The 124,153-nt window shown below is 49.0% G+C and overlaps 1 protein-coding gene across 2 annotated transcripts; it reads left to right on the forward strand.

Moving 5' to 3' along the window:
- The first annotated feature begins 12,428 nt into the window (after nt 1-12,428).
- Nucleotides 12,429-110,506, forward strand: LOC144487897 (sprouty-related, EVH1 domain-containing protein 1-like). Of its 2 annotated transcripts, none has more exons than XM_078205948.1 (6): nt 12,429-12,510; nt 39,218-39,392; nt 63,929-64,097; nt 74,230-74,282; nt 100,559-100,720; nt 105,207-110,506. In XM_078205948.1, the coding sequence occupies exons 2-6, from the start codon at nt 39,252-39,254 to the stop codon at nt 105,864-105,866; spliced, it is 1,185 nt and encodes a 394-aa protein (XP_078062074.1). In that variant the 5' UTR covers nt 12,429-12,510; nt 39,218-39,251; the 3' UTR covers nt 105,867-110,506. The 2 variants fall into 2 exon arrangements, with proteins under 2 accessions (XP_078062074.1, XP_078062075.1); XM_078205949.1 differs by having other exon boundaries at nt 74,233-74,282.
- The last annotated feature ends 13,647 nt before the right edge of the window (nt 110,507-124,153 follow it).

Consider the following 124,153-nt stretch of genomic DNA (forward strand, 5'->3'; position numbering starts at 1 on the left):
CCAAATCTACCCCTCCCAATTCCACCACTACCCTATCTACCCACCAAGGGGCAACTAGCCCCTAATCTACCCCCAAACTACTCCCCAATTCACCTCTAACCCCCACACTACCATCAGGGGGGCAGATACCCCCCTCTATCCCCAATTAGCCTCTAACCCTCCCATCTGTAACCCCCAGGGAGCAAATGCCCCATATACCCCCCAATCTACCCCCCAATTCACCCCAACTTCCATCTACCCCTCCCCCCCCGCAGGGGGAGCTACCCCAATCTACCCCCAATTCACCCCTATGCCCCATATACCACTCATCTACGCCCCGTATGCCCCAAATCACCCGTGCACCCACATACACCCCCAGGGGGCAAATACCCCAACTATCCCCCATCTCCCACCCAAACTAACTCCCAATTCACCTCTACCCCCCATCTATCCCCGGGGGCAACTACCCCCATCTAACCCCGATCTGGCCCCAATTCACCCCAACCCCATCTGGAGCCCCCGGGTCAAATAGCCTTATTTACCCCCAATCTACCCCGCAATCTATTCCCTAATTCACCCCTAACCTCCATCTAGCCCCAGGGGGTAACTAGCCTTCCCATCTACCCCCAATTCACCCCTACCCCTATCTGCACCCCCAGGAGACATCTACCCCCTAATTTAATCCCCTGCTCTGCATTTACCCAATCTATCCCCATTCTATCCCCAATCTACCTCCAATTCACCCCAATGCCATCTATAGTCCCCCGGGGCAAATGCCCCTATTTACCCCATCTAACCCCCAACTAACACCTAATTAACCTCTAAGGCCCCATCTACTCCCCAGGGGCAACTACCCCCATATGCCCCCAATCTACCTCCCAATCTTCGCCCCCAAATCACCCCTAACCTACATCTACCCCCCCAGGGTGCAACTAGCCCCCATCTACCCCCAATTCACCCACCCACATATACACCCCCAGGGAAACTACTCCCATTTACCCTCCAATCTACCCCCAACTAACCCACAATTAACCTCGAAGCCCTCATCTACCCCACTGGGGCAACTACACCCATATACCCCCATCTATAGGCCCCAGGGATAAATACCCCCATTTACCCCCATCTAACCCCCAACCAACCCCCAAATAACCTCGAAACACCCACCTACACCCCAGGGGCTACTACCCCCAATCTACCCCCAATTCATCCCTACCCCCACCTAGAGCCCCCAATGGGCAAATACCCCCATTTACTCCCAATCTACCCCCATCCACCTCCCAATTCACCCCTACTCCCCAGGGGAAAACTATCCCCATCTATTCCCAGGGGCCAGCTATCCCCAATGAGTCCCATTTACCCAACAATTCACCCGAGCCTCATGTACCCACTGAGGGGGCACTAACTCCAATCTACCCTGCAGTCTGCATCTAAACCCAGGGAACCACGACACCCTCGAATCGAACTCGCTCTCCTCATGAACCCCACATCTACCCATTTACATATCACACAGTCTGCACCGACTCACCCAATCTTGCAATTATCCCCAAAGGGCATCGTGACCCAATTTACCCCCTATGCCATTACCCCACGCGGCCTTTACCACCCCCCACCACAGCACAGCATTTAACCCATGGCTCTGCCTTTACCACCCCTCTCCCCCAACCGCTCCTGCCCCCTCGCCCGCCCTCCCCTGCCCCCTCACACACCCACCCCTGCCCCCTCGCCCACCCTCCCCTGCCCCCTCGCCCACCCTCCCCTGCCCCCTCGCCCGCCCTCCCCTGCCCCCTCGCCCGCCCTCCCCTGCCCCCTCGCCCGCCCTCCCTGCCCCCTCGTCGCCCTCCCCTGCCCCCTCGCCCGCCCTCCCTTGCCCCCTCGCCCGCCTCCCCTGCCCCCTCGCCCGCCCTCCCCTGCCCCCTCGCCCGCCCTCCCCTGCCCCCTCGCCCGCCCTCCCTGCCCCCTCGCCCGCCCTCCCCTGCCCCCTCGCCCGCCCTCCCCTGCCCCCTCGCCCGCCCTCCCCTGCCCCCTCGCCCGCCCTCCCCTGCCCCCACGCCCGCCCTCCCCTGCCCCCTCGCCCGCCCTCCCCTGCCCCCTCGCCCGCCCTCCCTGCCCCCTCGCCCGCCCTCCCCTGCCCCCTCGCCCGCCCTCCCCTGCCCCCTCGCCCACCCTCCCCTGCCACCTCGCCCGCCCTCCCCTGCCACCTCGCCCGCCCTCCCCTGCCCCCTCGCCCGCCCTCCCCTGCCCCCTCGCCCGCCCTCCCCTGCCCCCTCGCCCGCCCTACCCTGCCCCCTCGCCCGCCCTGCCCGCCCTCCCCTCGCCCGCCCTGCCCGCCCTCCCCTCGCCCGCCCTCCCCTCGCCCGCCCTCCCCTCGCCCGCCCTCCCCTCGCCCGCCCTCCCCTCGCCCGCCCTCCCCTCGCCCGCCCTCCCCTCGCCCGCCCTCCCCTCGCCCGCCCTCCCCTCGCCCGCCCTCCCTCGCCCCGCCCTCCCCTCGCCCGCCCTCCCCTCGCCCGCCCTCCCCTCGCCCGCCCTCCCCTCGCCCGCCCTCCCTCGCCCGCCCTCCCCTCGCCCGCCCTCCCCTCGCCCGCCCTCCCTCGCCCGCCCTCCCCTCGCCCGCCCTCCCCTCGCCCGCCCTCCCCTCGCCCGCCCTCCCCTCGCCCGCCCTCCCCTCGCCCGCCCTCCCCTCGCCCGCCCTCCCCTCGCCCGCCCTCCCCTCGCCCGCCCTCCCCTCGCCCGCCTCCCCTCGCCCGCCCTCCCCTCGCCCGCCCTCCCCTCGCCCGCCCTCCCCTCGCCCGCCCCTCCCCTCGCCCGCCCTCCCCTCGCCCGCCCTCCCCTCGCCCGCCCTCCCTCGCCCGCCCTCCCCTCGCCCGCCCTCCCCTCGCCCGCCCTCCCCTCGCCCGCCCTCCCCTCGCCCGCCCTCCCTCGCCCGCCCTCCCCTCGCCCGCCCTCCCCTCGCCCGCCCTCCCCTCGCCCGCCCTCCCCTCGCCCGCCCTCCCCTCGCCCGCCCTCCCCTCGCCCGCCTTCCCCTCGCCCCCCCCCCGCCCGCCTCCCTCGCCCGCCCTCCCCTCGCCCGCCCTCCCCTCGCCCGCCCTCCCCTCGCCCGCCCTCCCCTCGCCCGCCCTCCCCTCGCCCGCCCTCCCCTCGCCCGCCCTCCCCTCGCCCGCCCTCCCTCGCCCGCCCTCCCCTCGCCCGCCCTCCCCTCGCCCGCCCTCCCCTCGCCCGCCCTCCCCTCGCCCGCCCTCCCCTCGCCCGCCCTCCCCTCGCCCGCCCTCCCTCGCCCGCCCTCCCCTCGCCCGCCCTCCCCTCGCCCGCCCTCCCCTCGCCCGCCCTCCCCTCGCCCGCCCTCCCCTCGCCCGCCCTCCCCTCGCCCGCCCTCCCCTCGCCCGCCCTCCCCTCGCCCGCCCCTCCCCTCGCCCGCCCCTCCCCTCGCCCGCCCTCCCCTCGCCCGCCCTCCCCTCGCCCGCCCTCCCCTCGCCCGCCCTCCCCTCGCCCGCCCTCCCCTCGCCCGCCCTCCCCTCGCCCGCCTTCCCCTCGCCCGCCCGCCCGCCTTCCCCTCGCCCGCCCGCCTTCCCCTCGCCCGCCCGCCCTCCCCTCGCCCGCCCGCCTTCCCCTCGCCCGCCCGCCTTCCCCTCGCCCGCCCGCCTTCCCCTCGCCCGCCCGCCTTCCCCTCGCCCGCCCGCCTTCCCCTCCCCTCGCCCGCCCGCCCTCCCCTCGCCCGCCCTCCCCCTCGCCCGCCCGCCCTCCCCTCGCCCGCCCGCCCTCCCCTCGCCCGCCCGCCCTCCCCTCGCCCGCCCGCCCTCCCCTCGCCCGCCCGCCCTCCCCTCGCCCGCCCGCCCTCCACTCGCCCGCCCGCCCTCCCTCGCCCGCCCGCCCTCCCCTCGCCCGCCCGCCCTCCCCTCGCCCGCCCGCCCTCCCCTCGCCCGCCCGCCCTCCCCTCGCCCGCCCGCCCTCCCCTCGCCCGCCCGCCCTCCCCTCGCCCGCCCGCCCTCCCCTCGCCCGCCCGCCCTCCCCTCGCCCGCCCGCCCTCCCCTCGCCCGCCCGCCCTCCCCTCGCCCGCCCGCCCTCCCCTCGCCCGCCCGCCCTCCCCTCGCCCGCCCGCCCTCCCCTCGCCCGCCCGCCCTCCCCTCGCCCGCCCGCCCTCCCCTCGCCCGCCCGCCCTCCCCTCGCCCGGCCGCCGCCCTCCCCCTCGCCCCGCCCGCCCTCCCCTCGCCCGCCCGCCCTCCCTCGCCCGCCCGCCCTCCCTCGCCCGCCCGCCCTCCCCTCGCCCGCCCGCCCTCCCCTCGCCCGCCCGCCCTCCCCTCGCCCGCCCGCCCTCCCCTCGCCCGCCCGCCCTCCCCTCGCCCGCCCGCCCTCCCCTCGCCCGCCCGCCCTCCCCTCGCCCGCCCGCCCTCCCCTCGCCCGCCGCCCTCCCCTCGCCCGCCCCGCCCTCCCCTCGCCCGCCCCGCCCTCCCTCGCCCCGCCTCCCCTCGCCCGCCGCCCTCCCCTCGCCCGCCCGCCCTCCCCTCGCCCGCCCGCCCTCCCCTCGCCCGCCCGCCCTCCCCTCGCCCGCCCGCCCTCCCCCTCGCCCGCCCGCCCTCCCCTCGCCCGCCCGCCCTCCCCTCGCCCGCCCGCCCTCCCCTCGCCCGCCCGCCCTCCCCTCGCCCGCCCGCCCTCCCCTCGCCCGCCCGCCCTCCCTCGCCCGCCCGCCCTCCCCTCGCCCGCCCGCCCTCCCCTCGCCCGCCCGCCCTCCCTCCCCGCCCGCCCTCCCCTCGCCCGCCCGCCCTCCCCTCGCCCGCCCGCCCTCCCCTCGCCCGCCCGCCCTCCCCTCGCCCGCCCGCCCTCCCCTCGCCCGCCCGCCCTCCCCTCGCCCGCCCGCCCTCCCCTCGCCCGCCGCCCTCCCCTCGCCCGCCCGCCCTCCCTCGCCCGCCCGCCCTCCCCTCGCCCGCCGCCCTCCCTCGCCCGCCGCCCTCCCTCGCCCGCCCGCCCTCCCCTCGCCCGCCCGCCCTCCCCTCGCCCGCCCGCCCTCCCCTCGCCCGCCCGCCCTCCCCTCGCCCGCCCGCCCTCCCCTCGCCCGCCCGCCCTCCCCTCGCCCGCCCGCCCTCCCCTCGCCCGCCCGCCCTCCCCTCGCCCGCCCGCCCTCCCCTCGCCCGCCCGCCCTCCCTCGCCGCCGCCCTCCCCTCGCCCGCCCGCCCTCCCCTCGCCCGCCCTCCCCTCGCCCGCCTCCCCTCGCCCGCCCTCCCCTCGCCCGCCCTCCCCTCGCCCGCCCCCCTCCCTCGCCCGCCCCTCCCCTCGCCCGCCCCCTCCCCTCGCCCGCCCCCCTCCCCCGCCCCCGCCCCCCCTCCCTGCCCGCCCCCCTCCCCTCGCCCGCCCCCCTCCCCTCGCCCGCCCCCCTCCCCTCGCCCCCCGCCTCCCTCGCCCGCCCCCTCCCCTCGCCCGCCCCCTCCCCTCGCCCGCCCCCTCCCCTCGCCCGCCCCCCTCCCCTCGCCCGCCCGCCCTCCCCTCGCCCGCCCGCCCTCCCTCGCCCGCCCGCCCTCCCCTCGCCCGCCCGCCCTCCCCTCGCCCGCCCGCCCTCCCCTCGCCCGCCCGCCCTCCCCTCGCCCGCCCGCCCTCCCCTCGCCCGCCCGCCCTCCCCTCGCCCGCCCGCCCTCCCCTCGCCCGCCCGCCCTCCCCTCGCCCGCCCGCCCTCCCCTCGCCCGCCCGCCCTCCCCTCGCCCGCCCGCCTCCCCTCGCCCGCCCGCCCTCCCCTCGCCCGCCCGCCCTCCCCTCGCCCGCCCGCCCTCCCCTCGCCCGCCCGCCCTCCCCTCGCCCGCCCGCCCTCCCCTCGCCCGCCCCGCCCTCCCCTCGCCCGCCCGCCCTCCCCTCGCCCGCCCGCCCTCCCCTCGCCCGCCCGCCCTCCCCTCGCCCGCCCGCCCTCCCCTCGCCCGCCCGCCCTCCCCTCGCCCGCCCGCCCTCCCCTCGCCCGCCCGCCCTCCCCTCGCCCGCCCGCCCTCCCCTCGCCCGCCCGCCCTCCCCTCGCCCGCCCGCCCTCCCCTCGCCCGCCCGCCCTCCCCTCGCCCGCCCGCCCTCCTCGCCCGCCCGCCCTCCCCTCGCCCGCCCGCCCTCCCCTCGCCCGCCCGCCCTCCCCTCGCCCGCCCGCCCTCCCCTCGCCCGCCCGCCCTCCCCCCGCCCGCCCTCCCCTCGCCCGCCCGCCCTCCCCTCCGCCCGCCCGCCCTCCCCTCGCCCGCCCGCCCTCCCCTCGCCCGCCCGCCCTCCCCTCGCCCGCCCGCCCTCCCCTCGCCCGCCCGCCCTCCCCTCGCCCGCCCGCCCTCCCCTCGCCCGCCCGCCCTCCCTCGCCCGCCCGCCCTCCCCTCGCCCGCCCGCCCTCCCCTCGCCCGCCCGCCCTCCCCTCGCCCGCCCGCCCTCCCCTCGCCCGCCCGCCCTCCCCTCGCCCGCCCGCCCTCCCCTCGCCCGCCCGCCCTCCCCTCGCCCGCCCTCCCCTCGCCCGCCCTCCCCCTCGCCCGCCCGCCCTCCCCTCGCCCGCCCCTCCCCCTCGCCCGCCCGCCCTCCCTCGCCCGCCCGCCCTCCCCTCGCCCGCCCGCCCTCCCCTCGCCCGCCCGCCCTCCCCTCGCCCGCCCGCCCTCCCCTCGCCCGCCCGCCCTCCCCTCGCCCGCCCCTCCCTCGCCCGGCCCTCCCCTCGCCCGCCCTCCCCTCGCCCGCCCTCCCCTCGCCCGCCCCCCCTCCCCTCGCCCGCCCCCCCTCCCCTCGCCCGCCCCCCTCCCCTCGCCCGCCCCCCTCCCCTCGCCCGCCCCCCTCCCCTCGCCCGCCCCCTCCCCGCCGCCCCCCTCCCTCGCCCGCCCCCTCCCTCGCCCGCCCCCCCCCCCCTCGCCCGCCCCCCTCCCCTCGCCCGCCCCCCCTCCCCTCGCCCCGCCCCCTCCCCTCGCCCGCCCCCCCTCCCTCGCCCGCCCCCCTCCCCTCGCCCGCCCCCCCTCCCTCGCCCGCCCCCCTCCCCTCGCCCGCCCCCCTCCCCTCGCCCGCCCCCCTCCCCTCGCCCGCCCCCTCCCCTCGCCCGCCCCCCTCCCCTCGCCCGCCCCCCTCCCCTCGCCCGCCCCCCTCCCCTCGCCCGCCCCCCTCCCCTCGCCCGCCCCCCCTCCCCTCGCCCGCCCCCCCTCCCCTCGCCCGCCCCCCCTCCCCTCGCCCGCCCCCCTCCCCTCGCCCGCCCCCCTCCCTCGCCCGCCCCCCCTCCCCTCGCCCGCCCCCCCTCCCCTCGCCCGCCCCCCTCCCCTCGCCCGCCCCCCTCCCTCGCCCGCCCCCCCTCCCTCGCCCGCCCCCCTCCCCTCGCCCGCCCCCCTCCCCTCGCCCGCCCCCCTCCCCTCGCCCGCCCCCCCCTCCCCTCGCCCGCCCCCCCTCCCTCGCCCGCCCCCCTCCCCTCGCCCGCCCCCCCTCCCCTCGCCCGCCCCCCCTCCCCTCGCCCGCCCCCCCTCCCCTCGCCCGCCCCCCCTCCCCTCGCCCGCCCCCCCTCCCCTCGCCCGCCCCCCCTCCCCTCGCCCGCCCCCTCGCCCGCCCCCCCTCCCTCGCCCGCCCCCCCCTCCCCTCGCCCGCCCCCCCTCCCCTCGCCCGCCCCCCCTCCCCTCGCCCGCCCCCCCTCCCCTCGGCCCGCCCCCCTCCCCTCGCCCGCCCCCCTCCCCTCGCCCGCCCCCTCCCTCGCCCGCCCCCCTCCCCTCGCCCGCCCCCCTCCCCTCGCCCGCCCCCCTCCCCTCGCCCGCCCCCCTCCCTCGCCCGCCCCCCCTCCCCTCGCCCGCCCCCCTCCCCTCGCCCGCCCCCCCTCCCCTCGCCCGCCCCCCCTCCCCTCGCCCGCCCCCCTCCCCTCGCCGCCCCCCCTCCGCCCGCCCCCCCCCTCCCCTGCCCCCCCTCCCCTCGCCCCGCCCCCCCTGCCCGCCCGCCTCCCCCTCGCCCGCCCGCCCTCCCCTCGCCCGCCCGCCCTCCCTCGCCCGCCCGCCCTCCCCTCGCCCGCCCGCCCTCCCCTCGCCCGCCCGCCCTCCCCTCGCCCGCCCGCCCTCCCTCGCCCGCCCGCCCTCCCTCGCCCGCCCGCCCTCCCCTCGCCGCCCGCCCTCCCCTCGCCCGCCCGCCCTCCCCTCGCCCGCCCGCCCTCCCCTCGCCCGCCCGCCCTCCCCTCGCCCGCCCGCCCTCCCCTCGCCCGCCCGCCCTCCCCTCGCCCGCCCGTCCCTCCCCTCGCCCGCCCGCCCTCCCCTCGCCGCCCCCCTCCCCTCGCCCGCCCCCCCTCCCCTCGCCCGCCCCCCCTCCCCTCGCCCGCCCTCCCCCGCCCGCCCCCTCCCCTCGCCCGCCCCCCCTCCCCTCGCCCGCCCCCCCTCCCCTCGCCCGCCCCCCCTCCCCTCGCCCGCCCCCCCTCCCCTCGCCCGCCCCCCCTCCCCTCGCCCGCCCCCCCTCCCCTCGCCCGCCCCCCCTCCCCTCGCCCGCCCCCCTCCCCTCGCCCGCCCCCCTCCCCTCGCCCGCCCCCCCTCCCCTCGCCCGCCCCCCCTCCCCTCGCCCGCCCCCCCTCCCCTCGCCCGCCCCCCCTCCCCTCGCCCGCCCCCCCTCCCCTGCCCGCCCCCCCTCCCTCGCCCGCCCCCCCTCCCCTCGCCCGCCCCCCCTCCCCTCGCCCGCCCCCCTCCCCTCGCCCGCCCCCCTCCCTCGCCCGCCCCCCCTCCCCTCGCCCGCCCCCCCTCCCCCTCGCCCGCCCCCCCTCCCCTCGCCCGCCCCCCTCCCCTCGCCCGCCCCCCTCCCCTCGCCCCCCCTCCTCGCCCGCCCCCCTCCCCTCGCCCGCCCCCCTCCCTCGCCCGCCCCCCCTCCCCTCGCCCGCCCCCCCTCCCCTCGCCCGCCCCCCCTCCCCTCGCCCGCCCCCCCTCCCCTCGCCCGCCCCCCCTCCCCTCGCCCGCCCCCCCTCCCCTCGCCCGCCCCCCCTCCCCTCGCCCGCCCCCCCTCCCCTCGCCCGCCCCCCCTCCCCTCGCCCGCCCCCCCTCCCCTCGCCCGCCCCCCCTCCCCTCGCCCGCCCCCCCTCCCCTCGCCCGCCCCCCCTCCCCTCGCCCGCCCCCCCTCCCCTCGCCCGCCCCCCCTCCCCTCGCCCGCCCCCCCTCCCCTCGCCCGCCCCCCCTCCCCTCGCCCGCCCCCCCTCCCCTCGCCCGCCCCCCCTCCCCTCGCCCGCCCCCCCTCCCCTCGCCCGCCCCCCCTCCCCTCGCCCGCCCCCCCTCCCCTCGCCCGCCCCCCCTCCCCTCGCCCGCCCCCCCTCCCCTCGCCCGCCCCCCCTCCCCTCGCCCGCCCCCCCTCCCCTCGCCCGCCCCCCCTCCCCTCGCCCGCCCCCCCTCCCCTCGCCCCCCCTCCCCGCCCCCCCTCCCCTCGCCCGCCCCCCCTCCCCTCGCCCGCCCCCCCTCCCCTCGCCCGCCCCCCCCTCCCCTCGCCCGCCCCCCCTCCCCTCGCCCGCCCCCCCTCCCCTCGCCCGCCCCCCTCCCCTCGCCCGCCCCCCCTCCCCTCGCCCGCCCCCCCTCCCCTCGCCCGCCCCCCTCCCCTCGCCCGCCCCCCTCCCCTCGCCCGCCCCCCCTCCCCTCGCCCGCCCCCCCTCCCCTCGCCCGCCCCCCCTCCCCTCGCCCGCCCCCCCTCCCCTCGCCCGCCCCCCCTCCCCTCGCCCGCCCCCCCTCCCCTCGCCCGCCCCCCCTCCCCTCGCCCGCCCCCCCTCCCCTCGCCCGCCCCCCCTCCCCTCGCCCGCCCCCCCTCCCCTCGCCCGCCCCCCCTCCCCTCGCCCGCCCCCCCTCCCCTCGCCCGCCCCCCCTCCCCTCGCCCGCCCCCCCTCCCCTCGCCCGCCCCCCCTCCCCTCGCCCGCCCCCCCTCCCCTCGCCCGCCCCCCCTCCCCTCGCCCGCCCCCCCTCCCCTCGCCCGCCCCCCTCCCCTCGCCCGCCCCCCTCCCCTCGCCCGCCCCCCTCCCCTCGCCCGCCCCCCTCCCCTCGCCCGCCCCCCTCCCCTCGCCCGCCCCCCCTCCCCTCGCCCGCCCCCCCTCCCCTCGCCCGCCCCCCTCCCCTCGCCCGCCCCCCCTCCCCTCGCCCGCCCCCCCTCCCCTCGCCCGCCCCCCCTCCCCTCGCCCGCCCCCCCTCCCCTCGCCCGCCCCCCCTCCCCTCGCCCGCCCCCCCTCCCCTCGCCCGCCCCCCCTCCCCTCGCCCGCCCCCCCTCCCCTCGCCCGCCCCCCCTCCCCTCGCCCGCCCCCCCTCCCCTCGCCCGCCCCCCCTCCCCTCGCCCGCCCCCCCTCCCCTCGCCCGCCCCCCCTCCCCTCGCCCGCCCCCCCTCCCCTCGCCCGCCCCCCCTCCCCTCGCCCGCCCCCCCTCCCCTCGCCCGCCCCCCTCCCCTCGCCCGCCCCCCCTCCCCTCGCCCGCCCCCCCTCCCCTCGCCCGCCCCCCCTCCCCTCGCCCGCCCCCCCTCCCCTCGCCCGCCCCCCCTCCCCTCGCCCGCCCCCCCTCCCCTCGCCCGCCCCCCCTCCCCTCGCCCGCCCCCCCTCCCCTCGCCCGCCCCCCCTCCCCTCGCCCGCCCCCCCTCCCCTCGCCCGCCCCCCCTCCCCTCGCCCGCCCCCCCTCCCCTCGCCCGCCCCCCTCCCCTCGCCCGCCCCCCCTCCCCCCGCCCGCCCCCCTCACCCCCTCGCCCCCTGCCCGTACCCCCTCGCCCCCCGCCCGCCCCCCCGTCCGCTCCCCCCCACCCGCCCCCCCGCCTGCGCCCCCCACCCACCCCCCCCTCTGCCCCCCCCTCTGCCCCCCACCCACCCCCCCTGCCACCCACCCACCCACCCCCCCCTCTGCCCCCCACCCACCCACCCACCCCCCCCCCCTCTGCCCCCCACCCACCCACCCACCCCCCCCCCCTCTGCCCCCCACCCGTGCTAGGTTTTGTGTTCTAAGTGATGTTTGTTGATACACAGATTTTCTCTTTGCACAGTCAGAGAGATTAAAGCGGTGATCATTATTTGTAGACTATAGCATGTGTATCCTGTTGGGTAATCGTGAAAACGCATGTTTATTTCTGTATTGTTGGATTAGTGATATGTATATTCAGATACATACAGACATAATTGTGTACATGCTCGTGTATATGATAGATACTAATATTTGCATTCAGCATTTATTGATGAGTGTATCTATATAATGTATCCACCTATGTATCATCAAAGGTTCAAAGCCAGGGAGGTATTGTCACAGTTACACAGTTAGGGTGGCACGGTGGTTAGCATTGCTGCCTCACAGCTCCAGAGACCCCGGTTCGATTCCCGGCTTGGGTCACTGTCTGTGTGGAGTTTGCACGTTCTCCTCGTGTCTGCGTGGCTTTTCTCCTGGTGCTCCGGTTTCTTCCCACGGTCCAAAGATGTGCGGATTTGGTGGATTGGCCATGGTAAATTGCCCCTTACTATCAGGGGAACTAGCTCGGGTCAATGCATGGAGTTATAGGGATAGGGCCTGGGTGGGATTGTGGTCGATGCAGACTCGATGGGCCTCCTTCATTGTAGGGACTCTATGATACCCAGAGGCCCGGGGTGATGCTCTGGGTTACAATCCCATCCCAGCAGATGGTGTAATTTTAATTCAATAAAAAACTCTGGAATTAGAAATCTAATGATGAGCACAGTGCGATTGTCATAAAAACTCATCTGGTTCACTGATGTCCCTTTCCCTGGTCTGGCCTACATGTGACTCCAGACCCACAGCAATGTGGTTGGCCCTTAAATGCCCTTGGGGATGGGCAATAAATGCTGGCCCAGCCGGCGATGCCTGTGTCCCCATGATTGAATAATTTTAAAAAACAGTATCCAGCTAAATATTGTCCGCTTTTTGGGTTGATGGGGATTCTTTTCTTTGTTTCTCCTGCAGCATGTGCCAGCTGCACCCTGGGGTGGGCCTCTCCCGCTGGGAATGAGGTGCTGATGGGTTGTGACCCCGGGGAGAGGAGTGGGTGGGTGGGGTGTGGGAGTTGCACATTCCGATGAGTGATGTTTGGTGCTGAGTTTCTTCCATTTAGTTTACTGGGTGAAATTTCACTTCCGCTGTAAATGCTTCTTAATCATTCTCATTTGCATAGCAAAATTCCCCAGATCAATAAACCTCTGTAATCCCCCACCCAAAGCCTGGGCAGTGGGGGTTCCTTCTGTCAAACCTGCCACTGCCAATGCTGCTTTAGCACTCAGTGAGAAAAATGTTCGCTTGGGAGGTGTGGCTGTCACATGACCACCCCATTCATAAAATACCTGGTGTCCATTCACAGAGCCTGCAGACACAGCTTGCACAGAACTTGTTGCCAGACAGTCTACTGTTTTTGTAACAAACTTATACTGAAGTTCTATTTGTAACTTTAGCTGTGCGAATGGATCCGAGTACAGAAATGTCTCGCTTTGACCTGTTCTTCTGGCAACCAGAGTAAACAAGGTTTCAGTTTACAAAGAGTTTTTTTGCCCTGTGATTCATTTCCAAATGAAGGGACGAAGAACTGTTAGTATTGTTACGCACAACATTTGTTTGTTACACATTTTAAAAAAACAATCTTGTGAATATGCTGCAGGTAATTTTATTAAGATTAAAGCAAAGTTTATTTATTAGTCACAAGTAAGGTTTACATTAATACTGCAATGAAGATTATGCTCAAAGTAAAGTGGGAATAATCTTGCCTGTGTGTGTGTGTGACCCTGCTTTTCCTTCTTGCCTCTCTCTCCCCTCCCCGCCAACCAATTTCACAGTTTAAGCTAACCTGCATCAATGTGTAGGATAAGAACACTATCAGGGCCTTCCGTGCAATCAGTGACTCAGCAAGAAACAGAAGTGCGGATGATGCATTTATCCAGCGAGCCATTGTTCATTTATTTATTTATGCTTGTCCGTTTGGAACAGTTGTTTTAGTGTTTGTCAGCTGAAATGGCAGAGAGGTTTTGTGTAGCACATTCATGTTTTTCGTACCATGTCAGATTCAGTTGTAAATCCTGTTCTTGCAAACGTTTCTGCAGATGTTATTCGAAGCTCGTAGGTAGGCGCTGGTCACAGTATTCGCAATCCCTGTGTGTTTTAATCACATAATTCCAGCCTCGTGGCCAATTTGCCTTTGCACTGGCGATCTAGTTATAGAATAAATAGTCTGATTGTAAAGAAGGGGTTTTGTGTTGGTCTGTTTCACTTCTGTTTGTGACGCCAAGGGGCCTGATTTTAACTTGTTCAAAGCCCAACGTGGGATTAAAATCTGATTGCTGCACTGAAATCTTATTGTATGAATGCACTGCAAAATAACTAAATTAAGATTATCACACAATCCAGCCCATCAAGTTCTTCAGAATCGTTGTCCTTTCTCAGACTAAATTATATAACCTAATGGACTCAATAATGGAATTTTGATCTGCAAAAAATCCACATTAGATATAGCAGTAGAAATATGCACCATAACTTTTGGTTATGGCGATTCCCAGCTTGGGTGTCTGTGTGGAGTTTGCACGTTCTCCCTGTGCCTGCGTGGGTTTCCGCCAAGTGCTCTCATTTCTTCCCACAGTCCAAAGATGTGTAGGGTAGGGGGATTGGCCATGCTAAATTGCCCCTTAGTGTCCCAAGATGTGTAGGTTAGGGGGAATCAGACATGGGGTAAATTCGTGGGGCTGCGTGGATAGGGCGGTGAGTGGGCCTGGGTAAGATGCTCTGTTGGAGGGTCGGTGCAGACTTGATAGGCTGAATGGCCTCCTTCTGCACTGTTGGGATTCTATTCTATGAGAACTCCTAATATAGCTAAATTAGCTTAGCATGCCAAAATTTACTCGACTGTCTTAGCTTCTGAAGCCACCTTTTTACCCAGAATTTTCAACATCAGAACATAAACCGCAGGGATAAGCCACAGAGTCCCTCAATAAATCATGGCTGACTTTTGAATTCATAGAATCCCTACAGTGCAGAAGAGGTCATTCAGCCCATTGAGCCTGCACTGATTCTCTGACTGTTTTATCCAGGCCCTCTCCCCTGCCCTATTCCTGTAACCCTGCCCATTTACCATGGCTAATCCACCTAATTTACACATCTTTGGCCACAAACGAGCAATTTAGCTTGGCCAATCCACCTAAGCTGCACATCTTTGGAGTGTGGGAGGGAACTGGAGCACCCGGAGGAAACCAATACATTACAGGAAGAATGTGCAAACTGCACACAGATAGTGACCCAAGGCCGGAATTGAACCCGCTATGAGGCAGCAGTGCTAACCACTGTGCTACCATGCTGCCCAAATTCACTTCCAGTTTTTGGTCTGACTCCTCACAAGAGTCCAAAAATCTATCAATCTTGGCCTTGAACATACTCCAGGGCAGCTAGTCCTTAGTCATGTTGGGTAGAGAATTCTAAAGATGAGTAAATTCCTCCGCATCCCAGATTAAATGATTGTCTCCTTTCCCCTGACACTTGTGTCCCACATTCTCCATTCTTCAGAAGCAGCCTATGTCTGCCCTGTCAAGCCTTTTCAGAAATGCCTATGCATTTCTCTAATCATTGTAAAATCCAGACAATGTTAGCCAATCTACTCAACCCCTCAGCCCAGGAATCTTTTTTCTAATGCCAAATCAGTCCAGATTGATTGCGGTTCCTGTTTTACATTCAAACATTTGAGTTTGAAATGAAAGGTTCAAATTTATTACTTATGTAAGGCATGTAACTTCAGATTATTAACTTATTAGAAACACATGTACATTAAACTCTTGGGTAACTGCACTATTACAGTCATGGAGTCTCTACGGTGCAGAAGAGGCCATACGGCCCATCAAGTCAGCACCAACTCTCTGATAGGGTATCTTACCCAAGCCCTCTCCCAGCCCTATCCCTGTAACCCTACACGTTTGTGGGCAGCATGGTGGCACAGTGGTTAGCACTGCTGCCTCGCAGCGCCAGGGACCCGGGTTCAATTCTGGCTATAGTGGCTGTCTGTGTGGAGTATGCACGTTCTCCCCGTGTCTGCGTGGGTTTCCTCTGGGTGCTCCGGTTTTCATGCACACTCCAAAGATGTGTCGGTTCGTTTGATTGGCCATGCTAAATTGCCCCTTTGTGTAGGGAGGTTAGCAGGGTAAATACGTGGGGTTATGGGGATAGGGCCTGGGTGGGATTGTTGTCGGTGCAGGCTTGATGGGCCGAATGCCTTCCTTCTGCACTGTAGTGATTCCATGATTTTACCATGGTTTATCCATCTAAGCTACACATCTTGGGACACTAAGGGACAATTCAGCATGGCCAATCCACCAAACCTGCACATCTTTAGACAGTGGGAGGAAACCCATGCAGAATGCAGTGAAATGGGTCTAAAATATAACCTATGCAGAAAGGTGAGAATAGGCTCAGAATCCAGTTACCAATCACTTGAGTAAAATCTATCCGGTTTTATAATGTTGAATGGCGTGTAGGGTGTTAGCATTTGTAATGTTTTCAAGTTAATTGCGTAAGTTCACAGATTCAGAGTTTCATATTACACCCTTAATGCATCGCGCTTAAACACAACATCATTTGATCTTAGATTTGAAGATCCGTTTGAAATGGGGTGCTATTTTCATGCACCAGGCATATATACACTGCTTCAACTCAAAACACTGACTTGTTCACACACCTCCTCTCCTCTGATACCAGCTGTTAGGAACTCGAAACAAATGGTTCAAAACCACTTCCCCTGATACCAAATGAATGTGCTCAAATGCTGCATAGGATATCCGCTTTGAGATACCATCTGTGTGCTCTTAGCTTGAAGATTAACGTTTCTATGAATGTACTGAATATGCTGAAGGCTCTGGCAGTTCACAGCTACTTGAAGAACTGTAGAGAGAAACCTTTTCAGTAATTTCCTTATTAAAAGGGTGCCACACGTCGCGGCTCCACTCTCTTGTGGCTGTCACAGATTTTTGTTTTAAAATAATTTCAAAATATGAAGTGCAATAGAATCAAAGCATGCTTAGGAAATTTTGACCAGTGCAAGATACAAACAGAAAATGTCTCTCATGAGATGCATGTATTTAATGCCATTCCCTCAAACATGAATGACTCCAGCATGACTCATGCCCACAAATAACTCCATCTTACTGTTTACAAAGATGTTACCAGTTTAATCAGTCCCTCGGACCCAGCCCTTTGGCCTGTTTGACTATCTCTTCTGCCAGTGTGGCTTTTAGAGGCAGCTCCGACCCGCATTCAGGCCAATTGTAGTTCCTATTTTAAAACTTAATTCACAACCTCCAGTGCTGAGATTGTATTATGCTTTAGTTTGTGTTTAAGTAGTCTAGAACAGTGCATAGTCTGGAGAGAAATTGTAAGTAGCAGGTTCCTCGGTTACACTTTTTAAAATGTAAAAGCAAAACTTAAGTTGTAGAATTCAGGAACCTCTCTGACTAAAGAGTGGTAATTTTCCTTTAAATACACACGCACACACTGTTCTAAACTGGGCTTATATATAAAAAAAATCTGTTTACAGGAAGCCAGTATGGTGAGATTCCCAAGGGCTATGATTTCAAAACTATTACCCATTTGCTTTTAAATACAGTGAAAGAATGATGGGGTTTTTTTGTGCAGGAAATGTTTCTGCGCACTTTTTCGGATGTTTCGAGCCAGGGCTTCTTAAAAATGTTTTTGAGAAGAGACAAAATGAGGGCCGTGACTCACTGACTGCCGCCTTGGCTGAACCCTATCTGAATACTTGTGCTGGGGGAGTTCTTTGTGAGAGGAGGCCAGTTATCTTGCATCTCAATTCCTTCCTGATTTTCTCTCAATTGTAAGCACAGTGAAAGACTTTCTTGTCCACGTCCATTTACCAATAAAGGTTGATCTAGCGTGTGGCTTTTGAATTTCCTGATGCTGTATTTTGCGATGACAACATAAATGGGGTTGGAATGTTATTAGCGCGACACATGTGAACATAATTGTAAATATAACGTTGGCTGATTTGCAAAGGTATATATTTGGAGTGGTGTACTCGGAAACCCAGTAGAATTGTGGTGTGAAATAGTATATTATAATGGATGCTGCTGTCTCCAGTGGATGTATCTGATCTACATTCCACATTAACAAATGTGGTGGCTGTCCATGTGACAAATTAGATATTTTTTTGAGGCAAATGTATTAATTAAGCTTGCAGATCTGACAGAGGAAGTGGGGAATTATTAATTTTATTTTAATCATAGCTAATCCAGCGTTTCCAATTGTAAAATGCAGTGTATAAATTGTACCCATGCTTTTCATAGATCATTGCAATGTCTGCATCTCAAATGCACTTCATTGTGTTTTTTATTTATTAGTATGTCACAAGTAGGCTTACATTAACACTGCAATGAAGTTACTGTGAAAATCTCCGAGTCGCCATACTCCGGCGCCTGCTTGGGTACACTGAGGGAGAATTTAGCATGGCCAATGCAACTCCAGCACATTTTTCGGACTGTGGCAGGAAATCGAAGCACCCGGAGGAAACCCACGCAGACACGGGGAGAACGTGCAGACTCCGCACAGACAGTGACCCAAGCCAGGAATCAAACCCGGTTCCCTGGCGCTGTGAGTCAGCGGTGCTAATAACTGGGCCACCACTGCCTCCCTGCTGCCATTGGTTGTAAAGGTCACGGAAGGGGCTATAAAAATGCAAGTTTATTTCGCATATCTTTATGTTTCCAAATGATAAAAATGGAACTTGTATGCTGGCAAACCATTTTGTTGAGATGAAGCAAAATGTTTTCACTCGCTTGTCGGCCTTTTGGCTAAGGTTAAGCCACAGATCAAATCGATAATGGCGTGCAACGCCTTTTCTTGTCAGCATGAATCTTGTTTCTCTCTATTGAGGCAACCATGAATTAGATTCAGTTAAATTTTAAATATGTTTTTTTGGGAGAGCAAGGAATGGATTTGGGTTTTCCCAGTCCGTGCTGAGCATTGGCTTTGTAACTTTAAGGATGGAGTTTAAAAAAAATTAAAGAAAAACATAGTCTTGTTTTGTCAATTTGGAAGCTTTTTATGCTCCATGAATATATATAACTGTTTGCACAGTTTCTGACGAGTAACATCCCGGTGAGACAGAAATACCCCACACCAAGACCCTGAAATTTTATCCAAGATTATTTTGTGCTATGAAATACATTTTTGCGGTACTCTCCCCGTTAGGAAACACAATGTTTAGTTGCTTAGCCCTGGCTTCTTCCTGCTCTTCACCAATGCTGGTCTCTTTGGTGGAATATGGGGGCGAAAGTTTGGCTTTTCTGCCGTAGCTGTTTGTACGATGTTGGCCAGGAGTGCGGTGAGCTCCCTGTATCACATTTCAATCGTCAGTTTGTTTGAATAATTCCAGCTTCCTGTGCATCCTTGGTGTTGGTCAGTAATGTGGAAAATCTGACCAGCCAGTCAAATGACAGAAGGCTACTTTCATTGCAAGTACTAGTGTGCAAGACAACTGTAAAAATTCTCTTGTGGAGTTTGTTGCTAAAGCAGTGGCCAGAAACCTTTTTCATTTGCTCATGTGTTGTGGGCATCATTGGTGAGGCCAGCATTCATTGCCCATCCCTAATTGCCCTTGGGATGTTGGTGGTGAGCCAATTCCTTGAATCACTGCAGCTTCATGCTATAGGTACATTCTAGAATAGGCAGTTAAAAGAAAAAATCAAACAAGCCGGCATTTACATAGTGCTATACATTTTTAAAAATTCATTTTATTTGTGCGACTTGGGTGTCGCTGGCAGGCCAGCACTTATTTCCCATCCCCAGTTGCCCTTAGAGGGTAACTTGCAATAATTCTGGAGTCACAAGTATCACAGAATCACAGAATACTACAGTGCAGAAGAGGCCCTTTGGCCCACTGAGTCTGCACCAACGCATGAAGTGTCCTGACCTACCCATCTAATCCCACTTGTCAGCACTTGGCCCATAGCCTTGAATGTTATGATGTGCCAAGTGCTCATCCAGAAACTTTTTGAAGGATGTGAGGCAACCCACCTCTACCACCCTCCCAGGCAGCGCATTCCAGACCCTCACCACCCTCTGGGTAAAAACAGTTTTCCTCAAATCCCCCCTAAACATCTCACCTCTCACTTTTACTTGTGTCGCCTCGTAACGGACCCTTCAACTGAGTGGAACAGCTGCTCCCTATCCAGCCTGTCCATGCCACTGTCTCTGTAGGCCAGAGCAGGTAAGGACGGCAGATTTCCTTCCCTAAAGGACATTAGTGAAGGAGATGGGTTTTTCCGACAATCAACAATGGTTTCATGGTCAACAGTTGACCTTATTTCCAGATATTGCTTAACTGAATTCAAATTCCACCATCTGCCGTGGCGGGATTCGAACCCAGGCCCTCAGAACATTAGCTGAGTTTTTGGATGAATAGTCTAGTGATAATACCATTAGGCCATCATCTCCCCATTAGATTTATATATGGTACAGTGCGTTTACTGCTAGAGAGGTAAACAGGACAGCTATTTTGTACATAGAAAGGTCTCATCAGCAGTAACCAGATAATCTTGTTCTCTTGGTATAAGTTGAGAGATGTGTGTTGGTCGGACAGGAAGGTTCCTGTGACCTGTTTAAATATTGTTATGGGATCTTGCTGTGTCCACTAGAGCAGGCTGACAGGGGCATGATTTCATCTGAAAGGCACCACCTCCAAAATTGTAGCCTACGTTGTATGCACAAGTCCTGGAATGGCCCTTAAATCTGCAATCTTCCAACTCGGACACTTAGACAAGTCAAGTATTAAAGTTTATTTGTTAGTGTCACAAGTAGGCTTACACTAACACTGCAATGAAGTTACCATGAAAATCCCCTAGTCTCCACACTCCGGCGCCTATTTGGGTACACTGAGGGAGAATTTAGCACAGCCAATGCACCTAACCAGCACGCCTTTCGGACTGTGGGAGGAAACCGGACCACCCGGAGGAAACCCACGCAGACACGGGGAGAACGTGCAGACTCCGCACAAATGGTGACCCAAGCCTGAAAAAAAACCCCGGGTCCCTGGCACTGAGAGGCAGCAGTGCTAACCACTGTGCCACCCGATATTGGCAATTTGAAAATTGACCAAAACTTTATTACTTAGTATGGCTTATGGGAAAGCTGTTTTTGCAACCAGGTTTGGTGACAATCTTTTAATACTGATCCATTCAAGTGTAAGAAACTATTGACCCCGTGGAGTTATTCTAATGTTCAGTTGGACGATATATAAAGGATTATTGTAAGGATATTGATGATGAATTGATCATCTGGTAATATTCTAGATACTCTAAAGTTACTGCATAATTTCAAAAGTCTTTCATGGGGTGTGGGCGTCGATGGGTAGGTCACCATTTATTGCCCATCTCTTGAGAAGGTGGTGGTGAGCCACCGCCTTGAACCACTGCAGTCCATGTGCCGTAGGTGCACCCACAGTGCTGTTAGGGAGGGAGCTCCATGATTTTAAGCTTGCGACAGTGAAGGAACGGTGATTTCCAAGTCTGGATGATGTGTGGCTTGGAGGAAAGCATCCAGGTGGTGGTGTTCCCAAGCGCCTGCTGCCCTTGTCCTGGGAGTGGCACAGTGGTTAGCACTGCTGCCTCACAGCGCCAGGGACCTGGGTTTAGTTCCCAGCTTGGGTGACTGTTTGCACATTCTCCCTGTGTGTACGGGGCTTCCTCCGGGTGCTTCGATTTCCTCCCACAGTCTGAAAGACGTGCTGGTTAAGTGCATAATTCTCCCTCAATGTATCCGAACAGGCGCCGGAGTGTGGCGACTAGGGGGTTTTCACAGTAACTTCATTGCAGTGTTAACGTAAGCCTACTCGTGACACTAATAAATAAACTTTAAGGTGGTAGGGGGCACGGGTTTGGAATGTGCTGCCTGTGGAGCCTTGGTGCGTCGCTGCAGTGCATCTTGTAGATGGAGCTGCTACAGTGGGTTGGTGGAGGAGAAGCCAATCAAATGGGCAGTTTTGTCCTGGATGGTGTTAAGCGTCTTGAGTGTTGTTGGAGCCGCACCCACCCAGACAAGTGGAGAATATTCCATCACACTCCTGATTTGTACCTTGTAGAAGGTTGACAGACTTTGGGGAGTCAGGAGGTGAATTACTCACCTCAGAATTCCCAGCCTCTGACTTGCTCTTGTAGTCACAGTATTTATATGGCACAGTATTTGTACTGATCAACTAGATACTGTATGTTAATAATGATCTGGTATATAAAACATCTGTCATGGGGTTTTTTTCAAGGTTATGGCTGTCACAGTAATTTACTTACTTTAAGTGGTGTAAAAAGGCCATTGTATGTCTTGGTAAAATCAATGGAATTGATTTCTTTCCGCAGGAGCGGTAGGGAAAATGGAGGGGGGAAGGTGTGAGTAGTTTTACTGATGAAGGATGAAATCACTTCAGTGAAAAGAGAGGATATAATTTAAGGTAGGCAGGCAGTGGAAACAGAAGGTTTAAGATTCGAGTTTATCATATTCCCATTGGTAACAGCTGCAAGGTGCTAGATTCTGTAAATGCAGTGATTAACCAAACTTGTAGCATTGGCAAACTAAAGTAAAGGTTATTTATTAGTGTTACAAATAGGCTTACATTAACGCTGCAATGAAGTTACTGTGAAAATCTCCTAGTCGCCACACTCCAGTGCCTGTTCGGGTTCACTGAAGGAGAATTTAGCATGGCCAATGCACCTAACCAGCACGTCTTTCGGACTGTGGGAGGAAACCCACGCAGACACGGGGCGAATGTGCAAACTCCACACAGACAGTGACCCAAGCCGGGAATCGAACCCAAATCCCTGGCGCTGTGAGGCAACAGTGCTAACCACTGTGCCACCGTGCAAAACTACTTTGGTTATAGGATTTTGACAGTTGTAGAGATTGGGATAATCAGAATAACTCGTGCCAGAATCATAGTCAATTTCTTGAGCGTATTCTGGATAGACGGCTGAGGGATGTGAGTGGACAGCACAGTGGTTAGCACTGCTGCCTCATGGCGCAGGAACCTAGGTTCGATTCCAGCCTTGGGTTACTGCCTGTGTGGAGTTTGCACATTCTCCCCATTTCTGCGTGGGTTTCCTCCTGGTGCTCTGGTTTCCTCCCACAGTCCAAAGATGTGCAGGTTAGGTCAATTGGCCATGCTAAATTGCCCCTTAATATCCAAAGATTTGTAGGTTAGATGGATTAGCCATGGTAAATGCACGGGTTTATGGGGATAGGGCAGAGGGATGAGCCTGGATAAGATGCTCATTCTCGAGAGTTGATGCAAACTCGATGGGTCAAATGGCCTCCTTCCGCACTTCTTATGTTATATGGTTTGGTGTTGATTTTGCAGTCATTGCCAATAGATACACCATTTCATATTTTGAGAACTTCTGTACAGATATTTTCTCTTATTAAATCCATTCCAGTAACCATCAGAATAGATCATTTTAAGTAAATTTTCTATATTGGCTTGTAATTAATATTATTCCATGGTCCGAACTTCAATCAAATTTAGATTAGATGCTTTCAACTGGCTGTTGCTCTCATTAAAATACAAATAATTGTTTAAAGTGTTAATTGTTCCATGAATGGTCCTAATGGAAGCATAATTGTGTAGGTCAAAGAATTTAACTTTTTGCACAGTTGCTTCGGAAGTACTATATACTGCACGTTATGTTTGGATGCTATAGTTGTGGGAGGTTGTGTGGCTCAAAGTGAAAGTTTCTATTGTGCAAAGAGTCTATTTAAGGAGTGCCTTAGGCCTGAGGATGACTTGTTTCCACTCTTTTTCATGACGTTCTAATGTGGCTGTATGTCCAAAGTGTGATCTGCAGACTTTGCCACAAGTGGGACAGGTGGTGCTTCAAAAATTCAGGTAGATGAGTTCATAGAATTCCTACAGCGCAGAAGATTGCCATTTGGCCCATCGAGCTCGCACCGACAAGAATCCCATCCAGGCCCTATCTCCGTGGCCCCACATATTCACCCTGCTAATCCCCCTGACAATGAAGGTCAATTTAGCATGGCCAATCCGTCTAACCCGCACATCTATGGAGTGTGGGAGAAAACCGGAGCACCCGGAGGAAACCCATGCAGATACTGGGATAATGTGAAAACTCCACACAGACAGTGACCCAAGGCCGGAATCAAACCCGGGTCCCTGGCATCATGAAGCAGCAGTGCTAGCCACTGTGCCACCGTGCCCCCCCCCCCCTTGAGTTGTTTGGAGGTCTGTGCATTGTCTTCAATGCCTCGACATCATCTTTGTGCATTCCTGACCACGTCTTTTGACGTGTTTGGTCCTGAATGAACCTTCTCCATTTTACTTGGTAAGAAACCAGGGACCCCCCACCCCCCCGCCTCCCATGAGGTCCGCAGGGAAGTTTGACCTCTTCGGGAGTGCTTTGCGGGAAACCCTAAAGCATTTCCGCTTTCCTCCTGGGAACCTCCCGTCATGACTGTGTTGTGGCTGGAGCAGTTGCTTCAGCAGCCTGGTCTCATGTGAATCACATGTCCTGCCCAGGGGAGCTGATTTTAAGTGACAAATACCTTGACACTGGCAAGTTGGCTTGGGAGAGGATGTTAGTGTTGGACTATATTTCCAGTGGAAATCCACAAGTAGTAACACAGATCTATCCAACAACTTACTTCTGACAGCCGTTTTTAATTAGACCAGTTGAAATTGAGCAGGAGTCCAAACAGCACAATAAACTCTTGAGCGATTATGTGACATCAGTGGGGAGTAGCTTCTGTTCTTGTCCATGTGTTGCTCCAGGCAGTGGTAACGACTATTTTCGTAACACGTGGATTGTTTTGCCGTGAGCCGTGTTGGGGATTTAGGATGAGGGTGTGTCTATTTGCATAGAATACATTACCAGCCGTATGACTTGAGTTGGCAATGTTGGAGATGGATTTTCAAAGTCAATGTTGTTAAAACACTTTGAGCATTTTTTTATAGTTCCATAAATACTAATGGGTTGTTCTAATTGAAATATTATAGGGCTGCTTTTCTCTCAATGCATAATTCCATAAAATTCAACAAACAGTCTCATTGTACCTTCCAGTGAATAAATCGGAGGGCTCTGCTTTAGATACAGTGCACTGTTATTACACTTTAGTGAGTGTCCTTGCCACCATGTCCAGTTAGTTATTAAAATTCCCATGGGAATCCGTTTCAAGAACAATGCACATGTTTTTTAATGTTGCCATTTTTATCTTCTGTTAAAAACATACAGAATAAATTGGTTAGCACTGCTGCCTCTCAGCGCCAGGGGCCCGGGTTCAATTCCTGGCTTTGTGTGAAGTGTGACTCTGTGTGAAGTCTGCACGTTCTCCCTGTGTCTGCGTGTTTTTCCTCCGGGTGCTCTGGTTTCCTCCCACAGTCCCAAAGATGTGCGGGTTAGGTGGATTGGCCATGTTAAATTGCCCCTTAGTGTCAGGGGAACTAGCTAGGGTAAATGCATGGGGTTATGGGGATAGGACCTGGGTAGGGTTGTCGTTGGTGCAGACTCGATGGGCCGAATGGCCGCCTTTTGCACTGTATGATTCTATGAAACTCCAGCCAGGCAAGAATAATGGTACCTATGAACCATATGAACTTCTTTTTCCTTCACTTTTTTTTTGGAACCATTTAATTAAATTTACCTTTTGTTCTGTACCAGATAATTCACTAACTTGTGGCACAATGATTTTGTAAATGATGAAGATAATAGTACAATAAAATAGTTTAAGTGTATTTAATATAGAGATGCATTTATGTGCCACCTTTACTGTTTCCGAACAGGGTACCATGGGTTTGTGATTATGTTATTGGATTATCAATCCATAGGTTCTGAATTTAAATCTACCAGAAGCTTGTATCCAGTAAATTTGGTAATTTGTGGATTAGGAGCAGAAAGTGATCATGAAATTAACCAGATTGTTGTAAAATCCTAACAGGATTAGTAAAGGGACCTGCCAACTCCTGTTTGATCTGTCTATATGTGATTCTAATATCATGTTGTTTTTAAGTTTGTTTGTTTATTTATTTATTAGTGCCACAAGTAGGCTTACATTAACACTGCAATGAAGTTACTGTGAAAACCCCCCAGTCGCCACACTCCGGCGCCTGTTCGGGTACACCGAGGGAGAATTTAGCACGGCCAATGCACCTAACCAGCACGTCTTTCGGACTGTGGGAGGAAACCAGTGCACCCAAAGGTTCATGGAATCCCTACAGGGCAGAAGTCGCCTTTCGGCCCATCGAGCCTGCACTGACCACAATCCCATCCAGGTCCTATCCCTGTGACCCACATACTTACCCTGCTAATCCCCCTGACAATGAAGGTCAATTTATCATGGCCAATCTGCCTAACCCACACATCTGTGGACTGTGGGAGGAAACCGGAGCACCCGTAGGAAACCCACGCAGACACAGGGAGAACGTGCAAACTCCTCTCAGATAGTGACCCAAGCTGGGAATCGAACCCCAGGTCCCTGGCACTGTGAGGCAGCAGTGCTAACTGTGTGATTGACTCTGAACATCCTCAAGGGGATGGACAATAACTGCAATCTTGCTAGTGCTGACTATAATCCCAAAAACATTTTTCTTAAAAGCTTAGTTTCCACCTTGCAATGATACTCGAGGTTATTTGTAATTCGAGTCAGTGGCAAATGGAAGCGAACTGCCTAATCCCAGCACCTGATGATGGCTGCTCCGAGTTTGGGTCTGAAAGGAAAAGATTAAGCAGGCTGAGAATAAAAGAACTTCTTCCAATTCATAGAAACATAGAAACCCTACAGTGCAGAAGGAGGCCATTCGGCCCATCGAGTCTGCACCGACCACAACCCCACCCAGGCCCGAACCCCACATAGTTACCCACTAATCCCTCTAACTACACATCTCAGGGACAATTTTTAACCTGGCCAATCAACCTAACCCGCACATCTTTGGACGGTGGGAGGAAACCGGAGTACCCGGAGGAAACCCACGCAGACACGAGGAGAATGTGCAAACCCCACACAGACAGTGACCCGAGCCGGGAATCGAACCCAGGACCCTGGAGCTGTGAAGCAGCAGTGCTAACCACTGTGCTACCGTGCCGCCCAATTCCCCAAATAATTTCTCCATTGCTCGTTCCAGCCGAGATAATAAAGTTGAATGTAAGACAGAGTAGATTCAGAAGGAATGTTCCAGATGGTGGGGGAGTCCAGAACTGGGCGGCACGGTAGCACTACTGCTTCACAGCTCCAGGGACTCGGGTTCGATTCCTGGCTTGGGTCACTGTCTGTGTGGAGTTTGCACATTCTCCCTGTGTCTGCGTGGGTTTCCTCCGGGTACTCCGGTTTCCTCCCACAGTCCAAAGATGTGCAGGTTAAGTTGATTGGCCATGCTAAATTGCCCCTAAGTGTCCCGAGATGAGTAGCTTGGAGGGATTAGCGGGTAAACATGTAGGGATACGGGAATAGGGCCTGGGTGGGATTGTGGTCGGTGCAGACTCGATGGGCCGAATGGCCTCTTTCTGCATTGTAGGATTTCTATGATTCTAGGGGTCATAGTTTGAGGATAATGGGTAAACATTTTAGGCCTGAGGTGAGGAGAAATTTCTTCACCCAGAGGGTGGTAAATGTGTGGAATTCACTACCACAGAAAGTAGCTGAGGCCAAAACATTGTGTGATTTCAAGAAGAGATTAGATATAGCTCTTGGGGCTAAAGGGATCAAAGGATGTGGGGAGGAAGGGGGGATCAGGATATTAAATTCAATAATCAGCCATGATCATAATGAATGGCGGAGCAGGCTTGAAGGGCCGAATGGCCTACTCCTGCTTCTAGTTTCTGCGTTTCTAAGTTCAGTACTTTAGTGATATCGCTTTCTCCACTGGAGGAATCCCACGGGCTAGGTGAGTTTAGTCCAAGTTCAGGAGGTATCTGTGTGAAACTGGGTTTTCACATGGGTGTTGAAAAGAAGTAGAAAATCAAGAACCTTATGCTAAAGCTTTATGAGATATGGTTAGGCCTCTGCTAGAGTATTGTGTTCATTTCCGGGCACCACACTTCAAGGAGGTTGCCAAGGCCTTGGAGGGGGCGCGAAAGAGAATTCATTGGACTCAAAACCAGGGTTAAGTAACTGCAGTTATGTGGAGACACTGGGGAAACGGAGGTTATTTCCCTGAGGGGTGAGAAGGCTAAGAGGAGATTTGACACGTGTTCAAGCTCATGAATGACTTCGATGGAGTAAATAAGGAGCTACTCTTCAGTAGTGGAAAAGTTGGTTGTCAAGAGTTCACAGATTGAAGATTATTGACAACAGGACGTGGGGTAACGTGACCAAACATTGAGTTATTGTGAACTGAACTGCAATGCCTGAAAGGGTGGCGAAAGTCAACTTAATATAACATTCTCATTTGAATGTTGCTTACACAACTCGGAGGGAAGAGCAATGATGTCTTAATATCGTGACCATTTCTGGGCACCGCACTTGAAAAAGATGCTAAGACTTCAGAGGATGTGTGGAAAAGCTTTTTGAGAATGGTTGCAGGGATGAGGGGCTTCAGTTACTTGAATAGACTGGAGAAGCTGAGGCTGTTCTTCTTAGAAAAGAGAAAGTTCAGAGACAATCCAATAGAGGCGTCCAAAATCCTGAGGGGTCAGGGCAGCTTCGATAGTGGGAAAGCTTACACGTCATGCTAACTTGTATTGGCAGGAATTCGAATTGACACTCCAAAGGGAGTCTAATTTTATGTTGCTGTGGTCAGAACTTTAATCTTGAGGAATGGCAAGTAAAATTAGATTTAATAGAAAAAGCTTGAGTATAATCATGCCCTCAAATGACCTGAAAAGTGACTATGGCCGCAGGAAGAAAGGTTTTAATGTTCAGTTTCTTTGGATAGAATGAGGTAACTTGTGTTGGTGATCAAAACTAATTGAAAATGTTTGCTAGCTCCTGATCAGAACACCCGTGAGTATTAAATGAAAACCTGATGCAAAGGCTAACAGCTATGCTACAATGCAAAAAGCATAAAGAAGCTTTGTATGCAAGTTGGTTCTAATGCTAAATTAGACATCCATGTCCTAATGGCTTGATTTCAAATAATGGGGACGAGAAATAAATCTTGAATTTCTGCTCTTGTTTAAAAGTTATCAGCTGTGTGTGTGTTTGCACAGTATTAAAGAACATACACGTTTTCTGCCTTTTAAAATATATACTGAACACGCAAGGGCAAACCTAGCAAGTGTTCCTTTGCGGTTATCTCATTGGAATGCTGCTACAGGTTCCAATTTACAGACTGCTTTATTTTGATTCAAAGCATAGCATTATCTACTAATGGCTCCTCGTGGGAGCACATGTGGGAAAGAAGACCACCTTTCAGTCATTGGAAATGGGCAAAAAATCAAAATAAAGTCATTATAGATAAGGTGAACGCTTCATAACTTGTTTCTTAAGATGAGTGATTCTGGTTAGTTGTAACTCCGAGTACAGCATCATAATGGTTACAAGTCAAAATATCTAACCTACTTGGGGGTGAGAGTAACTTCAATAATACTGATGTCTACTTTGTAGACTTCAGAAGTTGTTGAAAGCTTTGTGTGTGTGGCTCTTTATTTCTTCAATCGCCCCAAGGCACCACCACGTGATTGGCTTAACAGATAATCTCTTAATTTAGTTTGGCGTTGAGCCTTACAGACGAGGGACGTCTCTCTTGCAGTGGAATGCGTGGCCGGACGTGAGGCTGTGGGTGAGTTTGAATGGGTAGTTAGGATCTCGGTCAGCTCGAGCCAGCATGTCTTCCGCGCTCGGTGGTGATCCCAAAGTGAAACTTCAGCATTCATTAAGGCCGACCCCAGGGGGAGAGCCATAATTACTGAGATTTCACAGTGGCTGGATTTGAGCCATCCAGCAAGTTTGTTCCTGCTTGCTATCTGAGACCGAAAGTGTTCATAGAATCAGAGAATCCCAACAGTGCAGAAGACGTTATTTGGCCCATTGAATCTGCACCGACTCTCTGACAGAGTATCTCACCCAGGCCCTCTCTCCCACCCTATCCCTTGTAATTCCACACATTTTCCATGGCCAATCCCCCTCACCTACTTATCTTGGGACACTTAAGGGGCAATTTAGCATGGCCAATGCACCTAACCCGCACATCTTTGGACTGTCGGAGCACCCGGAGGAAACCCATGCAGACGCTGCACAGACAGTGACCCAAGCCAGGAATTGAACCCGGGTCTCTGGAGCTGTGAGGCAGCAGTGCTAACCACTGTGCCGTACTTGGATTTGGGACACGTAATCAGTATAGTAGCAGTTTCAGTTTTTCTTTGGGGGAGGGTTTGAGATTGGGATGAAGGAAGGGCACTACTTGGGGCGAATGGGATCAAAGGTTATGAGGAGAAAGCAGGATTAGGCTATTGATTTGGACAATCGGCCATGATCGTGATGAATGGCGGAGCAGGCGTGTAGGGCCAAATGGCCTCTTCCTGCTCCCACCTTCTATGTTTCTGTGTTTCCATGAAGCACTATTCCCGGATGGGTAGGAGATAATTCAGAGGTTTTCATTGCTGGTTGTTGATCCCTGTTAGAAAGGGTTAAGGAAAGGATGTCTTTGGATGGTGATCGAGGTGCAGGTAGGTGATGGGAGTATTTAGAGTCAGAACTCCACTCAGCATTGAATAGAATTTCAAGGTTGTGAATGGTCTGTTTTGGAGGGAGACAGTGGGGAAGCAGTGGATTGTTTGTGGCAGGGTTAATTGTTTTCGTCTTTCCAATGTTCGATAGGAAATAGTGGCTAATCCACGACTAGATATTGTCAATTATTCTGACAGCACCGGCAGTGGCAGAGTAGGACCTCCTCTGGGCCTGGCTAAACTCATCATCAACAAGTCCAGGCAGTGGCCGATCAAGGGGGTCATCCTCTACTGCCCCTCTACTGCGGTTACATTCATTGCTGGGTGTTCCTGGAGAGCATATGGTGTCCACGGGCACCGCTGAGGCCTTCCGTGCCCATTGGGCACCGCAGGAGTGTGTTATTGACCCTTTTAATCACTTTGTGCTTTGATGTTTTAAGTTTCATTTCTGCTTTGTTTTTGTTTGGGGCGGTTCCCCTTGAAGGGGCTGCCCCCCCGCCCCCCCCCCCCCCTCCTTTGCTTTGTCCCTCAGTTTAAATTTGGTTTAATTGTTTCGCCAAAGAGAATGGCAAAGAAGGACTGAAGGGATAGTGGAAAAATAGAGCAGTGTGTTGTCCGCATGCATGTGGAAGCTGAGCTTCGGTTTCCGGATGATATTGCAGTGATAGCATAATGAGAAGGGGGTCCAAGAAAGGGGTAGACTCTCTCAACTGGACACAGAGGAAGTTAAGCATGCAACAGTTGCACGTGAGCAAAGTCAGAGGAAGGCGTGGATTAACATTTTGTCAAGAGGGGGCAGTTGTAGGAGTGGACGCAGGCACTGTTCACAAGTAAGGCTTACCTTAACACTGCAATGAAGTCACTGTGAAAATCCCCCAGTCGCCACACTCCGGCGCCTGTTCGGGTACACTGTGGGAGAATTTAGCGTGGCCAATCCGCCTAACCAGCATGTCTTTAGGACTGTGGGAGGAAACCAGAGGAAACTCACGCAGACACGGGGAGAACATGCAGACTCCACACAGAGAGTGACCGAAGCCGGGAAATGAACCCAGGTCCCTGGCGCTGTGAGGCAGCAGTGTTAACCACTGTGCCACCTTGCCGTCCCCAAAAGATGGTTGCATTCAACTTAATGGCGGCATGGGGGAGGGCTGAGCTGGGGTGAAACACTGTGGGGAAATGTTTTGTGTCTCCTGTACTTAACCTGGCATGACAGCTGGGAAGGCTGAGGGTACGTACCTGATACACGTGTCCAACAATGCCAGTGTCAAAGCAAGGGCTGAAATGTTTTACTTGGATTAAGTTGGAATCACAGTATAATGTGACAGTGTCAAAACTGAATGTGGAACATTCTGATTTAGAGATTCTCGTAATTACAAATTACATTGAACAAATAATGGGAGCTTAGTTTCTGCTTTTATTTTAAATCTTTGCAAACAGTAAAATCTGGACTGCTAAAATTTACTATTAAAAGGAGCAGTCACTCGAGTCTTGTAAAATAAAAAATATTGAAAATTAAAATGCCTGAAGGGCAGCACAGTGGTTAGCACTGCTGCCTCACAGCGCCAGGGACCCGGGCTCAATTCCCAGCTTGGGTCACTGTCTGTGTGGAGTATGCACGTTCTCCCTGTGTCTGCATGGATTTTCTCTGGGTGCTCCGGTTTCCTCCCACAGTCCAAAAGATGTGCGGATTAGGTTGATTGGCCGTACTAAATTGCCAATAGTGTCCCGGGATGTGTAGGTTAGAGGGATTAGTGGGGTAAATGTGTGGGGTTACGGGGATAGAGCCTGGGGTGAGATTTATTGTTGGTGTAGACTCAATGGGCCAAATGGTCTCTTTCTGCACTGTAGAGATTCTGTGATGGAATATGATGTAAAGTGTTTATAGTTTTATAGCAATGAACAAAACAGTGTCCATGAAATGCATAGTGGTGCTTTATTCAGCTGCTCTGACACATCAGTGCAAATGCATTTAGGACACTGTGGGCTATTGAAGGTAATGGTTTCATCAATAAACCTTGGTAGCACAGCACTAAAAGAAAAGGTGCAATTATTTTACTTCAGTGTCTGACTTATTAGAAATGCTGAAACCCGACGAAATTAGTGATCTGACCTTTCCGCGCCTGGGTTCCTAAGTGCCCGGCTGTGTAAACGTCCTGGTTTGGGCAAAGTTTGGAGGACGATTGTCTTTTGCCCTTTTGGATTGATTGCCACGGCTTCTGGTTTCCTGGTCCTCTCTGTGAATTGGAGCGAGGCATTCGGTATAATTGCTTTGCTTGTGACGTTACTCACTCTTCAGGCCTTCAGTGCAAGCTCAGCAGCTGTGTACATTGTTAAAGTAGGTACTTGGAAAAGGAAGAAATGGGTTACTTGCAAAATGAAAAATCTAGTCTTGATGATTACTGCTGCAAATTGCATCAACCCTTTCTAGATGAGTTGGGACAGTGGAATTAAATCAACAAGGAACAAGAGTGCTGCTCCAACAATTCGGCACATACGATTAGAACCTGAACATTCCATGTTATTCCAAACCATATAAAATATTTTGCAAAGCATGCTGAAATTGAAATAAAAACATTCAAATAAACTTTGAAAATGTGTTAAAATATATACAATTTAGCAGAATGTAAATATTTGACAAGCCACAAATTTAACATTTGTTTTATCCAGGCTACGAGGATGTTCGCCAGCAATTATGAATCTAGCGTAACATTTAAAAACCCAGTGAAGCTCAAACAACAGGACATAACCTTGATAAAGTTTTGATTTAAAGCAGTTCAGACTAATATGGCACAGTGGCACAGTGGTTAGCACTGCTGCCTCTCAGTGCCAGGGACCCAGATTCGATTCCCGGCTTGGGTCACTGTCTGTGCAAAGTCCGCACGATCTCCCCGTGTCTGCGTGGGTTTCCTCCGGGTGCTCCAATTTCCTCCCACAGTCTGAAAGACATGCTGGTTAGGTGCATTGGCCATGCTAAATTCTCCCTCAGTGTATCCGAACAGTTGCTGGAGTGTGGCAACTAGGGGATTTTCACAGTAACTTTGTTGCTGTGTTAATGGAAGCCTACTTGTGACACTAATAAATAAACTTAATGGTGTACTGATTAATGCTGGAAAAAACCTGGCAGTTGAAGCATCAAATGTGCAGAGACAGATGCCGTCCAATTAATGGTTCAGGTCGATGACATGTCATCAGGAGTGGAAAAAGTTAGAGATGTAACAAGCCTAGAGCAAGTATAGAGGACCAGCAGGCTACAGTGAACGGTTATAGATTAAAAATTTAACTGCTTAGATTTTTTTAAAATGGCACATTTCATTTTAATTAGATATAATGAAATGAGTTTACTGCAGCTTCATAACTCAGAGACATTCAAGAAATACTTCCGTTCAGATAAGTTAATAATTTAGCAAACTGTGCTGCATTCCCTCCAACATTTCACTTTATTAAATATTAATTCAGCACAGGAAGGATATCTAATATGATGTACAGATTGGGGTTGCGTAAGGTTAACTTGGATAAGTGGCAATCAGAAAACTGCAAAAAGGAATCGGAATGAAGGTGACTTTATTTTTGGAACAGGGCAAGCCTTTCACTGATGAGTTAACTTCCACGAGATATTTCACTCCATAAAGGTGATAGTTTCTTGGCAAATACGTACAGTGTTCACGTTTCAGGCCGGCGATCTTTAAAAAGGTCATCGACTTTAAACGTCAGCTGATTTTCCCTTTTCCGTAGATGCTGGAAGTCCTCACCTAAAGATGTGGTTGCAGTTCCTGAGCATTGCAACTTTAAGTAAAACCAATGAATCATTAGGTTCCCACGGGGAATCGGTGTTAAATCTGGAGTAAGGTTGCTGAGGACAAGGCAAAAGCAGTGTACAAGTTGAAGGACTGTACTGTACATGTGCAGCACTGCATTCCGAGCTAGAATAACTTACAGAATGAAAGGAATCACTGAATATAACAGAAATACTATATACATTCTAATTGGATAAGACAAAATCACCCAAACTAGTCCTAAGTAGTAAAGCCGCTCTGTCTCACCCACAGCACTCTTGAAACTCAGTTCAGATTTTTCTTGCTTGCCTCTCCCACTCTCTTGTGTGTGTGTGTGTCTCTCTCTCCTCTTTCCCGCTCTCCCTCTCCTTAATCATGGGGGGAGAGACCAAAGTACAGCTATGGGGGGGGCAGTGAGGGGAGAGAGGCCAGCGTGCAACAACAGGGGGAGGGGAGAGGGGGGCAGCGCTCAGACTACTTAAAGATGAAAAAGGCAACGCAAATCAGAAAAAAACAGGCCCTAAAGAATAAACAACATTAAAATGAATGGAATTAAGCGGGATGACTTAAGAGAAGTTTAAAGTTTATTTATTAGTGTCACAAGAAGGCCTAATTTAACACTGCAATGAAGCCACACTTTGGCACCTGTTCGGGTACACTGAGGGAGAATTTAGCATGGCCGATGCACCTAACGTCTTTTGGACTGAGAGAGGAAACCGGAGCACCCGGAGGAAACCCACGTAGACACGGGGAGAATGTGCAAATTCCGCACAGACATTGGGAATCGAACCCGGGTCCCTGGCGCTGTGAGGCAGCAGTGCTAACCACATTGCCGCCCCTGAGGATTTATTATACTGCTCAGACATCCTCAGTATTTTGGACTCTCAAATAGCTATATGGTTATGACTTTATAGAACAAACAGAAGATCAGTGAGGAGATTTCTAATCTATTTCTGTCCAGTGATTTCAATACATATTTGTATTGCCGAAAAATTTGCATATACTGAATGCTGCCAGTTTTTGAGAGGGAATCATTTTCCAGTCACCAATTCTGCCTGAAGCTTTGGACGCATTGATCTTCTGAAAGCCTGTTTTGAGAGAAATAGTCTTTTGTACAGGGACTGACCATCATTCAGTATTTTAACTCCACTCAGCAGCTGTACAGAGTGGAGGAACGGTGGGAGTTTCAACGTGGCGAGCGGGAGAGAAACAGGATCTTCTGCGATCTATCCTTCCAGATCCCTCCCTGTGCCATCTTGTTTAGATCACTCGCCTTTTCTTATTTTCCCCTCTTTCCTTCTATCTCAAATATTTGGTGACACAAGTCACTAAGTTTGGCATTGACGCAGCAGAGGCCAGAGTGATCATGCTTGGTCATTAATCTGATAGAAAAACTTGTATGGGCTGAGTGGCCATCTGTCATTTATCCATGGAACCTCTTCTCTTCTGGTAACTGATCTGCATCGGGTTTAGATCTTTCTGGTACATTTCAACCCCAGCTTCATATTGCCTTCTCCCTCCTGAGATGTCATTTTTGCCATAGAATTGTAGCATCCCTACAGTGCAAAACGATACCATTCAGCCCATCGAGTCTGCACCAATACTCTGACAGAGTATCTTACCCAGGCCCTCTTCCCTTGCCCTGTCCCCGTAACCCCACACATTCACAATGTCTAATCCCCCTAACACCTTGGGACACTAAGGGGCAATTTAGCACGGCCAATCCACCTAACCCACGCATCTTTGGAGTGTGGGAGGAAACTCACGCAGACACGGGGAGGACGTGTAAACTCCACGCAGACAGTGACCCAAGGCCAGAATTGAACCTGGATCCCTGGCGCTGTGAGGCAGCAGTGCTAACCACTGTGCTGTTGTGCCGCTATCATGGTCAGTGTTTTGTGAAAACCTCAATACTTTTAGGGCAGATTTCTCACCTAGTATTTTTGGACATTTCACTAATTGGGCTTAACATCAGATGAGTTGAGGAGCTGGAAAGTAACTTTTCCACTGTCATTTGTGTTTTTTTTATTAATTCATGGGACATGGGCATCACTCTCTGGTCAGCATTTATTGCCCATCCCTAGTTGCCCGAGAGCAGTTGAAAGTTAACCACATTGCTGTGGCTCTGGAGTCACATGTAGGCCAGACCAGGTAAGGACGGCAGATTTCCTTCCCTAAAGGCCATTAGTGAACCAGATGGGTTTTTCCGACAATCGACAATGGTTTCATGGTCATCAGTAGATTCTTAATTCCAGATTTTTAAAAAAAATTCAAATTCCACCATCTGCCGTGACGGGATTCGAACCCAGGCCCCTGGAACAGTAGCTGAGTTTCTGGATTAATAGTCTAGCAATAATACCACTAGGCCATCGCCTCCCCTTATTTGTGTGTTTAAATATTGGGGATTGTGCATTAAAGTGACGCTAAAAGCAGAAGCTGTATTTTGTTCTTACCCAACATGACAATAAAATCTTGTTATTGACACAAACATGTACAATTGGGTAATGTGGAAATTGCATAAAATCTCAAATCAAATCAAATGATCACTGAGTAAATGTTTGGTGTAAAGTGATCGGCAAAGAGGCTCAAATCCGAGCTTCAGTCTCTTTGAAAACAGGCGTGAGCTGCTCTGTATTTTATATGTAATTTTGAAACGCAACATTGGTTACTGTGGTAAAATGATGCTCTTGCTCTTTTGCTTGCGATGGAGTCGATCGAATTTAACTATCAGTTCAATAATTCAAAAGCAGTTTTATCCAGCTCGGGGCCAAGCAATAGATTTTGGATTTTCCATTTCCGCTCTGCTGTGTCATATTGCGACTGAAGCCCCATCTTCCCCCTTGGGAAGTCCCTCGGCACAACTCGAAGAAGAGCAGGAATTTACTGCCCAATAGTAATCCCTGAACTATGATCTGCGCATCATCTCATTTCTAGGAAGCTGATGTGCACAAATTGGCTTCCTACATTACAATAATAACCAAATTAATTTGTTGACTGTAAAATGTGTTGATAAGTCCTGCAAAGATACCATATAAATAAAAAAAATCTCTTTCCCAACTCATCTCACATGTATTAATTCACCTTTTTCCAAGTTTTTGTTCTTCATGAATGGGATATGGGTGTCGCTGGCAAGGTTCAGTGCCTATCCCTAATTGCCCGTGAGAAGGTGGTGGTGAGCCGCCTTGAACTGCTACAGTCCATAGATACCTCCACAGTGCTGTTAGGGAGGGAGTTCCAGGATTTTGCCCCGGTAATGGTGAAGGAGGGGTGACATATTTCCAAGTCGGGACGGTGTGTCGCCCGGAGGAACTTCCAGCTGATGGTGTTCCCATGCATCTGCTGCCCTTGTCCTTCTACACCAGGTGAAAGCCCAACTGGTTTATTTGGATTGACGTTGAGTACTGAGGCTGTTGCAGCAATGCTCCTGTTGTGAGGGATGCTGGTTTAGAGTGCCGAGACGTCCATTGTGATGAGGAGTGTTCCTGGTTCAACTGGTCCATGGGTGCTTAGTTTCTGAAAGAAGTGCGTAGTGTCACGACAGAAGCTGGGAGTTCCAAATAAACCTGTTGGACTTTAACCTGGGGTTGTGAGGTTTCTTACTGTGCCCACCCTAGTCCAACACCAGCATCTCCACCTCTTGTCCTTCTAGGTAGTAGAGATGAGGGGCTGGATTTTACGACCACGCTCGGGTGAGATCATAAAATCCCGCCCGAGGCCAATGGGAGATTTCCATTCTGCGAGCCTCTCTCGCCCTGATTCCGTGGCGAGCAAGGCGACAAACTTCCGGCCCAGGAGTTTGGAAGGTGGTGTCGAAGGAGCCTTTGCAAGTTGCTGCAGTGCATCTTCTCGATTGGGCACACTGTGTGTCAGAGGGGGAGGAAATTAATGCTTGAGATGGTGCGGGTGCCAATCAAATGGGCTGCTCAGACCTGGATGAGTGTCAAGCATTTTGAGTTCAAGTCCTTGCTCAAAGAAACTGCTTTGAAACTGCTTTCTGCACTCGTCCCATATCCTTAAATGTTGTGATGTTTCAAGTGCTCATCCAAATACCTTTTAAAGGTTTCTGGCCTTCACTACCCTCCCAGGCAGGCCATCCCCGATTCCCACCATCCTCTGAGTGATTTTCTTTTCTTAAATCCCCCCGAATCTCCTGCCTTCACCCTAAGACTATGCCCCCTTGTGATCGACCCCTCAACCAAGGGAAACAGCTGCTTCCTATTCATTCTGTCCATGCCCCTCATAATCTTATCCACCTCAATCATATCCTCTCTCAGTCTCCTTACACGACCATATGTAGTTTCTTGCATTCTTGGACAGAGCAGGAGCCATACCAAGCTGTGATACAACCAGAAAGAATGCCTTCTATGGTGCATCTGTAGAAGTTGGTGAGAGTCGTAGCGGACGTGCCAAATTTCCTTAGTTTTTTGAGAAAGTAGAGGCGTTGGTGGGCTTTCTTAACTATAGTGTTGGCATGGGGGGACCGGGACAGGTTTTTGCTGATCTGGACACCTAAAAGATTGAAGCTATCGACCATTTCTACTTTATCCCAATTGATGTAGACAGGGGCATGTTCTCCCCTACGCTTCCTGAAGTCGATGACAATCTCCTTCATTTTGTTGACATTGAGGGAGGGATTATTGTTTTCGCACCAGTTCACCAGACCCATTATCTCGTTTCTGGACTACATCTCGTCGTTGTTTGAAATCTGACCCACTAAACTATTAAACCGCTTGCTAAACTTAAAGAAAAGACCAGGAGTATCCCATTATCATAGAACCATAGGATGTCCAGTGTGCAGTAGGAGGCCATTCGGCCCATTGAGTCTCCATCGACTATCCAAAGAACACCTTATCCAAGGGGCAATTTAGCATGACCAATCCATCTAACCTGCACATCTTTGGATCATAATAATCCTATATTGTTGCTGTATGCTCTGTATCCATGAAATTGAACTCCATTAGTAACACTGTCCATTTGATCATGTATGTTTGTTATTTTTGCAACTTGTACCCCCTCGTATTTGGAGATGTGGTTTTCCTCTTGCTGCCATGTTCCCCATGTTGGGGACGGGCTGGATAAGGAAGGCAGTTGACAGCAATTAGAAAAGATAAGTGTTTGATTGCTGGCTCCGACACGATTTGACTTATTATTATCACATTTTTAAAATTAATTCATGGGACATGGGCATCGCTGGCTGGCCAGCATTTATTGCCCATCCCTAGTTGCCCTTGGACGCAGTTGAGAGTCAACCACATTGCTGTGGCTCTGGAGTCACATGTAGGCCAGACCGGGTAAGGATGGAAGATTTCCTTCCCTAAAGGACGTTAGTGAACCAGATGGGTTCTGACAATTGACACTCGTTTCATGGTCATCAGTAGATTCTTAATTCCAGATGTTTTCATTTGATTTGATTTATTGACATACAGTGAAAAGTAATGTTTCTTGCACAGTATACTGACTGTTCATAGAATACATAGGGGAGAAGGAAAGGAGAGGGTGCAAAATATAGTGTTACAGTTAAAGCGAGGGTGTACAGAAAGACATTAAAAGCTTAGAACGAGAGTAGAAGATAGAATTAGAGGATATGCTGGGGACAACTTGCAAGAAGTTGCCAGACTCCATCACCATCTTGAAAAGATACGCCAAAGGGCCTTTTACTGTGCTGTAAAACTCATTGACTCTGTGACTTCTGAGCCAATCGAGTGCAGCCATGTTGTTGGAGGCTTAGGATTGAGTCACCTCCCCCTCCACCCCCCATGGTTGGTTTGTACATCATTTGAGACCAGGGAGACATCAGCCATGATCTGATTGAATGGCGGAGCAGGCTCGAAGGGCAGAATTTGCCGACTCCTGCTCCTAATTCCTATAAAATGGGGAGAAAATGTGGGCCACGGCAAGAAATTTAATCTCTTCCGAGAAGAGAGAAGTCTAATTCGCTGCCTTGTTTTTGCAGTGATAGTTACTTTGCACGTGTGCGAGCCGTGGTGATGACCCGCGATGACTCGAGTGGAGGTTGGGTGCCACTGGGAGGAGGTGGTCTCAGCTGTGTCACTGTTTTCAAAGTCCACCTGGATGAAAGTGGCTGTGATGACTTTCTTATCCAAGGAGAGAGACTCCGGGACAAAACGGTAAGAGCCAAGGCCTTTTTGAATTATATCATTTACTTTCATTTGTACTATGTTGAGACCAGTGATATCCAACCACAGATCTGTTTTCAGGAACATTAGATTGCAGGAATACAGCTTCCATTTGCTGCACGATTTCTATGTTTGAGTTTCAATGGTTCACTGTGTAAATTTATCGTGTGCTCCTCATGTAATGATATTTTGTTAAGCCTGAAAAGTTTATGGCCGTAATTTTACCGTCCCGCCCACCACGGGAATCAGAGCGGGCGAGGGGCGGGCACTGGGAAGGTCCGTTGACCTCAGGCAGGATTTTACAGCTTCAGGACGAGCGAGGCCGTAAAATCCCACCCATTGTTTCCTGACTACAGTCTCATTGACACCCTACAGTGCAGACAGAGACCATTCGGCCCATTGAGTCTGCACCCACTCTCCAATAGAGCATCATACCCAGGCCCTATCCCCGTAACCCCACATATTCACCCAACTAATCCCTCTAACCTACACATCTTGGGACACTAAGGGGCTATTTATCATGGCCAATCCACTAACCTGCACACCTTTGGATTGTGGGAGGAAACCGGAGCACCTGGAGAAAACCCACGCAGACATGGGGAGAATGTACAGACTCCACACAGACGGTGACCCGAGGCCGGAATTGAACCTGGGTCCCTGGCGCTGTGAGGCAGCAGTGCTAACCACTGTGCCACGTGCTGTCCACTGCTGGTCATTCAAAATTCCTTGTTTTAAAATAAAGTCAAACTATCCAGTGTTACAGATCAGGCAAGTTTAATAAAATAGTATAAGACTGTTATGTTAAGATTAGAATTTAAACTGAGCAACGATGAGTGTTAAAGGGCGGATTATGTTTACAGTTTCTTGCCGTTCATCCTAATTCCACGGACATTATTGTACTCATAACATCCCCAAGTGGGGGTTTAATTCCGGCCTCGGGTCACTGTCTGTGTGGAGTCTGTACATTCTCCCCGTGTCTGTGTGGGTTTCCTCCCACAGTCCAAAGACGTGCGGGTTAGGTGCATTGGCCATGATAAATTCTCCCTCCGTGTACCCGAACAGATGCCGGAGTGTGGCGATTAGGAGATTTTCACAGTAACTTCATTGCAGTGTTAATGTAAGCCTCACTTGTGAGACTAATAAATAAACTTTAACCTTTTTTCTCCTCCTGTGATCTCTTCCTATCCCTGTTCTCAAAAGATAAATGTGCATTTATAAAATGTCTTACTTGGCTACCTGCCATCTCAATGTGTTTTAAAGTGAATTAAGCATTTTTTGATGTTGTCATGTCAGAAATGTGGCAGCTAATTTGCAAGCTCCCACAAACAGCAATGTGACAATGACCAGGTGTAATCTCTTTTTTGTGACATCGGTTGAGGGCTGAATGTTGGCCGGGGCAGCTGGGATAACACTCTCACTCCTCTTCAATATAGTCACATGGGATTTGGTTTACATGCTTGCCAAGAAGAGATGGGATCTCGGTTTAAAGGCTCATCCAAGATCCAGCACCTCCAGCAGTGCAGCGCTGGAGTGTCATAGAACTTTTACAGCACAGAAAGTGGCCCTTCGTGTGTGTGAGGCCATCAAACACCTATCTATTCGAACCTCATTTTCCAGCACTTGGTCCGGAGCTTTGCACGCTTTGTCATTTCAAGTGCTCATCTAAATACTAAAATGTTGTGAGGGTTCCTGCCTTTACCAACCCTTCCAGGCAGTGAGTTCCAGATTTCATCCACGGACTGGATGAAAAAGCCTTGGTGTGCTCAACTTGAACTTGAATTTAGCACTGCCGCCTCACAGCACCAGGAGCCCGGGTTCAATTCCAGCCTCGGGCGACTGTCTGTGTGGCGCTCCCCGTGTCTGCGTGGGTTTCCTCCGGGTGCTCCGGTTTCCTCCCGCACTCCAAAAATGTGCGGGTTAGGTTGATTGGCCACGGTAAATTGCCCCTTAGTGTCAGGGGGATTAGCAGGGTAAATGCATGGGGTTGTGGGGTGGGGCCTGGGTGGGATTGTGGTTGGTGCGGACTCGATGGGCTGAGTGGCCTCCTTCAGCACCGTGGGGATTCTATGATTCTTCTGCCACTCTTAAAGAGAATGCTGGAAACTATGTTTGAACCCACAGCTGAGTCAGAGCTGACACATCAAACCTGTCTCAAATCTCATGGCCTCTGAATGATTACCATCCTCGAAAATGTGGCCTTCTGACTCCACCACCTCAGAACTTGAATTCTTTCCTTGAAGCACTCTCCGGAATATTGAGACCCAATCCCTTTCTGCCTTCCAGACACCATTGGGGGCTTAGGCCTCATCAGAATTAAGAACGGAGGGGGAACGGAATAAAATCCAGAATAAAAACAGCACACTGAAGAAAAGGAAGAGGAGATGCAGAACTTACTATATTGTGCGGGTTAGGTTGTTTGGCCGTGCTAAAGTGCCCCTTAGTGTCCCACGATCATAGAATGCAACAGTGCAGAAGGCACGGTAGCACAGTGGTTAGCACTGCTGCTTCACAGCTCCAGGGTCCCAGGTTCGATTCCCGGCTCGGGTCACTGTCTGTGTGGAGTTTGCACATTCTCCTCGTGTCTGCGTGGGTTTCCTCCGGGTGTTCCGGTTTCCTCCCACAGTCCAAAGATGTGCGGGTTAGGTTGATTGGCCAGGTTAAAAATTGCCCCTTAGAGTCCTGAGATGCGTAGGTTAGAGGGATTAGCGGGTAAATATGTGGGGGTAGGGCCTGGGTGGGATTGTGGTCGGTGCAGACTTGATGGGCCGAATGGCCTCCTTCTGCACTGTAGGATTTCTATGATTTCTATGATTTCTATGAGACCATTCGGCCCATCGAGTCTGCACCGAACACAATCCCACCCAGGCCCTTTCCCCATAACACCATGCATTTATCCTAGCTAGTGCCCCGACACTAAGGGGCAATTTAGCATGGCTAATCCATCTAACACGCACATCTTTGGAGTGCGGGAGGAAACCTGAGCATCCAGAGTAAACCCACGCAGACACAGGGAGAATGTGCAAACTCCGTTCGGACAGTGACCCGAGCTGGGAATTGAACCTGGGTCCCTGGCGCTGTGAGGCAGCAGTACTAACCACTGTGCCACCGTGCCACCCCTAGTGTCAGAGGGACCAACAGGGTACGTGAGGTTACGGGGATAGGGCTTGGATGGGATTGTTGTCGGGTGTGGGCTCGATGGGCCAAATGGCCTCCTTCTGCACTGTAGGGATTCTATGATTCTAATATACCAGAGGAGATAGGGAATATGCAGATATATTTAAAAATAAAAATGCAGAAAAAGCAGACCAGAAGGAAAGAGCACAGATTAAAAACAAGAAGAGGAACAGTGTTAGAATAAAGTGATTACACAGGCAAGCCCAGTGCTTGTGTCTGGGAATATATATATTCATCAATTATATATTGAAACTATTGCACACACTACACTTCCTGACAGTATGACTTGCTTCCTCTTGCAGCCCCCAGATTTATCCTGGTTGATAATATTCCTGTTACCAGGCCATGTGTCTGCTCAGTCACTGAGTAACACCACAGGGGATCTGCACGTCAGTAATTGCGAATGAGTCTGGCGTGCACTTTCTGTGTCACCGTTTAGTCATGTCTAAGGGGCTTGTTGAACACAAGCATGCTTCTCAACATCTTCATCTTACTCTTTGGCTGTGACCAAATATTTGTCCTGCTTGCTCCACGGAACAAGTCCTTATAGTGTCACTCCTGATTCTAAACTTAAAACTTAGATTTATTTTATTTTTTGATTTCCAGTTTCTTTGTGGGCATGTTTTAATTCAAGCAAACTCTTCTCCGGCAACCCGTTCCTGCTCCGACTGCTATCACTTCCTGTATTTTTTTTTGTAATTTAACTTCTACATTTTTTCTCAATAATTTAGTCTCCCTTTTACTGAATTAGTTTGCAGCAAGGCTGTTCCTAGCAATTAAGTGAAGTAAAGTTTATTTATTAGTCACAAGTAGGCTTGCATTAACACTGCATTGAAGTTACTGTGAAAATCCCCTAGTCGCCACACTCCAGCGCCTGTTTGGGCACACTGAGGGGGAATTTAACACGGCCAGTGCACCTAACCAACACATCTTTCGGACTGTGGGAGGAAACTGGAGCACTCGGAGGAAACCCACGCAGACATGGAGAGAATGTGCAGGCTCCGTATGGACAATGACCCAAGGGAATTGAACCCGGGTCTCTTGCACTGTGAGGCAGCAGTGCTAACTACTGTGCCACCGTGCCATTGCTTTTAATATTTCATTCATGGAATGGGGTGGAGTGTGTTGCGGAGGAGGAAATCTCCACTTTTTTCTAAGCCGTTCCCAAACATTGCTTTTTCCTTCCCATTAAAATTCTTGAATACATCTATTTTACAATAGCAATTTTCCCTGGATGGCACAGTGGTTAGCACTGCTGCCTCACAACGCCAGGGACTCGAGTTCAATTCCCGGCTTGGGTCACTGTCTGTGCGGAGTCTGCACATTCTCCCCGTGTCTGCGTGGGTTTCCTCCGGGTGCTCCAGTTTCCTCCCACAGTCCAAAAGACATAGAAACTAAAAGCAGGAGGAGACCATTCGGCCCTTCAGACCTGCTCTGCCATTCATTTTGATTATGGTTGATCACCGAATTCAATATCCTGATCCCCCCTCCTCCCCATATCCCTTGATCCCTTAAGCTCTTCGAGCGATATCTAGTTTCTTCTTGAAATCAGACAAAGTTTTGGCCTCAGCTACTTTCTGTGGTAGTGAATTCCACACATTCACCACCCTCTGGGTGAAGAAATTTCTCCTCACCTCTGTCTTAAAAGGTTTACCCCTTATCCTCAAACTATGATCCCTCGGTCTGAGCTCCCTCATCATTGGGAACATTCTTTCTTAACCCTGTTAGAATTTTATAAGTTTCTAGGAGATCCCTTTCACTCTGCTAAACTTCAATAAATGTAATCCTAACCGACTTAGTCTGTCCTCATATGACAGACCCGCCATCCCAGGAATCAGCCTGGTAAACCTTCGCTGCACTCCCTCTATAGCAAGGACATCCTTCCTCAGATAAGGACACCAAAACTGCACACAATACTCCAGGTGTGACCTCACCAACGCCCTGTACAATTGTAGGAACACATCCCTATCCCTATACTCAAATCCTCTCGCTATGAAGGGGTGCCCCATACCAAGGGCCAACATACCATTTGCCGCCTTTACTGCCTGCTGTACCTGCTCACTCAGTCTCAGTGACTGATGCACAAGGACACCAAGGTTTCGCTGAGTATCCACCTCTGTCAATTTGCACCCATTCAAGTAATAATCTTGTCTTCCTGTTATTGCTACCAAAGTAGATAACCTCACATTCATCCACATCATGCTGCATCTGCCATGCAGATACCCACACACTCAGCCTGTCCAAATCACACTGAAGCATCTCGGCATCCTCCTCACAGCTCACCCTCCCACTCAACTTTGCATCATCTGCAAATTTGCAAATCCCTCTTCCAAATCATGAATATGTAATGTGAACAGTTGGGATCCTAGCAAAGATCCCTGCGGAACCCCACTAGTCACTGACTGCCAATCAGAAAAAGACCCATTTATGATGTGCTGGTTAGGTGCATTGGCCATGCTAAATTCTCCCTCAGTGTGCCCAAACAGGCGCCAGAGTGTGGCGACGAGGGGATTTTCACAGTAACTTTACTGCAGTGTTAATGTAAGCCTACTTGTGGCACTAAATAGACTTAAACATAATCCTCTTCCAAATAGTAGCATAAAAGCAAAATACTGCAGATGCAGGAAATCTGAAATAAAAACAGAAAATGGAAACTTTTTGTTGAAAGCAGCTACATGTTTACAGTTCCACAAGAGCCACTGAATGGGATCTATGTTTTTAATCCTGCTGTAATTTATTTAAGGAAATAGTATTTATTTTTTTTGAAACCAATCATAAAATTCTTCATACAATGTTTAATGGAGCTTACATACCCACAGTACACTACCAGAATTGGGGCACACCTTTAATCTGCTGCTGTCACATGTCATCGAGTTATAGAGTCTCATAGTGCAGAAAAGACCCTTCGGCCCTCCAGTTGCACCAGCAATATCTACCACTAAAATTGCACTAATCCCATTTTCCTGCACTTGTCCCATACCCTTGAATGTTGTGATGTTTCAAGTGCTCATCCAAATACCTTTTAAAGCTTTCTGGCCTCCACTACCCTCCCAGGCAGGCCATTCCCGATTCCCGCCACCCTCTGAATGAATTTTCTTTCTCAAATCTCCTGCCTCTCACCCTAAATCTATGCCCCCTCATGATCGGTCCCTCAACCAAGGGGAACAGCTACTTCCTATTCATTCTGCCCGTGCCCCTCATCATCTTATCCACCTCAATCATGTCCCCTCTCAGTCTCCTCACATGACCCTTTGTAGTTTCTTGCGGTCTTAGACAGAGCAGGAGCCATACCAAGCTGTGATACAACCAGAAAGGGTGCTTTCTGTGGTGCATCTGTAAAGGTTGGTGAGAGTCGTAGCGGACGTGCCAAATTTCCTTAGTGTTTTGAGAAAGTAGAGGTGTTGGTGGGCTTTCTTAACTATAGTGTTGGCATGGAGGGACCAGGACAGGTTTTTGCTGATCTGGACACCTAAAAACTTGAAGCTCTCGATCATTTCTACTTGTGTCCCCATTGATGCAGACAGGGGCATGTTCTCCTCTACGCTTCCTGAAGTCGATGACTATCTCCTTCATTTTGTTGACATTGAGGGAGAGATTATTGTTATCTCACCAGTTCACCAGATTCTCTATCTCATTCCTGTTCTCTGTCTCGTCATTGTTTGAGATACGACCCACTACGGTGGTGTCATCAACAAACTTGAAAATCAAGTTGGAGGGGAATTTGGCCGCACAGTCATAGGTGTATAAGGAGTATAGTAGGGGGCTGAGAACACAGCCTTGTGGGACACCGGTGTTGAGGATGATCGTGGAGGATGTGTTGTTGCCTATCCTTACTGATTGTGGTCTGTGGGTTAGGAAGTTCAGGGCCCAGTCTCAGAGGGAGGAGCCAAGTGCAGAATTTAGGATGGAATGATTGAAACTACAGAACTTTGAGAGAGTTTTTAATATGTTGAAAAGATTGGAGGTCGGAGATTTTTTCCTTGGAAAAAATAAGCCTGAGGGGAGACTTGGTCGAGGTATTCAAAATCCTGAGGGATATGGGCAGATTGCATCATGAGAAACTGTTCCCAATCAAGAAATACTGGAGGGCACTGAATCAAAATAATGGGCAAAAGGAGTAAAAGTGATGTGAGGGGAAAAAAAGCTTCACCAGAGGGTGGTTGGAATCTGGAATGAACTTCCTGAGAGGGTGGTGGAGGCAGGTTTGATCAAGTTGGATTCGAATTGGATTGCTATCTGAAAAGAGAGAATGTGTCTGCTTATGAGGGTAAGGAAGGAAAGTGTTCTTTCAGAGAGCAAGTGTAGACTTGATGGGCCGAATGCCCTCCTTCTGCACTGCAAAGATTCTCTGGTGCAGCAATGTAGATCCCAGAGCACCCTGACAAGACAACTGAAAACGCGATCATCAGTGATGGGGCAAGAGAGACGGACAGTGTACAACACAATGAGTGGAAAGCAGCAGATATATTTTGACAATAGACAGCAACATGGAGCATATCTGTGGATGTCATGTTGACTGGTGTCGGGATACACCACTTTGTGAAATCACTCTCTCAATTCCCAATGCGTAAGGAGAGTTATGGTCAAATGGGCCGATAGACCAATGAGAAGAAAGTTGGAGGAAAGCAAAAGCTCTAAAAAAGCTACTTTTTGTTCGTAACTGAAATGCAAACATGCTCTGGACTATGCATAATCGTCTGGATTTTCTTACTGTAGAAATTATGAATACTTAATCGAAAGCTTTCAGGATGACAGGGTGGATATGGAGAGGATGTTTCCTCTTGTCAGACAATCTAGAATTAGGGGTCACTGTGTTAAAAATAAGGGGTCGCTCATTTAAAATGGAGATGAGGAGAAATTATTTCTCCCAGAGGGTTGAGAATCTCTGGAACGTTCTTCCTCAAAAGACAGTGGAAACAGAATCTTTGAATATTTTTAAGACAGGGCTAGATAGATTCTTGATAGGCAAAGTGGCGAAAGGTTATTGGGGGAAGACAGGAATGTGAGGTTGAGGTTACAATCAGTTCAGCCATGATCCTATTGAATGGTGGAGCAAGCTCGAGGGGCTGAGTGGCCTACTCCTGTTCCGAATGTTTGTATGTCTAACTCTCCATCTTTCTGGGAGAAAATTAAATCATAATCCTTTTTTCTTTTGCTTTAATGTTTCTTTCCCAGGTGGCCTCCTGGGTGCCGGGATATCACCATTCTGTTTTGTGTTGAATGGTGTGTTGTATTTAATTATATAACGGTGTAATTCAGGAGACTAACCGCAGTGTTCCATTGTGACATGAACCGATTGTTTCACCAAAAACCTCCCTCAAACTTTGAGGCTGATGAGAGTCAAAGGACGGTGCAAAATAAGTGAATATTTGGAAGGGGACGGTCTGAGACGTGTGGGTAGGAATGGGAAGTTGCGAAGTGACATAGACAGACTGAGTGATTGGGTAAAACTGTGGTTGATGCTGCTCAGTGTGGGGAACTGAGGAAATAGTCTCAGCATCTCAATAGCCTTGTGAATGTACAATATTCACTCTGACTTTAATATCCCTTTTTCTAATGGAGTGCCCACTATCATAGTATTGTTTGGATAAGTTAATTCCTTTATTCTTGTCTCTTCTACCCTTTTTTATTAAACCCGGTTTCATTGTTTGAGAAGTGCTTTGGAAGATCCTGAGATGACAAAAGGTGCTATAAAAACACATGCCTGTTTGTCCAAACCATATGCCTAACGTTATCTGATTTGAAAAAAACCTCTTGTAATATATTTTATTGGCACTTTCTGAAAATCCATGTACAGTACTTTTTTCCATTATCATATTATTTAGTAGAATATGCTACTGGATTCTAGTACTGGTAGCACAGTGGTTGGCACTGCTGTCTCACAGCGCCAGGGACCCGGGTTCAATTCCGGCCTCAGGTGACTGTCTGTGTATGGAGTCTGCACGTTCTCCCCGTGTCTGCATCAGTTTCCTCCAAGTGCTCCAGTTTCTCCCCACACTCCAAAGATGTGCAGGTTAGCTGGATTGGCCATGCTAAATTGCCCTTTAGTATTCCAAGATGTGCAGGTTAGGGGGATTAGCGGGGTAAATGCGTGGGGCTACAGGGTTGGGGGGAGTGGGCCTGAGTGTGATGCTCTGTCAGAGAGTCGGTACAGTCTAGATGGGTAGAATGGCGGTCTCCTGCATTGTACAGGTTCTATGATTTCTGAGAAAATAACTTGTGTTTAACAAAACTCTGGCTAACCTTAACTTACAGATTTGTAAATTTTACTAAATTGGTCTTGAGTTATGAATTTGAAGAGTTTCCACAACTGACAGCCAAATTGTCCTGTTTAAGTACTTAGTTTCACCTCCTTTTCCCTCCGTCCCCAAAAGTGGGTGTTACACGGGCCGCCCAACCCCACCCCCCTGTCACAAAGCATCATTTGCATATTTAATGAGGGTTCACCTCATAAGCTTTATTTATGGAAATTGAATATCGGAAAGGGAAAGAGTGGCATTGGTACACATGGATTTGAAGATCAGAGAATTAGCATAGAATCATAGAATCCTACAGTGCAGAAGGAGGCCATTCGGCCCATCATAAAATCATAGAAACCCTACAGTACAGAAAGAGGCCATTCGGCCCATCGAGTCTGCACCGACCACAATCCCACCCAGGCCCTACCCCCATATTCCTACATATTTACCCACTAATCCCTCTAACCTACGCATCTCAGGACACTAAGGGGCAATTTTAGCATGGGCAATCAACCTAACCCGCACATCTTTGGACTGTGGGAGGAAACCGGAGCACCCGGAGGAAACCCATGCAGACACGAGGAGAATGTGCAAACTCCACACAGACAGTGACCCAACCCGGGAATCGAACCCAGGTCCCTGGAGCTGTGACGCAGCAGTGCTAACCACTGTGCTACCGTGTCTGCACTGACCACAATCCCACCCAGGCCCTATCCCCATAACCCCATGGAATGATATGGCACACAGGGAGGCCATTCCAGTACATTGTGTTAATGCAGGCTTTTTGGTCGAGCTACCCAAATCTTGGCGGTGCTGTGGGTAGCATCACTGCCTCACAACCAGAATCTCCAGGTTCGAGTCTCATCCCAGGATCTGATGGTCAGGGAAGATGTGTTCATAATGTGGCCAGCCAGAGCAGAGAATCGATCTGTAAAACTTTCCAAAGCGCAGCAGTGGCAGGCAGTCGGAGTGGGACACTTCCCTGATCAGCCATGTGATGGAAAGAATGTTGGAGCCTCTACCATCACCACCTATAGCTCCAGACGAAAACATTCATGTTCAAGTGCATGTTGCCACAGCAACTCAGACTCTGTAATGCACCACCTACACCCAATTAGTGCCACTCCCCTGCACTTTCATCATATGGGCGGCATGGCGGCACAGCACCAGGGTCCCGGGTTCAATTCCAGTCTTGGGTCACTGTCTGTGCGGAGTCTGCAGGTTCTCCCCAAGTCTGCGTGGGTTTCCTCCGGGTGCTCCGGTTTCCTCCAACAGTTCGAAAGATGTGCATTGGCCATGCTAAGTTCTCCCTCAGTGTACCTGAATAGGAGTGTGGCGACTAGGGGATCTTCACAGTAACTTCATTGCAGTGTAAGCGTACTTGTGACACTAATTAAAAAACTTAAAACCTTTAACTTTAAAAACTTTAAACTTAATAACTTTGTCATTTTTTCCCCCTGTAATTTTTCCCTTAATGTATTTACACAGTTTCCTTCTGAAAGCCACTATTAAAACTGCTTCCACCCTTTCCGCAATGCCTGTTAGATTACCATGGTTTGTTGTTTTAATTCTTCATGTCGCCTCTAGTTTTTTGCCACTCACCTTCAAGCTGGACACCATTTGGCCCATCTCAGTTGTCCGTGTGAGGGCCTTGAGAAACAAAGTAGAAAGATTGCTGTTTTCATTGACTGTAAATCCCATTCATAGTGGGCGGCACAGTGATTAGCATGGCTGCCTCACAGTGCCAGGGACCCAGGTTCAATTCCCGGCTTGGGTCACTGTTGATGCGGAGTCTGCACATTCTTCCCGTGTTTGCATGGGTTTCCTCCAGGTGCTCCAGTTTCCTCCCACAGTCCAAAGATGTGTGGGTTAGGTGGATTGGCCAATGCTAAATTGCCCCTTAGTATCAGGGGGGCTAGCTAGCGTAAATGCATTGGGTTATGGGGATAGGGCCTGGGTGGGATTGTGTTTGATGCCGACTCGATGGGCCGAATGGCCTCCTTCTGCACTGTAGGTGTTCTATGATTCACGGTTTCCCTGCTTCAAGGGAGAGGGAGACTGGGTGGAGGAGGATTGTTTCTTGAAGTTTCAGGATAGCATCAAATTTCTTTTAGATGCATGGTTGAGGCAGTCTTCAGGGGGAAAGAAAAAATGGCACTCATCATGTGACTTGTGTTAAAACTCCATTACTAACAAGACTATCTGCTTCTCGATGCTACACAAATAGCAGTGACCAACTAACTTCTTTCGAGGTGGATTGTAAACACAGTTGATGTGGAAATATGTGGAATAGCTGAATGTTTGGAGAGGGGAGTCGCTCAGATGCGTTTGGACACATAGCACCTAAACTGATGGATAATACGTAGCATTGCAAACAGAGCAACATGTAAAGTCGGGTATATCAGTACTGAAAGAAGGAAACGCAGTGACACAGATGTTGGAGTTTTTAAGGAACTGGGAAGGGAACCAAAAGAAACATTCAGGTGACCTATGACTTGGAGTAGCTTTCAAGTGTGATGTAGACTGTCACCTTGTGCAGTAACTGAGCTCTCTCAAGTCATTCAAGACAAGGGTCATATCCCTGATTCGAACCCTCTGCTCCCATTCAACAGCAACGCGATTAGACAGAGCTGGGGTGTGTAGCTGTAAATGGCAGTAAGCTAGACTGTGCTTGATGAGGGCTAGCAGATCACAAAAGCCAGTCTTGTTTTCTTAATTGTAGGAAATGAAATATTTTTTGGAAATCTATGAAGTGGTCGGTTGATACCACTGAATTTAAATATTGCTGAAAACAGTAGAGCGAAATCTCAAGTTGTTGCTCAGTTTGAAGTTTGGTATTCCTGGGTCTGTCCTGATGAATGCAAGATGAAAAACTTTGACAGCCTGTCTCCTCTTCTTTCAGCAATAGATCTATGAAAGACACATTTTCAGTTTTTAAAGTTTATTTATTAGTGTCACAAGTAGACTTACATCAACACTGCAATGAAGTTACTGTGAAAATCCCCTAGTCGCCACACTCCGGTGCCTGTTCAGTTACACTGAGGGAGAATTTAGCCCAGCACCCCTTTCGGACTGTGGGAGGAAGCCGGTGCACCCGGAGGAAACCCAAGCAGAAAAGGGGAGAACATGCAAACTCCACACAGACAGTGATCCATAGAATCATAGAAACCCTACAGTGCAGAAGGAGGCTATTCGGCCCATCGAGTCTGCACCGACCACAATCCCACCCAGGCCCTACCCCCACATATTTACCCGCTAATCCCTCTAACCTACACATCCCAGGACTCGAAGGGGCAATTTTTAACCTGGCCAATCAACCTAACCCGCACATCTTTGGACTGAATGGATCCAAGCTGGGAATTGAACCCGGGTCCCAGGCGCTGTGAGGCAGCAGTGCTAACTGCTGTCCCACCGTGCCGCCCAGAACGGTTATTGATGAAGTATTGATTAATTATCCACACGGAGGTTCTTTACCATCCCCTCACTGGTTTAGCCGCCTCTGGTTCCACCATTTATGAAACAATTCTTAGAAGGTATATTAGTGTTTTGCTCGGCTAACCCATAGTATTTTTCTCCTCTTCTCTCTCCCATCCCCTTTGGGAAAGATCCTTGGCCTAAGTCAGCACCTCCTTCCCCTTGCAATCTGGCTCTGTTTTAAAGTGTGGGCGACCACAGAGGGAGAACCCCCTGGCTTGCCACTGTGTGATGTAGTGCCTTGCAATGTTGTACATCTGGAATACAGCTGGACGCCTCTTGATGTGGCCTCAAGTCATTTCCTGGCAGCGAGGAAAATCATCTTTAAACCAAGTGTGGATGTGGAGAAGTATTGTGTGAAGGACCCATCAAGCTAGTGAGGCTCCAAGGAAAGGGCCAAGATTTCCCTGGCCCCGGGCTGACAAGTCGGAAGGTGGAAGGCACTGAGAAAATAGGAGGAAGCTGCTTCGGGGCAGCTTCTGAGGCATTTTTGCCACCAGGACAATGTCTGATGTACAGGACAAGAGGTGGCTCAGTGCAGGCCACTCTGAATTCCTGTTTTCAGCTTGCCTCTCTGAAGGCACCTCTGCGTCAAGGTGCCCTCTCCATCACCGATCTGTCACGGCAACACCCACGCCTGTCGTGTGAGGCGCTCCGGGGTTTAAGCACCGTCGGCCCAGTGGTTGGGTTGGCTGCATCAGGAACCCACCCGCTGTCTTAAGAGGCTTCCCATTTACCCAGAGCATTACAGTAATAGTGGCTATCTCGCCCGCATATATATTAAACAGTTGGTGCTATACTCTTCCCCATTGCTTAAAGTTTATTTATTAGTGTCACAAGCAGACTTACATCAACACCGCAATGAAGTTACTGTGAAAGTCCCCTAGTCGCCACACTCCGGCGCCTGTTCGGATACACTGAGGGAGAATTTAGCATGGCCAATGCACCTAACCAGCATGTCTTTCAGACTGTGGGAGGAAACCGGAGCACCCGGAGGAAACCCACGCAGACACGAGGAGAATGTGCAAACTTCACACAGACAGTCACCCGAGGCTGGAATTGAACCCGGGTCCCTGGCGCTGTGAGGCAGCAGTGTTAACCACTGTGCCACCGTGCCGCCCATTGTATATTAGTGACGCATTATTTAATTGACTACTTGGTAGATTTGTCTTAACTCTGCACCTATGAATTAAGTGGTCTCCCCATAACAAAAGAAACACTCAGCCTCCTTATACCTGCAAGATTCAGGGCAGTGGTTACTTCCACATCGGTAACATTCCTCTTCAAACTTTGCTTATTTGTGGCTGAACTCCTTTCCTGCCTGTGGCTACTTTAGTTTTGCCATCACTGTTGACTGCAAGTTCCTGCCCTAACTCATGAATGATGCCATTTATTACTCTCTGTAATTCCTGTGCACTTTCTTAGTGCTTTCCATTGCCTGTGCTATCTCCAACGCTTGTTTAAAATTTATATCGATCTCTGCAAATAATCTCATTTGAACCATCTCCCTGTTCCCCACCCCGCAGACTAATCTGTCCTAAAACGTATCATTCAATGTTACTCCAAAATCGCAATACTCCGATATCTGTTTCAATTTGGTGATAAAGACCACAGTCGTTTTGCCTGGGGCTCTCTCCCTTGAATTAAACTTGAATCTCTGGAGTATGACTGGTGGTTTAGGCTGGAAATGTGACTTCACCAATCCCACTGAATGGTTTGGAGTCAGGCGTGCTTGGGGCTGAGAGACTGCAAATCAGATGATAAGTTTGGGTGCCACAGATACTCTGGACAATTCCCTTGCATTTCGCCCCTCCTGTATTTCGTTCCCTTGGAAGTAATACCCAAGGCGCTCTTGTGTATTGTGTCCAGTCCTCCACAAAGGACTGCTCCCTGATTGATTCCCTGGGTCACGTGACCATTACTCTGCAGATTGATCCTTTAAAGGGACAATCACCAGATGTTTAAACTGAAAATTGGCTTTAACAAGTGTGGAGGCTCATTCCTTTAAGGTTTCCTTATTGTCGGATATGTAAGGAAATAAATTTAAATCTCAATGCAACCCTTCAGTCCCTATCTTTTGATTTCTGTACATGATTTAATGGTGAATTTGTTATTCTAAATTATAGTTCCTGGTCCCGACAGTCTGTTGCTCATTATTGATTCTTCATTTTAATTTGTTAAAGAGCTGTACAGTTACCATGTTCATACCGGTCCCAACTCCACTTCCATAGTTAGCTGCCAAGAGCTTCCAGTGTAGAAGCTGAAGGGATTGGTTCCATGGGCAATGCAAGTGTAGCAAGGTTGCATTCATTCACCACTGACTGACAGCAGAATACAGCCCTATGTCTCGAACAGCCAAGTGACATCTTCCACCCAGCTTGGCTCCCAGTCCAGAGTTGCCTGTAATTTAAAAATCCCATTGTTATGGTTGCAAGGCACCAGATAAGGTCGGAATTGCTGAACTTGGCTACAGAAGAATCGGATAATCTGTGGGTTAGAACATAGAACATAGAACATTACAGCGCAGAACAGGCCCTTCGGCCCACGATGTTGCACCGACCAGTTAAAAAAAAAACTGTGACCCTCCAACCTAAACCAATTTCTTTTCGTCCATGAACCTATCTACGGATCTCTTAAACGCCCCCAAACTAGGCGCATTTACTACTGATGCTGGCAGGGCATTCCAATCCCTCACCACCTTCTGGGTAAAGAACCTACCCCTGACATCGGTTCTATAACTACCCCCCCTCAATTTAAAGCCATGCCCCCTCGTGCTGGATTTCTCCATCAGAGGAAAAAGGCTATCACTATCCACCCTATCTAAACCTCTAATCATCTTATATGTTTCAATAAGATCCCCTCTTAGCCGCCGCCTTTCCAGCGAAAACAATCCCAAATCCCTCAGCCTCTCCTCATAGGATCTCCCCTCCATACCAGGCAACATCCTGGTAAACCTCCTCTGCACCCTCTCCAAAGCCTCCACATCCTTCCTGTAATGTGGGGACCAGAACTGCACACAGTACTCCAAGTGCGGTTAGGAGATAAATATTGGCCAGCACACCATGGGTAAAATTCCTTAATGCTGTGGGCAGCACGGTGGTTTGCATTGCTGCCTCACAGCGCCAGGGTCCTGGTTTCAGTTTCGGCCTCAGGCCACAGTCTGTGCGGAGTTTGCACATTCTCCCCGTGTCTGCGTGAGTTTCCTCCGATTTCCACCCACACTCCAAAGATGTGCAGGTTAGGTTGATTGGCCAAGCTAAATAAAGTTTATTTATTAGTGTCACAGGTAGGCTCACATTAACACTGCAGTGAAGTTACTGTGAAAATCCCCTAGTCGCCACACTCCGGCACCTGTTTGGGTACACTGAGGGAGAATTTAGCACGGCCAATGCATCTAACCAGCACGTCTTTTGGACTGTGGGAGGAAACCGGAGCACCCGGAGGAAACCCACGCAGACACGGGGTGAACGTGCAGACTCCGCAGAGACAGTGACCCAAGCAGTGTTAACCACTTTGCCACTGTGCCACACATTGCCCCTTGGTGTCAGGGGGATTAGCAGGGAAAATACATAGGATTACGGGGATAGGGTCTGGGTGGGATTGTTGTCAGTGTAGCCTCGACAGGCTGAATGGCGTCCTTCTGCACTGTAGGGATTCTATGGTTATGTGCATTAGTCAAGTAACTTCCCCTTTCTGCTTGATATCATGACACATTCTTGGTCTGCTTTCATTATTGGCTTCAGAAAATGTTTAGCAATTTCTTCGTTTCAGTCCAGCTGTTCTCTCCATTTTCAAGTTCCGAGTTTATTTTTTGTGAATGTGTTGCAAAAGTTTTCTTGGCAATTACAGTTACCTTTTCTTTCATTGTTTGGAGAATATCCTTGTGCTGGTACCGGCTGCACCGAGGTCTGCTCACGTCAGCAGAGTCAAGCTTTGCCCCATGATTTTTCATTGACACGAGGTCTACAATGCATGGCAGTTAAGGTTTCCAAACTGTCACAAATGGGTAAATTCTGCTTGTCCATTTCAAGCGAACTTCAAATGGTGGCCACTGTTCCCCGAATGTCAGAAGGCTGCTTTGATCCTTGGCCAGTCTCAGTGTCCAATTGCTGATGGTGTATACTTGTCACTGCCGCAGTTCATATGACCTGAACGAGCTAATTGTAATGTCCAGAAAACATGTGATTTGGGTAAACCACCAGACAGCAATGGATGTTCCGATGTCATGATGCTCATCCTTGGCAAGCTTCAGACTTGTTGGATTATTGAAAGAAGCTTCTGTTCAATGAATTCTGGATTAGCAAAGCTTTGTCTGGTCACCAGACTTCTAAGGGCAGAGCGATTCATTTAAGAAAAAATGCTGTAGGTCCCCAGGATTGCGGTTAGCTGCTGACTTTCTAAACAACAGAAACATGCTGAAAGGAAAACTATTGCAGTCAATTATCTGGAGCTTTGGCACACAATGGAGCAGAGAGACCTGGGGGGAATTTTCCTGTCCCACCCACCATGGGAATCGTAGTAGACGATTGACCTTGGCAGAATTTTCTGGTTTGGGGTGAGCGTGGCTGGAAAATCCCCCGCCCCTGGAGTTTTTACGCAATAATTTCTTACGATGCTGGTATTCGCCGCAAGTCTCCATCCTCAATCGTGGCTGGGATTCTCCGGTGCCGCTGAAAGTGAATGGAGTTTTTGCTGGAATGCCAAATGCTCCATTCTCCGCGGACAAGACCGGAGAATCCTGCCCATTATTTAATGGGAAATATCTTCACCAGAAAATGTTCTCTGTCGATGCCAGGTACCGACAATTCTGTAACAATAGGACATTTTTAAAAGTTTATTTTATTAGTGTCACCAGTAGGCTTACATTAACACTGCAATGAAGTTACTGTGAAAATCCCCTAGTCGCCACACTCCGGCGCCTGTTCGGATGCACTGAGGGAGAATTTAGCATGGCCAATGCACCTAACCAGCACGTCTTTTGGACTATGGGAGGAAACCAGAGCACCCGGAAGAAACCCATGCAGTCATGGGGAGAACATACAAAGTCCACACAGACAGTGACCTAAGGCTGGGATCGAACCAGGGTCCCTGGCGCTGTGAGACAGCAGTGCTAACCACCGTGCCACACGCGCTGCCCCAATTGGAGTGTTACTGGAAATTAATATGTTGTTTACCCTAAATGTTGTGGAACACTGCAAGGTTAGATGACTGATAAGCAGCAGCTTCTGTATTGTCATTCAGGTGCAGGCATGTCTGGAACTAGCCAAGCCAAAATGGTCTGACTTCAATTCAAAAGTTGTGTGTGGCATTTATTGGGGATTGACGAGTGACTTTGTACCTGTGCTCTTAACTCGTGCAGAGTATTTGTTTTGGATTCTATCAGTTGTCAAACTTGCAGAGTAACCAATGCCGGGATTTTCAGGGACTGGAGGTGGGTTGCCTTTGGCCAGTGAATTCCCCGGTGGTGTAGACGGCGAGCAGTATGGAAGATCCCACCAGCCAATGGCAAGCCAATTCCACCAGGGGAAAACACCCTATGTAGGGTGGAAAATCCTGACCAATATTTTATGTAGAGGGGAACCTTCTGACCAGGGGACAAAAGATTTGGGTCTCTGTCAGTCACTGCCTTTCCACTTCCTTGCTTCAGTTATCTGTTTTCTCAGCACTATTGATCTTGCAAGTATTCACTCTGAAGAAATTGGGGGATTTTCTTTCTCTGAAATGTAAAATCATTATGTTTTCTTCATCTATTAACTTTATACCTCAATATATATCATGATATACATGCCCGGCAAATATGTTGGAATTTTTTGAAAAAGTGACTAAGTGTGTGGATGAGGAAAGTTCAGTTGATGTAGGTTATATGGAATTTAGCAAAGCTTTTGACAAGGTCCCACATGGGAGACTGATTGAGAAGATTAAAGCACATGGAATTCGGGGGAGACTTGGCGAGATGGGTGAGAAGTTGGCGTAGTAATAGGACACAGAGAGTAATGATCGAAGGCTGTTCGAGTGATGGAGGCCAGTGTCCAGTGGTGTACCACAGGGTTCAGTACTGGAACCCTTATTGTTTGTTCGATACATTAATGATGAAAGTGTTGGAGGGAATGCTACGCCAGTTTGCAGAAGACACCATGATTGGTAGGGTAGTTAATAGTGAAGAAGATAGTTGTAGGTTATCGGAAGATATAGATAGATGGGTTGGTCAGATGGGCAGAGCAGTGGCAGATGGATTTAACCCTGATGAGTGCGAGGTGATGCACTTTGTATCTGCTTTAGTGGTAGATATTGTCGGTGCAGACTCGATGGGCCGAATGGCTTTTTCTGCATGTATGACTCTATGTGCCAGCTCTCTTTATTAAGGTGGAAATTATTGTATTAGATACTGGAGGCTTTAATGCAATAACAAAATTATGATGCAAAATAGATGTGACTTCAAAGTTAACTTGGACTGTTGGTTTTGCGTCCTCAAACAAAAAGGCAAGTGGCTTTTGCTTTGGGATTTTGAAACCTTTGTTAGAAGATAATGGTATCCTTATCATGTAGCAGTGTAGAATATTAATACAGCGTACTGTAAGGAGTTAGGGCCACCACTTGAATTGAAAAGGCCATAAAAAGAGCAGAAGGCTTGGTCTTCTGTCAGATGGATTGACGAAGGGGGGAGTTTGAAGACATTTAAAGTGAAATATATAAGAAAAATTCAAGTATAGAAGTAGAAATTTGGAGAATGCGCTCATTAAGCAAAGATATTTTTATCCCCGTCCCCTTTATTTTTCAGCCCTTATCCTTTGGAGGAAATCTGCCGTCCTTACCTGGTCTGACCTACAAGTGACTCCAGAGCCACAGCAATGTGGTTGACTCTCAGTCTCCTGAAATGGAGGGCAGTTAGGGACAGGCAATAAACGCTGGTCCAGCCAGCGACGCCCATGTCCCGTTAAATCCCGTGGGGCGGCACGGTAGCACAGTGGTTAGCACTGCTGCTTCACAGCTCCAGGGACCTGCGTTCGATTCCCGGCTCGGGTCACTGTCTGTGTGGAGTTTGCACATTCTCCTCGTGTCTGTGTGGGTTTCCTCCGGGTGCTCCGGTTTCCTCCTACAGTCCAAAGATGTGCGGGTTAGGTTGATCGGCTATGCTAAAAATTGCCCCTTAGTGTCCTGAGATGCGTAAATTAGAGGGATTAGTGGGTAAATATGTAGGGATATGGGGGTAGGGCCTGGGTGGGATTGTGGTCGGTGCAGACTCGATGGGCCGAATGGCCTCTTTCTGTACTGTAGGGTTTCTATGATTTCTATTAAATGAATTTTTTAAAAAGGCAAGCAATTTTCCCCAAAAGAACAGATTACAGTGGCACTATGGTTAGTGGCACGATGGCACAGTGTTTAGCAAGCTGCCTCACAGCACCCAGGTTCGATTCTCGGCTTGGGTCATTGTCTGTGTGGAGTTTGCACATTCTCCCCTTGTCTGCGTGAGTTTCCTCCGGTTTCCCCTCTCAGTCCAAAGATGTGCAGGTTAGGTTGATTGGCCATGCTAAATTGCCCCTTAATGTCAGGGGGATTAGCAGGGTAAATACGTGGGGTTGTGGGGATAGAACCTGGGTGGGATTGTGGTCGGTGCAGACTCGATGGGCCAAATGGCCTCCTTCTGCACTGTGGGGATTCTATGACTCTAAGATGCAGCAAATGAGTCACAACTGCGTCAGGAGAAGGTCAAAGACAGATCGAGCTTCTTAGTTGACTGAAATATAATCGGCAGGGAGAAAATCAGCATGAACTGTAATGATGGAGCCAGTGTTGTGTGATATTGCATTTATTTTAAATGGGCAGCACAATATGTTTTAAATTGTCTCAACTGAATGTAACAGTTTAGCTTTGTACAATGCCTTCAGTGTGGAAAACTGTGGAGAAGAATAATCAGGCAAAAATCAAAGTCCAATCAAAGGAGGAAATCAGGGAGTGATTAAACGCTTGTTCAAAGTGATGAGTTTTAAGGGAATCCTTAAAAGTGGACGGGACGGAGAGGCTTAAGGTGGAAATTCCAAACCAGAGAATGGCTGTTGAAAGCACAATCCCCACTGGGGAGTGATGGGAATGTGGGGCAGGGGAAGGGGAAGGGGAGGGGGGTGGGGGGAGGAACGCACAAGCGAGCAGACTCCTTGTGGTTTGGAGAATGCTGCAAAGATCAGGACCTGGCAAGAACATGAAGGGGCTTGGACACAAGGGCCAGAGAATTAAATTAGAACACTGTTGCTACCGAAGATTTAACTGGAATATTTCTGTCCATTTTCCTCAGATTTGCAAACAGTTAAAATCCAGTTTGGCCTCAGTCTGGAGTCCAATTCTGGGAACCGCATTTGAGAGGGGATGTGAGGGCTTTATTTAAACAGGATACATAAAAGATTCACGAGAATGGCTCCCGGTGTGAGCTGTGTGGATAGATTGGAAACGCTGGGCTTGTTCTCCTTGGACAAGAGAAGATTGAGAGAAGAATCGATGGCTATTCAAAACCTTGAGGGGTGTGGATAGAGAAAAACTGTTCCCATTGGCCAAAGGGTTGATAATCAGAGGACATAAATTTAAAGTGGTGAAGGAATCAAAGACAACATGAATAAAATTTGTCTATGCAGTGAATGGTTAAGATATTATGGTTAGGAAGGCAAATTCAATGTTAGCGTTCATTTCTAGAGGGCTAGAATACAAGAGCAGCGATGTACTGTTGAGGCTGTATAAGGCTCTGGTCAGACCCCATTTGAAATATTGTGAGCAGTTTTGGGCCCCATACCTAAGGAAGGATGTGCTGGCCTTGGAGGGGGTCCAGAGGAGGTTCACAGGAATGATCCCAGGAATGAAGGGTTTGTCATAGGAGCGGTTGAGGAGTCCGGGCCCAAACCCGATGGAGTTCAGAAGGATGAGGGGGGGTCTAATTGAAACTTACAGAATACTGAGAGGCATAGATAGAGTGGACATGGAGAGGATGTTTCCATTAGTGGGAGAGACTAGAACTCGAGGGCACAACCTCAGAGTGAAGGGACACCCCTTTAAAACTAAGATGAGGAGGGTTTTCTTCAGCCAGAGAGTGGTGAATCTGTGGAACCCATTGCCACAGAAGGCTGTGGAGGCCAGGTCATTGAGTGTCTTTAAGGACAGAGATAGATAGGTCCTTCATCAATAAGGGGATCAAGGGTTACGGAGGGAAAGCTGGAGAATGGAGATAAGAATCATATCAGCCATGATTGAATGGTGGAGCAGACTCCATGGGCCAAATGGCCTAATTCTGCTCCTATATCTTATGGTCTTACATTGAAAGGCCAGTTGAGGCAGATTCAAAGAACAGTGCACACAGGAACAGGCCCTTCGACCCATCAAGCCTGCGTCGACACATGACACCTTCCGAAACTAAAGGTCTTTTGCCTCTACACAGTCTATATCCCTCGATTCCCTACCTGTTCATATCAAGATGTCTCTCAAATGTTACTATTCAATCATGGCTTTCAAAAAGAAATTGGGTAAGCATCAGAAAAGAAATAATTGTCGGACCACGGGGAAAGTGGGACTTGGCTCTTTCAGAGTGCTGGCATGAGCTTGATGAGTGGAATGGCCTTGTTCTATGATTAAATGAGCTAGCATCTACTGCTTCTTGCAGGCAGTGTAAATTTCTCCATCCCTTGTGTGAAGACAAGCTCCTAACTTTTCTGCTGAAGGGCCTGGCTCTGGTTTTGAGGCTTAATGCCCCCTTGCCCTGGACTTACTCCCCACTCTCACCCCACCCAACTCCTTCAAGACCCCAGCAGTAAAGAATGTTTCTCTTCATCTACCCGATAACTTTGTTTCAAAGTCTTGAAGAGTCTCAAACATTTGCCCCAGAATCTTCTGTATTCCCGGGAATACAAGCCTAAGCTTATACAATCGCTTCTCATGATCTAACACCTGGTCGCTTCAGATGAACCTGCACACTTTCCAAAGCTAATCTAAGCTTTCTGAAGATGCGGTGCTGAGTTCTGTACACAATATTCCAGATGTGGTCTAGCCAGTGTAGTCGTAGCAGAATATCCCCCCCCCCTCCCACAGTCTGAAAGACGTGCTGGTTAGGTGCATTGACCATGCTAAATTCTCCCTTAGTGTACCCGAACAGGCGCCGGAGTGTGTGGCGACTAGGGGATTTTCACAGTAACTTCATTCCAGTGTTAATGTAAGCCTTACTTCTGATACTAATAAATAAACTTTAAACTTAAAAAAAAACTTTTTAAACCTTTTATATTCTATCCTTTTAGTTATGAAGGCAAACATTTCATTTGGAATTTGTTTGTATCTGGCTGCGACATCAGAGCGACCTCTTTATGGACCTCCTAAATGTCTCTGCACCTTCTCTGTTCCTAAGTTTTCACCATCTTGGACCTATCTGTTTTTGGTACAAAATAGAGTGCCTCACATTTATCTGGTTTAAAACCTATCTGCTGCAGTTTTGACTTAGTAAATCAGTCAATGTCCCTTTGAAATGTTATGTTCCTGTTTACCTGCTACACCACCGATCTTTGTCACTGCCAAACATGGATACGTAGCCCTCTATTGTGTTACCGAAATCATTAACAGATGTAGTGAATGGTTGTGGCCACAGCACAGATCCTAGTGGGACATAAGTAGTCATTTCCTTCCAATTTGGGCACCTACTTATTACCTCCGCTCTCTTCTATCGCGTAGCATGAAAGAAATTGAATGTTGAGTTAAGGTCAGTCTTAGTGGCTACGGTAGCTGACAGTCACCACAGCAAGGATACTATAATATCCATGGTATCATCACAGAATCTCTACAGTGCAGAAGGAGGCCATTCAGCCCATCGAGCCTGCACCCGATAACAATCCCACTCGGGCCCTATCCCTGTATCCCCATGTATCATGTAACCCTAAGGGACAATTTAGCATGGCCAATACATGGGTAGCACAGTGGTTAGCACTGCTACTCACAGCGCCAGGGACCCGGGTTTGATTCCCGGCTTGGGTGACTGTCTGTGTGGAGTTTGCACCTTCTCCCCGTGTCTGCGTGGGTTTCCTCCGGCTGCTCCGGTTCCCTCCCGCAGTCCAAAGATGTGTGGGTTAGGTTGATTGATGCTAAACTGACCCTAGTTTCAGGGGGGACCAGCAGGGTAAATATGTGGGGTTAGGGTGGGATTGTTGTCGCTGCAGGCTCAATGGGCTGAATGGCTTCCTCCTACACTGTTGGAATTCTATGATTCTATGAATCCACCTAAGCAGCACATCTTTCAGACCTTGGGAGGAAACCGGAGCACCCGGAGGAAACCCACGCAGACACGGGAAGAACGTACAGACTCCGCACAGACTGTCACCCAAGTTTAAATATAATTGAATTCTCAATGGGACTGATTGCGAGTCTTTCTCTCGATTATACAACCTTCAGTTTATGAATTGATATTTTAGATTGTAAAATCCAATGGTTTAATATGATTTGCTGACTCTAAATTGCAATCTGGGGCTTTTATTATCATGCAGCCTTTTAAAATCTACTTCTAAATGTAATGAGATTTGAATATTTTAAGCAGAGGTGCGGCTTGTATTTAGTATATTGGTTGTGAACGTGTTTCGTGTTTGTTTTTTTAAAAATCCTCCTTTTTGACATTTTAATATGCAGGTGGTTTTGGAATGTGTCCTGAAGAAGGATCTTGTCTACAACAAGGTTACGCCAATATTTCACCACTGGAAGATCGATGATAAAAAGTTTGGACTTACCTTTCAAAGTCCTGCCGACGCTCGAGCTTTCGACCGCGGGATCCGCAGAGCGACTGAAGCTATCTCCGAAGGTACCGGCTCCTGTATTTTATGAGTAGCAATCTTTTCGACTATTTATTGCCATGATTCATTTGTAAAATATTTGATTTGATTTGATTTATTATTGCCACATGTATTAGCAGACAGTGAAAAGTATTGTTTCTTGCGCACGATACAGACAAAGCATACCATTCATAGAGAAGGAAAGGAGAGAGTGCAGAATGTAGTGTTACAGTCATAGCTAGGGTGTCGGGAAAGATCAACTTAATGCGAGGTAGGTCCATTCTAAAGTCTGACAGCAGCAGGGAAGAAGCTGTTCTTGAGTCGTTGGTATGTGACCTCAGACTTTTGTATCCTTTTGCCCGATGAAAGAAGGCGGAAGAGAGAATGTACGGGGTGCGTGGGGGTCCTTAATTATGCTGTCTGCTTTGCCGAGGCAGCGGGAAGTGTAGACAGAGTCAATGGATGAGAGGCTGGTTTGCATGATGGATTGGGCTACATTCACGACCTTTTGTAGTTTCTTGCGGTCTTGGGCAGAGCAGGAGCCATATCAAGCTGTGATAAAACCAGAAAGAATGCTTTCTATGGTGCATCTATAAAAGTTGGTGAGAGTCGCAGCTGACATGCCAAATTTCCTTAGATCTTTGGCAGAGGGGGAAAAGAACTCTGGAAAAGGCTAAATGTGCCTCAACTGTAATCTGAACCTTTCAATATCTGGTTCAGCATCTCGATCAGAGGGAACAAATGTGAAGCTCTCCCTTGTTCTTTTTAACCCCTCCCTTCACCAAATTAAACATCGACATCCATTTAAGGGGAGGCAATGGCCTAATGGTATTATCGTTGGACTATTAATCCACAAACTCGGCTAATGTTCTGGGGATCCGGATTCGAATCCCACCATGGCAGATGGTGGAATTTGAATTCAATTTTTATTTTAAAAATCTGGAATTAAGAATCTACTGATGACCATGAAACCATTGTCGGAAAAACCCATCTGGATGACCTTTAGGGAAGGAAATCTGCCTTCCTTGCTTGGTCTGGCCTACATGTGACTTCAGAGCCACAAGTAGGATCGATCTACCTTTTCCCAATGGCTCGAGAAACTACAAAACAGGCCCTTTGCAAAACTGCTACTTTTGATTTTTTAATTTGATTTATTATTGTCACACGTACTGGTATACAGTGAAAAGTATTGTTTCTTGCGCACTATACAGACAAAGCATACCGTTCATAGAGAAGGAAAGGAGAGAGTGCAGAATGTAGTGTGGTTGACTCTCAACTGCCCTCCGGGGGCATCCACAGATGGGCAATAAATGCTGACCAGCCAGCGACGTCCATGTCCCACAAATGAATAAAAGAAACCCCATTTGGGTTGAATCACACCTTCCACTTGTTAATCTACAGAACAGCAATAATAATTAAATCCTGACGCATAGATGCATGCCTTCCTGCCTGTCAAGCCTTCTGTCTGAAGAGTAATAACAGCAGTTAATATGGTCATGATTAGACAGGATGGGCAAAAATAGGCAAGAGAGTTTTGTTCCAAACCTGTTGCAACAATCTGGGCAACGTAAGCGTTAGCAAAATAATATATGCAAAGTTAGATCCAAAAATGGAGGAGGTATTTGGAAAGGGTGTGCAAGGACTTTGCTTATTGACAATCCTGTTGATCAAAGCTTCTCCTTGGAGTAGGGGCTGCTGTCAATGTGAATCCGTGCACGATGTTCCATTGTTATGTATACTGTCAATTCTGTGAGCTGAACCAAAGAGGCAGCTATCACGTTGAATGTAACTCTGCTAAATTAACCGGGCAGCAAAGAAAACACACACAAGTTTGGTAGACTGGAGTTCAGAGCAAAAAGCAGCACCTCGGTCATTTTCATCAGCTCCCCAGAAAGCAGTGGCAAGCCTGAAGACACCAAGCAAAAGGAAAAGCAGCCAAAGTTTCCTGATTGCCAGCAGCATAATCCCACTCGCCCCGGGCATTCTCTTTTCCACCTTCTTCCGTCGGGAAAAAGATACAAATGTTTGAGGTCACGTACCAACCGACTCAAGAACAGCTTCTTCCCCGCTACCATCAGACTATTGAATGGACTTAGCTTGCATTAAGTTGATCTTTCTCTACACCCTAGCTATGACTGTAACACTACATTCTGCACTCTCTATTTTCCTTCTCTATGAACGGTATGCTTTGTATAGTGCAAAGAAACAATACTTTTCACTGTATGCTAATACATGTGGCAATAATACATCAAATCAAAAAATCAAAGTAGCAGTTTTGCAAAGAGCCTGTTTTGTAGTTTCTCGAGCCATTGGGAAAAGGTAGATCCTTCGGCTGAAAATGAAGATTAATGAAGTGGAATCACAGAGCTTTTCTGTGACAAGTGCCATGAAATTCCTTGCTGTCTATCTCTACGTTTTCTTTACAGCCTGTCACAGTCCTTGGTATATATGCAAAAACATGAATTGGCAAATATTTACAATAATAATGAAAGCTGAAGCATTGTCCACCTAATTAGTTTCAGTCATATTTCATTAAAAGATTGAGAAATTATTTTAAAAAGCGCTCAAAGAACCAAAGAAACAAACACCTGAGTGCGTTCCCCTGAATCTCTTTGAAATTCTGTCCATTGATTAGGCCACATTTAGAATACTGTGTCCAATTCTGGTCGCCGCACTACCAGTAGGACGTAGAGGCTTTGGAGGGAGTACAGATAAGGTTTACCAGGATGTTGCCTGGTATGGAGGGTATTAACTATGAGGAGAGATTGAATAAACTGAGATTGTTCTCCCTGGAAAGACGGAGGCTGAGGGGCGACTCATAAAATTATGAGGGGCATAGATAAGGTGAATAGTTGGAAGCTTTTTTCCAGGGCGGAAATGTCAGTTACAAGGGGGCACAAGTTCAAGGTAAGGGGGGAAAGATTTAGTGGAGAAGTGCCGGGGAAGATTTTTTTTAAAAAAGGGTGGTGGTGGCCTGGAATGCACTGCCAAGTGAGGTGGTTAAGGTAGACATTAGTGACATTTCAAACTTATCTGGATAGACAGATGAACAGACGGGCAATAGAGGGATACAGGTGGTTGGTCTAGATAGCACAACGTGATCAGCGCAGGCTTGGTGGGCCGAAGGGCCTGTTCCTCTGCTAAGACTGTTCTTTGCTAAAGGCTCTACATTGCGAGAAGGGTTTTTTTTTGTTGGAGAGTAGCGGAAAGCTATGGGTGGAAGGATTAAGAATAGGATACTAAGGCATTGGGAACAGGGTAAGGAGAGAGACAACAGAGGAGGAATTAATGATAAAAGGATCCAAAATGAAGCGAAAATATGACAAAATTAAACAGAGGGGTGGGGAAGAGAATATGGTAGATGGGCAAAGGCCATTAGTGAAGCAGGAGGTGGAGAATGTGAGGTAAGATATGGACATGATAGATCCATTGCTGTATTCTCACTTGCTTTTGATTTATTATTGTCACGTGTACCGAGATACGGTGAAAAGTATTGCTTTGTGTGCTATCCATACATTTCATACCATACATACTTGCAAAGAGTTGCCACGTTCCAGCGCCATCTTGAAATATGGATATGGTCAATCGACAGTGAGATCAGTACCACGCCCCCATTCTCTCTCCACTCCTTGTGTTGTGGGGACTGGCTGCGAGTATTTTAGGGCCTGGGTCAAGTTGAGACCAGGTGATGTTGCATTCTCTTGACATAATATTTATGTGGCAGTGCCATGCTTTGATAAGATACCTGCGGGCTACTTTTGGATCGGATTATAGGGCAAAGATCTGAAAATTTAAGAGTTACACAATGTAAACAAAGAACAGTACAGCACAGGAACAGGCCCTTCAGCCGTCCAAGCCTACGCTGATCATGATGCCCACCTAAACTAAAACTGTATCCTTCCATTCCCATCCTATTCATGTATTCGTCTAGTTGCCCCTTAAATGCGGCTATCGTACCTGCTCCCACCACCTCCCCGGGCAGCGCATTCCAGACATTCACCACCCTCTGTAAAAAAACTTGCTTCGCACATCTCCTCTAAACTTTTCCCCATGCACCTTAAACCTATGTCCCCTAGTAGTTGACTCTTCTACCCTAGGAAAGAGCACCTGACTGTCCACTCTGTCCATGCCACTCATAATCTTGTAAACTTCTATCAGGTCGCCCTCAACCTCTGTCATTCCAGTGAGAACAAACCAAGTTTATCCAACCTCTCCTCATAGCTAATACCCTCCAGACCAGGCAACATCCTGGTAAACCTCTTCTGTACCCTCTCCAAAGAATCCACATGCTTTTGGTAGTGTGGCGACCAGAATTGTACACAATATTCCAAATGAGGCCTAACTAAGGTTCTGTACAGCTGCAGCATGACCTGCCGGTTTTTATACTCAATGCACCGACTGTTGAAGGCAAGCATGCCGTATGCTTTCTTGACTACCTCAAGAATGGGGTTCGAGAACCGGGAATAGGGGTGGAAAAGACTCTCTTGGGGGGGAATGGAACGAGGGAGGAAAGAAATACTGATGGAGGGGGAAAAAAAGAGAGGCCCTTTTGAAAGTAAGGCTTCGTGTGGAGGATGACAGAAGACCCTATTTGAAGATTCAAGAAACATTATTCCTTGTTGAGTGGGCAGAGAAATGTAGACAGCTTTTTTGTCGCAGAAGGTGAAGAGAGGAAACTTTTGGAAAGTGCCAACATTCCAGTTTAGAGGGAAAAAGGGAGGTAGCTTGTTGAGTGGGTGGGAGAGAGGGGAAGAGAAAGGAGCAGACATTACTGCTCTTTTTTTGCTATTTCATGAGATGTAAGCATCACTTGGAAAACCAGCATTTGTTGTCCATCTGTAATTATCCCCAGAAGGTTGTGGAAGGAATTATCATCATTGGCTTTTTTTGCAGACCCAGTTTAAATGACTATTGAACCAAACAGAAAGCCATTAATCCCTTTTTCAAAAAAAAATTAGAGGAACTTCAAATGTGAAAAAAATGAAGTTAATTTCAACTGTTGTCGTACATGTTTTTAATCTACTAATGAGTTAGTCGTCAGTCTGGATTCTTTTGTACATGCAATGTTCACAATTCACGTTAAGTCTAACAAAGGGTATTAGTTTAGATCTTAGACCCGAGTCAGTTTGAGATCATCGAGCAAATATATGTACTGTAAAGTCACTTTCATAGTCACTACCACAGAAAATAGCTGAGGCCAAAATGTTGTCTGATTTTATGAAGAAATTAGATATAGCTCTTGGGGCTAAAGGGATATGGGAGGAAGGGGGGAATCAGGTTATTGAACTTGATGATCAGCCGTGATCATAATGAATGGCGGAGCAGGCTCGAAGGGCTGAATGGCCTCCTCCTGCTTCTAGTTTCTATAGTCCCAGATGACTGCTCTACCCTTTGAGGGGGAGAGCTGACTGGTGGTGATTTAACCTGAGGGCCACCACGCCTCAAAGGCTGAGAAGGCGGGGCCTTCATGAATAACCTCGGCTGGTACGGGAATTGAACCCGCGCTGTTGGCGTCGCCCTGCGTCACTGACCAGCTGTCCAACCAACTGAGCTAAACCAACTCCCAAATAGCTCCTTTTCGAAACAAAAAATGAACTTTTATTTTCCCCCTGACACAGTTGCTGTTTTTGTCAACGTAGCTCTGTTCATGTTTGGTATTTAGCGGCCATTTCAGTAACTGAGCGTTTTTTTAATGTGATATGTGCGCTTTCAAAAGCGGAACTGAACCTATTAAAGAAGATAATCAAAGCTGAACCTTCTGCCGGGAGCTCTCAACCACACACAGCTGTGTTGTAGAGGAATCTACCTTGTCTTTTTTTATGTCATGAGGATGTTGACATTTTGTATGTTTCTGTTAATTTGGCGTCAGATGTGAATAATTTCCCAGCGAAAAAGCTGCCACGTGACAGATATTAAAGTACTGTGTTGGAAAGTACTGTTGCAAGTAATAATTAATGCAGAAAATAACCGAGCCCGTAACTGGTTAGCCGTTCACAGCGGAAACAAATAATTTGTTCCACTGTAACTGTTGTTACCATGGCACCATAAAGTTGCTCTAAAAGCCATGCTGCGGTACGTCAAATTAATAAAATATTAACGAAAACAACAGAAAAAGAAATGGCTACTTGTGCCCCGGTATCTTCATTCTGCTAACACAGCAGTTAAGGGGAGATGATGGCCTCGTGGGATTATCGCTAAACTATTAATCCAGAAACTCAGACAATGTTCTGGGGACCCGGGTTCGAATCCCGCCACGGCAGATGGTGAAATTTGAATTCAATATTTTAAAAAATTAAGAATCTACTGATGACCTTTGTCGATTGTCAGAAAAACCCATCTGGTTCACTACATAGGAACGTAGAAACCCTACAGTGCAGGAGGAGGTCATTCGGCCCATTGAGTCTGCACCGACAACAATCCCGCCCAGGCCCTATCCTCATAATCCCCTACTAATCCCTCTAAGTTACGAATCCCAGGATACTAAGGGGCAATTTAGCATGGCCAATGCACCTAACCAGCACGTCTTTGGACTGTAGGAGGAAACCGGAGCACCTGGAGGAAACCCACACAGACACGGGGAGAAGGTACAAATTCCACACAGACAGTGACCCAAGCCAGGAATTGAACCCAGGTCCCTAGCGCTATGAGGCAGCAGTGCTTGCCACTGTGCCGCACACTAATGTCCTCTTGGGAAGGAAATATGCCATCCTTACCTAGTCTGGCCTACGTGTGACTCCAGTGCCACAGAATTGTGGTTGACTCTTAACTGTCTTCTGAGATGGACTAGCAAACCACTCAGTTCAAGGGCAACCAAGGCTGGGCAATAAATGCTGGCCAGCTAGTGACTCCCATGTCCCACGAATGAAATTTTAAAAAATTGTTTCCGTTGGGCTATCAGCAGCCTTGGTAATTTCTTTTCCAGTGATGAAACTCTTAGATGCATTTTTTAAAGTTTATTAGTGTCACCAGTAGGCTTACATTAACACTGCAATGAAGTTATTGTGAACAGTGCCCCTTAGTTCCACAAAGAGGAAACATCTTTTTCACATCCACCTTGTCAAGACCGTTCAGAATCTTATATAATTCAATCACGTCACCCCTTACTCTTCTAAACTCCAATGGAAACAAGCCCAGTCTGTCCAAACCTTCCCCATAAGACAACTCACTCATTCCAGGTATCAATCTCATAAACCACCTCCAACTCATTTACATACTTCCTCAAAAAGACCCAAATTGCAGTCATAGCTAGGCTGTAGAGAAAGATCAAGTTAATATAAGGTAGGTCCATTCAAAAGTCTGATGGCAGCAGGGAAGAAGCTGTTCTCGAGTCAGTTGGTATATGATCTCAGACTTTTGTATCTTTTTCCCGACGGGAGAAGATGGAAGAGAATATGTCCGGGGTGCGTGGGATCCTTGATTATGCTGGCTGCTTTTCTGAGGCAGCGGGAAGTGTAGATGGAGTCAATGGATGGGAGGCTGGTTTGCATGAAGACTGGGCCACGTTTACAACCCTTTGTAGTTTCTTGTCGTCTTGGTCAGAGCAGGAGACATATCAAACTATGATACATCCAAAAAGGATGCTTTCTACGGTGCATCTGTAAAAATTGGTGAGAGTCAGAGTGGACATGCCAAATTTCCTTAGCCCCTTGAAATAGAAGCGTTGGTGGGCTTTCTTAACAATAGCATTGGTGCAAAGGGACCAGGACAGGTTGTGGTGATCTGGACACCGAGAAACTTGAAACTCTCGACCATTTCCACTTACCACTTAAGAATCAATGTCAGATTGAAGGTGTCAGATTGCTATAAAAATACAATCAGATCACTAACGTTTGTCAGGGAGGGACCAATCACTCTTACCAGCCTCGGAGTTTGTGATTGACGGGTAGTGCCTCGAAGCCACTAGCGAGGGACAGCAAATACTGCCTTGTGTTCCCAATATCCCAAGAACAAAACAAATGAGCAGGCGAGCCGAACTGGTGAAACATTGCCAGTGTTATTGTATTCCCTTTGTCCCTTCCCCACCTTGCTGAGTGTTAAGTTTCTTCAGGACAAAGCTAAGTGGTTTCTGCAGATGAATCAACTATTGAAAGCTGTAGCTCCAACTGGGATTCGCGCTTCCTTCAGTGTCACCATTCTGTAAGGTGAAAGAAAATTGAAAGTTTCCTGGTAAGAATGGGATAATAAGGTGACTGCATACTTTATGCTATTAGGTGTCAGCCTCCCCCTCTGAGCAACATTATAAATGCCTGATGTAGAGTTTTTAAAAAAAATCCAGCATGTACCGTACAAAGTTTGGGCGGCACGGTAGCGCAGTGGTTAGCACTGCTGCTTCACAGCTCCAGGGTCCCAGGTTCGATTCCCAGCTCGGGTCACTGTCTGTGTGGAGTTTGCACGTTCTCCTCGTGTCTGCGTGGGTTTCCTCCGGGTGCTCCGGTTTCCTCCCACAGTCCAAAGATGTGCGGGTTAGGTTGATTGGCCAGGTTAAAAATTGCCCCTTAGAATCCTAAAATGTGTAGGTTAGAGGGATTAGCGGGTAAATATGTGGGGGTAGGGCCTGGGTGGGTGGGATTGTGGTCGGTGCAGACTCGATGGGCCGAATGGCCTCCTTCTGCACTGTAGGGTTTCTATGAAAGTATAAGATGTGTGGTGCAAAATTTTGAACAACCGTGCATCTCATGTGATTTTGTTTGGCACAATCGTTAGCACTGCTGCCTCACAGCGCCAGGGGCCAGGGACCTGGGTTTGTTTCCTGGCTTGGGTCACTATCTATGTGGAGTTTGCACATTCTCCCCGTGTCTGCGTGGGTTTCCTCCAGGTGCTCCGGTTTCCATCCACCGTCCGAAAGACATGCTGGTTAGGTACATTGGCTGTGCTAAATTCTCCCTCCGTGTATCCGAACAGGCGCCAGAGTGTGGCGACTAGGGGATTTTCACAGTAACTTCATTGCAGTGTTAATGTAAGCCAACTTGTGACGAATAAATAAACTACTTTTTTCTAGTCTGATGAGGTGAAACTTGGCTTAATTTATTTTAAAGTAAAGACTTCATCCAATTCCTCCATTGTTGCTTCCGTCTCTCAGCGGGAGAAAATGTAACTTTTTCCACTTATTATCTGCGTTGTTGATTACAGACATCGATCAATTTTTAGTTGGATTGAACAAAGTCTTTTGAGTTGGCGAGACAATGGGCGGGATTTTCCAGCCGTGCTGCCCCCCACCCCCCCCGTCGGAAAATCCCATCCAAGGTCAATGGACCTTTGCATGGTCCGTGTCCCCATCCCTACGATTCCCATGACAGACGGGATGAGAAGATTCCATCCCACGTTTCGTTTGCAGATTTTCCTTGTGCTGCTTTCTTATGGAACTTGCCATTGGTGGTCAGGGTTTTGAGATGAGGGGAAGATGAGGAAGCAGCGATAATCTCACTGGACTCTCACTCCAGAGGTACAGGTTAACTCCCCAGGTTCAAATCCCACCACGGCAGCTGGTGGAATTTCAGTTTCATTAACAAAACCCGAAAGTGAAAGCAAATCTCAGTAATGTGACCATGAAACTATCATCGATTGTCGTAAACGTCCACCTGGTTCACCAACACCCGGGGCGGCATTCTATTCTTGTATTGACACTGCAATGAAGTTACTGTGAAAATCCCCTAGTCGCCACACTCCGGCGCATGTTCGGGTGCACTGAGCGAAAATTTAGCACGGCTAATCCACCTAACCAGGTCTATCAGACTGTGGGATTGATTAATAAGGGGATCAGAGGTTATGGAGAAAAAGCAGGAGAATGGGGATGAGAAAAAAAATCAGCCATGATTGAATGGCGGAGCAAACTCGATGGACCAAGTGGCCTAATTCTGCTCCTATGTCTTATGGTCTTATGGGAGAAAACCAGAGCACCTGGAGGAAACCCACGCAGACACGGGGAGAATGTGCAGACTCCGCACAGACAGTGACCCAAGCCAGGAAGCGAACCCGGGTCCCTGGTGCTGTGAGGCAGCAGTGCTAACCACCGTGCCACCGCGCCGTCAGCTATTGTATCCCAACTGCCAGTATTGTTTTTGGTGCAATTGAGAAACTTTTATCATTGTAAATGTCAAGTTTAAAATCATGACTACTGGTGGTGAAGGTGGAGTCTGATGACATCAATGTTTAATTTATCAGCAGGTAGCCAAGAATCTGTCAATGAAGCAACCAATCCCGATGATGACTATCAAGTAAGTAGTACAAATAAACCTATTAAATGATTTGATTAAGCCATCTTTCTTGAAGCTTTCCAAAGCAGGTACCTGTCGGATCTGCTCCATATTAACAATGTGAAACTTAGCATGTTGCTATGGAACTTGAGCAAGAGCCCATTAATTTGGTGGCTTGAGAATGAATATTCCAGAATTAAATAATGACTAAGTCGATGTGAATGTTCATTTTACTCAGTCGTCAAGATTTATTAAGACTTTTTAATGCCATTCAACGCAAGGTTTTTTAATGCCTCTGAGCATTTTCCCATTCTTTTTAAATGTACAAGTGTTGTATGGAAGGAAATGACATTACTTTAAATGGATTTGCTGAAGGAATAATGGATATGTACGTGAGCGTAATGTGTTGAGATATAACATTTCAGAAGCTGCACTTGAGAATGTTATCTTTAGAATGGTTTCTATCCTGTTTATTTTAGCAATCTTTGAGCTTTGTGACCTTGAAATGTGATTGAAATTTTTTTATCCGCTTTCTCTAATGAAGCTGATTACTACAAATAGCAAGTTCCTGTTGATACATGAATGTTTTTGTGCAAATTTATCCCAGAAAGCACTTGTGGAAATGCTTTCTTGCAGACTTTGGTAGGTTTAAAAGCCTTATTGACTATATTTAGTTTGAATCATATCCGTTATGTTATCAGCATATTGGCTACAGATTAATAGCAAGAACATCATCAAAATACCCCTGTTTAATACAGAAATACAGTAAGAAGTTTAACAACACCAGGTTAAAGTCCAACAGGTTTATTTGGTAGCAAAAGCCACACAAGCTTTCGGAGCTCTAAGCCCCTTCTTCAGGTGAGTGGGAATTCTGTTCACAAATGTGAACAGAATTCCCACTCACCTGAAGAAGGGGCTTAGAGCTCCGAAAGCTTGTGTGGCTTTTGCTACCAAATAAACCTGTTGGACTTTAACCTGGTGTTGTTAAACTTCTTACTGTGTTTACCCCAGTCCAACGCCGGCATCTCCACATCATAATACAGAAATACCATAGTCTTATCAAAATGAATCTTTGCACTTGCTAAGAGGAGCAGACAATTCCATTTCCTTCTCTCCTGGGATACACGTGACATTAACAACACAAAATGTTTTATAAATGTTTTACTGAGGGGTACAAAATCATGAGGGGCATAGATAGGATGAACTCACATAGCTTTTTCCCTAGGGAAGGGGAATTGAAAACTAGAGTGCATAGGTTTAAGTTGAGAGGAGAAAGATTTAAAAGGGATGCGAGGGGCAACTTCTTCACACAGAGGGTGGAGCGTGTATGGAATGAGCTGCCAGAGAAAGTGGTTGTGGCAGGTTCAATAGCAACATTTAAAAAACATTTGGATAAGTTCATGGATGGGAAGGGATTAGAGGGATATGGGCCAAACGCAGGCAATTGGGACTAGCTGAAAGGGCACCATGGTTGGCATGGACCGGTTGGGTCATAGGGCCTGTTTCCGTGCTGTATTGCTCCATGACTCTAAAATGCTTCACAGAAAGCAACAAGGACCACCACTTTGGAGAAGTCCAGGGATCAAAATGAAAGTTCTGGGAAGCCTGGAGAACCATGCCATCAGCAGGGTATACAGGGAATGCCAAGCGCTGGCGTGGATTTCTACACGGGTGCCTTCTCGAATTATACCCCAGCAAGAACTGATGCCCTCAGGGAAAGTAGAGTGGCATTAAAAAAAAATCTGCATTATACTAAAAGTAGCAACGAAATGATATATATCAAACTGGAGCAGAGTTGAAGAAGGCCTCTACAGATGGCAAAAGTCTGATATGGATCTTAGCGGACAAAATCTGTGCCAAGGAAAATAAATAACTATAGCCTTCAAACTGTGTCAAGCTGGTGATTCATCCATGACTTTTTCTGACAGTTTGCATTGTAGTCTTAAAAAAAAAAGATTCTTTGAAAACTGAGCGACTTGCGTGTATTAAGTAACCTACCTGGATGACTATTGGAGTCAGTGACTTTGTTCTCCCCTTCAGAATGAAATGGGAATGGTGCACAGAGTTCTTTGGTATATTGGAGAAGGTAATTGAGATTTCCCCATTCACAATGCAACCAGATCTTGGCTTTGTCTGCAGGTGTTTTGACCTGGCGCGCTGCCAGCAATCTTTTGTGATGGGTTGAGGCTAAAATGGAAGTTCTAAGATTTCTGGCTACAGGCACAGGAAAGATGAGTAATGCGTTGGGCAAAATATCAGTCTAAAATAGTCAACTTTGTTCTTTTGCCCCGGGCAATGTTTTGTCTGACTCCTTTGTCGACGTGAAGCTGTCCAGCCTTGTACCAAAAAAATTTGCAAGGGCCTGTGATTTACTAGCGCAGTCTGAAGTGGTTTTGCTTTAGGCAGACAGGATACTCCTGTTAATGGATAGCTTCGGAGACAAAGATGAGCTCCATTTCTGAGGGTGTATCAGCCATCTTATAATTGTCACACCAAGAAGGAAAAGATGATTTGAAAATGGTGTATGGAGTACATGTTACTTACTAAATACAAAACTTTCTTCTAACTTTTAAACTAAATTTATACTCAATGAACTTCATCATAGTTAGAAAAATAATGATCGAATTATCTAATTGATTAGAATACAAAGAAAATAACTTGCTATCTGTCATTTTCTAATAATGGATACAGTATTGAAAGTGCTGATACTTAACACAACAAAGGAGGGATTAATTTTATGCCACTGTATAAAAGGTAAAAATGCAGGTGAAGGTGACGGGAAGATTGCTGCAGTTACATGGTTAGGAGTTGCGTCTATACCAGGATGTTGTCTGGTCTCGAGGGCGTGGCTATGAGGAGAGGTTGAATAAACTAGGATTGTTTTCACTGGAAAGACGGAGGCTGAGGGGAGACCTGATAGAGGTCTACAACATGATGAGAGGCGCAGACAGGGTGGATAGTCAGAGGCTTTTTCCCAGGGTGGAAGTGTTAATTACAAGGGGGAACAAGTTCAAGGTGAGAGGGGGAAAGTTTAAGGGAGATGTGCGGGGGAAGTTTTTCACGCAGAGAGTGGTGGGTGCCTGGAACACGCTGCCAGAGGAGGTGGTGGAAGCAGGAACATTAGCAAAATTTAAGAGGCATCTGGATGGGTACGTGAATAGGGAGTGAATAGAGGGATACGGACCGAGTAAGGGCAGAAGGTTTTTTTTTGGTTCGGGCATCATGATCGGCACAGGCTTGGAGGGCTGAAGGACCTGTTCCTGTGCTGTACTTTCTTTGTTCCTTGTATAACCACAGTGGGTAGGTGGTGGGCACTGGTGAGTGTTAGAAGGTGGTCTTCAGGTAAGGGTCATGAGCATGGGAGTACTAGAGAGTGAGAAGGGAGGTTGAATGGGGAAGAACTATGGAGAGTAGGGTAGCACGGCCTGAAAGGAGTTATAGAAGAGTGTCAGAGAATGTACACTTGGGTGAATCCTTTGGTGTGAGAGTGGGTTTCTGCCATGTTGGAATACTGAGTGAAAGCTAGTGTGATGATGGACTGGCAGTGCCAACATGGCTGCTTTGACAGAACTCCTGCTACTTTCAGCATTTTGAGAGGGGGCTTATGGGGTGTCACTAACTATTGAATTGATGGAGTTTTTTCTGAAGTGAGGGTCAGCACTAGGGATGGAAATCATGGGTACTTGACTCCTGGAGTGAAAGCATTGAGAAGCATTGGGCTAGGGAGCATCACCGATGTTTGGGAAAAGGTTAGGGTCCTGTTGCAGCAGAGCAGGTTAGCAATTTCTTCAAAGGGTTACCCAAAGGGCAACTTGAAAGGTTGTGCATTTTAAAAGCTCAGCTGACCAAATTCAATGTTCTCTTAAGTCACTGCTGGGAAAACCTTTAATATTTCACCTCCAATCCCTTCCCTGTCTTTCCATGAAGGCTGATGCTCAGGTGAGTTCAGACAGGGAGAATATCGAGGTCCCTCATGGCAGACTGGTGCAGAAGGTGAAGTCGCATGGGATCAGAGTTGAGCTGGCAAGGTGGATACAAAATTGGCTCGGTCATTGAAGACAGAGGGTAGCAGTGGAAGGGTGCATTTCTGAATGGAAGGCTGTGACAAGTGGTGTTCCTCAGGGATCAGTGCTGGGACCTTTGCTGTTTGTAATATATATAAATGATTTGGAGGAAAATGTAACTGGATTGATTAGTAAGTTTTCAGACAACACAAAGATTGGTGGATTTGCGGATAGCGATGAGGACCATCAGAGGATACAGCAGGATATAGATCAGTTGGAGACTTGGGCGGAGAGATGGCAGATGGAGTTTAATCCGGACAAATGTGAGGTAATGCATTTTGGAAGGTCTAATACAGATAGGAAATATACAGTAAATGGCAGAACCCTTAAGAGTATTGATAGGCAAAGAGATCTGGGTGTACAGGTACACAGGTCACTGAAAGTGGCAATGCAGGTGGAGAAGGTAGTCAAGAAGGCATACGGCATGCTTGCCTTCATCGGCCGGGGTATTGAGTTTAAAAATTGCCAAGTCATGTTGCAGCTTTATAGACCCTTAGTTAGGCTGCACTTGGAATATAGTGTTCAATTCTGGTCGCCACACTACCAGAAGGATGTGGAGGCTTTGGAGAGGGTACAGAAAAGATTTACCAGGATGTTGCCTGGTATGGAGGACAATAGCTATGAGGAGAGGTTGGAGAAACTTGGTTTGTTCTTGGAGCGATGGAGGTTGAGGGGAGACCTGATCGAAGTCTACAAGATTATGAGAGGCATGGACAGAGTGGATAGTCAGAAGCATTTTCCCAGGGTGGAAGAGTCAATTACTTGGGGGCATAGGTTTAAGATGCGAGGGGCAAGATTTAAAGGAGATGTACGAGGCAGATTTTTTACACAGAGTAGTGGGTGCCTGGAACTCGTTGCCGGGGGAGGTAGTGGAAGCAGATGTGGTAGTGACTTTTAAGGGGCGTCTTGACAATTACATGAATGAGATGGGAATGGAGGGATATGGTCCCCGGAAGAGTCGGGGGTTTTAGTTAAGTCAGGCAGCATGGTCGGTGCAGGCTTGGAGGGCCGAAGGGTCTGTTCCTGTGCTGTAATTTTCTTTGTTCTTTGTTGAAACTCTTTCAGCTAATCCCCATCATGACCACAGTCCAAGCTGCTCTTCTGATCTGGTGTCATAGCTTGGATTAAATCGTTGGATTTTTACCTATAGAAGTTCTTACAATCTGTTTTTAGATATCTTATTCGTTTACCCTTATATTCTATATTCTCACTTTAACATTTTTTTTGGTCATCCGTTGTTGCTTTTCAAAATCATCCCAGTTCTCAGCCTTGCTATTCCTGGAATGATTATTATCCACCTTTTACAGTAATATTTCGCTTAATGCTTAGTGAGCTTCAGAATGGGTCAGCTTCCAATGGAATTGTTATTTCTCAAAGGAATGTGAATCCGCGAAGAAGTATGATTTGTTCTTTAAAGTTCACTTATTCACCGTGATATCTTTTAAATTGATTTTTCCATCTCTCCTGACCAACTGTTCCTCCCCACCACCCCCCCCCCACCCCCCACCCCCTCCCCCCACCCCCTCCCCCCACCCACGCTGACGAGCACACTCAAACCCGCTCTGAAATTCATCACAATATGACAATTCTTCCACTTTCCCAGAGGGGTGATCTTATAGAGATCTACAAAATAATGAGGGGCACAGATCAGCTAGATAGTCAATATCTTTTCCCAAAGGTAGGGGTGTCTAAAACTAGAGGGTATAGGTTTAAGATGAGGGGCAATTTTTTCACACACAGGGTGGTGAGTGTTTGGAACAAGCTGCCAGAGGTAATAGTAGAGGTGGGTACAACTTTGTCTTTTAAAAAGCGTTTAGACAGTTACATGAGTAAGATAGGTATAGAGGGATATGGGCCAAATGTGGGCAATTGGGACTAGCTTCGAGGCTTTATTAAAAAAAAGGGCAACATGGACAAGTTGGGCCGAAGGGCCTGTTTCCATGCTGTAAATGTCTACGATTCCTTACAAGGAGATAGCTAATTCACCCAGTTTCATCGTAAAAGATAAGGGGTGGAGTTTTCATTAAAAAGTCACTCCAGTGCAGTGGGGAGTCATAGAGTAATAAGAGGTCCACAGCACAGAAAAGGCCCTTCGGTCCATCATGTTTGCGCTGGTCAAAAACAACCACTAATCCCGTTTTCTAGCCCTGGCCCACAGCTTTGTATGTTTCCGCGTCACAAATGCATATCTAAATACTTTTTAAATGTTATGAGGGTCTCTGCCTCCACCACCCCCTCAGGCAGTGAGTTCCAGACGCCCACCACCCTCTGGGTGAAATTTCTTTCCCTCACATCCCCTCCTGCCCCTTACCTTAAATTTCTGCCCCCGGTCATTGACCCCTCCACCAAGGGGAAATGCTTCTTCCTGTCTACTCAATCTGTGCCCTTCATAATTTTATGCACCTCAATCATGTTCGCCCCCCTCAGTCTCCTCTGCTCCAAAGAAAGCAACATAAATCTGTCAGGTTCTGACGGAAAACAGGTGTGGTTTTCCCCAGAGAAGCGAGCAGGGCGGCACGGTAGCACAGTGGTTAGCACTGCTGCTTCACAGCTCCAGGATCCCGGGTTCGATTCCCGGCTCGGGTCACTGTCTGTGTGGAGTTTGCACATTCTCCTCGTGTCTGCGTGGGTTTCCTCCGGGTGCTCCGGTTTCCTCCCACAGTCCAAAGATGTGCGGGTTAGGTTGATTGGCCAGGTTAAAAATTGTCCCTTAGAGTCCTGGGATGCGTAGGTTAGAGGGATTAGCGGGTAAAATATGTGGGGGGAGGGCCTGGGTGGGATTGTGGTCGGTGCAGACTCGATGGGCCGAATGGCCTCCTTCTGCACTGTAGGGTTTCTATGGTTTCTATTTCTCTCCAGGACTTCCGACACTATAAAAAAAAAAGCGGGGGAGTGGGGGGTGTTTTGCACCGTCATTTCTGAGGGGTGGGGTCTAAAGACACTGTCTAGGCCGGCTGCACAGGGGTCTCAAATTGAAGTTAAAGACCCCCCCCCCCCCTCCTTCCTTCTCCATCATCGCCGCCATTGGGGCAGTAACCACCCCCCACCTTCCCCACAGTGCAGGCATCGTCACTCCAGGGTATTACCCAGCCATTTCCCCCTCAACCTGGGGACTACACTCCCCTCCAAGCCCCTTGTGGTCACCAGCACTGGTTTCCCTGTTTGGAAACTAGCCGTGATTCCTGCCAGCGTGATTTTGTGGGTTTGGTGGGGAGAGGGAGAGGGACAGGGGGAGGGGAGGGGGAGGGGGAGGGGAGGGGGAGGGGAGGGGGAGGGGGAGGGGGAGAGGGAGAGGAAGTTAGAGGGAGGAGGGGAGGGGGGGGAGAGACATATGGGGACCCCAGAAGGTACGGTGTTTCTGCACTAATTTGGTGGAAAGGGCATGAACCTGATGATGTAACCAGGCTGGGACTGGAGAAGGCCTCATTCTGAGAGCTCCCCAGTGCCATTCCCGTCCTGACCCCCTCGTGAGAGTTAGCCACCTTAAGGGAATTTGCACACGCACGGGTAATCCCAGCCAGTGTCTAAAACATCTCATTCCCTGCTCAGTTCTATAATGTTCAAGAAAATAATCTCATCCTCCAAGCTACTTTTACCAGTTTGATGGGCCGAATGGCCTCTCCTGCACTGTTGAGATTCAATGATTTGTCCAGTCGATGTGAGGATTAAAGTCGCCCATTGGTTCTCCGTTACCTTTCTGACCAGCTGCTCGATGAATAGTCAGCTCAGCGATATCGCCACTGCTGGTGGTCGTTATCATGTGGCTCAGATTTTGGTGTTATAATGCTGCTGTGAAGCATGTTGGGATGCTTTATTATATTGAAGGCGCTATATAAATATTTATTGCTGTTGCAGGAGACCTATCAACTACTCACCAGTGTTTCCTACCCCTTGGTATCTAATCTCTGCCCAAACTGATTCTGTTTCCTGGTCTCCTGAGCCAAGATCCTTCCTCACTGTTAACAGGGCTGCTCATCCCCCCACCGCACTCATCAAAGTGGAAATGCCACGTACCCGACCATATTTTGTTCCCAAGCAGCCACGTCTCTGTGACGCCTGCTGGATCAGCCCCATTTCTCTCTCTTTGTGCCATTGATTCATGTCGTTACAGATGCTTTAGGCTTTTAGCCGGAGCGTATGTGGGTGGTTTTTGACAGCGATGAGATACAGTTGTTGGTTTTCTGATCTCTCCTGATATTCATCTGCATGCTGTGAGCACCCACCTGATTCTGTAAACTCGCTTCGCTTTCCTAATGCCAACAAATTCACGGCCGCTGTTAAATCCTGCTTTGGGAGTTCAACAAAGGTTGCTCACGACGTGATGAGTAATACTGAAAATGTAGCGATCCAGTGAAAGAAGCCTTGACCTATATCTGCTGTCAGTAAACCCACCCTGTTAATTTATTCGCTTTAAAATGAGAATCACTAATAAATACACAAATAGACCTATTCTGTATAGAATCGTTAGCACTGCTACCTCACAGCGCAAGGGATCGATTCCCGGCTTGGGTCATTGTCTGTGTGGAATCTGCACATTCTCCCCGTGTCTGTGTGGGTTTCTTCCCACAATCCAGAGATGTGTGGGTTAAGTTGATTGGCCATGCTAAATTGCCCCTTAATTTGAAGGTCATTGAATAGGTGTTATAAATAAAAACCTACAATAGTGATTAACTCAATCTGGAGGTGGGGCAGTAATTGGGGGCTTGGGGCAATTTTTTGCTGGATTTTTGTGTTTAATTGAAAAGATTGCAAAAACGTGCTTTGCGTCAGACGCAATTTGCATTTGAACATCTGGGACCCTTTATAAATTTTCCACCTTTTCTGGGCAAATCACATCAGAAAAAAAGTGTCACTTTGCAGACCTCCATCTAAAACTTTCCAGATCTTTTCAACTGATAAGAGAAAAACAAGCAGAAAATAATTCTCTCCCCCACCCCCACCACAATTAAGGAAGTTTTACCCCACAAAGGCTAAATGATCGTTTTGAAAGATAATCATACTTATCAATTCAGACACCAGCCTCAGAATTAACCGCACTTTGCACTGTCTCTCTCTTTTGGTGGCAAACTCAAGATCCACACACTAAATATTGACTGCTAGAATCTCAAGACCCTCACTATCCTTATACACAATGGGACATAATTTTAAGTTCATTTATTCATGTCACAAGTAGGCTTACATTAACACTGCAATGAAGTTACTGTGAAATTCCCCTAGTCGCCACACTCCGGCGCCTGTTCAGGTACACTGAGGGTGAATTTAGCACGGCCAATGCACCCTAACCAGCACGTCTTTCGGATTGTGGGAGGAAACCGGAGCACCCGGAGGAAACCCAGACAGACACGGGGAGAACGTGCAGACTCCGCACAGATGGTGACCGGGAATCGAACCCAGGACCCTGGCGCTGTGAGGCAGCAGTGCTAACCACTGTGCCACCGTGCCGCCTGATCGGGGGTACTCGTGAGCATGAGGACACTCATAAAGACTCAGAGCTCAAATACAATTTTTTATATTCAAACTTAGAAGCTGACTATTGTACACCAACGTAACCAATAAATGGTTGTGTATACTTTAACCAGTTATTTTAGAATTGGGCTGCACGATGGTCGTGAACCGGGTGCCTATTTAAAATGTATATTTTTTTCGATAAACCCTTTATCAGCTGCATTAATCAAATTGCCCCAGGTTTCCATTATTATTGAATATATCAAGAAATATGTTTTAAAGCAAGATTAAAAATAAAAGCGTTCTAGAATGCTTCCGACTGCGCTGCCAGATTTTGTATTTGGCAATCTGCAGATGACAAAACTGCTCTGAAAACAAGCGCAAATTGTGGGATTAGAATAGTTGGGTAGTTTGTTTCTGACCAGCTTGGACGCAATGGGGCAAAGGGCCTCTTTCTGTGCTGTACACCTCTATGGCTCTATAACTTTAATTGACTGCATCGGCTGCCAATTGCAACCAAAGAAGATGACCCTGGCATAGTGCTTAGCTCTGCTCCCTCACAACACCCAAAGGAAACCCACACAGACCCGGGTTCAATTCCAGCCTCGAGCCACTGTCTGTGTGGAATTTACACCTTTTCCCTCTGCGTGGATTTCCTCCCACACTCCAAAGACGTGATGCTTAGTATAAAAACATAGAATCCCTACAATACAGAAAGAGGCCATTTGGCCCATCATGCCTGCACCCACAACAAACCCCACCCAGGCCCCGTAACCCCACTTATTTGCCCTGCTAATCCCCCTGACACTCAGGGGCAATTTACCACGGCCAATCAATCTAACCCGCACATCGTTGGAGTGCAGGAAGAAACCGGCGCACACCAGACACGGGGAGAACATTAGGTGGATTGGCCATGGTAAATTTCCCCTTAGAGTCAGAGGGAATAGTAGGGTAAATACGTGGGTTTACGGGAACAGAGCCTGGCTGTGATTGTTGTCGGTGCAGGCTCGATGGGCCAAATGGCTGCCTACTGCACTGTTGGGATTCTATGATTCTATCATGCAGGGTAGTTATGACTTTACTGTAACCCGGTGCTTGAGGGAAAAGCTAGTAAATTGCAAATTAGTGAGGGAGCCCAAGTATAAATCTGGAAGGAATCTTAACCTTTAATCTAGCCGAATCTTTGGTTACCCTCACCCATGCTATATGGGTGGAAGTTAAATTTAGCAGTTGGATGAGTAACTTGGGAACCTTTTTTTCTTCAGAACTGAGCACATTTATCTTTCTGCCGTATGTTTGCTTGAAGTTTTTAGTCCACCGGATCTTTTTTTATATAATAAAGTACAGTAGGAAGTTTAACCACTGACTTCAAAAACATCAGCTGATGCGTTGGTTATTGGATAAGCAAAGCTTGTATGTTACTTGAAATTGGAGACTGTAAACTGTTTCCAATAATGTCAGGGATACTATTCCCTAAATGTTTTAATTCTATATGTTAAAAGTAATTAATTTGACAATGGTATAGATTAGAATCTACTTCTTAATCAATCTGCACTTTCTCCATGTTTAACAGAATAACCAATTTTGTTTCAATGCTTGTTAAAGAATCCAAAGGGCTTGGGGGAAATGTATTCCACTTCTGTGGCTGAAACGTGTTGGGAGCGAAGTAGAACCTTTTTATTTAAAGCTGTTAATGATTTTCTCCTTGAACTCAGGACTGCAAAAAGGGGAAAACGGAAGGTTTGGTACGGAAGGGGTTCGGAGTCTGGATCCCATTTCTCTTCCAGCTGTATTTTTTTTTTGGTCCCAATTTTTTTTTTTCTCTCTGCAGCTGGAATCAATTTTATTACTTTACCCATCATCCATTTTAGTACTTTGAAGGAAAAAAATATCATAGGAAGCATCTCTTAGCAACCGCAGGACAGTAATTACTATAACAGCAGCTGGGAGAAAGCCAGATTTCCGTTTTACATAAAAGCTGCCATGGGTTGCTTTTTTACAGACCGAACTCGCCAACCCTTTTCTCAGAGAGCCGAGTAATCTCGTCGCAGAATGTGGGTGGTGTTTTGCAGTTTGTAAGCACTCAGCTGCTTTATATATTAAAAAAATATCCATATTACAGCCTGCTCACTGCGTGTGTGCATTATGCAATTCCCGTTTGCCAGTTTAAATGAATTGCAAATTTAGAAAATTGTCTTTAATTCGGTAAACAACAGGAAATGGGCCCCTCGCTAAGGCAGTGAGTGACATGACACTGAGATGTATGTTTAAGTATGTCTCCAACAAAACGGATAGAAATGAGCTTGTGTAGTTTGAACTATTTCTTCAGTTAGTCAATACAGTACGATTTTGATTTGATTTGATTTATTATTGTCACATGTATTAACATGCAGTGAAAAGTATTGTTTCTTGTGCGCCATACAGACAAAGCATACCGTTCATAGAGTACATTGGGGAGAAGGAAAGGAGAGGGTGCAGAATATAGTCCTGAGGATTACCAAATGTGTAAGAGATTGAAATAGAACTGTGTTAGAGAGTTTATATGAGTTAGAGTAGATGCCATAAAGTCTCTGAACTCCTTGCTTGGTAAGGCCAAGGGTCAAATCGTGAAAGCACCAGAGTTGCTTCCTGAGGAATTGTTCCATCGATATTTCTCTCTCTCTCCTAATTGTAGCTTCTCTGTTTTCTTTGGCAGTTTAAATCCTTTTTATGAAAAGAAGTTACATTTTGATAATGAATTCTAAATTTTAGCTTAAATCTGCCTGAGTTTTGATGCAACAATTGCATACGGGTGCATGGACCGGTGTATGTAGTTGTAATCTGTAATCATAGGATCCCTACAGTGCAGGAGAGGCCATTCAGCCCATCGAATCTGCACCGACTCTCCAACAGAGCATTTTACCCAAGCCCTCTGCCCTGCCCAATCCCTGTGAACCCACACATTTCCGATGGCCACTCCATCTAACCCACACATCTTTGGACTGTGGGAAGAAACCGGAGCACCCGGAGGAAACCCATGTAGACACGGGGAGGATGTGCAAACCCCACCCTAGGCTGGAATTGAACCCGGGTCCCTGACGCTGTGAGGCAGCCGTACTAACCACTGCCACCGTGCTAATGGACCTCTTTTTTTAATAATTGAAAGAGGTTCACTAGTTCTCAGCCAGTGTGACTGGAATTGGGAAAGGGGGGAGGAAGGAGGGAATTGTTGTTGAATTTTAGTAAAGCTGACGGGACAAATTGGCTTTCTTCTCTTTTTGTCCTTTTTGTAAATGGGGAAATTTAAAGCAAACTGATTTTGTCTGAGCCGGAATTTTCAAATTTGACATTTTTGTGATGTTAAATTGAGTTTTTTTATCTTTACATAATCTTCTATCTTTAGATATATATTTATATTTATCTTTTATATCTGTGTAGATAATAAGCCAGCAGTTAATTAAAGTTATAGAGTCATAGGGCGGGACTTTCAGGCCGCATTCGCCCCAAGGCTGGAAAATCCAGCCTGAGGTCAGCAGACCTTTGTATGTTCCTGTCGCGCCTGCTATAATTCCCGTGACGGGCGGGACAGGAAAATTCCGCCCATAGAGGCATCCAGCACAGCAAAAGGCCCTTTGGGCCATTTCACCTGTACTTGTCAAAGATAAACCACCCAACTATTCTAATCCCATTTTCCAGCATTTAGCCCATAGCTTTGTATGCATTGGCATCACTAGTGCACAAAGAACAGTACAGCACAGGAAACAGGCCCTTCGGCCCTCCAAGCCTGTGCCGCTTCTTGGTCCAACTAGACCAATCGTTTGTATCCCTCCATTCCCAGGCTGCTCATGTGACTATCCAGGTAAGTCTTAAACGATGTCAGCGTGCCTGCCTCCACCACCCTACTTGGCAGCACATTCCAGGCCCCCACCACCCTCTGTGTAAAAAACGTCCCTCTGATGTCTGAGTTATACTTCGCCCCTCTCAGCTTGAGCCCGTGACCCCTCGTGATCGTCACCTCCGACCTGGGAAAAAGCTTCCCACTGTTCACCCTATCTATACCCTTCATAATCTTGTATACCTCTATTAGATCTCCCCTCATTCTCCGTCTTTCCAAGGAGAACAACCCCAGTCTACCCAATCTCTCCTCATAGCTAAGACTGAGGGACACACACATAAGGGACGACCTGATAGAAGTCTACAGGATTATGAGGGGCATGGACAGAGTGGATAGTCAGAAGCTTTTTCCCAGGGTGGAAGAGTCAATTACGAGGGGGCATAAGTTTAAAGTGCAAGGGGCAAGGTTTAAAGGAAATGTACGAAGCAGGTTTTTTACACAGAGGGTGGTGGGTGCCTGGAACCCGCTGCCGGGAGAGTTAATGTAAGCAGATACAGTAGTGACTTTTAAGGGGCGTCTGGACAAATACGTGAATTGGATGGGAATAGAGGAATTTGGTCCCCAGAAGGATAGGGGGTTTTAGTTCAGTCAGGCAGCATGGTCGGTGCAGGCTTGGAGGGCCGAAGGGCCTGTTCCTGTGCTGTAATTTTCTTTGTTCTAAATATGTTAAAGATGTTGATGTGTTCATTGATTAGCCAATGAGAGGATTTTTATGTACAGCTAGTCTCAAATGCACTATATAATTGCAAGAAGATGGCTTCTTGCATTTGAGGTGTTGCTCTAGTCCATTCTAGCAGTGAGGAACTTGGTTACGCAGAGATGTCCAATCCTTGTGGTTCCGTATCAGTGGGGTAGGTGTTGCTTCAGGATAGCAGCTGTGACTGAGAGGAGCTCTGCGCCTCTTCCATGTCGGGCTCTCGCCCTTGAGCACGCAGTAGCAAGAAATTGTTTTAAGAGCCTTACCCAATTTAGCTCAGAAAGGAAAAGCAAAATACCGTGACTGATGGATATCTGAAATCAAAACGGAAGATTCTGCAAGTGCACAGCGGGTTAGGGGAGAGGGTAAAACAGTTGTTACAGGTCAGTAATTCACAGAATCATATCGTATAATCCCTACAGTGCAGAAGGAGGCCATTCGATCCATCGAGTACACCGACCACAATCCCACCCAGGCTCTATTCCCATAACCCCACATATTTACCCTGCTAATCCCCCTGACACTAGGGTTAATTTAGCACGGCCAATCAGCGTAACCTGCACATCTTGGGACTGTGGGAGGAAACCGGAGCACCCGGAGGCAACCCACACAGACATGGGGAGAACGCGAAAACTCCACAGTGACCCAAGGCCAGAATTGAACCCAGGTCCCTGGCGCTGTGAGTCAGCAGTGCTAACCACTGTGCCGCCCAACTTATAAGAACTAGTTTTGAAAAATGTAGCTAGTGATGAGAGAGGTGTAAATTGCATCTATTGTTCTCTGAATAAATATGAAAACTATTTGAACAAACAGATCAATGTGATTTTTTTTTCTATCTTGTCCGCTCTGATGCTTATTTGTTCCCCCTTTCTTTAAGAACAAATTCATATAGTGGCTTGTCATCCACTTCAATAGCTAATACAAAATATCAACAAGAATAATTTTCATTTAGTTAGCGCCTTTAACCTCGGAAAACATTCCAAGGTTCGTCATAGGAGCATTATCAGAAATATTTGACACTGAGTCACATAATGAGGTGATGTGGGTTGCCGGCATTGGACTGGGATGGGGACAGTAAGAAGTCCCACAACACCAGGTTAAAGTCCAACAGGTTTATTTGGTAGCACGAGCTTTTGGAGCACTGCCCCTTCATAGATAATGAGGTATTAGGACAAAAGCGTGGACAAAGAGGTGGGTTTTAAAGAGCATCGTGAAAGAGGGGAGAGAGGCAGAGAGATTTTGGGAGGAAGTGCCAGAACTTGGGCCTAGGCCACGATAGGCATAGCTGCCAATGGTAGAATAATCATAGCATCCTACAGTGCAGGAGGAGATCATTTGGCCCATCGAGCCTGCGCCGACTACAATCCCACCCAAGCCCTATCCCCGTGATTCTGCGTATCTACCCTGCTAATCCCCTGACACTAAGGAGCAATTTAGCATGACCAATCCACCTAACCTGCACATCTTTGGAGTGTGGGAGGAAACCCACGCTGACACGGGGAGAATTAGAAACTCCACACAGACAGTGACTGAGGCTGGAATCGAACCCTGGTCCCTGACACTGTGAGGCAGCAGTGCTAGCCACTGTGCCACCCAATGAAAATGGGGATATGCAAGAGGACTCAATCTGAGGAAAGCCGCAATCTTGAATGGTTTTGTGACTGGGTGGAGGTGGGGGGGTTTGAAAATATGAATGAGCATTGTAGAATGAAGGCATTGCCAAATGGGGAAGTGTGAAGAATGTTTACTTCATGGTTTGCATTTATATTTTAGAAATTATGTTTAGTTTTAGGGGGATTGTTGTTGTGAAGGTAAGGGTAAGTGAAGTGCTGGGGTTTTAGAGATTGTCAGAACACCTAAAAGCAAATGGCAGTTCAGACGTTCCCCATGTTTGTTTAATAGAGTCAGGATAGAAGAGATGCCGTTATGAAACAACAGGTGGGCTTATTTAGCTGAGGAACTGGGGACATGGGGCAGGATTTTCCGGCTGTGCTTACCCCAAGACTGGAAAATCCTGCCCGAGGTCAGCGGACCTTGCATGCTCCACCCCTCACCCGCTCTGCTTCCCATGGCGGGTGGGCCAGTAAAATTCTGGTCACAATGTCTACTCTGCATGCAACGAAATGCAACCCAGAGCGATGTTTGTTTTGGGAGTTAGAGCTAACTAATTTGGAAGCATTCAATGAAGTCTTTTAAGGAGCAGTTGATAGGAGTGCAGAACAGGCATGTGCCTGTAAAGAGGAAGGACAGGAAAGGTAGGATTCGAGAGCCATGGATAACCAGAGAAATTGTGGGTCTAATCAAAAAGAAAAAAGAGGCATACATAAGGTCCATGCAGCTAAAAACAGATGAAGCACTGGAGGAATACAGAGAAAGTAGAAAAGAACTCAAACAGGGAGTTAGAAGGGCAAAAAGGGGTCACGAAATGTCCTTGGCAGACAGGATTAAGGAGGATCCCAAGGCATTTTATACATGCGTTAGGAACAAGAGGGTTGTCAGAGAAAGAGTCGGACCTCTCAAGAACAAAGGAAGAACCCAAGAAAGTAGGTTCGAACCCAAGAAAGTAGGTGAGCTCCTAAATGAATACTTTGCGTCAGTATTCACAAAGGAGAGGGACACGTTGATTGGTAGTGTCTCAGAGGGATGTGTAGACACGTTAGACCAAATCACAATTACAAGGGAGGAAGTGTTAGGTGTTTTAGGAAGCATTAAGGTAGACAAATCCCCAGGGCCAGATGGCATCGGTCCTAGATTACTGAGAGAGACAAGAGATGAAATTGCTGGGCCTCTAACAGAAATCTTTGTTTCTTCATTGGACACAGGTGAGGTCCCAGAGGATTGGAGGATAGCAAATGTGGTCCCGTTATTTAAGAAGGGTAGCAAGGATAATCCGGATAATTATAGGCCAGTGAGCTTGACGTCCGTGGTAGGGAAATTGTTGGAGAAGATTCTTAGAGATAGGATCTATACACATTTAGAACTGAATGGTCTCATTAGCGATAGACAACATGGTTTTGTACGAGGGAGGTCATGCCTCACGAATTTGGTTGAGTTTTTTGAGGAGGTGACAAAAATGATTGACGAGGGAAGGGCCGTGGGTGTCATCTACATGGATTTTAGTAAAGCATTTGACAAGGTCCCTCATGGCAGGCTGGTGCAAAAGGTTAAATCTCACGGGATCAAAGGTGAACTAGCTAGATGGGTACAGAACTGGCTTGGCCATAGAAGACAGAGGGTAGCAGTGGAGGGGTCTTTTAATGATTGGAGGTCTGTGACTAGTGGTGTTCCGCAGGGCTCTGTACTGGGACCTCTGCTGTTTGTGATATATATAAATGATTTGGAAGAAGATGTAGCTGGTCTGATTAGTAAGTTTGCGGACGACACAAAAATTGCTGGAGTTGCGGATAGTGATGAACATTGTCAGAGAATACAGCAGGATATAGATAGGCTGGAAAATTGGGCGGAGAAATGGCAGATGGAATTTAATCCAGATAAATGCGAAGTGATGCATTTTGGTTGATCTAATGCAGGGGGGAGCTATACAATAAATGGCAGAACCATCAGGAGTATAGACACACAGAGGGATCTGGGTGTGCAAGTCCACAGATCCTTAAAGGTGGCAGCACAGGTGGAAAAGGTGGTGAAGAAGGCATATGGCATGCTTGCCTTTATTGGACGGGGCATAGAGTATAAAAGTTGGCATATGATGTTGCAGTTATATAGAATGTTGGTTAGGCCACATTTGGAATACTGCGTCCAATTCTGGTTGCCACACTACCAGAAGGACGTGGAGGCTTTGAAGTGAGTGCAGAAAAGGTTTACCAGGATGTTGCCTGGTATGGAGGGTATTAGCTATGAGGTGAGATTGAGTAAACGAGGGTTGTTCTCCCTGGAAAGACGGAGGTCAAGGGGCGACCTAATAGAAGTTTATAAAATTATGAAGGGCATAGATAGGGTGAACAGTTGGAAGCTTTTTCCCAGGTCAGAAATGACAAACACAAAGGGTCATAAGTTCAAGGTAAGGGGAGCAAGGTTCAATAGAGATATGCGGGGGACGTTTTTTACACAGAGGGTGGTGGGGGCCTGGAATGCACTACCAAGCAAGATGGTTGAGGCAGACATGCTAGGATCATTTAAGACTTATCTAGATAGCCACATGAACAGACTGGGAATAGAGGGATACAAACGGATGGTCTAGTTAGGAACACATGATTGGTGCAGGTTGGAGGGCCGAAGGGCCTGTTCCTGTGCTGTATTGTTCTTTGTTCATGGACTGTTATATTGTCAAGGAGATGGGTGGAGCTTAAGAAGGTTTCTGGTTTCAGTTTATCTGTGTGTTTACTGGGAGCAAGGGGGGTTGGTTGTAGTTTGGACCTTGTGTGGTTTGCAGCTCACAGAGAAACCCTAAGAGCTATTAGCAAGCTCCAGGCGATTAGGATTTGGCCAAGCCTTGGGTATCTGAGAAATTGGCAGAAGGTTACAAGTTCCATGCTGGGCAGTTAGGACTCAGAGAAGCCCAGAGAGCCATTTATAGCTCAGAGCATCCAGGAGACCAGAGTTTGGAGAAACTCTGGACAGTGCCAGCTTAGTGGCCTGGGAAAGCGTTGGAAGTATGGCGGAAATTGGAAGCCGGAGGGCAACTTTGGGAATCCCGTGGAACGCAATCTTGAGGAGAGATGGGACCATCAGGATGCAAGCAGCCTTTGAGATAGTCGGAGCGACTTTTGAGGAAATCCTGAAGCATATGAAATCCCTCATGAGGAGGGTGGAGTTTAACAAAATTTTGTGACTCTCAGTGGTCACTAACATCTGGGTGAGTTGCTAAGGAATCTGTGGGATTGGCCTTAGTCACATCTGCCACTTAATGTTCAGCATGGTATGTTAAACCTCAGTTTGCCTGTTAATTCCTATTTACCTCCTGTTAATTCTGAATGTTGGAGCGTAAGATAAATATTGTAAACTGTTTTACTTTACTGACTTAGTTTATTTAAACTGTGGAATCTTTATTTTCTTAGTGAGTAACTAGGAATTCAAACTTGCTGCTTAACCCGAAAATTACTGGATCATAAGAGAACTCAATGCATGTGATTCTCTTGTTATGACTGGATAGATAGGAATAGAACCAGACAGGGACAATCTTATCCAGCTGGACAGGGGGTGGGAAGAGGCATTTTAGGAGGATGGTGTAGTCTGCAGACTGTGAAGAATGAGGACGGATAACTAACAATGTTTTTTTAAATTCATTTGTGGGACATGGGCGTCGCTGGCTGGCCAGCAATTATTGCCCATCCCTAGTTGTCCTTGAGACTGAATGGCTTGCTAGGCCATTTCAGAGGGCAGTTGAGCATCATTATTGTAGCTCTGGAGTCACATGTAGGCCAGGCCAGGTAAGGACGGCAGAATTCCTTCCTTAAAGGACATTAGTGAACCAGATGGGTTTTTCTGATAATCACCAATGGTTTCATGGTCATCAGTAGATCCTTAATTCCAGGTATTTTTTAATTGAATTCAAATTCCACCATCTGCTGTGCGGGATTCGAACCAGGGTCCCCAGAACATTAGCTGAGTTTCTGATTAATGGTCTAGCGATAATACCACTAGGCCATCGCCTCCCCTACATAGGATGCCATTGGGATTTTGAGGACCGAAACCTGATTGAATGAAGTTCAAACATGGAGTTATGAGGAGGAGGAGCATGGTCCAAGTAGGCAAACAACATGTGCAAGGATTTTTGTGTAGGAAGAGAGGTTGGAGTCAGGACAGTAGATTAAAAGGACAAGGGGGAGGTGGTCAAGGGTGAGTTTCCTTGTGGAGGAGAACAATTACCACGGCGCAAAGAATCATAGCTACAATCCCTGGGTCAAGGGTGGTACAGTGGTTAGCATTGCTGAATCACAGCATCAGGGACCCGGGTTCAATTCCAGCCTTGGGTGACTGTCTATGTGGAGTTTGCACATTCCCCCCCGTGTCTGAGTGGATTGTTATTGGGGCAAATGGCCTCATTCTGCACTGTAAAATCAATGATTCTATTCTATGGTTCTGTGATCAGACTTTACAGCACAACTGGTTACTGAAAACCACACCATAAGTCAAAGCATCGTAACCCGGAAACAGGTTTCTCATAGCAATAGTGTTATAAATAGGGAGGGGATTGGTTCCTAAACCACGGCCTAATACCCTACTTACCAAAATAACCCCGAATTATGTTTTCAATTAGTATAGCAACAATAATGTATTTATGTTGTAAATAGCAATCATATTGATGTAAGAAAATCACAAGCTAAAAATACATACAAATATACTACTGTACTGTAGACTCAGGAGGATGGATTATAGCTGCTGGAGTTTTGAAGAGTGAGGGAACATCTCATATAAATATATAAAATTCTAACAGGACTAGACAAGGTAGATGCAGGAAGGATGTTCCCAATGGTGGGGGTGTCCAGAACCAGGGGTCACAGTCTGAGGATACAGGGTAAATGTTTTAGGACTGAGATGAGGAGAAATTTCTTCAACCAGAGCGTGGTAAGCCTGTGGAATTTGCTCCCACAAAGTACTTGAGGCCAAAACATGTATGTTTTCAAGAAGGAGTTGGATTTAGCTCTTGGGGTGAAGGGGATCAAAGAATTATGGGGGGAAGGCTATTGAATTGGATGATCAGCCATGATCATAATGAATGACAGAGCAGGTCTGATGGACCAAATGATCTCCTCCTGCTCTTATTTTCTATGTTCCTATGAGCATAGATGCGCTTGCATGAACATTTGAACTTGTTCACTGGCGCCGTCAGAGTGAGCAGCGTAAAGTTGAAACCAACGCTGGGAAGTCAGAATGATATAAACGCTGTTATGTGCCGGTTATCGTATCTCAAACATCGCAATGCCGAGGAGCGGCCTGCATTGTGAAAGAGAAACTTCTGGATTGCTTACAGGAGCTTGATGACTCTGTAGATGCAAATGTGTCTGATTAGGGACTTTTAAAAAAAATGGCATAAAATTTGTGCTAGATTCCTGCAGTTTTGAAGAACTTTGAACCAAGGTGTTTCCCCGCTCACATTTGTCATACATTCAACAGGTCCTCTCGTGTTTTTTCCATTTTCTCTGCCACTCCCTATTCAACACCCTCTCCCCCCACCCACCCCCCAGGATACCCCTGTGCCTTCCCAGATAAGAATATGGGAAATTAGCCTTTTCTCTAATTCTGATTTTAAATTCTACCTGCATATATTTAAGATATGGAAATAAACTATTTAACTGGTAATGTGGTTTGTTTTGCCCTGGTATTGTTATCTCAACACTCCCCTTATGATTGTTGTCTGTGGGGAGGGGGAGAAAATAAGAGGAAGGATTGGATCGCGGGGGAAAATGCGATATGGTAGTAAGGTCACTGCACCAATACCGCAAAGGCTCATGTTCTAAGGGGCATGGATTCAAATCCCACTACAGCATTAAACCTGACATTGAAAGCGAGTCTCGGTAAAGGTGATGGTGAAGGTGAAAGCAAAATACCTGGCGATCTGAAATACAAACAGAGTGCTGGAAATACTCAGCAAGTCTGGCAGTGTCGGTGGAGAGAGAAACTGAGTTAATGTTTCGAGTGCGATATGTCTCTTCATCAGAACTATGTTGCACAAACGCATCTGGTTCACTAATGTCCTTTAGGGAAGGAAATCTGCCATCTTTATCTGATCTGGCCAACACGTGACTCCAGAGCCACAGCAATGTGGTTGACTCTTAAAGGGCGTAGCAAGTCACTCAGTCCAAGGGCAATTCAGGGTTGGCAGCAAATACTGGCCTTGCCAGCCACAACCACACCCCATGAAAGAGAGAAGGATATTGGTGAACAAGCACTGATTTTAGCCTGCATTTTACACTGAATAATCATATGGCATGAAATGTCCCCCGTATCTTAACTACAGTAGAGTTTCACCTTTCGTAAGATCAGCTTGGCAGATATGGCAAAGCGCGTTTGACCACCCGCTTTCAGTAAACAATTCTTGCAAAGTGCGGTTATATCACACCACTAACAAAGTGAAATTTGATTTGATTTATTATTGTCACATGTATTAACATACAGTGAAAAGTATTGTTTCTTGCGCGCTATACAGACAAAGCATACATGGAGAAGGAAAGGAGAGAGTGCAGAATGTGGTGTTACAGTCATAGCTAGGGTGTAGAGAAAGATCAGCTTAATGCGAGGTAGGTCCATTCAAAAGTCTGATGGCAGCAGGGAAGAAGTTGTTCTTGAGTCGGTTGGTAACCTCAGACTTTTGTATCTTTTTCCCAACGGGAGAAGGTGAAGAGAGAATGTCCAGGGTGCATGGGGTCCTTAATTAAGTATTGTTTCTTGCACGCTATGCAGATAAAGCATACTGTACATGGAGAAGGAAAGGAGAGAGTGCAGAATGTGGTGTTACAGTCATAGCTAGGGTGTAGAGAAAGATCAGCTTAATGCGAGGTAGGTCCATTCAAAAGTCTGATGGCAGCAGGGAAGAAGTTGTTCTTGAGTCGGTTGGTAACCTCAGACTTTTGTATCTTTTTCCCAACGGGAGAAGGTGAAGAGAGAATGTCCAGGGTGCATGGGGTCCTTAATTAAGTATTGTTTCTTGCACGCTATGCAGATAAAGCATACTGTACACGGAGAAGGAAAGGAGAGGGTGCAGAATGTAGGGTTACAGTCATAGCTAGGGTGCAGAGAAAGATCAACTTACTGCAAGGTAGGTCCATTCAAAAGTCTGATGGCAACAGGGAAGAAGCTATCCCAGTGAAAGAAATGTCCCAACACGCTACAGGGCCAAGTTCCAAAGACCTGGTAAATCTTCAAGATTATGATAGGATTACTAAATAGTGACCCATTATCTCCAGAAAGGCAGCAAGGGGCCTCACTCTGATTTATGGGATGAAAAGATTAAAGAGGTGGTTTGAAAAGGAATTGTTCAGAATGGTTGAATTGTTTCGACGGTGGTTTGTGACAGGGAGTTTCAGAAAGTCCGTCAGTTGTTTTGACGGGTTTTAAAGGGGAAGAAGTTGAGGAAGGGGAATAAGCAGGAGGATGGGATTACACTAGAGAGAAAATCATCATATAAACCCCACGACGCAGTCTAGATTTGAATGGAGATCATTCAGTGTGTTTGATCCCCTCTTTCCATAACACCAGCACAATGGTTAGCACTGCTGCTTCACAGCGCCAGGGACCTGGGTTTGATTCCCGGCTTGGATCACTGTCTGTATGGAGGTTACAGATTCTCCCTGTGTCTGCCTGGGTTTCCTCCGGGTGCTCCAGTTTCCTCCCACAGTCCAAAGATGTGCAGGTTAGGTGAAATGGCTATGCTAAATTCTCCCTCCGTGTACCCGAACAGGTGCCAGAGTGAGGCAACTGGGGCATTTTCACAGTACCTTCATCGCAGTGTGAATGTAAGTCTACTTGTGACTAGTAAATAAACTTTAAAAACTTTAAACTTTAACTCCTCAAAACACCAGCTGTTATCTTTATAACAGGGTGGGGTGGAGATCTCAAAGTGACAAACATTCATGCACAAGAAGCCATTCTCTGCAAATATTAGGAACATGTTTAAGCATTCCGCCTTTTTGAATTACCTGGGAGCTTGGGGAGACTATAGTTGCCCATTTCTCCTTGGCAACACTGTGGGCAATCAGAGTCAACTTGCCACTCAATCAGCACCCTTTTCTCCACTAGTATAAATTGTTTGAAACTTGGTATTCTTGTGCTTGTCCTGATGAGTACAAGATGAAAAGCTTCAGGAACATCTAACTTTCAGATAACTTCTTGTTTTAGCTTCAGTTGTCCTTTCTGGCATTGTAAATAATCACCCATTTCCCATTCTGTTCCTACCTCTCTCTGCTGTTGGTGGTTTATTGTATAGACTCCTGTCCACAATAGTGTAAAACCAGTGTTACTGCAGGCATTGTTAATGGATATGATCCATTCTAACCCGTTCTTTTTCCCACTGTCACTTGTGTACTGTGCTGAGGTGCCATTTGATTCATATTAATGTTTTTATTTGCTGTTTACAGTGGGTGTAGTTATGAATGAGTACGTGGCTGGAATGACATTTTGTTTAGAGCCTTCCAAAAAGCCTCATGTGTCCAGTAACGTTTCTGTGATTGATTTTGCACTGTCCTCCCTAAAGGGGAAGTAAGCGGTCTGTGCTTGGCACTTGTAATTTCCCAGTCAAAAACAGGAACTTGCCATGTGGGCAACTTCAACAAATTCTGCTAATTCCCTGTGATTGAGAAATGGCGGCTGTGATTATACTTTGCAGATGAATAAGATGCAGATGCAGGTTGATTGGACTAAAACCTTTGCATTCAGACTGAAGATTGACAGCATAAACATACGAACATACGTGTAATAGAACTTCATAGATTGAAAGAATGGTATTGTTCTGCATCCGTCCCCTCTAGTACAGGTGCAGTAAGGTTTCCAGCAGCCCACAGAATCCCTACAATGCAGAAGGAGGTGATTCAGCCCATTGAGTCTGCGCCAACGCTCCGAAAGAGCATCAAACTCCACACAGTCACCCAAGGCTGGGATCGAACCTGGGTCCCTGGCGCTGTGAGGCAGCAGTGCTAACCACTGTGCCATACCCCTATCATCATACCTACCATACCCATCTACTGGAACAAGTACTGCATGTGGGCATGACTGAATGAACATGTCTGTTCCCTCTCTCTTAACGAAAACCTTTGTTAATCTATTCGAGGTGATGCTTGGCATGTGAAAGTCCAAATAACGGGATCTTTCATGCTGGGAACTTGCTCGCAATATTTTAATGTGCTGACGCTGGAAAGAAGCTCGGGATTAGCAAACATAATAACCGACTGCGTGTTCATGGCGCACTCCCTGATTGATGGCACGAATTGACCATGATGTGAAAATTGGCCACCTTGCAGAGGCCAGAGGGCAAAGGTGATGGGATGTGTATGGGCAAGGGTGCCGACTCCCAGTTGGTATCCAGTAAATCAGCTGGAGCATCTGTGTAAATATTAGGGATTTGATTCATCCTGGGAGAACAGCTGTGGTGGTCCACATTATCTATAGATGCTACACTGGCCCACCAGTGCCAAGTGGCCACTTGGAGGATGAGGCAGAGGACTTCCTGTCAAAGAGCATGTCAGTGTAAGTTGTCTGTAGAAATGTAAAGTGATAAAATCACAGAGAAAATGAACTGCAAACAATGTGGTGCATATATTGTTGTCTCCTGGGGGGGGGAGCTAGTTTAAATCTCCAGCGTACTCAATGATTTTTACAGGCTTTTAAAATAGTCCAAAAAGACACAATCAGAACAGTGACGTTCGCTGATTCCTTCATCACATCCTCTGTTACGAGAAATGGTTATACCATAGCTTGGGCCGGCACAGTGGTTAGCACTGCTGCCTCACAGCGCCAGGGACCCGGGTTGGATTCCAGCCTCAGGTCACTGTCTGTGTGGAGTCTTCATGTTTTCCCCGTGTCTGCGTGGGTTTCCTCCGGGTGCTCCGGTTTCCTCCCACAGTCCAAAGATGTGCAGGTTAGGGAGATTGACATGCTAAATTAACCCTTAGTGTCCAGAGATGTGCAGATTAAGTGGATTGGCCGGGCTAAATTGTCCCTTGGTATCTGGAGGTGTTTAGGTTGGGTGAATTGACCATGGTGGATGTGTGTGGTAGGGGCCAGGGGTGGGCCTTTTGGGGTGGGGGGGGGGGGGGGCGGTGGGGGGGTCGGTGCAGACCCAATGGGCCGAGTGGCCTCATTCTGCACTGTGGGGATTCTATGGAAATGTTTGTCAGAACTCCTCGGTTTTCCCCGTCCCCATTACAAACCCTCGGTCACGCTGGATTGAACAAGTTGCAAGTTTAAACGGGGTTTCTGATGTAGACATGGGAGCAGGAACGTTGAAACTTTTACTATTGCTGACTCTGGGGCACACTACAAAGCACAACCTGAGTGACGGATGCGACTTGGGGGATTTCTGCATATGACCCTCGTACTGAAGCTTCAGACGGGTAAAGGCCGTGAATTCAAACAGGCGAGATTCAATAACACCTTCTCTCCCCCCCCAAGGGAACTTGACCCATGGTACTTCCGAGCACGTGTTCCAGTTATTGTGACAGGGTGACCTCTGGTGGTCAGTACAATAATAAACCATCATGGTGGCAACATTCTGATTTTCTATCATAGTAATAATGAAGGATTATTTCTGTATTTTTTCTTTCAGCCTACACAAGAAGATGATACTAATTCTTTGATTCGGAAAGAGCGAAGTTCACGGCAGGACACTGTAGTGACCAGTGATCCTTACAGAAGCTGCTATATTAGAACCCCTCCATTTGAAGACTTCAGTTCTCAAAGACTGTATTTTCCTGTTCAGCAGAATCAGGTAACTTTGCACTCTTGAAGGAAGACAAATTGCAAAACGCTGAACAATTTTGCAGAGATGAAAATGATCAGCGAGGTTTTTCCTTGATATTTAGTTTCCAGAATTAAATTCTAAATATTTTGAGCATTGTCTGGCCTTTATGCTTTTGTTTATTTATTAGTGTCACAAGTAGGCTGACATTAACACTACAATGAAGTTACTGTGAAAATCCCTGAGGTCACCACACTCTGGCGCGTGGCAAATCCATCTAACCTACACACGGGCGGCACGGTAGCACAGTGGTTAGCACTGCTGCTTCACAGCTCCAGGGACCTGGGTTCGATTCCTGGCTTGGGTCATTGTCTGTGTGGAGTTTGCACATTCTCCTCGTATCTGCGTGGGTTTCCTCCGGGTGCTCCGGTTTCCTCCCACAGTCCAAAGATGTGCGGGTTAGGTTGATTGGCCATGCTAAAATTGCCTCTTAGTGTCCTGAGATGTGTAGGTTAGCGAGATTAGTGGGTAAATATGTAGGGATATGGGGGTAGGGCCTGGGTGGGATTGTGGTCGGTGCAGACTCGATGGGCCGAATGGCCTCTTCCTGCACTGTAGGGTATCTATGATACATCTTGGGACACTAAGGAGAAATTTACCATGGCCAATCCACCTAATCTGCACATATTTGGTAATCCCCAGGATGTTGATTACTTGGCTGGACAAATGCCACCTTTCGAAGAACGAGAAAGGGAACTAGCGAGACAAACTAGAAATGAAAAAGAAATGGAAGTAAGACCGTAGACAAGCAATGGGGAATGCCCAAGGAGATCACACGTGTACAGCAAACCACAGGATATTCCACAGGAAGTTAGCAGCAAGAGTTGGAGTTCCTTGGATGAGCAGGGAATGTGAAACTAAAATGAAATTTATTATTAAAAGGTCGATGACAAACCTGTGGAGATTTACTGTGACCATAACGGGATGAAGGGACTTCAGTAAAGTGGGGAGATCAGAGAAGCTGGGATGTCACTTCTTAGAGGGGTGTTTTGATGGAAGCAGTGCCGGATTTAGACTTGGTGAGGCCCTAAGCTATATAAAGCTTGGAGGCCCCTTGTTAAAAAGTTACACCAAAAGGTCTCTCAAAGGGTGCGTACCAAAACAGGACCTTGGGTCACCACAAAAAAATTGAAAACATAATTATGCCTTTTAATTATTTCATAGCAAGGTATTTAAAGTGAAAAATACAAATTATTTTCAAATTTACTGATTACATATTTATCATTTGGCTTGATCTCTCTCACAGATTTTGGTAATTTTTTGAGTTGCTCTTCAAGCTGGTGCTTTCTTGTTCTTTTCTGGTATCCGCTCTTAAATGTTCTCTTCATTGTAAACCTTCTGAAATTTTGTGAGGCCCCTGCGGATTGTGAGGCCCTAAGCTGTAGCTTGGTTAGTTTATGCCTAAATCCGGCACTGCTGGCACCTATTCGGGTACACTGAGGGAGAATTTAGCATGGCCAATGCACCCTAACCAGCATGTCATTCGGACTGTGGGAGGGCAGTCCAAGAATGTGCGGGTTAGGTGGATTGGCCATGCTAAATTGGCCCTGAGTGTCAGGGGGATTAGCAGGGTAAATATGTGAAATTATGGGAATAGGGCCTGGGTGGGATTGTGGTCGGTGAAGACTCGATGGGCTGAATGACCTCCTCCTGCACTGCGGGGACTCTATGAAACAGGGGCACCCGGAGGAAACCCATGCGGACAAGGGGAGAATGTGCAGACTCTGCACAGACAGTGACCCAAGCCGGGAATTGAACCCGGATCCCTGGTGCTGTGAAGCAGCAGTGCTAACCACTGTGCCACCCATCGGATTGAAGCAGTTATTTTCTGACTAATCGATCCACGTGGTAGCAAAACTATGCATTGAAAAACACGCCACGAATAAAGTTCTTGGTGAGCGTGCACTCTGAGGTGGATCGTTGCCAAATGTTGTTTGTCAGGGTGCCTACTGGTTCAGGGATGAGGGATTTCAGTTGTAAGGATAGATTGGAAAACGACAACAGAAAATGCTGGAAAATCTCAGCAGGTCTGACAGCATTTTCTGTGGAGAGAGAATAGAGCCAACGTTCCGAGTGTGGACTCTGACGAAGGGCGATCCAGACTCGAAACGTTGGCTCTATTCTCTCTCCACAGATGCTGTCAGACCTGCTGAGATTCTCCAGCATTTTCTGTTTTTGTTTCAGATTCCAGCACCCGCTGTAGTTTGCTTTTATCTATAGATTGGAGGAGCTGGATTTGGTCTCCTTGGGGAAGAAAGGCCTGAGAAGAGGTTTGATAGATGTGTCCAAAAATCATGAGGAGTCAGCAAACAGTAAATAGAGAGAAACTGTTTCTGTGGGCAGGAGGAGCGAGAGCCAGAGGACACAGATTTAAGATGGCTGGCATTAGTGACGTGAACGGGAACCATTTTTACTCAGTGGGCGGTTAGTGGGTAGAATCATGTTGGCACAATGGTTGGTACTGCTGCCTCACAGTGCCAGGGACCTGGGTTCGATTCCCGGCTTGGATCACTGTCTGTGTGGAGTCTGCACGTTCTCCCCGTGTCTGTGTGGGTTTCCTCTGGGTGCTCCGGTTTCCTCCCACAATCCGAAAGGCGTGCTAGTTAGAGTGCATTGTCCGTGCTAAGTTCTCCCTCAGTGTACCCGAACAGGCACCGGAGTGTGGCGACTTGGGATTTTCACAGTAACTTCATAGCAGCGTTAATGTAAGCCTACTTGTGACACTAATAAATAAATAAACTTTATAAACTGAGCGTGTGGGGGAGGTAGATTTTAATCATGGCTCTCAAACGGGAAATGGTTAATTGCCTGAAGAGAAAATGCTCACAGGGCGGCAGAGAAGCAGTGGGAAAGTGGAATTAGATTTGTTGCTCATGTACAGAGCCAGCAGAAACCCAAGAGATCTCCTGTGGGTGGGATTTTCCTGCCCTGACCCCCAGCCGAGATCATATGGTCCTCCAGGTTTACAGCATGGAAACAGGCCATTTGGCCCAACTTGTCCATGCCGTCCTTTTTTTAACTAAGCTAGTCCCAGTTGCCCGCGTTCGGCCCATATCCCTCTATACCCATCTTACCCAGTTAAAATGTATTTATTAGTCACAAAGAAGGCTTACATTAACACTGCAATGAAGTTACTGTGAAATTCCCCAACTCGCCACACTCCGGCACCTGTTCGGGTCAATGCACCCTAACCAGCATGTCTTTCAGACTGTGGAAGGAAGCTGGAGCACCCGGAGGAAACCCACGCAGACACGGGGAGAACATGCAAACTCCACACAGGCAGTAACCCAAGCCGGGAATCGAACCCGGGTCCCTGGTGCTGTGAGGCAGTGCTAACCACTGTGCCACCCAAAGTGCTTTTTAAAAGACAAAATTGTACCCGCCTCTACTACTATTCACTGGCAGCTCGTTCCAGACACCTATCAATCACCCTGTGTGTGAAAAGATTGCCCCACTGGACCCTTTTGTATCTCTCCCCTCTCACCTTAAACCTGTGCCCTCTAGTTTTAGACTCCCCTCCCTTGGTCAATAACTACTGGCTATGCTGCCAAATCTGCAGTGGGTCCAGCCAATAGTCAATGGGGCCCAGCTGTGATGGTGTGTTATGGTAAGAACGATACATTTCCACAAACATTATCTGTATTTCATAATCTTGGAAGTGGTTTTTGCATTAGCTATGGGGTCAGCAGGAAGATGGGTGGGGGGCGCACAAGGAGCTGTAGTCATATTCTCTTACCCTCATACAAGGAAAGTGAATCATAAAATCCCTGCAGTGCATAAATAACTAAACAGAGCCAACAAGCTAGCCTCTCGGGGAGGGAAAGCGAGCCGCTGCCCCACTGCCCACCCCCTCAGGGCGGTGAGACTGAAGAAGAGTGTGGGCCCCGCCGTCCACCTTTCACAGTGCAGAAGGAGGCCATTCGGCCAATTGATTCTGCACCAACCCTCTGACAGAGCATCTTACCATCCCTGTAACCCCTACCCTGCTAATCCCCTTAACATACACATCTTGAGACACTAAGGGGCAATTTTGCATGGCCAATCACCTAACCTGCACGTCTTGGGACACCAAAAGGCGATTTAGCATGACCAACCCACCTAACCTGCACATCTTTGACTGTGGGCGGAAACCGGAGCATCCGGAGGAAACCCACGCAGAGAACGTGCAAACTGCACGCCGACAGTGACCCGAGACTGGAATCGAACCTGGGCTCCTGATGCTGCGAGGCTGCAGTGCTAACCACTGAGCCACCGTGCCGCCTACCCTCAGCTGAGTGGCTCAATGAGTAACTGAGATATTACGGTGCTTACGCAAAGCAGTAGTAAAATTAAGTCCGTGGGATGTGCTGTGTGGGGAAGAATGGTTTCCATTTTTAAAAGTTCTATCTTAAAAGTTGTATGATTCAGTGACATGGTTTTAATTTCCTCTAATAAGAACATTTTAAATCTCTTGCAGATCATGCTGAAATCGACGAGGCATGTCAGTTTCCAAGACGAAGATGAAGTGGTGCGGATTAACCCTAGAAAGGATGTATTGATTAGAGGCTACGAAGACTACAGACATCCCATTGTGCGAAAAAACGAATTGGAAACGGAGATAGACTCGTATGTGTGTTTCAAACCGGAATCTAAAAAACACGATTATGTATATCCTTCTGTGGAAGGGATTGAAACTGAACACATTAAAGATTCAAAAGGTTCCGTTGTATTCAAAGCACAGCCATCTCCTTCACTAATATCGAAAAAATCCCGGCGGAGGAAGGAGGATGGAGAACGCTCTCGTTGTATATATTGTCGAGACATATTTAATCACGAGGAAAATCAGAGAGGACAGTGTCAGGATGCTCCAGATCCCATCAAGAGATGCATTTATCAGATGAGCTGCATGCTGTGTGCCGAGAGCATGCTGTATCACTGTATGTCGGACTCTGAGGGAGATTTCTCCGATCCGTGCTCGTGTGACACTAGCGATGACAAGTTCTGTTTGCGATGGCTGGCGCTGATAGCCCTGTCCGTCATTGCACCATGTATGTGCTGCTATCTTCCTCTGAGAGCATGTCACCATTGTGGGGAGCTGTGCGGCTGTTGCGGAGGGAAGCACAAAGCAGCGGGATGATGGGAACCATCTGGGAGCCAAGCTGGGCTCAGTCATTCCTCTCCAGGCAGCATCAACCCTGGCTCTGGGTGGGTTTTTTTGGCCAACTGGTATCAAAAGCCAGCACCAATTGCAGAGCTGTGCAAGTTTCCAAGGCTCAAGGAGAAGTGATGTGTTTTAAATGATCGCGGCACTTCACAAGTGTCTAATACTTTGCATTGCACAGCCTAACTTGAGAAGGTTTGGTGAAGCCAAGAGTTCTTTGCGTTTTGGTTATTCAGCAAATACTGTATGTGATTATGCAGAAGGGATTCATGTTGCAGTTTTGTACGTTGAGTTGACTAATGGGTCCGGTATCTCACATGAAGCTTTTACAGATGAGATTGAAGTATTAGACTAAAAGCACTAGGTAACTGTTTGATTTTTTTGTTCAGAAAGACTTCTTACTATTTACTTACTATGTGCATTTAGAGAATCACTTAACTGGCAGTGCAGATGGAATTTACTGTCTCTGAATAATTAGAAATATTTAATACATGTAAAGTGTCAAACTCTATATAACTAAAGTTGAGATGGCTTGTACTTTCTCAATAAAACCATTTATCCTTTCAGCTCTTCTATGTTGGGGAAGCAAAAGATTTTGACATAATGAACCCATAGTTAGATCTTTAATTTTTAATTCTTTGAGATATGCATGCTTACTATTCACATACGATTTTACTTCAGTTCAAACATTTTTTTTCCCCCCATCTTTCTCTCTGAAGTTGGTGACTAATTTTCATTGCGGCGGTAAAGCACATCCTGTTTTCTGTACATATGTGTGCGTGTGCGTGTTGTGGGAGAACCAACATGCAAGTTAGTGGCATATTTTGATTTTTAGATATCTTTTAAAAACACTTCTCATTTCTTTTTGCTCAACCAGCAAGTTTTCCATTAGTGGTGCAGGAATATCAAATGGCTTCTTGCATTGATGTAACTGGGTATGATATACTATTAAAAGCTTAAAAGTTCGGAGTGTAGTCAGTTCATGAATTTCTGGCCTATCTTTATCTCACGCGACCGAATGAAAACAGTGTAGATGCAATTTTGAAAAAATCCAGGCTAAATTTGCAAGTTAAACATACTCTAGAATATTTTATGCAAGATACTAAGCTATGCTAGCTTAATGCGTTATTCTAGGATTATTAAGTGAATGCATTTAACTGGTTAAAATAACCACTAGGTGCTACATTTCCCTATATCCTTACGCATGTGGGCATACCCACATTTTCCCTCTGGAGTGGGGATGTAAATAGACATAATTCGTACTCAAATGTGTATCTGTCAGTAGTGCATAAACAAGATAAATATTTGATTTTACATTTATGTTTGGGCTGGGGAAGTCACCAGTGCGTTTGTGTTTTAGAGCTGCAGCACTGATCCTGAAAAGTTCACGACAAAGTCAAATTTTGAGTCTGGATGGGTTAAATTCTTAGACGATATCGAGCTCATATCTTTTAAAATATATAATTAATTGGGGTTAGTCGTCACTTTGTGCAAATCATAGAATGCAGAAGGAGGCCATTTGGCCCATCGAGTCTGCACCAACCACAATCCCACCCAGGCCCCATCCCCATAACCCCACATATTTACTCTGCTAGTCCCCCTGACACTAAGGGACAATTTAGCAGGGCCAGTCCACCTCACCCGCACATCTTTGGACTGTGGGAGGAAACCGGAGCACCCGGAGGAAACCCACGCAGACACGGGGAGAACATGCAAACTCCGCACTGACAGTGGCCCAAGGCTGGAATTGAACCTGGGTCCCTGGCAGCAGGGCTAACCACCGTGCCGTCCCACAGGGCATAGTCCTGTGGTGATAACTAGTCCAACAATTATGTGGAGTAAACCTAGATATTTACATTAATTCATTAATGCATGTTTGATTTTTATGCTTTGGCTATGTCCCACCTTTGTGCATGCCTGTCTCTATGGAGGGGGAAATTGAGCTGTTGTGGTTATACCTGGACCATCTCCATCCTAAGATTTAATGCTTTTTAAATTTTATCCAATATTTATTCACAATAACGGCATTTAAAACTTAGGACTTTGGCAAAATTTCTTGCCCGGGTTTTATTTTTTAGATTTGTAAATAATTAACCCCATTTGTAAGATACTCGACGTTAGAATACATTGATATTTATCAGCTGTGAGTAGACTAAATGACTGACAGCATTCTGTACATAAGCCAACTTTTGAGTATTATTTCACATTGAAAAGTAGAGGCGAAAGATATGAGACTTAATTTTTAAAAATAAGAGCTTGTTTCTAGTTTTGTACTAAATGGCAGAATGGCTTCACTAGTTTGGTAACGGGGGAGGGGGGGCAATTCTTTCAGTTTGCCTTTTGAGTATTTAGCAGTTGTGTGTGATTTTTCATGATAGAATTCCATCCACATGCATCTGAACTTTAATTTCATTTTCATTCTGCACATTGGGAAACCCAAAATAAAATTTAAATTATGCTCCTGGTAATTGCATATCATCTGTGATTCCCTATAATTCTTGCTGTGTTCACCTTTCTACTTGCAAGAGAGGAGGCGATAGCTCAGTGGTATTATTGCTAGACTATTAATCCAGAAACTCAGCTAATGTTCTGGGGACCCGGGTTCGAATCCCGCCACAGCAGATAGTGGAATTCAATTAAAAAATATATCTGGAATTAAGAATCTACTGATGACCATTGTCGATTGTCAGAAAACCCCATCTGGTTCACTGATGTCCTTTTAGGGAAGGAAATCTGTCGTTCTTACCTAGTCTGGCCTACATGTAACTCCAGAGCCACAGCAATGTGGTTGACTCTCAACTGCCCTCGGGCAACTAGGGATGGGCAATAAATGCTAGCCAGCCAGTGACGCCCATGTCCCACAAATGAATAAATAAAAAGTTTACATTGTCCAAGTTTTTGGCAAAATGGTTTCCACAGTTCCATTTAAAAAGCTCTCAACTTGCCTGTTGTAACAACTGCAAGCTCTCCACGGAAAAATGTCTTGAGTGCTGGCCTGCCACCTATCGTCAATGATATCCACGTTGGACAGGCATAACCAAAGTGGAAGAATCTTTTTTAGCCACAGCATCAGAACGGCTGACTCTGAAGGTTCAGTTGAATGCTGTCTGGAGGACAAGGTTACTATCGGATGCTGCTATGATCCTGTACATAATCCTCTGAGTGAGAACTCTTTCAAAGGCTTCAGCGGGCATTTCACCAAGTGTGGCCTTTCATGTGAACATCTGGGCCCAGTCTCTTACTTTGCAGGAATTCCTGAAGATATTGAGTGATTAAAGGGTTTTGTCTTCTTCTGCTTTTTGGGGCCTGGGTAACATGTGGCTCGCTCATCTGCCTTGGTGGATAGTATGAAGTACCTAGAACTGACTGAATCCTTTTACCTTTCCCATATGTTAAGCTAATAGTTATAATATCGATTGTGAATTGAAGCCAGGTTTTTTTTTGCAAGCCCTATATTCCGAGCTAGAAGTTTACAGATATTAATCACCAAAATAAGCCTTAACCTCTCAGTTTTTGACCCTTTTACTTTCCGATTAATGTCCTCTTGACTTGTCGATTGAGTGTTTTCACCAGTATACTTTCTTTGTGAAAATGAACCACTGTGCACATCTGGTGGAATATTTTCACACAGATCAATTTTGGATTTGAGGTTGAATCAACATTTCACCTTTCGCGCCCTTCCTCACATTCAGATAAGACCAGAGGTTGCAACAATTCGTAGAAAATCCTTGATTGCTTAGAAAGAAAAGTTGCCGTTATAGTGGGGAAAAAATTTCCAATATAATTTGGAAATAGATTTTTAACTTGTCAGTAGACTGTTAAACATCAAATCATTCTCAACGTAAACTTAAGCTGCTTTTTTTTATGGGGGGAGGGTCTGACGGTGCTTGTATGTGGAATGTAAGAAGATGCGGCTACCCCCAAGAGGAGAACTTGCTGGCTGTAGCAAAGTCTTTTGTTTGTTGTAATAGGTACATTTTGACCTTCGAATGATGAGGCACTACTAACTGGTATGGTACATCTCCTAGCCATGTACTGTAATTTATATGTCATGTCTGCTTTATGGATTATGCATGCTAATAACTCTAATTTTAAAAGGAATTGACCCTGATGGTGCATTTGGGCACCAAGAACTGTCATGTTATTTTTTGTTCTACTTCCAATTTTTAAATGGTTTTGCTTTTTAGAAGTTGGGACATTATCAATAGAACACATTAAGCTACAGAATGCTTAGTACCTGGAGATTTTTATTTTTCTAAACACTGCCTATTGTTTGCTTAACGCCACTTGCTTGTTGCCTAGCCACTTCCAAAAAGTGCCTCGCTTGTTTATTTTAACAAAACCTCCATTTAAATCTAACTGCTATTGTATTTGTTACTTTTTGTTTTTAGTTATTTTTATCTCTGCGTTGAAATGTTACCAAGTATGTGATGTATAATTTACTTAAATAACTCCTGCCATGGGTGTAATTTCTTAACTGTATGAGGGTGTAGCTTCTTAATTTCTTGAATATATATAATGTAAATATGCATATATAAGTTTGTAACTGATTTTGTTACATCATACACTTGTAATTTGACATCAAATAACTATCATAATAAAACAATAAGTTTTAATTTCTTTTTATGCTGTCACTTGTAATGTTATCTGCTAAAACAGCAAGTGGTTGACACCACGTATAAAGTACGTTTGACATATTTATTTTTATTCATTAGTCACAAGTAGGCTTACATTAGCACTGCAATGAAGTTACTGTTAAAATCCCCTAGTGGCCACTCTCCGGCACCTGTTCAGGTACACTGAGGGAGAATTTAGCATGGCCAGTTCATCTAACCTGCACATCTTTGGAGTGTGGGAGGAAACTGGAGCACCCGGAGGAAACCCACGCAGACATGGGGAAAATGTGCAAACTCCACACAGATAGTCACCCAAGGGCGGACTCGAACCCGGGTCCCTGGCACTGTGAGGCAGCATTGCTAATCACTGTGCCACCGTGCTGCCCTATATTTTAAAGCAGGGTATTCAACAACAGCCTTGCAATTTAAGATTGGGGGGGATCTAAAATAATTACTGCATCTTTTTCCAAGTATCTTGCCTTACATGCGTCCTCATTCCGAGAGTTGGCCGCACTGCGAACAAACTCTCTCCGCTGATTTCTATCCTGTGCTGCCCTCACTGTCAATCCATGGACAGGCCAATCCACATTCCGGTGTTATCCATCCGTTCCATCGTGGATCTTCCTTGAGCAGGTTTCCCACGTGTTTCGCATCATCCTCATTTTTACAAGTTAAATGTGTTGAAGTTCCACTTTTTTTTAAAGTATTGGCTGCCTTGGGCATGTTAATGAGGGAACTGGGAGCTGTTAAAGGACTCTTGCAAACTTCGTTACTGACAATGGGGACAAACATGGAAATCATGGAATCTTGCAGAAAGAGGCCATTCGGCCCATCGAGTCAGCATCAACCACAACCCCACCCAGACTCAATCCCCATGACCCCATGCATTTATGCTAGTTCATTCCCCCTAACATTAAGATATGGCTCCTGCTCTGCCCAAGACTGCAAGGAACTACAAAACGTTGTGAATGTAGCCCAATCCATCACATAAACCAGCCTCCCATCCATTGACTCTGTCTACACTTCCCGCTGCCTCGGCAAAGCAGCCAGCATAATTAAGGACCCCACGAACCTGGACATTCTCTCGTCCACCTTCTTCCTTCGGGAAAAAGATACAAAAGTCTGAGCTCACGTACCAACCGACTCGAGAACAGCTTCTTCCCTGCTGCTGTCAGACTTTTGAATGGACTTATCTTACACTAAGTTGATCTTTCTCTGCACCCTAACTATGACTGTAACGCTACATTCTGCACTCGTTTCTTTCTCTATGAACAGTATGTTTTGTCTGTATAGTGCGCAAGAAACAATACTTTTCACTGTAGGTTAATACATGTGACAATAATAAATCAAATTCAAATAAGGGTCAATTTAACATAGCCTATCAACCTAACCCGCACATCTTTGGACTGTGGGAGGAAACCGGAGCACTCGGAGGAAACCCACGGAGACACGGGGAGAACGTGTAAACTCCACACACAAAATGATCCAAGCCGGGAATCGAATCCGGGTCCCTGGCGCTGTGAGGCAGCAGTGCTAACCACTGTGCCACCATGCCGCCCCAAAGGACATTAGTAAACCAGATGGGATTTTACAATAATCAACAGTAGTTTCATGGTCATTGTGAAACTCTGGATTTTTATTGAATTCCAGTTTCACCATGTGCCGTGGTGGGATTTGAACCTGGGATCCCAGTGTTATCCTGGGTCCCTGCATTACTCGTCCGGTCATAATACCACTGTTGCATCGCCTCCCCCTTTGGATTCTTCCGTGACCATCAACTGAAAGTAAGTTGTTTCTTTTTAAATAGAAACTGAAACTAAAGCTTTTCCTGTTGGGTCAGGAAAATTTGCATTGCTCCCTGGGCAGGTTTCACACCTGAGTCCACCAAGCCCTCGGGTTCTGGAAGAGCCACTGCCAGTGAGAAAGAGAGCCCGCAACTCCTTTTCCCACCAGCTCAACTATCTGTGGAGGCGTGACCAGCTCTCAACAAGAGAGATCAGATGCAAGGTCCAATTCCTTTCAATCTTCGGGCATCTTGGTTCCTAGCTAAGAAAAAACCTGCCCAAGCTATTCTCCACACTGTTATTGCCGAATGTTGTGATTTAGATTATGAGCACACACAATGGGCCAGATTTTATGGCCTCGCTCTTCCCGAAACCGTGAAATCCCACCTGAGGTCAACGGAGCTCCCCATTAGGAGGTCATCGCTGATCAAAACCAAGATCATGTCCTCGTGAGTCATGAGATCAGAACGTACATGTGTTAATGCAGGACGTGCTCTCTTAGCCAAAGTTTGACTATTCCCTGGGATTACAAGGAATGGCTTGGATGGCTAGGGGAGATGTTTCCCGAAAGCCTCACTTTACCCCTCCTGGAACCTGCCAGCTATGAAGATATCATGGGCACATCTCCCATATCGTCCTTCCTCCATGGCATCAGCACCCTCACACTATCCCTCAGCAGCCCCTTGGTCTTCTTCAACCTCCGCATCTTCATCTTCCAGTTCCCTCTCTGATAAGGGCTCATCCTTTTGCACAGCCAGATTGTGAAGAGCACAGCACCCTGCAGTCGTGCGGGAAACCCTCTCTTGTGTGTATTGCGGAGACCCACCTGAATGGTCCAGGCATTTGAAACAGCCTTTTACGTCTCTTCGGAACGATTCTGTGAACGATACACTGGAGTCGTCTGCCAGCATTTCAGTGGGTACCCCTTATCCCCAAGCAGCCATATCTGCAGACGGTCTGTCCCCTGGAAAATCCCAGGCACCTGGGAGTGACTCAGGATGTAGAAGTCACGGTAAGTCCCAGGGTACAGTGTGCACACTTGCAGGATGTGCTTCCGATGATCACACACCGGTTGTACATTGATGGAATGGCAGCCCGAGCTGTTAACAAACATTAGGGGCTGTTGCCATGGAGCCCGTATTGCCACATGGGTGCAGTCAATTGCACCCTGCACTCTAGGGAAGCCTGAGGTGGTGGTGAAACTGGTGAATCTTTGATTCTGGCTATCTTCACCCTGAGAATCATAGAATCCCCAAAGCACAGAAGGAGGCCATTTGGCCCATCAAGTCTGTGCCCAGGCTTACCCGGTAAGCACGGTGGCACAGTGGTTAGCACTCACAGTGCCAGGAACCCGGGTTTGATTCCTGGTTTGGGTCACTGTCTGTGCGGAGTCTGCACATTCTCCCGGTGTCTGCATGAGTTTTCTCTGGGTGCTCCGGTTTCCTCCCACAGTCCGAAAGATGTGCTGGTTAGGTGCATTGGCCATGCTAAATTCTCCCTCAGTGTATCCGAACAGGCGCCGGAATGGCAACTATGGGATTTTCACAGTAACTTCATTGCGGTGATAATGTAAGCCTACTTGTGACAATAAATAAACTTTAAACTAAAAAATCCCACGCATTTACCCTGTTAAATCCCCTAATCTATATATCTTGGGACACTAAGGGACATGGCCATTCCACCCATCATCATGCCCTCCTGTAATGGCATCTGTGACCTCTTCTCTGCAGTGTTACGATCTGAGAGATGTTGCACAGGTGCCCTGTTGATCCCTGGAAAAACCCAGAGACCAAATAAAGAACAAAGGACAGTACAACACAGGAAACAGGCCCTTCGGCCCTCCAAGCCTGTGCCGCTCATTGGTCCAACTAGACCATTCGTTTGTATCCCTCCATTCCCAGACTGCTCATGTGACTATCCAGGTAAGTCTTAAACGATGCCAGCGTGTCTGCCTCCACCACCCTACTTGGCAGCGCATTCCAGGCCCCCACCACTCTCTGTGTAAAAAAACGTCCCTCTGATATCTGAGTTATACCTCGCCCCTCTCATCTTGAGCCCGTGACCCCTCGTGATCGTCACCTCCGACCTGGGAAAAAGCTTCCTACTGTTCACCCTATGTATACCCTTCATAATTTTGTACACCTCTATTAGGTCTCCCCTCATTCTCCGTCTTTCCAGGGAGAACAAGCCCAGTTTACCCAATCTCTCCTCATAGCTCAGACCCTCCATGCCAGGCAACATCCTGATAAACCTTCTCTGCACTCTCTCCAAAGCCTCCACATCCTTCTGGTAGTGCGGCGACCAGAACTGGACGCAGTACTCCAAATGTGGCCGAACCAACGTTCTATACAGCTGCAACATCAGACTCCAGCTTTTATACTCTATACCCCGTCCTATAAAGGCAAGCATACCATATGCCTTCTTCACCACCTCCACCTGTGCTGCCACCTTCAAGGATTTGTGGACTTGCACACCTAGGTCCTTCTGTGTTTCTATACTCTTGATGGCTCTGCCATTTATTGTATAACTCCCCCTTACATTAGTTCTTCCAAAATGCATCACTTTGCATTTATCTGGATTAAATTCCATTTGCCATTTCTCCGCCCAATTTTCCAGCCTATCTATATCCTGCTGTATTGTCCGACAATGTTCATCGCTATCCGCAAGTCCAGCCATCTTCGTGTCATCCGCAAACTTGCTGATAACACCAGTTACACCTTCTTCCAAATCATTTATATATATCACAAATAGCAGAGGTCCCAGTACAGAGCCCTGCGGAACACCACTGGTCACAGACCTCCAGCCAGAAAAAGACCCTTCGACTGCTACCCTCTGTCTCCTGTGGCCAAGCCAGTTCTCTACCCATCTAGCCACCTCTCCTTGTATCCCATGAGCCTTAACCTTCTTAACCAACCTGCCATGAGGGACTTTGTCAAATGCCTTACTGAAATCCATATAGACGACATCCACGGCCCTTCCTTCGTCAACCGTTTTTGTCACTTCCTCAAAAAACTCCGCCAAATTTGTACGGCACGACCTCCCTCTTACAAAACCATGCTGTGTGTCACTAATGAGATTGTTCCGTTCTAAATGCACATACATCCTGTCTCTAAGAATCCTCTCCAACAACTTCACTACCACGGACATCAAGCTCACTGGCCTATAATTACCCGGGTTATCCCTGCTACCCTTCTTAAATAACGGTACCACATTCGCTATCCTCCAATCGTCAGGGACCTCACCTGTGTCCAATGAAGAGACAAAGATTTCCGTCAGAGGCCCAGCAATTGCATCTCTTGTCTCCCTGAGCAGTCTAGGATAGATGCCATCTGGCCCTGGGGATTTGTCAGTTTTAATGTTACCTAAAAAACCTAACACTTCCTCCCTTGTAATGGAGATTCTCTCTAACGGGTCAACACCTCCCTCTGAGACACTCCCAGTCAACAAGTCCCTCTCCTTTGTGAACAGCGATGCAAAATATTCATTTAGGATCTCCTCTATTCCTTTGGGTTCTAAGCATAATTCTCCTCCTTTGTCCCTGAGAGGTCCGACTTTTTCCCTGACAACTCTTTTGTTCCTAACATATGAATAAAATGCCTTAGGATTCTCCTTAATCCTGTCTGCCAAGAACATTTCGTGACCTCTTTTTGCCCTTCTAACTCCCCGTTTGAGTTCTTTCCTACTCTCTCTGTATTCCTCCAGAGCTGCATCTGTTTTCAGTTGCCTGGACCTAACGTACGCCTCTCTTTTCTTTTTGATCAGATCCTCAATTTCCCTGGTTATCCACGGCTCTCGAATCCTACCTTTCCTAGCCTTCCTTTTTTACAGGCACATGCCTGTCCTGCAGCCTTATCAACTGTTCCTTAAAAGACTCCCACATGCCAGATGTGGACTTACCCCCGAACAGCCTCTCCCAATCAACGGCCACCAATTCCTGCCTAATCCGCTATAGTTAGCCTTCCCCCAATTTAGCACCCTACCCTTAGGACAACACTCGTCCTCGTCCATTACTTTCCTAAAGTTAACAGAGTTGTGGTCACTATTTGCCATATGTTCCCCTACCGAAACTTTGACGACCTGACCGGGCTCATTTCCCAGAACTAGATCCAGTATAGCCCCCTCTCTAGTTGGGCTATCTACATACTGTTCCAAATAACCTTCCAGTACGCATTTTACAAATTCCTCCCCGTCCAGACCCCCAGCCCTAAGCACTTTCCAGTCTATACCAGGGAAATTGAAGTCTCCCACTACAACAACCCTATTTTTTCTGCACATATCCAGAATCTCCTGACATATCCGTTCCTCCACTTCCCGTGGGCTGTTGGGTGGCCTGTAGTACACCCCCAGCATAGTGATTGCACCTTTCCTGTTTCTGAGCTCCACCCACAGCGACTCATTACATGACCCCTCTAAATTGTCCACCCTCTGCACCGCTGTAATATGCTCCCTAACTAATACCGCTACTCCCCCACCTTTTTTAGCCCCTCCTCTGTCTCGCCAATAACACTTATACCCTGGAGTATTCAGCTGCCAGTCCTATCCTTCCAGAGCACTGCCAAAGCCACTGGCAGGGGAAAGTCTCCAACCCCACCAGGCTGGTATTCCATTTCTGCAGCACCCCATGAGAAGAGGTGTAGGTTGGCTGTGCCCACAGATGGCATCTAAGGAGGGATGTGCTGACCTTGGAAATGGTCCAGAGGAGGTTCACAAGAATGATCCCTGGAATGAAGAGCTTGTCCTATGAGGAATGGTTGAGGACTCCGGGTCTGTACTCGTTGTAGTTTAGAAGGATGAGGAGGGGATGTTATTGAAACTTACAGGATACTGTGAGGCCTGGATGAAGTGGACATGGAGAGGATGTTTCCACTAGTAGGAAAAACTAGAACCAGAGGGCACAACCTCAGGCGAAAAGGGCGATTCTTTAGAACAGAGATAAGGAGGAATTTCTTCAGCCAGAGAGTGGTGAATCTGTGGAACTCTTTGTCGCAGAAGGCTGTGGAGGCCAGGTCATTGAGTGTCTTTAAGACAGAGATAGATAGGTTCTTGATTAATAAGGGGATCAGGGGTTATGACAAAAAGGCAGAAGAATGGGGATGAGAAAAATATCAGCCATGATTGAATGGCGGAGCAGACTCAATGGGCCGAGTGGCCTAATTCTGCTCCTATGTCTTATGGCATACTGGGGACACTCCAGACATTTGGTAGAATTGGAGGAGGGGAGGACACAGTTGCCTTTTTTCATGTATGAAAACAAAGACAAACTTAATGCTATTTTCAAGCCAAGACCTTCAGTTGCTCAGCAATCCCAAGGACGTTCGCAAGAAATTTCAACATTCATCTTGAGAAAAAGGCACAAGTTTACATTTTGTTAATTCACATTTCCAGATCTTTCCATTTGATTCCAGGAATGAAGGATTTAAGGACAGCAATATTTATGTAAACTAATATTTTATATACCAAGATTAACAAACAAGATACAAGCTTTTTCTTCCTTGTACTTAGGAAGAACAAATGAACAGATGACAACTGCTGGAATAAACATATAAACTGGTTAACTAAACAAAATCATCTCTTCAAAATTCACTGCTTTCCATTCCATAGAAGTGATGGGTTTTTTGATCTTTGGATATTTTATTTGCCCTTGTTCCCTATGAGTTGGTGTTTCTTTCTGTGGGATCGTATCCGATAAGGGAGCAGGCACAGGGCTTGAACAGGACGCTGAATATATCTAAGTTTTCTCGTGGTTGCTGCGATGAAATAAAGTTGACAAAGTTTGAAAGCAAACTGTGACTTAGGCTAAAGATGACAGAATGTGGTGGTCATGATGTGGAGATGCCGGCGTTGGACTGGGGTAAACACAGTAAGAAGTTTAACAACACCAGGTTAAAGTCCAACAGGTTTATTTCGTAGCAAAAGCCACACAAGCTTTCGAGGCTCTAAGCCCCTTCTTCAGGTGAGTGGGAATTCTGTTCACAAACAGAACTTATAAAGACACAGACTCAATTTACATGAATAATGGTTGGAATGCGAATACTTACAACTAATCCAGTCTTTAAGAAACAAAACAATGGGAGTGGAGAGAGCATCAAGACAGGCTAAAAAGATGTGTATTGTCTCCAGACAAGACAGCCAGTGAAACTCTGCAGGTCCACGCAACTGTGGGAGTTACAAATAGTGTGACATAAACCCAATATCCCGGTTGAGGCCGTCCTTGTGTGTGCGGAACTGGTGGCACAGTGGTTAGAACTGCTGCCTCACAGCACCAGGGATTTGGGTTCAATTCCTGGTCTCGGGTCACTATCTGTGAGGAATTTGCATGTTCTCCCCGTCTGTGCGGGTTTCCTCTGGGTGCTCCGGTTTCCTCCCAGGTGTACAGGTTAGGTGGATTGGCCATGCTCAATTGCCCTTTAGTGTCAGGGGGATTAGCAGGGTAAATATGTGGGGTTACGGGGGTAGGGCCTGGGTGGGATTGTTGTCAGTGTAGGCTCGATAGGCTGAATGGCCTTCTTCTGCACTGTAGGGATTCTATGATTCTAATAGGTTTATTAATAACAGATAAGCCATATCAAAGACAACAATACTGTTTGCTCCACTTCAGAGATTTATTAACTGTTCTTCATTCAGAAAACAATAACGACAGGAAACTTAACTAATACGGTCATTAGAATAATTTTATGTGAGTGCTTTACCTTTTCTTTTTTGTCCCTAACCTTTCTTTTGATGACCTGAGTAAAACCTGATTTGTTGGAAGCATGCTCCCCGAAATATATTTCTGTTATCCTTTGACCTTCATCTAAGAGCAAGGGTGAGCAACACATTGACAGATTATTTTTCTTGGCAAATAGGAATCTATTTAAAGATGCATAAAGATTCTCCCCTGGTGTGTCAACTGTGTCTCTCTCATTATTAGATATTAGTCGATATTTGTCACTGAGTTGACAAACTCATGTAGATGATCATTTCTCCCAAGGCGCTTGAGAAAGCCGGTGCTAGGATAAATCTATTTGAGGCAGTGATGACAAGGAAGCTCCCACATTTTGGACACATGACGTGAAGAAGTGTTTGGAAAAAGAATTAACGTGCCTTGGACATGGAGAAGATGTTTTCACTGGTAGGAAAATCTAGAACCAGAGAGCACAATCTCAGGCTAAAGGGACGATCCTTTAAAACAGAGATGAGGAGGAATTTCTTCAGCCAGAGAGTGGTGAATCTGTGGAATTCATTGCCACAGAAGGCTGTGGAGGCCAGGTCATTGAGTGTCTTTAGGACAGAGATAGATAGGTTTTTGATTAATAAGGGGGTCAGGGGTTATGGGGAAAAGGCAGGAGAATGGGGATGAGAAAAATATCAGCCATGATTGAATGGCAGAGCAGACTTGATGGGCCAAGTGGCCTAATTCTGCTCCTATGTCTTATACTCTTATGGTCTTATGGCCTTGCAAACGTGCATACGGAAGACTTATAAGAGGCATGGATGAATAATATCAGAACATAAGTTGATCTAAATGGTCATCCAGACTTGAAACATAGAAGCCCTACAGTACAGAAGGAGGTCATTCGGCCCATCGAGTCCGTATCAACCACAATCCCACCCAGGCCCTATTCCTGCAGCCCCACACATTTACCCTGCTAATCCCCCTGACACTAGGGTCAATTTAGCATGACCAATCAACCTAACCGGTACATCTTTGGACTGTGGGAGGAAACTGGAGCACCCAGAGGAAACCCACGCAGACACGGGAAGAATGTGAAAACTCCACACAGACAGGCACCCAAGGCTGGAATTGAACTTGGATCCCTGGCGCTGTGAGGCAGCAGTGCTAACCACTGTCCCACTGTGCCCGGCCAAAACGTTAGCTCTATTCTCTCTCCACAAATGCTGCCAGATCTGCTGAGATTTTCCAGCATTGTTTTGGTTGTAAAATGTACAGTAATTGACTATGTGAAATATAAATTGATCTTAAGTCTTGCTGCATCGTGGACGGCATGGTGGCACAGTGGTTAGCATTGCTGCCTCACCGTGCCAGGGACCCGGGTTCAATTCCAGCCTTGGGTGACTAATCTTAGTTGATCTGGTGTAGGTGCACTGTAAAATATAAGTTGATCTTAAGTCTAGCTGCAATTTATAAAGACCATATATTAAATATAAGTTGACCTGGTGTGGGTGCATTATATTCAATGGAAGTTGATGTGAAGACTTGTTAGACTTCGTGCAGCTGCAGGGGCTCCTCCAGGCCGCCAGAGTGGCGCTGTTGCTGGATGTCCGGCGCGGTTGGGTTTGACGAGGAGGTGTGAGCGAATTGGGGCTGCTCTTGTCTCTGTCCCCTGGAACAAAAGGAGCGGGAGCTGCACCGGGAGAGAGTGCGGGGAAGCGGCCCTGTTTCTCTGCTTGCCTGCCTGAGGCCTCGGGCCCTCCGCCGGGACCATGGAGGGCGATGTGCTGGACACGCTGGAGGTTCTGGGGTGAGCACTGACCGCACTCCCTGTACACCCGGCCCCCTCCGGCAATATACATACACCCCCCCAATGTACACCCCCCCAATGTACACCCCCCCAATGTACACCCCCCCAATGTAGCGCCCCCCCCCCCAATGTACACCCCCCCATGTACACCCCCCCAATGTACGCCCCCCCCCCAATGTACACCCCCCCATGTACACCCCCCCCAATATAAACCCCCCCAAATGTACGCCCCCCCAACGTACACCCCCCAATATACACCCCTCCAATATACTCCCCCAGTATACAACCGCCCAATTTACACCCCCAATATACAACTCGTCAATATCCCCCCCAATATACACCCCCCAATATACACCCCCCAATATACACCCCCCACAATATACACCCCCCACAATATACACCCCCACAATATACACCCCCCACAATATACACCCCCCAATATACAACCCCCAAATATACACCCCCCCAATATACACCCCCCCAATATACACCCCCCCAATATACACCCCCCCAATATACACCCCCCACAATATACACCCCCACAATATACACCCCCCCCAATATACACCCCCCACAATATACACCCCCACAATATACACACCCCCACAATATACACCCCCACAATATACACCCCCCCAATATACACCCCCCCAATATACACCCCCCCCAATATACACCCCCCACAATATACACCCCCACAATATACACACCCCCACAATATACACCCCCCAATATACACCCCGCCAATATACACCCCCCACAATATACACCCCCCCAATATACACCCCCCACAATATACACCCCCACAATATACACCCCCCCCAATATACACCCCCCCCAATATACACCCCCCCAATATACACGCCCCCAATATACACCCCCCCCAATATACACCCCCCACAATATACACCCCCACAATATACACACCCCCACAATATACACCCCCCAATATACAACCCCCAAATATACACCCCCCCAATATACACCCCCCCAATATACACCCCCCCAATATACACCCCCCAATATACACCCCCCCCAATATACACCCCCCACAAGATACACCCCCACAATATACACCCCCCACAAGATACGCCCACCACAATATACGCCCCCCCAATATATGCCCCCAGTATAAGGCCCCCCCCCAGTGTGCGGCCCCCACGTCTGTGCCCCCCCCCCCAGTATGCACACCCCCCCCCCCAGTATGCACCCCCCCCCCCAGTATGCGCCCCCCCCCAGTATGCGCCCCCCCCCCCCCAGTATGCGCCCCCCCCCCCCCCCCCCAGTATGCGCCCCCCCCCCCCCCAGTATGCGCACACACCCACCACGCGCCCCCCCCGCCCCCGGCACGCGCCCCCCGGCACGCGTCCCCCAGGAAACGCCAGCCCCTCCAACGCAGGCCCCCCCCCCCAATACAGGCCGCCCCCCCCCCCCCCCCCTGTTCAGCCCCCCCTCGTTCAGCCCCCCCCGCCCCGTTCAGCCCCCCCCCGTTCAGCCCCCCCCGTTCAGCCCCCCCCCGTTCAGCCCCCCCCCCGTTCAGCCCCCCCCCCGTTCAGCCCCCCCCCTCGTTCAGCCCCCCCCCGTTCAGCCCCCCCCCCCGTTCAGCCCCCCCCCCGTTCAGCCCCCCCCCCGTTCAGCCCCCCCCCCCCGTTCAGCCCCCCCCCCGTTCAGCCCCCCCCCCCCGTTCAGCCCCCCCCCCGTTCAGCCCCCCCCCGTTCAGCCCCCCCCCCCCGTTCAGCCCCCCCCCGATTCAGCCCCCCCCCGATTCAGCCCCCCCCCGATTCAGCCCCCCCCCCCGATTCAGCCCCCCCCCCCCGATTCAGCCCCCCCCCCCGATTCAGCCCCCCCCCCGATTCAGCCCCCCCCGATTCGACCCCCCGATTCAGCCCCCCCCGATTCAGCCCCCCCCCCCCGATTCAGCCCCCCCCCCGATTCAGCCCCCCCCCCGATTCAGCCCCCCTCCGATTCAGCCCCCCTCCGATTCAGCCCCCTCCGTTCAGCCCCCCTCGGTTCAGACCCCCTCGGTTCAGACCCCCCCGTTCAGCCCCCCCCCCCCGGTCATCCCCCCCCCCCCCGGACATCCCCCCCCCGTTGCCCCCCCCCCGTTGAGCCCCCCGCAGCCCCCCCGGTCATCCCCCCCCCCCCCCTTCAGCCCCCCCCGTTCAGCCCCCCCCGTTCAGCCCCCCCCGTTCAGCCCCCCCCGTTCAGCCCCCCCCGTTCAGCCCCCCCCGTTCAGCCCCCCCCGTTCAGCCCCCCCCGTTCAGCCCCTTCCCCGTTCAGCCCCCCCGTTCAGCCCCCCCGTTCAGCCCCCCCCGTTCAGCCCCCCCGTTCAGCCCCCCCCGTTCAGCCCCCCCCGTTCAGCCCCCCCCGTTCAGCCCCCCCCGTTCAGCCCCCCCCGTTCAGCCCCCCCCGTTCAGCCCCCCCCGTTCAGCCCCCCCGTTCAGCCCCCCCCGTTCAGCCCCCCCCGTTCAGCCCCCCCCGTTCAGCCCCCCCCGTTCAGCCCCCCCCGTTCAGCCCCCCCCGTTCAGCCCCCCCGTTCAGCCCCCCCGTTCAGCCCCCCCCGTTCAGCCCCCCCCGTTCAGCCCCCCCGTTCAGCCCCCCCGTTCAGCCCCCCCGTTCAGCCCCCCCCGTTCAGCCCCCCCGTTCAGCCCCCCCTCGTCAGCCCCCCCGTTCAGCCCCCCCCGTTCAGCCCCCCCGTTCAGCCCCCCCCGTTCAGCCCCCCCCGTTCAGCCCCCCCCGTTCAGCCCCCCCGTTCAGCCCCCCCCGTTCAGCCCCCCCCGTTCAGCCCCCCCGTTCAGCCCCCCCCGTTCAGCCCCCCCCGTTCAGCCCCCCCCGTTCAGCCCCCCCCGTTCAGCCCCCCCCGTTCAGCCCCCCCCGTTCAGCCCCCCCCGTTCAGCCCCCCCCGTTCAGCCCCCCCCGTTCAGCCCCCCCCGTTCAGCCCCCCCCGTTCAGCCCCCCCCGTTCAGCCCCCCCCGTTCAGCCCCCCCCGTTCAGCCCCCCCCCGTTCAGCCCCCCCCGTTCAGCCCCCCCCGTTCAGCCCCCCCCGTTCAGCCCCCCCCCGTTCAGCCCCCCCCGTTCAGCCCCCCCCGTTCAGCCCCCGTTCACTCCGTTCAGCCCCCCCCGTTCAGCCCCCCCCGTTCAGCCCCCCCGTTCAGCCCCCCCGTTCAGCCCCCCCCGTTCAGCCCCCCCCGTTCAGCCCCCCCCGTTCAGCCCCCCCCGTTCTGCCCCCCCCGTTCAGCCCCCCCCCGTTCAGCCCCCCCCGTTCAGCCCCCCCCCGTTCAGCCCCCCCCCGTTCAGCCCCCCCGTTCAGCCCCCCCCCGTTCAGCCCCCCCCGTTCAGCCCCCCCCCGTTCAGCCCCCCCCGTTCAGCCCCCCCCGTTCAGCCCCCCCCGTTCAGCCCCC

The sequence above is a fragment of the Mustelus asterias genome, unplaced genomic scaffold (assembly GCF_964213995.1).
Source record: "Mustelus asterias unplaced genomic scaffold, sMusAst1.hap1.1 HAP1_SCAFFOLD_1110, whole genome shotgun sequence".
NCBI lineage: Eukaryota > Metazoa > Chordata > Chondrichthyes > Carcharhiniformes > Triakidae > Mustelus > Mustelus asterias.

Bases quoted from the DNA above. Each gene is read 5' to 3' on its own strand.
- LOC144487897 (XM_078205948.1), top strand. From the start codon at position 39,252: ATGACCCGCGATGACTCGAGTGGAGGTTGGGTGCCACTGGGAGGAGGT. The intron at 39,393-63,928 runs GTAAGAGCCAAG...TTTAATATGCAG, and splicing joins AGAGACTCCGGGACAAAACG to GTGGTTTTGGAATGTGTCCT. The intron at 74,283-100,558 runs GTAAGTAGTACA...TTTTTCTTTCAG, and splicing joins ATCCCGATGATGACTATCAA to CCTACACAAGAAGATGATAC.